This window comes from Carettochelys insculpta, chromosome 5 (assembly GCF_033958435.1).
Source record: "Carettochelys insculpta isolate YL-2023 chromosome 5, ASM3395843v1, whole genome shotgun sequence".
Lineage (NCBI taxonomy): Eukaryota > Metazoa > Chordata > Testudines > Carettochelyidae > Carettochelys > Carettochelys insculpta.
In genome coordinates this window covers 111,491,991-111,636,169 of record NC_134141.1, presented here as the reverse complement: position 1 = coordinate 111,636,169, position 144,179 = coordinate 111,491,991, and the positions used below count along the sequence as shown (strand labels likewise).

The 144,179-nt window shown below is 42.2% G+C and overlaps 4 protein-coding genes across 14 annotated transcripts in view; 2 read left to right on the top strand and 2 right to left on the bottom strand.

The window, feature by feature from the left end:
- MBD2 (methyl-CpG binding domain protein 2) overlaps positions 1-52,070 on the bottom strand; it is a 56,384-nt gene extending 4,314 nt beyond the window's left edge. Inside the window, exons 1-5 of the mRNA XM_074994348.1 lie at positions 51,847-52,070; positions 35,516-35,675; positions 24,149-24,286; positions 10,405-10,495; positions 9,145-9,322 (exon numbers count right to left, since the gene is read on the bottom strand). Of these exons, the coding sequence (XP_074850449.1) occupies positions 9,145-9,322; positions 10,405-10,495; positions 24,149-24,286; positions 35,516-35,675; positions 51,847-51,959 (680 nt within the window). The 5' untranslated portion in view covers positions 51,960-52,070. The remainder of the gene's footprint in view (positions 1-9,144; positions 9,323-10,404; positions 10,496-24,148; positions 24,287-35,515; positions 35,676-51,846) is intronic.
- Positions 52,071-55,556: 3,486 nt separating this feature from the next.
- POLI (DNA polymerase iota) lies at positions 55,557-81,661 on the bottom strand. 5 transcript variants are annotated; one of them, XM_074994345.1, is made up of 12 exons: positions 81,495-81,661; positions 79,561-79,686; positions 78,859-79,023; positions 70,547-70,699; positions 67,467-67,703; positions 65,666-65,844; positions 64,531-64,622; positions 61,700-61,833; positions 59,782-59,975; positions 57,738-57,893; positions 56,878-57,234; positions 55,557-56,790 (listed from the first exon to the last, which is right to left on the bottom strand). In XM_074994345.1, the coding sequence occupies exons 1-12, from the start codon at positions 81,619-81,621 to the stop codon at positions 56,362-56,364; spliced, it is 2,349 nt and encodes a 782-aa protein (XP_074850446.1). In that variant the 5' UTR covers positions 81,622-81,661; the 3' UTR covers positions 55,557-56,361. The 5 variants fall into 5 exon arrangements, with proteins under 5 accessions (XP_074850446.1, XP_074850444.1, XP_074850445.1 ...); XM_074994343.1 differs by having other exon boundaries at positions 55,557-57,234; XM_074994344.1 differs by having other exon boundaries at positions 55,557-57,234; positions 79,561-79,683.
- A 212-nt stretch (positions 81,662-81,873) lies between these two features.
- C5H18orf54 (chromosome 5 C18orf54 homolog) lies at positions 81,874-106,166 on the top strand. 6 transcript variants are annotated; one of them, XM_074994336.1, is made up of 8 exons: positions 81,874-82,142; positions 84,651-84,977; positions 85,889-86,668; positions 89,090-89,240; positions 94,150-94,258; positions 94,853-94,984; positions 95,364-95,434; positions 104,587-106,166. In XM_074994336.1, the coding sequence occupies exons 2-8, from the start codon at positions 84,701-84,703 to the stop codon at positions 104,729-104,731; spliced, it is 1,665 nt and encodes a 554-aa protein (XP_074850437.1). In that variant the 5' UTR covers positions 81,874-82,142; positions 84,651-84,700; the 3' UTR covers positions 104,732-106,166. The 6 variants fall into 6 exon arrangements, with proteins under 6 accessions (XP_074850437.1, XP_074850443.1, XP_074850440.1 ...); XM_074994342.1 differs by lacking the exon at positions 81,874-82,142 and adding an exon at positions 82,580-82,662; XM_074994339.1 differs by lacking the exon at positions 81,874-82,142 and adding an exon at positions 82,580-82,711.
- A 38-nt stretch (positions 106,167-106,204) lies between these two features.
- On the top strand, positions 106,205-130,524 carry DYNAP (dynactin associated protein). Of its 2 annotated transcripts, XM_074995777.1 has the most exons (10): positions 106,205-108,229; positions 108,562-112,672; positions 118,565-118,804; positions 120,316-120,522; positions 121,739-121,972; positions 122,538-122,691; positions 126,891-127,000; positions 127,138-127,251; positions 127,551-127,700; positions 129,031-130,524. In XM_074995777.1, the coding sequence occupies exons 2-10, from the start codon at positions 112,589-112,591 to the stop codon at positions 129,163-129,165; spliced, it is 1,428 nt and encodes a 475-aa protein (XP_074851878.1). In that variant the 5' UTR covers positions 106,205-108,229; positions 108,562-112,588; the 3' UTR covers positions 129,166-130,524. The 2 variants fall into 2 exon arrangements, with proteins under 2 accessions (XP_074851878.1, XP_074851877.1); XM_074995776.1 differs by lacking the exon at positions 106,205-108,229 and having other exon boundaries at positions 108,523-112,672.
- The last annotated feature ends 13,655 nt before the right edge of the window (positions 130,525-144,179 follow it).

Here is a 144,179-nt window from a genome sequence, read left to right as displayed (position 1 = left end):
AGGGGTTACTTTGAACTGAGTCTTTTGTCTGTCTTATGCAGTGCTTGAACCAGGGAATTCTTTCCTGGGATCAAAAAGGGGCTTTTAAAATCCCTTTATGCTTCTTGGCTCTAGGTAAAAATGACAGGAGGAGCTCACTCTGTGTTAACCTATGTATCTTATTAAGCATCTACCTGCACATGGATACAATGTTAGAAATGTTCCAAGATGTAATAAGCTTCATTTCAAGTTCACAGTGTGGGTGAAAGAGGGTTTGTCCACAGAATCATAGAATACTAGAAATGGAAGGGACCTCAGGAGATCATCAAGTCCAGTCCCCTGCTCTCGCGGCAGGATGAAGCATCATCTATACCATCCCTGTTAGATATTTATCCAACCTGATATAATATCTTTCTGCTTAGCACATCACATTACATTGTACCTCAGCAGTCCTGTGCATAGTAACAATGCCAATTAATGTGATTTATTTTTAAGCAAAGTGCAGGCAATATGATCGTCCTCTCTAATGTATAGGTCAGAAAACTAAAGAGATACAGCCTCGTCAGTCAATGGGCCTCATGGAGGTAAGCTGGGCCTGGGGCACACCCCCACCACAGGGAGGGGGCAGGGGGCTCCTGGGCTTGGGGACCCCTGGAGGCTGCTGGCTGGGAGGGGGCTTGGGGACCCTCCGTGGCAGGGGGCTGGGAGGAGGTTTGGGGGGCTGCTAGTTGAGAGTACCCTGTCACACCCTCACAACAGCGCATGTCCCCCATCCCTTGCAGGTCATCCGTGCCATAAACGCAACACTCCTGCATTGAGTCATCCACATCAGGGACCTGGATGCTGTTGTCAGGAGATTCGCAGCGCTGGGATTCCCAAATTGCTTCAGCACCCCGGATGGAACACACATCCCCAACCACGCTCCGCCACACAGCGCTGGCCACTATACTAACTGGGAGGGCTACCATTTGGTAGTTCTCCAAGTCCTGGTGGCTCAAAAAGGTTGGTTCCAGGACATCTACACAGGCTGGGCAGGCCGAACCCACGATGCCCAGGTTTTCTGCAATTCCAGCCTATGCCGACATATGGAGGCTGGCACCTTCATCCCCCCGTGGGAGCTGTTGGTTGGGGACACCACCGTTCCACTCTGCATGGTCACGGATGCGGCATAACACATATTGCCATGGCTCAGATGGCCCTATATCGGCCACCTCAACCCCAGCCACAAGGCCTTTAACAACTGCCTTAACCAGGCTCGGCATGTGGTCGAGCAGACCTTTGGGAGCCTGAAGGGGCGGTGGCAGTACCTCATCACACGCCTTGAGGTCAGGGTGTGCAATGCCCCACAGGTGGTGGGCGCCTGTTGCACCCTCCACAACATTGCGGAGGACACCTCTCACCATCCCCCCCCGCCCCCCCCCTGCACACACCATTGACTCCACCACCGCACCCACATCTCCCCCACTACAAGACCACAGGACATGGGCATCAGTATGCAATAAACCATTTATAACCTTGAACCACCATTTGGTGTACATGCAAACCCGGAACTATTTACAATGAGGGGTGGAGGACCAACTATGCAATTGTAGGTTGGGGAGGGACCTGAACTGGGAGGGTCACTTGGGGACAGAGGTTGCAGGCCAAGAGCCCCATCAGCCCTAGGATCCCCCCACTCCTAGGGTGCAGGTTCTGAGGTGGGGCTGAGATGGCACAGGGAGCACCGGCAGGTAGGGGCATTGGGGGACATCAGCAGGGGCCTTGGGGGGGGGCTTCTGCAGGAGGCTTGGGGGGTGGATGGTGGGAGGGGGCAGCATGACGGCCTATGAGTCATGCTACATTGTCCAGGTGCTCCTGGAGGGTGCCATGTATGCCCTCCAGGTGGGACATGTGGCGGTCCCAGGCCTCCCTCTGCCAGGCCAGGTCAGCCTCCTCCAGCCAGAGGTGCCGCTCAGCTGGCTCAGCCTGGTGGAGGCTGGTGGTGTCCTCCCTCATGCACCACTGTGTTCTCTGGCTGTGGGCACGGCATGGTGGTGCTGCTGGAGGGGCCTGGCTCCTGTCCGCTGCCTCTGGGGATTCTCTGGAACCAATGAAAGTGCTGGACCGTGCGGGCTCTCAATTGCTGCAGCTGCAAGAGAAAGATGGCATGTCAGTCCTTGACTGGGACCCCATATCCCACCCCCCTGCCAGGCCCAGACAGGAAGGGCATGGCATCCGTGTGGTGTCGGGGGTGCATAGGGGTTCCCCCGCTGGGTGGAACCAACCCCATGTGCGGCCTGGCCCCCAGAGACATCCCACCGCACATCTGGCACCCAGAGCTGTCCACGGGGCTGGGTGCTAGCTGGCGCGGGTGGGCATCATGGGTGTGCTGGGGGCCATGACCGGCCAGCATGTCTGGCCCTGGACCACCAAGCTTGTGTGTGGCCCACTGGCAGCTGTTGACCCTACCCCACCAACTGGGGTGCATGCCCTGCTGTGGACTTACCAGGGGTCCCATGATGATGTCCAGCAACGCCCAGCTCCCCATTGCCCGGCTGGACCAGTTGTGGGGTAGTTCTGTCCCCTGGCATGGGCTGACTACTCCCGGCTCCTCCAAGGCCTCTGGCTCAGGCTGGTCTGCAGACGTGTCCAGGACCACTGGGGGTGGGAGATGTGCCAGGGCCCCAAGATGGAGCGGAACTCCCGGTAGTAGAAGCAGGTGGAGGGACCTGCCCCTGAGTACCCAACCTCATCCCAGACACAGGCACAGCCTTAACGGAGCTCCTTAACTTTGCACTGCACTTGATCTGGGGTCTGCTCCACATGGCCACAGCTCGTCAGTTCCTGGGCCAGGCAGGAGAAGGATGTAGCATTCCTTTGCTTGACCCCTATCTCCATCAACACCTCCTCTGCTTTCAACAGGCTCTGTCCAGATGGGGGCCCCTTTTTTCTCCCTCCAGGACTGGCTCCTGGGAGCCCTGTGAGGGCTCTGAGGGAGGGCCCTGAGGCTCCGGAGGCTGCTGGGCACCGGCCATGTGGCTCTTTTCAGTTGCTGGGGGTGGCTGAGAGAGCGTGCTGTGAGCAGCTCATGCTGTTGCTGTTCACCCACTCTCAGCCTCCTGCCACGGGGTTTCTGGGTCTGGGCGGCTTTAAGAGCAGCCATATGCAGGGATCATAGAGCCCCGCTGCTGTAGGGCAGGGTGTCTCCATGTTCCAGCTGGCCACTGCCATGGAGGACTCCTTTCGAAGGAGTGAGCCATGGAGCGTCTACATGCACCTTCTTTTGAAAGAGTTTTTCGAAAAGGGGAAATCTTCGCAATACAGGATCGGGGTCCAGCTTTCAACGTCTGGGCCACGTTCCTCTGGTTTCCTTTCAAAAGAGCACACTGCACGTGTAGATGCTCCCTGTGCTCTTTCAAAAGTGGGCCTCTCTTTCAAAAATACATGCACATTTAGACACAGCCTGTTTGTCAAAGACTGGAAATGGATGACGGGGAGGGATCATTTGATGATTACCTATTTTGTTCACTCTTTATGGGGCATCTGGCATTGGCCACTGTTGGACGACAGGATACTGGAGTATATGGACCTTTGGTCTGACCCAGTATGACCATTCTTACATCTTATTTATTTTGGTGAAGACGCATCTGACTTGGAATTGAAAGCTGTCCTCTCTGATCCACTGTACCTAGAGTATGTTTATTACAGCATCACTACACAAACTACTGCAAGTGCTTGAATACCTTTGGGGTGGATTTGGATGGTATCAGAGCATTTATTTCTGATAACGCAATCAACGAATTATCAACTACGTCAGGGATTAATGCCTAACAATTCATTTTACCTGTAATGCTCACATATTAGCCCATGCCAGTTGCATTTAGAGGCCCAGTTTACTAGCTGTTGACAAGCTAATAGCAGCAGTCAAAAAGAATTTTAAAACATTGTCTGAGCAGAAAATTGTGTTTGAAAGAGCAATGTGTGAAATCACCGTTCAGGCTACAGATTCAAATATTTCTATAAAACTATTCCCTATCCCAGGTAAGCCAAGATGGGGAAACTGGTATGCAGCTACTAAACACCATAGAGAACGTTACTTTTTACTTCAGTTTTGTGGAAGAACAAATTAAAATTATGCCTAAAACAAACATGTTAAAGGAGCTGAAACGTCTGTTGAACTGTTCAAAAATGTTATAGATTCAGCTTGACTTAGTCACAAGGAATGGCAAAGAGCTGGTTGATTTCATCACATAGTTTGAAAGCCTTGAGATTTGTGTTTCTCTCTCATACAACAAAAGATGCTGTCTTAACACATATCAAGCACTTACAGGTGAGCAACCCCAGCAGCAAGGGAGGGATTGAAAACAAATATATTAAAACTCTTCTGGCAATTGCAGATAAGCTTACAAAGTACTAGCTGCCCAAGCACAGTATGGTTCCCCTGCACAACGGTTTTTTCTCAAAAAGTATACAGACATCTGACAACAGTACAACATCTTAAACTTAAGCTCTTTGAAAACTGAGCAAGCGAGGTTCAGATCTGACTACAAAGATCTTGTAGAACTAGCTGAATTTTATTCCAAGAGGAAATATAATTTTAAAACTAGCATTGTTTGGATTATTATATTTAAGAATGAGTTTTCTATTAAAATTCAATGCAATTTGCAGGCTGAAAGTAAATGAAATTTCCACTAACTGTGCTATTTTCAGTGAAAAAATGAGAATGAGTCTTTTTTTTCTTTTAGACTTACGTTACACCAAAGGAAGATTCTTCAGATTTTTCTTAAAAATTAGTACAATATAGAAAGTAAAGAAAGAATATCAATGCATAAGTGCCCTCTACTGGTGATTATACAAAATATTAATTATACAGTAAACTCTTTCATACCCGACAGCCCCAGGACTGGGAGATTGTTGGATATTCAAATATTCTGGATAATAAAGAGGTATACCTAGCAATGCATAACACTAAAGAAAAACATGATTAGATATTAAGAAACAAATATGTACGCAGAGTACTTTATTTTCCAACCACAGTAGTATTGTACACTGTAAACTTGTACTATATTTGTATTTACTTTGACCATACTATGCATCTGGAAAATGTAACCAAATTTATATATGCTTAAAATGCCAGTTTTTTGAGAGTTTCGGGTGATAGAATGAAAGAGTCTACTGTATGTAAACAGCTTGTAATTGTTCATAATTAAACCTCTCTTCCACTAGAAATAAAAAGTAGAAACCCTGACTCAAGGTTACCTGACATTCTTGCTACAAGCTTCCTAGTCAAAAAATGTTTAACTGTGAAAAATACAGAGATTAGACAACTACCTTGTAATGATTTTGTGAGTGATACTTTTAATTTCTGATTGAGTTTTGAATATGGATCAAATAAAATGTAAGGTTGTCTGTTATAAAATTAATACCTTTCCCATTTTCAATTACTCATCTTTTTAAAAAATAGAAATTGAGTAGAGGCTGAAAGCAAAATACTGGCACCTATTGAAATCAAAGGGAATATTGCCATTGATTTCAGTGGATCCAGAATTTTACCTTAGGAGCTTTTATGGAGCAAGACAGGACACATAGGTCACCAACTATATGTTCTGCCAGCCATTTTTCTTACCTAGAACCACACGACACAGCAACTGTGTATGCATGTGGTGGTGGGGAAACTATTATACTGCAGAACTGTAATAATGTGAACAGCTAGGGAAATGAAGAAATCAAATCTTGAAAAAGCTAAAATACAATTAAGTTATACTTAAACACAAACTGATGAAAAATAAATGATAAAAATAAAAATGTTAAAGCAGGAAACCATGCCATGCCTAAATAACAAAGAAATCCAAGATCAACAGTTTTCAGACTCTGAACATACTTTAAATAGATTCTTTTGTTTTCTTATGCACAGCAACTACCCAGCTTTTTATACAAAAGAGTATCATTGGGCCTACCATGATTTTTACATTTATACACTTTATTCCACAGATACAGAGGAAAACAAAAAATGTGTTTTTAGGAAAACGTTGCTTCAAACTGTATATTACGATGGAGTTTGAACTACCACTGTGATTTCCCCCCTCTCTTCTTCCATGGAACAAAGACCATTATAGCTCCATTTGATTTACTTTATTGTTTATGTACCAGCACTACCCATCTGTTCTGTCAGCAACAATATAGAGCTCTAGGAACTGTGTTTAGTTGCTGTTATAGCAGAAGCACAAAAGAGGTCCCCCAAAATTATTGCCTTTTCATTTGAGACCAGACCTTTGTTTATAACCCTTACCTCATCCCAGATATACAAAAGAGTACATTCTTCATCCTAACATACAATAGGGATGTATATTCCACTTCTATACAAGAGTTTACAATTTCTGTAAGCTCTAGTAAGTGGCAAGTATCCTCTAATAAATTGTACTGGTAATAATTATCCTAATACAAGGATAGGCTCAAACTGGCAATAATATTACTCTATGGAGGTAATAGTTATGTTCTGTCTTCAAAATTCATAGCCAGTGACCAGATGTGACCAAAGCTTGTCCTCCCTATCCCTTAAGTTTTCAATGCAATTAATGCTTTTTAGAATTTGCACTTATATTTTTTTTGCAGTGTTATAAACAGAGATGGTACCTTAGGATCCTCCCTTTCACATAGTTTTAATTTCTTACTTTCGCTTTGGCTATGTCTACACTAGGGGAAAACTTTGAAATGGCCATGCTAATGGCCAAATCTGAGAATATTAATGAGGTGCTGAAATGAATATTCAGCACCTCACTAGCATGCTGCCAGCCACAGCACTTCGAAAGCACCACGTTTTGCTCGTGTGCAGCTCGTCTACATGGGAGTCCTTTTTGAAATCCCCTAATATCCTATCAGAAAAGGACCCCCCCTGTGTAGATGAGCCATGTGCGAGCGAAACACAGCTGGCAGCTTGCTAATAAGGCACTGAATATTCATTTCAGCATCTCAGTAGTCTCCAATTTGGCCATTGGCATGGCCCTTTCAAAATACTGACCAAGTGTAGACACGGCCTTGATGTGAAGTTTGTTTTTCCATGTCTAGCAGTAATAACGTTTAGTTTAAAAATACTACACAAATGGGCGGAAAACCATTCTGCACTTGGGGGCAGTCAAAAAGAACAATGTTGCGTTAGACGTAATTTCAATTACTCTACTTGCTGCTGCCCCTGAGGTTCTGTAGCCAGACATGAACCCCCCATTTGGCCTTTTCTTCCTCTCCCCCCCACTGGGAGAGACAGAGAGAGAAACAAGCAGGGGAGACAGGTAGCCTTTGATGTCCTGGGAACACAGGTGTGCTGTCTCGCCCAGCCTCTCTACTATACACAAAAACCAGACAGTGAATGGGCTAGCTAATGGCCGCCCTTCTGGCTGATCTTGGTGATTGACACGCCTGATCACTTCCCCAGGAAGAACGGGGAACCCCCGCCCATCACCTCCAAAGGTGCCCAATTGTCCACAATTCACAGGCGCAAACTGAGCCTTGCACCTTCCCTGGGAAACCTGGGGTTCAAAAACATTCCTCCCGATTGGCCACTTGAGACCAGGAAGAAGCCTACCTGACAAAAGTGGTATAAAGGAGTTTGGCAGCCTACCCCTCTTTGAGTTTCAATCACCTACACCTGCTGGTCAGGTCTGGAATTAACTCCCGAGACTGGGGACGCCTGGTTCGTATCTACTTCTTCCCAAGGGATTGAGAGAAAGATTCTGGGTCACACCGGATCTAGGAGGCAGGGGTAAGAATTACACCTGTATTACACTTCTTTCCTATAGGAATTGAGGGAAAGACTGGTTCCACCAGGTCTAAGAGGCACCTGCAACTTGCCTTTCTTGTGTACACATTGATTGTATTAGTTTAAGCTAGCTAGTTTGTCTAAAACTTTTCTTAAGTTAAATTGTGTTGTTTCCCCTTTAAAAACCACGAGTACTAACTTGTACTTTAATCATTTGTCTTAGTTAAATTGTTTCTATCTTTGTATAAATAAAAAGTAACTGTTAAAGCCTCTCTAAGTGTAATTTTTCTCTTGCTGCTGTACCCGAACTAAACACAAACCAAAGAACCCAGCCTGCCCTGGCTGCTTAGCGTAGCTGCTGGTGTGGCATCACCCCCTTTGCCCCACCAGACCCTTAGCTGGCACCTGAGCATTGGCTCACAGGTTCTCATGGCCAATTTTTGTGCTTTTATCATTTTGTTCTAAGGAAACATATTGTTAAGTTAAAGAAACACCTCACATAGGCTGACAATGCAGGAAAACCTTCTCTGCTACAAATAAAGTACTGTCAAATGTGACAAGTAGACAGAAAGAAGTCTCCCAGTCCTTCCGTTTTACTGTTATATATGATTTTAGGTATTAATTGTTACAATAAAAGGTAAAATATTTCCAGACAGAAGTTTCATTTGTTGAATTCCCTTTAAAGAACAAAGGAATCAAACAACATGCTAGCACTCTGAGTACAGATCTGAATGTTAGGAATTCCAATGCTCCTTGCTGATTCTGAGACCATCTCCCTGGTTGGCAGGACTTCAGCAAGTCATTAAGCCTCTCCACCTTAGTTTTCTTATCTATAGAATAAAGGCAATAAGATCACCTTCACATTATATGAAAGTGCTATCTGTTCCCTGTTCTGGAAATTAAAGCCATGTTAAGTTAATAGAATAATTATTAGTAATGAATAATTTTAAAGAAAAAAATCACTTTATACCACCCTATTCAATCCTATTCCATCTTAAATGATGGAAGAAATGTTCAGAATTCCAGAAGCTGAAACACTTCAAGTGGGTAGACCAATGTTAGGGTACAGTGCTCGCCTGAGCCTTGGCAGACCAGGGTTCAGATCCCTGCTGTACCACAGACTTCCTTTGTGACCTTGGACAAATCATTTTTGTCATGTGATGCCATAGTTCCATATTAAATGGCACTTCTGTATGCAATTAGGATATTGTGTTAATCCGCACTCTACCCATAAAAGTGTTTTCCTTAATTCTGTTTAATATAAATATATTTAGTAAGAAACCTGTTTATTCTGCAAGAGGTACACGATGGGGAAATATATTGTTCTGTTTAATGTTTTGGAATATGCTCTGTTTTTTCCACAGATACGAACAGCAAGCTCAGTATATGAAAACACACATTTCACTGAAAAGTTCACATCTCAACTTCCTTACCGAATATCCTCATCCGTAACAATGAATGCCTTGCACAGGGGCTGAGATGTATTGAGCCACACTGCTGGGTTCTTTTCCACCGCAGCAGAGAGCTGTCCTGTGATAGGTGCAGAACTGGTGTGCAAAGCACTGGCGACAGCAGATAACAGAGTCTCATCATTGTTGCCTGGGCCAACTCCTAAAATGTAAATTACTAAATAATTAATTTGTTTAACCAGGTGGCTCAGCGTATTCAGTGTACTCATGTCTGTGGCATACATGGTGGGGTGAGCACTGAGGAGGCTGTTCCAGCCCAGTCAAGCTGGAGCAGCCCCCTGTCACAGACAGGGGATGCACTGGCAAGGCTGGCATACCCCTACCCATGGCATGCCAGGGACCAGGGCTGCTCCCTGCTGGAGGCATGTTGGGGTCTGGGGCTGCTCCAGCTGAAACTGAGGGCCCCCCATCCACAGCAGCACTGCAGGCAGGGAAGCTCCATCTGGGCCAGAGCAGCTGCAGTTCCCAGCTGCCCCCCAACTTTTAGTTGGTTAACTGGTTAACCAATTAACTAGGATTTTACTTCCCTAAATGATATCCAGATGTATGAGCATACACTTAAAGACCACATATCTAATGGCAATGCTTATGAAACGCAAATGATATTTTAACAAATGGCTTTGAAACCCTGTTAAACCACCAAATACCTACTGAAGTGCTAACTTCACAAATTGGCTACAGTTCCCTCAAACAAGGCCAACCAATTTAATAATCTGGGTTCCTCCTCTTACTATTATCTTGTCTTCAAGTACCCTCATTAATGTAACCTCACATCTTAAAATACAACTTCTCTTTGAAATTTTAAAATTAATCAATACCAATATCCCAATTCTCTTTGCTTCAGTGCCACAAGGAATAAAGCCAACACTGGCAAGTAGTAGTGAAGTCTTTCACAACACTTTCAAATTCCTATAGCAGTCTTCAATGCTGTAGAATAAATAGTTACTGACTGTGACCTATAACTTACTGAATTTCACATCAGCTGCACTTGTGCCAAGAAAAGAGTGAAACACTGGGTACATTAACTGAGTAACTTGCTAAAAGAGAACCCTTTTGAGGAGACAGCTGCTTCTGCCAGCAAACGTGTCAAGATCTGAGAGTTATGAAGAAAATCAAAGTTAGAAATGAATATGATAATGGCTTAGGAATATTTGAAAAGCTAACATTCTTTTGACATACTTTCCGCTTCTTAAGCATAACATAGCTGCTACGGACATACAGTACCTTGAAGACCTTTAGGTAGCTCCATGGATTTTATAGTTTGTTCACTTACATCAGATGCACTTAGGCCTTGCAGCCTCTTCTCCCAAAAAAGCTGAAAGTTGGAAAGGGATATGTTGTTAGCAAAGAAAAACATATGGGAAAGCATACCACAAAGAGAATCACATTTATATGACCATATCATTTATTCATGACAAAAATACATAGGATATTTAAACAAGGAAAATGAAAACTGATGGCCTGCAACTGCATCCGATTTAACAGAAGTGAGTAATATCAGCACTTTTAATATGCACACAACTTACTACTCACAGGCTGTCTCTATACTACCAGCTCCTTCGAAGGAGGGGTGGTAATTAAAGTGTTGGGAGTTTACTAATGAAGTGCTGCACTGCATACGCAGCACTTCATTAAGCAAACCCACCCCCCACAGCAACTTCGAAGCAGCACTTCATTAGTAAACTCCCAACACCCTAATTACCATCCTTCCTTCGAAGGAGGGTGGTAGTGTGGACAAGCAAACAGACGGGGGCTTGTTTATCAACTAATAGAAGATTTGTCATTAATATTCATGGGAGTAGCATCAAGTCTGTAGTATTTTCTAATTTAAAAAGTTATCTGAAATACAACTCAAATTTTTAAGTCCACTTTCTCTACCTCTGACACCTATTTGTCAAGCAAAAAGATTAGTGGCCAGAGATACTTTAACAGATTCCTGCTTTCTACTTCTATTTACAAACTTTATGCCTTGTAGGATACATCTACCTTCCACTTTAAACCTTGCAGAAGTAAATCTAAGAGCCTGGGTCTAGAGACTCAGGCTTACAGAGTTTGCACTAAAAAATAGCTGAACAGATGGTGAGGCTTAGGTTGGAGCTGGGCTCTGATGTTCACTCTCTCCTTCAGTTTCAGTGCCTACACTCCAGCCTGGTCCACAATTCTGCTTTTAGCCCCACAGTACAAGTAGACTCAGGTTTTGAGTCTGTTTTTAAAAAGCAACATACACATACTTTTATGCTCCTCCTCCCAGTACAAGTCGAACCTCTCTAGTCCAGCACACTCTGGTCTGTCATGATTTTAGTTAGTGGGACGTCCACTTATGAGTGCTTCCAAGTTTCCTGTGGTCCCATAATGTTTGTTTACAGACACCAGTCCTAGCTCTCAGTGTTCTGTGCTGTTCTTTTTATCTCTAAATTACCCCTAAATGTCTTCTAAGAGCCCAGTAAGCAGTAGAAGCATTGGTTATGCAGATAGATGATACTGGCCTCTCATGGTTTGGCAAAGTCTCTGGTTCAGCACTGGTCAGGACGCAAGGGTGCTGGACTAGAAAGGTTCCACCTGTATTACAGGTTCAACCTGTATTACTGACTTCTTTATACAATAGCAAAAGGCATATTTTACAAATCTCAGTGAAGTTCATTCAAGAGACTAAAAATGCTCCATAAACTAACTTTTTTTAGTCATTCATGTATGAGTAGCTTACACTCAGGTTACTTTAGAGCACTACACAACTGGACACGTAGTCTCCACAGCTATAATCTCTGAAAACTGAACGCATGTACAGGTTGAACCTCTCTAGTCCAGCACCCTTGGGACCAGACTGGTGCTGGACTACAGAATTTGCCAGACTACAGGGGGTCAATATTGTTTAACACATTACCAACACTTTGCTTGCTTACTGGGCTCTTAGAGACATTTAGGAGGTAAATTTCAGCTAAACAGCACAGAACACTGAGAGACAGGACTGGGGGCTGTAAACAAATTCCATGTCACCGTGGGAAACTTCACCACATCCAAGATAAATGGTTGGCTGGCTAACAAAAATCATGCTGGATTATAGATATTGCCAGTCAAGCAAGTGCCAGACTAGAGAGGTTGAACCTGTAGCAATAGGTTCCATTTTAAATAAAATCAGGCGGAGCCTTCATTCATGACAAGTTAGTAATCTACCACTCAACTGGAATCTCCAATACAGAGCCAAGACAATAAAAGATCAGTGCCTCAAACATCTGAGTTACCCCCACCCCACTATTTTACCCACCCCTTATATTTGGATTAATGAGTATACTCAATCTACTGACGCTTCTCTCATTAAAAAACAAGCAAACTTATAGTGAAACGCAAAAAACTTCTGAAAGAATCATTAAAGACAAACTATTTTCTCATGGATGGACTATCCACAGGAAGGAAAAAGTTAACAAGAAAATCAACTGTCTTATTTAAGTGCTGAGAGCAAAATTCAACAGGGATTCTTGTGCTTGCTCCACATGACATCTAGACCAGCAGATGAAAGGTCCTTGCAACATTCAGGGTAGGTAATTAAAAAAAGAGATGAACTTTCTACAGATAGACACCCAACACCACTGCTCTCTTAAGTAGGCAAGAAAATATTCATCATTGTTTTACAAATTGGATCTTATTTCAATAAGAACTTCAGATCATATAGTTTGACCCAGCAATTGTGGGTCTACTTGACTACAATCGTTCCACTGACGTAATATCTAACCATTTTTGTGACATCTCTATAATTCTGACATCTAGCACTCCTCATTTGCTCATACAATTATGAATACTTAATCTGAATCCCAAAAATTCTTCCTGTGAACTCTCACCATATTTCTAAACTCTTATTTATAGCTGCAGCTTTCCTTTCCTCACATTCAGGTCAGGGGGCTCCTGTCATACCCTTTTCTGAAAGAGACTCCATCCCTACTTTCTTTCCTGAAATTATATTGTTACCTTGATGGTGACTGAAGAGACAGATTATTTCCCTTGCATCTTATATTTTAATTGTACAAATTTATCACCCTGAGTCTTTCATATGCATTAAAAGATGTGCAAAAGATTTTCTATAAGAACCAATACCACTGTTTAGATAAAGTGACAATGTATTTAAAATTCTAGAACACAGAATAAATCCATTTGTGAATCACTATGAAAGTGTAAGTAGCCACTCTACAACTACGAGTACATTGAGATATGCAGAAGTAGTAAAAAGGAATTAAAGTCTTTCTATTTCAGTTTAATCATTGATTATAGTCAGTTTGGCACAATTTATTTTTTGAAGATAAATGAGTTATTTTAATAACATAATTACTCACTTCTGCAAAGGAAATTTTTTAAAAAATGATCCTTTTCTAAAATTCTGCCGTTACTCTAGCTAAAAATTAAATTCTGACAAATTTTCCTATTCACACACAAAGAATACATCACAGGGTATGTCCATACAGCAAAGAAAAACCTTCAGTACTGATTCTCAAAGCTTGCAGGGCTCAAAATATCAGAGTAGACACTCAGGCTTGGCCCGAAGCTTTGGCTCTATAATCTGGTGAGGGTCAGAGGTGGAACGTCTACACATGTATTTTTAGCTCAGAAGTCTCAGCCCTGTGAGCCCAAGTCACCTGACCCAAACTCCGAGATCTAGTGCCATCGGCTTTTCTCTGCAGGGTAAATGTACCCTCAGATACTATTGTTCTCCAAAGCCACCAGCTTACTTCCCCAAATCACTCTCTCTAGTCCTCACCAAAGACCATGAGGTTCCAGAGAGGAAAATTAGATAATAGGGGATCTGTAGGTGTGTGGAGGCACTGGAAGAAACATGGGTGCTCCAGGATGGGTATCTGGAGAGCAAGGATATGGAAAGAGCTAGGAGCAGACAGCCCTACAGTATACATAGCAGTTGACCATTCATATGTAATTTTAAATTTTAAAATAGACTTAGCAGCAGTCAATTGTTATGGCTGTCTACACGGAAGAAGGTCTACAGAAGTGTTTCTCCTGTCAACCTTCCTTAATCCTCACTGCTCACAAGGAGTTCCTGGGTTGACTTTGACCCCAGAAAGCACCATTCTGCACATGCGCGAATCAAAACCCCAGAAAATTGATCCTAAGTGTGTCAATCTTCTGTGGCAGTATAGACGTAGGCCAAGAGAGATTAACAGAACTTCTCTACCTCACAGGCATGTTATGAGGAGAAATACTTAAAGAATTGTGAGGTGCTCAGGCACAGTGATAATAGGGACTGTATGAATACCTAAAATGCACAAATTATCTAGCCTGACCCCCAGAATAACACAAGTCATAGGACTTCCCTGAGTTAATTTCTGCTTTAAGTTTAATAGATGCGAATTGAATTGAAAGCATTTTTGAAAAATTTCCAGTGATCAGAATACATCACAAGCTTTAATGAGCTGTTCTAATAACTAACCCTCAACATTACAAATCTGCCCCCTACTTCTTATATCTACCTGTCTAGCTTCAACTTCCAGTCGTGGGGTCTTGTTGTTTTCTGCTAATAAAAAACCCACTATATTATCAACTTTGGTAGGTACTTGTAGACTGAAAAGTCACCTCTTAACCTTCTACTTAAGCTAAATAAATGAAACTCCATGAAACTTTTACTAAAAGCATGTTTACCAAAACTTCAATCATTCTCTTGGCTCTTCTCTGAACCCCCTCCAATTCATGAACAACTTTCTTATATTTTGCACACCAGCACCAGACACAATATTCCAATAGTGGCTGTACCAGTGCCAAATACAAAAGTAAAATAACTTCACTACTCTCAGTATGTCCTTATTTCTACACTAGCCACATTAGTCAAGGTGGTTAAGGCATCTATCTCTTTACATTCTACATATGGAAAGTTAGGTGCCTGTTAACGTAAAGCCACTGTCTAACCCATCACAATGTGGATGTAAGCATCTAACTTTCAATTATTGTCTGTATACCCTTTAAGTTTTGTAAAGGTAGCTTTTTATAGATTTAGCTTTGTTCTATACAGTTATATTTTGCTTCAGAAGCTTTGTTTTGTAGGAGCTACTAGGTCTATATTAAGTATTATAAGTTCGTCAGAAATTGTTTGTAGATAGTAAGAACTATGGAGTGAAACATAAAAAGATGGGTGCAAAGTTATAGGGTGGGAGGTTCTTGTCATCAACATTCTGCAGGAATTAGTCTCGACCAGCTGGGAAGGTAGGAGGATGCTCAGGGCCCTGGATTTGCCCCCGCCACCGCCCACCTCCCTCCAGGATTGATGGCACCGATTGCTCTTGAGTACCGTGCTGACCAAAGAGAAAGCTGACAAAGGCATCGTACAATCAGCTCACCACCCCATATTTCTGACTGCAGGCAGATACGCTGAACCCACTATACCTTGGATTCCTCTGCTGTCTCTGTGCAACTTCGCCTGTATGAGTTTGCCTGTGTAAGTATATGAGTGCAGGAGGGTATGAATGTGTGTGGATGTGTACTTGAAAGCTAACTCCCCTTTTTCCTTTAATCCAACAGTGGCATTTATAAAATAGTGGAAACAAGGTAACAGAGGCTTGTTCAGCTTTGTGGATCGTGGCGGTGTTTCTGTGATTTTCTAGGCACCTAATAGCTAGGTGCTGTGATGCTCACAGTGGGCATGTCTCAGTCCCTGAGTGACTTCTTCAATACGTGAAGCTCTCTGTTAGTGTAACCACTGAACACAAAGTGTTATGAGCTGCCAATTTTACTTAGCGCAATAAATGGAAACACAGACTATTCCACACAGTTGCCCCCAAATGCTTAAGAGTAACATGATTACTCTGGTCTCTTCCTTGGCATTTCTCATATGAAATGTTACTTTTTAATAGGTATCTATGTGCTGGTATCACTGCTAAAAAGTGATTGCCCATCCAGTTAGAACAAGTAGCAGAGAACTTAGACTAAAGATCAAGGTATATCTACCCTGCAACTGGACACCATCACCTGGCTCACGTTTGCAGGGCTCAGGCTATAGAGTTATTTAAATGCGATGTAGATGTTTGGCCTCAGGTTAGAGCCTGGATTCGAGGACCCTCCCACCCCACAGGGTCCTAGAACTATGTCTCTAGTTCAAGCCTGAACCTCTTTACCACAGTTAAACAGACTACAAACCTGAGCCCAGCAAGCCTGAATCTGCTGGCATGAGCCCATCATGGGTTTTTAACTGCAGTTTTAGATGTATCCTCAGTCTTGCAAACCCGTTGCATGGGAAATACTTTAATAAGAGTCAGTAGGACTGATCCCACTTCACCCCCTTCACCAAGGACCAAATCCTGCCTAGCCTCTTCCTGCCCTACTCCAGCTCCACCCTCTTACCTAAGCACACCCCACCCTTGCTTGTCCCCCTCAAGCTCCAGCACCAACTACATGCAGGAGAGGTGGCTTTGGGCAGGAGAGGGAGGTACTGATCGGTGAGGCTGCCAGGAAGTAGGAGGTACTAGGGAGCAGGGAAGAAGGGCAGATGATTGGGAGGCTGCCATTGGGTGCTCAGTGCCCTCCATTTTTTTTTCTGTAGGTGCTCCAACCTCAGAACACTCATGAAGTCAGAGCATATGCCCTGGGGAATATCCAACTGGAAAACAGAAGTCCAGTATTCAGTTTGATGCAATCACATATTTACAAGGAATGTAAAGTCCTGCTTCTCCAACTGCAGGAGAAACTAATAAAAAAAAAGGTTATTAACATATAGCTCAAAACTTCAGCCAACAGATGCAAAATTTCTCTTTTTAGACCTTTGCAGAATCATACTGTGCAACAGGCCACAGTTTCACTCTCTTACTGCTCCCTCTCGCTCTCTCTCAACTGTTCTCAGTTTCTGCAGTCTCTCCCCTGCTACCAGTGAGATCACATCATACTAGTTTCTGGGCAGATTCCACTAGGCCTTTGTTTTGGTGTGGCCCATGAATCTCTCTTCCAAATAAGTTAAAGATGTGTTTACACATCAGACTGAATTAGGTTTTAAATGACCCATAACAAAGATTCACCCAGCTCATAGCAATATAAACACACGCAAAGGTCTTAACACATTATTGTAGTGGCTGATCCTAAGCAAATACAGTTGTGTCCTATTTTTCCTACTTAGCTGAAGATTCTCAGTGTTCTAATCTCATTTCAGTGGCACATATGACTTTTAGTAAATCCCATCTATTGGCCAGGATTAGCCTGAAGTTATGAGAGAGAACAGGGTCAACCTCTTGAAAATTTCATTTTGGAAAGATCTAACACATTAGCTGGTATATATCATCTGATTCCTAAATTCCTGTGGTAGAGCAGTTTTCTCTGGTTGGATTGTACAACTTGAGTATTTTCAAAATGCCAGGATTCTTATGGCTGAAGGCACCTTTCATTTGAACTAAAATATTGGCAAGACAAATGTGATTAGCGCTTATGTCAAATTATACTAGCATAGATAAAATGTTTAAAAAAATTAAAAATCTGATATATTTCAAACAGATTTTTATTTAAATGTGTTTATTTAAAAAAACTATTTAAAATAAATTTCAGATGGACAATTTACTTATTTAAATAATTTAAATGTAAAATAGTATTAAGTGATATGTACTTGTGCGAGTTTTAAAAGAAAGCCAAACACTGAACTATTGGAAGTCACTGATTAAGCACATAAACCAGAGTCTGATGAAGTGCTAAATCAACTTTTTACAGAAGCAGTCTCTTCTGAGGGGGAATATATTTTCTTCATTTCAGTTCAGTCATCTAGTTCTGTTCAATGGCTATTTCAACAGCATTAAGACACCAACTGGGAGCTGAATAAAACAGGAAAGCTTACTTTCCTTTTCCCAATCTGTTAATAAAATCTAACTGTTCGGGTATGATCTACTAATCTTGAAGGACATGGTGACCACAAATAATTTAATTACACTAACTACAAATACTTCCGTTAATCAGTTTTAGCTGCAAAGCATATTTGGATAAGTGTTTGATAAGAAGAAAAAAGTTTAAATTAATATTTTATTACATAAAACTAAAATGCTGTTTTTGTGCATTTTAATGGAATTAAACTTGGCACAATAAATCACAAATAAAAAATTAATCGCCTACATCACTCACCACTTTCAAAGATAAAAATGTAAAAACCAAAAAGCTGAATACAAATGTTATACAATTACTTAAAAATGTGTGTATGCATATGGTGTGTCCTCTCATCTAGCAATAACAAACATCAAATTTAGAATGCTATATTTATTTGCAAAATTGACATGTAATGGTTACCAACTAATGAAAATACACCTTTCTTTAGGAAAATACCTAAAAAGTACAAATGCACAATATGACTAACATCTATTATTTAAATCAATGTTTTCTGCTTGTTGAGTTAAATCATGATTAGAATCAGTGATTCAAATTATTCTGATTAAATCAATCAATTCTGAATTATATTAACATTACACTTCTCCCAAGCTCTAGGCACCCTTAGCTTTAAAAGCTCCACAGTCATGTAACTTCTGCAAGTAACTGGTCAAGTCTCCAAATGGCAACTACATTAAAAATCCTATTCCCGAAGTAAACCCTGTGTTTAAGCTTTTGGGGAGGAAACAGATAGACTTTGTAATATGCCCTGCAGATCAAAAAGTTCAAGACAGTTAGCATCAAGGAGTCCTCTATTTTCAAGGAGAAAACATGTATTTTACAAAATAGTACAGCTTTTGATTACATCTTGAAGCAGTAACCATTGGAGGTTGAAACATAGCACATATCCAAAGGTCAGGGATACTGAAATCCCTGAGAAAGAAAGGTGTTTGGGTTTGCCATGTCATCGAATATTCTTCCTTCTGATGTGAAATACTGATTAGGAACCAGTGCTAACGTAAGCACTGATTGGCTAACTTACTGCCTACAGACTTGAGGTCTAGCTGTTGGTTCTCTCTCTACTGGTCTATATACTTTTTCTTTCTTCCAGCAATCCTCACTCCATGTTCAAAAGGAAGTATGTAGCAGGGGTAGAGAATACTGCAACAGTACAGAGCACTGCCACATCTCATGTCCTTTTGGATGAGAAGGGAGACAGAGTAGTAGTGGGGAGAAGGTGCGATTTCCTGACATTAGGTAAAGTCATATGAACTTTCAGCAATGGGGAAATGGGGAAACAGGATTTCTTCTTTTTACTGATGAAACTGCTCTTGATGCTAACACCTATTCTGACTTTTGTCTTTCTCCACACAGCCATTCTGGGTAGCAGTCCAACACTGACTGTTTACCTTGGCCAAAGCTGAGTACAGTGCAATTCTGAAGCAGTAAGAAACAAGCAGCAATTACTAGAAGCTTGAGGGTTTCTGGTCCATTCAATGAGACAGGCAAGAAAATGAAGCCTGCAAGAAGGAAAACAAATACAAGTAGTAAATAAAAATCAAAGGAATAACTTTACTACTTTGAGCCACTTAAGTGAGGCTCTAAAACAGGTTTGGGGTTTGAGAATACTTCAGGAAGACGATAATGTAGCTACAAGAGAACTATGTGATTGAAGTTTGGCAACATGTGGGTAAGTACAGTATAGTACCACACTGTACTTAGATCACAAAAATGGTTTTAGCAAAGTCCCATGTGATGGCTAATATCAGTGTATGAAAGAAAAAGCTGTTTGAGGATTTAGAACAACTTTAAGTTAGAAGTACATTCAAACTGGTTCATCAGTAGGGGAAAAAAAGTAGTTTGTAAGCAAAGATCTGTCTTCAATTAACAGATTTGGTTACCACCTAAGGATACAAACCAGTTCTGGGAACCCTGAGTGCTCACACTTTCCATTTTGGATTACTCTTTCTTGAGGAGCAAGTAAGATAGAGAACCACAAAGTTAAGTGCTGTATGAATTCCAGATGTTCATGAACTGATCTACAAAAAACCTTTTCTAGCGGCACGTGAAAAGCTGCAAAACCTCTTGATTATCTTGGCTTCATCCCCTATGTGAAGCTGCTGCCATGATACCTAGAAGCACGGAACCACAAATATCACTAAGGTCTGTTGCTCCATGAAAGGAGTTCCACAACTCTGCCAATACCCAGTCCAGAAGGAAAATGCTGGTAAAAGGTCCTGGAGAAGATACCACTGGAATCATCTTCTATCTGAAGAAGCTAGTGTCCAAAATATCACTGCAACACCACGTAAGAGACCAGAGAAATTACTTCTGATGCTAGCATGTGGCAAAGGAGGATTGCCAAGGGGATTTCTCCCACAAAGACTAAAACAGAAGAGTCCCAGAGACTACCTCATGAAAAGCCAGGTCAAGAAGAAATTTTTATGAAGTCTTATTTCAGCTTCCATTATGAGGAAGGAGGCAGACAGGGGAAAGCAGAGAAGAGAAAACAGACTAGAAAAAAAAACCTAGAAAAAGGGAGGCAGGGATCTAGAGAGAGATTTGGGGAACGGGTCAGGCAATAGTGAGGAAAGAAGTAGGCACAGAAAAACAGACAACTGGAGGCAAAAGGTTGATTGAACATCAGCTTTAGTATAATAGAAATCTCTACAACTGTGGGGCATGCAGAACCGCCAGTGGCAGTGGGAGTTTATTTGGACTGTGTATGGTACATGAAAAAGACGTGGAATGGATTTTGTCTGGACAGGAACCTTTATGTGGGAGGAATTCATTCTGATTTGGAAAAAGTGACCATGAGACCACCTGATTACTAAAATAACAGGCAGTCCTGTAAATGTTGGGAAATCTTAGTACACTCTCTCTCAGGGCCAATATCCAGTCCTGCCTAATTACTTTGTCCTGTAAAAGATCCTAACAGGGAACCAAATCCTTGCTTTGTGAAAAGTAAGCAGAGCCTATACATTCCACTGTACTTCTTCCATACTTAACTGAATTTGCAGAATTAAAGAATCTGAATGTACACATGAATGCAAATAAAAAATTAGGATAAAACCTATCATACGCATACACACATATGAAAGCGATTACAGACATGCACACCGAGATGGTGAGGTGAAATTTGTCTGGACCACTTAGGAATTTATATACAAAAAAACAAACAAACAAACAAAAAACAAAAAACCTTCTGTCATCATATGACAGATTATGTTTCTGTAAAAGGAGATTAATTTCTAAATGATTTAGATGTCGTATGTGAAAAGCATGCCGTTATCTGACAAAATGTTTCATTAATATTTGTTCAATGTAAAAAGCAAGTAACCTACTATCTGTTTTGAACTGAGAATGTCCTGAAATACAAAGGACTGGGAGGTCTTTATAAACTCGTAACACAGATTACCTGGAGGTTAATGCGGAAATGCTCAGAGAGTCTGCTTCTATCTACAGAGTATTTCTAAGAAGACGACCCATCCCTAGTTTTAAGGGTTTTAGAATTTCAGATTATTTTCTTCCTTCCTTTATATCAGTTGCTGTACCAAAGAAGCAGCAATGAAGGGTCCTGTGGCACCTTACAGACTAATAGAAAAGTTTTGAGCATGAGCTTTCGTGAGCACAGACTCACTTCATCAAATTCTTTGTACCAAAGAAGTCTCTAGACATAATTTGAAAGAATTTATGAAATATCTAAAATATAATTAACTTCTTTGTTTACTGCACCATAATAAAAACATGTAGAGTTTAGAAATTTTCCTGGGGATTTTTACAAAAATTTGAATTTATGGTTTGAAAAGCCAACGGACAAGTTGGGAAGGAGTACAAATATTACAGCGGGAAATACCCTTCTGCTGAATTTCGCTCCCATGGTTGCTTCCCTCAAATTATATTAGCTATTGTGAAAAGGGTAATTTTTGTTACTGCACCCCACCAGTCCAGATAAATGAATTTACATAGTCACAGGATTAGTTAGGCAATTGCAGCAGTACAAACTAAGTTTTCTGGATTTTCTGAATAGTGTTATTGCTGCATTACCCAGAATCATAAAAGCTTTAGTGAACAACAGAACAAAAGCTAGATTCAGTGCTTTTAAAGACTCAGGGAAATTACAGAAAAGTGGAAGGCAGAACAGCTTGCATTTTAGAAGTCACATTTACACAAAAAGAATGGAGTCTTCAGGATCTTGATAGCTACGTGCCCCTTCCAGAAAGACGAAGTGCATTGGAGAAAACAAGAATGTTGCTTTACAGTTGACATCAACACTAAAATTCTTCTCTCAAATCACCACTAAGTTGGGAGGGGATGGGGAGCTTTTTAAGCATTTAAAACCCAACTCTCCAAAAATAATAATTTAATCGATCTTTATGGAAACCTTTTCTGCTCAGAACACTAACATTTTGGTTAGTGATTTTGTTCACTGTGTGCTCTTACCAAGAAGTGATGCTGTAAAAGATGAGAATGGAATCCGTTTGAAAGTAATCAGGATGTCTAATACAGCTGGTGTTGCTTATGGTTAGAGCTCACTCCAGCTTCTTAACTTTTTAAACTCTCTCTTTAGGGGACAAAGACTTTGCCCAAATGAGTACTGGAAGTCATCTATAATGGGAGTTTTAGAGGGAGAGATTACTCTTTCATATAATGATCAAGGGACTTGTAGAAGATTGCAGTCACTAAATTTGTGGGAAGCAGGAGAGCAGAAAACCAGGGAAGGGCTCTGAGTCAGTCATCAAGGTATGAACTGGCAGAGATCCATTTCTCTAGAATGAAGGTCCTGTAACTGCCACCCAGTTTGGTGAATATTACCGATGCAGTAGCCACTGTGAAAGGAAAAGCCTGGTACTGGAAGGGAAAGCCAAAGACTATGTAGTGTAAGAGGCTGTAGACCCATGCAGTTAAGTATCTTTTAGATCTGGATGTGATACACTTACATGGCCCCTGCTGAACTTCGTGGGACCAACAGTGAGGCAAGTCGAGACCTTCAAATCTTGTTGAAAGACCTCTATAACAAGATGATCCAATACGGCTCCAAATCTCTTCTTTTCTGGCTCACCTGAAGAGGAAGAAACACTACACAGGATGTAGGATCCAAATTCTTTAGGTAGATTCTTTAAGAAAACAAAGCCAAATTATGTGTGATAGGTCAAAACTATTTCTTACAAGATCTGCAAACAGGACTTTTGTGGGAGCAATGCTGACTGGAGCAGTCTGAATTTTGTAAGGAATGAATGTTAAAAGTAAGTCTCTCCCCAAAACTTAATTCTGCTCTTTACTAAGAAGGGTGCCTTGAGTGTGTACAGAATATGCAAATAAGTGCTGTAGTACTATATTTTAATTAGCTAAGGTACAAGGCATCTTAGTTTGATGTTAGTAACCACGTAGGAACTTGATAAATAAGATTACATGGATCCTTCAAATATTGTTTTAAATCCACCTCACATATACACAGCACTAACTATTTGCTAACAGGGAGTTCCTTGTGACAGTTTTTGCATTTATTCATTTCTTTTCCAATGAAGATCCCTTTGGTGTAAAGAGAGGATCAAAGATCAGTATACAAAAAGGGATCTAAATGAAATCCTGTACCAGAGAGAGTTTACAATAATATATTATTTTCTGAAAATGAGCACTCATCTAAAGCCTCCTTAAAGAGGATTTAATGAACTTAAGTGCCACAAAACAGCATTTTATAATGTTTTATGTAAAGATTTTTTCCAGTAAAATGCCTTTTACAAAAGGTATGTTCTAGCCTTTTCCCTTTATAAATAGCATGCTTTTTAGGAACAAATGCTGTAAAGAGGGCAACAGAATGAAGTTTGATGCTTCATGTCAACGTACTGGGGTGTGTTTTAAAAAGCATTATAATTAAATGAAATTCTCTAACTGTAGGATCATGAATGTAGGGAGGGATGAAACAGTTATCTTCCTACATACTTATTTTAGCAAGTATGGAATCAAGCCTTTTCAGTTCCTTCTCTACTGTACAGTTTTAATTTAAAAAAAGGAATACTTAATAGAAAGTATAAATCTCCCCTGGAATGCAAATTATTTTGTCTTATATTAAAGACAAAACGAATTAGATATCAGTCACAATATCACCTTCTGGATCACAACAACAGGAAACTGATTAGCTTCTTACCTGTCGTGGCTGTTCAGTCACTCTTTGAGGATCAGATCTCACTTTATTGCTAGGATGGTTGGTAACTTTGGTTACTGGCTGTTTAAAAATGGATGCTGTTTGTCTAATTGGCAGTGTTGTATTTAAGTCTGGTTTACCCTGTTAAAAAAAAAAATGGATTAGCAAGGAGCATAACAGATTGCTCTTAAATTAACTTATTTTTTAGTGATTTGTGGAAGTATTTGTTGGTACAGTACTAATGGTTTTAGATACCTAAACTTGCAAGTAACTTACTTATCTTAACGAAAAAAGTGTTGCTATTGTGAGCTAATGACAGACTCAGTCTTCAGAACTTATTATGAAAACACATTCAAACTAATTTACAATTCTAATACCAGAACTGTTATTCAGAAATTCATAGCTCATAAGAGCAAAATGGATCAATGTTATCTAACTGAATTGTTTACGTAACAGATCTCACTGTGTTTGTTGTATCAACCATCTTCATAACTTTACCATAAGAACATACATAAGAACGGCCATACTGGGTCAGACCAAAGGTCCATCTAGCCCAGTATCCTGTCTGCTGACAGTAGCCAATGCCAGGTGCCCCAGAGGAGGTGAACCAAAGACAATGATCAAGTGATTTGTCTCCTCCCATCCATCTCCTGCCTTCGACAAAAGGCTAGTCACTATACCTTATCCCTTGCTAATAGCCGTCTATGGACCTAACCTCCAAATATTTATCAAGCTCTTTTTTAAACTCTGTTAGAGTCCTGGCCTTCACAGCATCCTCTGGTAAGGAGTTCCACAGGTTGACTGTGCGCTGTGTGAAGAAAAACTTTCTTTTATTAGTTTTGAACCTGCTACCCATTAATTTCATTTGGTGTCTTCTAGTTCTTATATTATGAGAACAAGTAAATAACTTTCCAATATTCACTTTCTCCACACCATTCATGATTTTATATACCTCTACCATATCGCCCCTCAGTCTCCTCTTTTCTAGACTGAAAAGTCTCAGTCTCTCTAGCCTCTCCTCATATGGGACCCGTTCCAAACCCTTAATCATTTTAGTTGCCCTTTTCTGAACCTTTTCTAATGCCAATATATCTTTTTTGAGGTGAGGAGACCACATCTGCATGCAGTACTCAAGATGTGGGCGTACCATAGTTTTATATAGGGGAAGTAAGATATTCTTCGTCTTATTTTCTATCCCTTTTTTAATTATTCCTAACATCCTAGTTGCTTTACTGACTGCCGCTGCACACTGTGTGGATGTTTTCAGAGAACTATCCACTATAATTCCAAGCTTCCTTTCCTGATCTGTTGTAGCTAAATTTGCCCCCATCATATTGTATGTATAATTGGGGTTATTTTTCCCAACGTGCACTACCTTACACTTACCCACATTACATTTCATTTGCTATTTTGCTGCCCAATCACTCAGTTTGCTGAGATCTTTTTGAAGTTCTTCACAGTCTGCTTTGGTTTTGACTATCCTGAACAGTTTGGTGTCATCTGCAAACTTTGCCATCTCACTGCTTACCCCTTTCTCTAGATCATTGACGAATAAGTTGAACAAGATTGGTTCCAAGACTGACCCTTGGGGAACGCCGCCAGTTACCGCCTTCCACTGTGAAAATTTACCATTTATTCCTACCCTTTGTTTCCTGTCTTAACCAGTTCCCAATCCATGAAAGGCTCTTTCCTCCTATCCCATGACCACCTAATTTACATAAGAGCCTTTGGTGAGGGACTGGGTCAAAGGCTTTCTGGAAATCTAAATATACTATGTCTACTGGATCCCCCCGTCCACATGCTTGTTAACCCCTTCAAAGAACTCTAATAGATTAGTAAGACATGACTCCCCTTTACAGAAACCCTGTTGACTTTTGCTCAACAAATCATGTTCTTCTATGTGTCTGACAGTTTTACTCTTAACTATTGTTTCTACTAATTTGCCCGGTACTGACGTTAGACTTACCAGTCTATAATTGCTAGGATCTCCCTTAGAGCCCTTTTTAAATATTGGGCTCTAAATATTAAATTTAAATTAGCTGTCTTCCAATCATTGAGTACCAAAGCTGATTTAAAGGATAGGTTACAAAACCACCTGAGTTAGAACATCTTTTTCAGAATCATTTTAAAACTTAGAATAAATTACCTTAAATGATTAACTCCCACAAAGCTAATAAATTATTCTAATGGTTAATTACCCTCACTACCCTGAAAATAGATTGTTTCTATATAAATACCTTACATAATCTCTAAATTTAATATTTTGAATGGGTTTCATCATGGTTGGCTTTAAGTAACTTCTCTATCAAAATGATAATTTTAGAACACAAGCTGTAAGCTATAATCTAGTTTCAACCTAGGATGGTTACTGTACCTTTCCAAGAATGAGCAAATTGCATGTTTACATTAGCTCAGGATAAGCAGACAATATATTGTAAACCTGAAATATTTTTATTTATAGATAATGAATGTTTCCATGACTAGCTTTGTTGGGCTTGGGTATTTTCACTGCATAGTTGAATAATGGGATTATATTTTATTTCTTATGCACAGATGACATTTTCAAGATATATGATCCAGATAAGAGCATGCCAGTTTCCCCAAAAGTGGTTTTACATTTGATATTTTGGTGGTGATATGACACAGGATGAAAAATACTCTGAGATGCAGAAAACACCAAAAGTTTCAAGTATCGGAGGGGTAGCCGTGTTAGTCTGGATCTGTAACAGCAACAAAGGGTCCTGTGACACCTTATAGACTAACAGAAAAGTTTTGAGCATGAGCTTTTGTGAGCACAGACTCACTTCTTCAGATGCTAGTCTGTGCTCATGAAAGCTCATGCTCAAAACTTTTCTGTTAGTCTATAAGGTGCCACAGGACCCTTCGTTGCTGTTACAAATGTTTCAAGAATTTCTGGCTAAAACATGCCACATACTTAATATACGCTGTATGTTCATCAACAAAAAGAGTAATGTTTGGATTTTCAAAGCTTAATATTTCAGAAATTTCAGGTATCTACCAGATGAATATAAAAAAAAAATTATCGATTAACATGAGCCATACGTAATCCTTTACACCACAAAAATGCGGTAGGTTACAATGTCTATGTCTACACTAGCCCCCCCCACCTTTCAAAGCGGGACACTTTGGGATATGCTAATGAGGCACTTCAATGAATATGCAGCTCCTCATTAGCATAATGGCAGCTGCAGCACTTCAAAAGTCCCACTTTTAATCGCACACGGCTCATCTACATGGGGTCCTTTTTGAAAGGACCCCACACACTTCAGTATCCCCTAATTCCTATAACCGAAGTACGACAATGTAGGCCCTAATGAGTTTTAATGCCTTCTACATGTGTCGATGAATATTTATATAGCATTATAGGTGATACACATATAATTGCAATAAAATGTTGGTTTTAGCAGAAAAGTAATTATTCTGAATTTCCCCTTGCCATTGGATTATTGTTTTATGCAACAATCCAACTGTCATTGTAACTGCACAGTCTTGCGCAGCAACAGTTATGTTTTGTGTTTCTAGTGATAGATCTTATCGCCAAATAGGAATAAGGGGTTTTGAAGCGTGCACGGTCCTTTCGAAAAAGGACCCTGTGTAGATGAGTCAAGCATGATCGAAAGTGGCACTTTCGAAGTGCTGTGACTGCCTTTATGCTAATGAGGCGTTGCAATATTCATTGCAGCACCTCATTAGCATATTCCCAAAGTGTCTCATTAGCATGCCCCTTTCGAGGGGGGGGGGGCTAGTGTAGACATAGCCATTATGTTTATACACTTTTTTTTAAACAACCAAAATTGCCAGTTTTAGAATATAAAAAAAAATATTAAGTGATCACCACTATGTACACAAAACAAAACTCCTGCTGCACAATTATTACTCATTAGGGCCTACATCCTCATGCTTTCCCATGACATACAGTAACGTTGCAAGGTTAGCACTTGTTCAAGATTGGAAAAGCTGCATTCAGCATCAACTGGATTGCCAAAATAGCCTGAGTAATCTGGTTAAGTCCTAGCAAACATGTGTACACGTTTTTTTAAAAACTAGAGAGAGAAAAGTGCCTTTGGTACAAGGAAATTAATTTACAATGTTCAACTAAATTACTCACCCACCCACAAGTACACAATTCAGTAGTGGTATACTTTGTTCATAGCCATTGCAGTTGCAGGAGAGTCCACCAACATGCTTGGGATCAAGGATTCTCACATCATTACAATATATATAGATGTGTGTCTTGGTACTGTCTGTCTGTATCTAAGTACATACGCAGTTTCGCTGCACAGCTCTGAAAAACTTGATGCTTGATGTTGTTCAGTGCATTCTGTCTTCTGTAGTGAAACACAGCTAGCAGCTCAGGTGCCATGTTGTACACCGCTGTTGGTAACGTTGACTGTGATTCAAACTTAAGTAGTGTCTGAACAAGTGCAGTTGCTTCTACTGCAATAAAAACTAAATCTCCCACAAGCAATTCACTCTGTAATAAAATACTTGGCTCTTCTAAAACACCAGTGGCAGCTTCACTTCAATTTCTCAAGCAATGAAACCCTTGTAGTACTCCACATGGTGGCAGTGACAGTCTACGGCTTTAAATCAAAGTATTTCATCTTGCTAGAAGTGGTTGCAGAGGTAACATCAGACTTCAGTTGATATCATCTCTGAAATGAGCACATCTGAGGAGAAGTCTTCAGAACAGCTTTTTCATTAGCGCATGCAGTCAGTCCACTTCTGTATATAAACTGTCCTAGCATTCTTCCATTAAGGCTGTAATGGGTGCTCTGGAGGTCACAAGAATGCTGTTGGTTAAAATGTCACTTAAATGGTCTTTGAATGACTCTTACAGGTATTTTTACAGGCCACATAAGACTACATTTGAAAACTCAATTCCATGAAGTACAATGGTCTTTATAACTACTCCACAGATGCACAAGTTGTTAACACATTCTAACTCTACTGTTTCTGTGAACTTGGAAGCAGCTGGGCAATCTTCTGAAACCTGCATCAGATCTATTAGAATATTTGCAACATACCAGTGTAGGCTGTCTGTATCTTAACCCACAATTATAGTGACATGTTGATTCTTCAATTCAGCAAACAGTTGTTGCTTGTTTAGTTCAAAGATGCGGGAAAGATGGAATTGTCTCAGGATACTTGCTTGCAGGAAACAGGGTCTGTTTCATATGTGCTTGTTTAGGAATTGTCTCATTTGGGGACTATCTAGCTTTTCTAGTGCAGTATTTGCACTGCAACAGTCCTCCAACCACTCTTTTACTATCTCTTCCCTGTATTTTCATTTTGTCATGGGCAAACACTCCATCAATTGAGAGATGTGCCTCTGCTACTGTAACGTCCCTGTTCTCTGCCCTTCATTTTCTATTTTCCATTGTTACAACATAATATTGACCTCTAATGTGGTTGACCATGTGTTCCTTTTTTAAATATTCAGAGTCAGGAACTTTGCAGCAAAATGTACAAAATAACTTGGATCCATCCACATACATCTCATCTTTGCCAAAATCTTTAAATATAACCATGCTTAACTATTTGGACATACATGGAAAATGGCTCAAATGCCCAAAGCACAAAGGTGGAAAATCATATGGAATTTGTAATTGCAGAATGAAGGGTAATTTCCAGAGGGGGGCGGGATGGATGGATGGACATGGCAATATTGTCAATTTCCAGAAAACACTGGCCCTAGGAACATCACAACCCTTTTTCAGGGTGTAAAAACGAAAAGGTGGCTGGGGGGCACCCATATCTCTGTGGATGCCTAATAAAGTCCACACACAATAAGTTACAATTCTCGAGTCATGCTTCCTTCAGCAAGAAACATGCGTCCAGAACCTCTGAAGACCTGGGACATTTAACCGAAATGCTGGATCAGCTGCCTCTAAGAAGTCCATAGATCTGATGCTACAAAATTTTATTTTCAGTCTGAATATGTCTCCTCAGATTCTAACTGGATCATCTTATGCCTTTTTTTGCAATTAAACAGCTCCTCTTTTGAGAAAACTTCTCCCTGTGTAGAAAGGACATTTACCAATTGTGGTCTCAGCTATGTTACCTTCATTGTACTATAAAAATGAGTTCTCTATGAGTACCAAAGAGAGTGAAAAAAGGAAGACTAAGTATTGATACCAATGATATGCCAGTCCCAGACAGCTTTTCTGGATTCTTTGCTCACAAGTGTGTAACTTATTGCTAACATCATATTGAGCAACCAATTTTCAGACTAGAACTAGATCTCAAATTGCTTGTTCACTTTCACAAGAGGTATAGCTAATATAATCTGGCAGGTTTCCATGTACATGTATTGCATACATAGACATCCGCTGTTCACAAGGGCTGTGTCTACACTAGCACTGCACTTTCGAAAGAGGCAAGCAAATGAGAAAACTGAAACTGCAAATGAGGTGCAGATTTATGTATCTGGTACCTCATTTGTCTATTCTTTGGAAAGAAGAAAAGCAGTATAGACACGGCTCCTTTCATTGTACAAACTTTTTTTATGAAACCATAACTAGCATTCATTCATGGTTGTTGGATTATGCTCAAATAGTTGCTTCGTGATGGATGAAGTGGCACTTCTATATTTCACTTATTGATTTAAATTCATATAGCACTTTGTGTCCTTTGTCATGAAGCATTCCAATGCACAATGTAATGAAGTGTTCAAAAACTGACTAATAAAATAAGTTATGGTTTTCAGTTACCAATATACCTGTTTTAAAAAGCTGAATATTTTTAATGAGAATGAGCTAAAATGCCAAAGACTTCTTTGCCAAGTTCTGATGCTACTTAATTAACATCATGTAAAAGCAGCTCTCCCCAAATACAGTCATTTTTCTCTTCTGGGAATTAAGGTATTATAGCATCAGCTAGGCATGTCAATGCATCACTGTGCTACATACATGCTTCACCCAGCTGTATTCTTCATTACATAATGTTTCTATTCTAGCAGAAATCTCTTCCAGAAGGCCATCCTCTATCCTCTTTCTGGAAAAGAAACTTCATACAGAGTGCTACTTGACTGCTTTTTTGTTTTGACAGTATATAGACTAGCACAGCTTTCTCTCTGTTACTGTTTCCTACAGCGTATGATGTAGAAAGTTACAACAGTATTACTTCCAATCCTTTCCAACCAGATGAGCTTTAGGTCACTCATGATATACATGTCTAGTTAGAGAATTGTCTGGTATATTTTTCTTTCAAAATAAAGAAAGCCACCAATTTGACAGTGTCATGGAAGGCATTTTTACAGCATAATAGTAGTGGAAAACAATAGCACCTATTGGTTTTTGCTCAAAACTGCCTTGGATTGCCTATTCAGTTCTCTCTTCAGAAACTGTTGAATCAGCAAAATGGATTAAAACGCTTAAAGTGTGCAAATTAGAGGTGTTAAAAACTATTTGAAAAGCTTACTGTAAGACAAACAAAACTCCTCCTTCCCCTAACCCAACAAAGCCATCAATCAAGAGGATTTTGTTGCTAATTTTGTATGTTCAGTAAATCCACTGCTATGTAATCAGGATGCCCTGCAGTTTATATCGAAGATAGGATGACAGACTGTAAGTGACCCATAAATGCTAACAGCACAAAGAATAAGAGAACCTACATGCTGGTTTCAAACAAAAGCTACTTTAAAACTTAACTAATACTGTACAAGCTTTATTATCCAGCATCTGCAGGAAATAAGGGATGCCGGATAATAAAATGCTCCAAACATTCAAGCTGGGTCCAACGTCTGAGCCAGCCCTATGGCAACTGCGGGGCAGCCAGCTCCAGCCAGGTAACCAGCCCACAGCATGCCAGTTAACCACATGTTCCAGTTATCTGGGTGCCAGATAACTGGTCTTTTTCTATTTGTTAAATGGATGATGGAAGAGAAAAAAAATTGTACAAATGCAGAGGTCTTGTCCATTGCCATCAGCATATATATTTAACTGCCTGAATATGGTTAAGAAAGACGTCTTAGCTGCAGATTTATATTTCTTCCCTTGCAAAAGATATGAAACAGCCAAATGATTTAGAAACCACTCATTATATACTGTACACAATAGGTAGCATGGTACATATGAATACGCTTATACACAAACTTGCAAAAAATAAATCTGTTAGAGGCATTGCATAAGAATTCAGTTATAAGGTTTAATAGCACCACATCTCTGCTCTAACAATTATGGATGAAAACTCACAGATACCAAATTTCAAGATTAAAGTTAAAGTCCTTTTTACTGAAATAACTCCTGATGAAATAATCTGGAAGCCCTCAAAGTACCCATTTTAAACATTACAGAATATTAACTAATGAAGTTTGCTTAAGAAATTGAATAGTCGGGTAGATTTTGATCTCACACTGATGTCACCTCAGGATAGTTTCTATGATTTCAGGAGCATTGCTCTCCATTTGCTCTAATGCAAATATTAGAAAATGGTCCTGACTTCAATATATAAAATTCTGAAAAACTCACTGAATCACTTTGAAAAAAGTGCACATCTGTGGGGGTGCTTTTTAAAAGCATTCATTAAATGTAAAAGATCACCAAAAACTGTGTGGTATGTTCCTTCTGTCATCTGCCATTAATTTAATCTTGTGAACCCATGTCCTGGAAGCCAGATACAGCTTATTATGCATTTTCAGCCACTGTCTAAAAACATAGTTGTCAATATAAATGAAAAACATTGCAATTTGTTTGAAGAGCTCAGCAGACAACTTTGGAAAGAATCCTTGCAATATAAGGATCACCACTGCATCTGTCACCATGGTTTCAAGGTGTTACCAGTTCTGGCTTTATAGGTCATTTTCCTAACATGCTGTATCTACTACCTTTGCCTGTGTAGCTTTAGCCTCTCTAACCCTGTTTTTAAAAACTGCTATCCAAAAGAGGACTGCTTTTTCCCATTAATAAAAAATGCATGATGAGGTCTTTTTTCACAAACCCCCATCTTTTTTAGAAAAATCAGGGTGGATTGGTTTAAAATCAAGGCAATTTAAATAATTGATTAAAATCATGATTTAAATTAAAAAATCATGGATTTATATAGATTTCCTAGTGATACTTTGTCGTCACATATCTTTTCAAACAAAAGTGCAAATTGGATCATTAAAACATGTTAATTTACAGCTCAGTACAGCAATTTTGCAATGTCTAAGAGGTAATACTTCGTGTGATTTTAAGAACTTCATTACTAATTCAGGAAATTTTATGTAATACTCATTACCTGTGTCAAGCTGCAGGTACAGCAGCAGTTCATTACAATGGTAAGAACTAAACTATACACAGATTTGCAGCTGCAGTAGTCTGAGTTGCTAGCTAATGGCTGTTCTTAAAACTTTTTTAATTTCAATTTTTATTGACTAACAGACAAGTCCTCAGCACACTAAATGCATGCTGTCCTTGAAACTTCTATAAATAGCTCTCTTCTTCCACACACTCACTGGCATTTTGATACAGATCTGATTCAAAGCTACCAAAAAAAACCTGAGACTGACTGCTCATAATGCACTCAATTTTGGAGTAAGTCCCACTGAAAACAAGTACAGGACAGGGTTCCTTTGTGAAAGATGAGTTATACTAAAGTAATATAGAGAATAGCCTTAAGACATCACCATTATGGCCTGTGACCATGATGATATTTCAAAATACGTGGAATATATCATGTAATGTAAAATAAGAAAATGATACTCAGGCTACATCTATACTAGGCAAAGTAAGTCAACCACAGATACGCAATTCTAGCTACAGCAACTGAGTCGCTAAAATTGACGTATGTGCGCCTGGCTAACTTGGCTGTCCATACTGAGGAAGGCTGATAGGAGAGTTTCTCTAGCTGACCACGACCCCTGAGAGACTGATTTCACGCATCCATACTAGACATGTGAAATCGAACCCTGAAAGATCAACCTTGAGTGGGTTGATCATCCAGGGTAGTGTACACGTAGCCTCAGTGGCAGCTGGCAACTCTAGATTTCTCTTACTGCAGCCTTCTGTACTGTATACTTGGGTGACAGATTCTACACCGAGCCAACAAATTAAACAAGCCATAACGATTAGCTAAGAATTTTTTTTTTAAAATCTATCAACATCCACCTCAGCAAACAGCTTGGAAATTCTCTTGTTAAATGTAACATGCTAAAAACAGAGTGTGTCTCTTGAAGAATGATGCACTGAAAAGCTGATTCACATTGTTCTTCGGTCATATCTACATTTTCATCCATATCATTTTCTCCCATTAAGCAGTTTTCCTGAGGTTTCATTCTTGTAGCTAAGCCCCACATCATCTTCTTAAACTTGAAATATTTTCCCTTTTACCCACAGAACAAATTTTCTCAGAATAGTCCCAGAAATGGTCTCTTTTATACCCAGAAACCAGGGCAGTTTTTCTATGGCACAAATGTAAGAAACTATGGATGTGCTGAATAATGTCTTGCCTTCTTCTATCCAGTACATTCTATATTCCTTTCTGTGTTGCCTCCATCCTTTCCTATATATTGTCTCTCTTTTGGCAATATTTTAACTCTTTAGTGCTTGGCTTAGGTCCTCCACCACATAAGAACAGAACAAAAACAATCCTATCCAGCCTGTGTCTGTCCTTCCACATGTTCGTTTGATAAGAAACAGAATTTAAGAAGCAAGAGCTGGTTGTCAGGCTGGAGACACTAGATAAGCAATTAATTCATTTTTTGAGACTAAGAATAGGCGTAGCTTATTTGTGATCAGATGTTAACTGTAACTTATTTCAAAGTTATTCTTTTTTTTAAAAAACTATGATTTAAATAAGGAAAAATCTGCTGTTTTTAAATCACTGATTTTTACCTACCCTGAAAAAACTGCTTCTTTTTGATGTATAATTTTAAGTCACCAAGGTTTGTGTAATTCTTATGTAACTGCCTCAAAAGAGAAGCTTCCTGGTACTTACAAAATAATGAGAGACATTTTAACTCAGAGCAGAAAGATGACCACAAGGGCAAAAAGCTTGACAAGTGAACAAGATAATCTCTTGACGCTAACTAACAGGTGTTATTTAAAAATGTGTTTTCAACCTTATTGTTCATCAAATGAACTCTACTGAAATTTATTCTCGCAACGCACACACGCCAACTCCTGAATTATAGTTTAAATTTGATGTTCAAGGTTTAGCCTTACCTTGACTGTTCCTTGTAGCAGCAGAATATTGCCACAACTCAAATAATAAATCTAAAACTCCATAACAACTAAAAAGATAAACACATAGAGCAGCCTGCTGCTCAGGTTTAAGCAGAAAAAATTGCTAAAATGTTCTAGGAAAGAGGAATTTTAGGATCTGGTGTAGTACAGATACTCTTATACAGAGTATTTACTAACAAACCTTATTTTGATTGAGAGAATCATTCCTCAGTCTCTGTTTGTTCTTCTGTAATTTACTGGGCATCATCTTTCCTGTTCTGAAGTCAAAACTGCTGAGATCAACAGTATTTCCCAGGTATCTTGCCAATTGAGGTTTGCTTCTGAACTTCTTACCACTTGGACTAAAAAGAAGAAAACACTTTAGTATGATTTGTTGTATGAAATGATACAGTCTTGATTTCTTAGAACAGTTTTCATGCCTTTTTAATCTATATTTTAAGAAGTTTCCATACCTTTAGTCTACGCAGTGTGGTCCTATGGTGTGTTTATGCATTTATCAGGCAACTGAACTGAGGAAGCATCATGCATCTAAAATCCAGTCCCAGCCTTTCCTCAGGGTAATAACCTATGGTTCAGGCTGACGGACACAAGTATGCACTATATTCTGGAAGGTAGCTTTAAATGGAAATTCAAACTGAATTACTGCTTCAGCTACTCTAGTTAACTGTAGAACGCCTGCAATGCAAGATTAGATTCTGTCAAACTGCAGAAAATAATTTGCTCTGTATAAGATGTAGGGAAGTAGACTAGGCTTCAACTGACCATCCATTAAGCCAATCACTGATTAGCGTTAGACTGATGCAGAAATAGGGTATGATACAGCATGACACCATATGTATAACCCACTGCACTAACGCTGGTATCAAGCTGGAGAATAACTGAGCAGTAAGCAAACAAGCAGCAAGATAAATGATAAATTATATGAAGCTAATAGTCACAGCTTTGGACCAGCACGTACCATATCAACATTCAGACTACACAGTGTCAAATGAAATGATGTTTGTTGCTTTTTGTCTCTTAGGCTTCATTTAGCTGATGAATTATGAACACTACTCTTTTCTCACGTGCTCTTTTGAACATCATTCGCAAACATTTGGTTTAAGATCATCTTAAAACTATGTTATTTCTATCATTCTGCATGTGTGACACACACACACACTTTTCTAGCCCTTAACTTTCAATAAGGTGCACACAGATGGACACCTATACCTATTCAGTCCTTTACAATCCAATGGGCCCAAGGTTTTGCTGAAATGCACCTCTTTGCAAGAACATAGGCCAAGCCGTTATTCAGTAAAATAAAATCAACTTAAATAATTAGTGCTGCCTTAATAAGGCTTAGAAATTTGACAGAAACAAGGTATTAAGAAACTATAAATAAAAACTTTTGGTCTATGACACAGTAACCTGTGACCTCCTCACAGCATAGCTGTGAAACACGCATACAATATTGTCACTATATCAAAGAAATAAAGTGTCTTAGGTAGTGGCAATACAGCATTCTTACTGAACAACGATAGTGTGAAAAAAACGTGAACTTCCAAGATCCTGAAATACACAAATTAAACTAACGGAAAACATGGTTCCACCCCTGCTCAGAACCCTCCCACCGTGGTACTAGGAAACTGTTATGCTGTACTTGATACAGGACACAAAGAATTGCCCCGTACAGCAGAGGAGAAGCCTCCTACCCACAAGGCTGGCAAGTCTGCTGCCACCACTGCGAGGAGGAAACACAGAGCAGTGGTGGTCAGGGACTCTCTTCTGAGGGGGACGGAGGCACCCATCTGTCACCCTGCATTTCATCTCGGGAGGTATGCTGCCTGTCGGGGGTCCATATCCAAGATGTTATGGAGGTGTTGTCGAGGATTATCCAGCCCTCTGACTACTATCCCATGCTTCTCAACCATTTGAGCACAAACGATACTGTGAGGTGTGATGCTGAGCAGGTCAAGAGTGACTTCAGGGCTCTGGGGGCACAGGTGAGGGAGTCTGGGGCACAGGTAGTATCCTCCTCAATCCTGCCTGTCAGTGGCAGGGGCCCAGGCAGAGACAGGTGCATCCTAGAGGTGAATGCCTGGCTTTGAAGATGGTGTCGCCAGGAAAGCTTTGGCTTCCTTGACCAGGAGATGCTATTCCAGGAAGGACTGCTATGCAGAGATGGTGTTCACCTTTCAAGGAGAAGAAAGACCGTATTTGGACACAGACTGGCTAACCCAGTGAGGAGGGCTTTAAACTAGGTTCAACGGGGGCAGGAGAGCAAAGCCACAGGTAAATGGAGAACATGGAAACCTGGGAGATGGGTCAGAAATGGGAGGCAGCATGGGCAACAATGTCAGAGTAAAAAGAGGGTCAGGGCAAAACAGGGAGGCAAGATCAAATCACTATCTTAGATGCCTATATACAAATGCAAGAAGTACGGGTAATAAGCAGGAAAAATGGAAGTGCTAATAAATGAATACAACTATGACATCGTTGGCATCACGCAAACTTGGTGGGATAATACACATGATTGGAATATTGGTATTGAAGGGTACAGCCTGCTTAGGAAGGACAGACAGGGAAGAAAGCGGGGGGAGGTGTTGCCTTATATATTGAAAATGTACACACCTGGACTGAGGTGGAGATGGACGTATGAGATGGACGTGTTGAGAGTCTCTGGGTTAGACTACGAGGGGTAAAACACAAGGGTGATGCCCTTCCAGGCATCTACTACAGGCCGCCTAGGCAGGTGGAAGAGGTGGATGAGGCTTTTTTTAAACAACTAGTAAAGTCATGCAGGGCCCTGGATTTGGTGGCGATGGGGGACTTTAGCTATCCAGATATATGTTGGGAAATTAATACAGCACTTGGAAGGTGGTAAGGTGATAGGAAACAGCCAGCATGGATTTGTGAAGAACAAATCATGTCAAACCAATCTAACAGCTTTCTTTGATAGGATAATGAGCCTTGTTGATAGGGAAGAAGTGTTAGATGTGGTATACATAGACTTTAGTAAAACATTTGATATGGTCTTGCATGATATTCTTATAAAAGAAACTAGGCAAATACAATTTAGATGAGGCTACTATAAGGTGGGTGCATAACTGGCTAGATAAACCGTACCCAGAGAGTAGTCCTTAATGGTTCTCAATCCTGCCGGAAAAGTATAACAAGTAGGGTTCCGCAGGGGTCTCTGTTAGGACCGGTTCTGTTCAATATTGTCATCAATGATTTAGATATTGGCATAGAAAGTACACTTATTAAGTTTGCAGATGATACCAAGCTGGGAGGGGTTGCAACGGCTTTGGAGGATAGGGTCATGATTCAAAATGATCTCGATAAATTGGAGAAGCGGTGTGAGGTAAACAGGATGAAGTTTAATAAGGACAAATGCAAAGTGCTCCACTTGGGAAGGAACAATCAGTTTCATACATACAGAATGGGGAGAGACTGTCTAGAAATGACTACAGCAGAAAGGGATCTAGGGGTTATAGTGGACCACAAGCTAAATAAGAGTCAACAGTGTGATGCCGTTGCAAAAAAAGCAAATGTGATTCTGGGATGCATTAACAAGTGTGCTGTGAACAAGACACGAAAAGTCATTCTCCCGCTCTACTCTGTGCTGGTTAGGACTCAGCTGGAGTATTGTGTCCAGTTCTGGGCACTGCAGTTCAAGAAAGATGTGGAGAAATTAGAGAGGGTCCAGAAAAGAGCGACAAGAATGATTAAAGGTCTAGAGAATGTGACCTATGAAGAAAGGCTGAAAGAATTGGGCTTGTTTAGTTTGGAAAAGAGAAGATTGAGGGGAGACATGATAGCGGTTTTCAGGTATCTAAAAGGGTGCCATAACGACGAGGGAGAAAACTTGTTCTTCTTGGCATCTGAGGCTAGAGCAAGAGGCAATGGGCTTAAACTGCAGCAAGGGAGGTTTAGGTTGGACATTAGGAAAAAGTTCCTAACTGTCAGGGCGGTCAAACGGTGGAATAAATTGCCAAGGGAGGTTGTGGAATCTCCATTGCTGGAGATATTTAAGAACAGGTTAGATAGATGTCTGCCAGGGTTGGTTTAGACAGTACTTGGTCCTGCCATTGGGGCAGGGGGCTGGACTTGATGGCCTCTCGAGGTCCCTTCCAGTCCTAGTGTTCTATGATTCTATGGTCATACAGGTTGAACCTCTCTCGTTCAGCATGAGAGAATTTGCTGAACCAAAGGAAGTTAATATTGTCTAGCAGCATTACTAACACTTTCTTGGCTTTTTGGGCTGTTAGAAGACATTTAGGGATAAATTACACATAAACAGAACAGTACACAGAGACAGGACTGGTGGCTGTAAACAAACATTACAGGACCACGGGAAACTCGGCCACACCCATAATAAGTGGATATCCAGCTAACTAAAATCATGACCGATTACAGACATTGCCAGATGACAGTGCACCAGACTAGAGTGTTTCAACCTGTATTTTCAGACAGATTGCTTTGCACTGGAAGCTAAGAAAATCAAAGTACTTTAGAAGTTGCATAAAGCCGTTTATTCTTTCAAAAATATTTTGACAAGATATTCAGCATGGTAGACTATCTACTGAATTTCGCAAAGAAATAGTGAAATACGACAAAATACAGAAAATTGGTATTATCTGAAATAATACAGCCTTATGGAGAGCCAAAGTTAACAGAAAGGCTGAGTAGAAGCTCTGATCAGTAGGGAAAAAAAGCATTATAATATGAGGCCAATCACATGAGTGGGAGATGCGGGGGAAAAAAGGAAGACATTTTCTAACTTTGGTAAGCTACCAGTAACAGACTAAAAAGAAACAAAAATTCTAAACTAATGTGCGAACAAAAAACAAAATTACTTTCTACATTTTTGATTCTTGGGCTGGCTGTCATTGCTTAAATTGCAACCCGTGGGGAAAAAAAACTACTTCAAAAGATCAGACACAAAAGTAAGTTGCTAATATGGAAACAAACTTCCACATTGAAGATGTAAACTATTTGACACTTCCATCATGTGCACCCTCAACACTCACATGGGAAAAGTTCTGTTTACAAGGGTTTGCCAAATTTCCTGTTTTCCAACTAAATGATGAGAGCTGAATTTGCCGACTAAGTCATTTTTTGTGAATTACCCTCCAACATTTATTTATTAACATGAAAGTGATACTCAGAAGGGACAAACTAACAATAATCCTGGAATCAAAGTCTATATTCTCTGTCCCAAAACCAAGCTTTTACTAAATCGAAGCTTTATAGGTTCTTCATGTATATAACCATTTTAACTGATACTATTAAACTTGGGAATGAACAAACTGATTCACTGAGTAGCTATCAACCTTGTAAAAGAATCCTGATCACCAATTTTCAGCAAAGTGCATATAGGTTAAACATTTTTTTCTCTATTTCCCTGTGTGACCTTTCTTCTCTTGTACAACTGGCTAGAAATTTTTTGCCAGAACATTTTTTCAGGTGGAAAATGCTGATTCCTCAAAACAAGTATTTTGTGGAAACATATCAATTTCAATGAAACTTTCAACAGGGAGGCTTCTCAGTTTCAGGATGGTATATCTAGTCAAAACCAACTCACAGACACCCCAAAGCCAATAACTCAGTGGTCAGGGTACGTGCCTGAGATGCACGAGACCCAGATTCTAAATCAAGTAGAGCGGTGTCTTGATAGACCTCTCAGCACCAACTGACAGTGGACACAGGGGCTGAACAGGGCTTTATAGAGAGCCCCTCCAGGTCAAATACATATGCATAATAGGTCACCAACAGGTGGCTAGTGAGAAACCCTTGTTACCTACCAACTCTATGTTCTTGGAGAACCAGGGCACAGTACTCATGAAAGACCTCTCTTCTCTACCCTCAACAACCTCTGCTTGAACCAAAGCCAGTCAGAAGGAAGACTTACAAAAAGCAATAAAAAGGCAGGGGAAGACACAACTGAACCACTCTGGACAAGAGTGACAAGATACCCCCTAGTTTCACTTGCACAGAACACAGGACAGAAAAGACATTGCCATTAGCATTAGAATGCAGAACAGCAATTCCAAGGGAAGAACCATACTGAACTCCCGGACACAGAAAGCAGAAAAGCATTACCTGATGGGAAATCTCTGCTCCAGATGTTAATGAACCCCTGCCTATACACACCCAGATCAGTAATTACCAGAACAATTTCAGTAATATATCCTCTTTTGGCATCCCAATTACTGAACTGCCTAATTGCATCATGCGCTCCCTTGAAGGAACACTGCCCATAGCTAGAAATGATCTTTTTCTATTGTCTATTCTAAACAAAACAACTTTAGAATATTCCCTTAAACAATCAGTTTACCCATAGACAAATATAGTGTTCCTCCTTGAACTACTTTTGTTTTCCTACACAAACCCCTACCCATGCTCTAAGTATTCTAAGTATGGCTCTAAATTCTGCATCAGCTCCTCTGGGACTTCATCTTCTACTGACTGATCCTACTGGGGCTCTGCTCTGCCTATCTCCAATAGTTTAGATCCCCAGATGCCATCACTACCTGGGGAACCCAACCAATGCAAGCTTCATGGAGCAGTGAGATCCATCTTTCTGTCTTTCTTTGGGTATAGCCTTCAGACCCTGCCTTATGTGATCAGTTACGGTTTGCTAACCCTAACATTTGTAATCAGATTTAATATTGTAACTGTTTCATTTGGCTCTCCTTGTATGATTACTATCTAGTACTACCTCGTATGATTCATGGTTAATTCTTTGTTCTCTTCCTTCCACCCACCCAAAGGGGAGGGGTGCTGTTTTTGGCTTCACCATTCACTCTGCAGCAATGTTCCTTGTACATAAGCTAAAGATCCCTGTATCACCCAAGAATCTTATGCAGTTTGCTCATCAAGTGGGTTGTTAGCAGAATGATTGTGGCATAAAAGTGCAGATGGAGACATCCTGAATCTGAGGGCTATGTGAGAGTGGCAGGTTAAAATGCTGTCTAAATCCAGCCTATTGAGTCCAAGGCCACACGAGGGTCACAGCCTGGCACTGCTGTGCAACCCAGCCTACTGAGGCCAGGGACCTATAAGGGGTCAGCTTGTGAGTACTGATCAACTGGTCCTCTCATATGTGTTCTGTTAGTGGGTATGTGTGTGTGTTCTTTTTATTCTAGGGTGGAAAACAGAGGTCTGCAACCTGCAGCTCTTTAAGGACTTCTTTGTGGCTCTCGATGCTATAACTGCAAACTCAAAGAAAAAAAAAAAAACAAACCCTGATTATTTTCACTAAACTGTGAACATCTAAAAGCCCCCAAATGAACAACTCATACCTAAATAGGAAACTATATGGATCTCAAAACTTTGGGCAACTCCCCGGCATCCTCCAGAGAGAGAGAGAGAATGAGCAGAGAAGGTGTTAATCTCTTCCTGAGGTAACCTGACCTCAGGTGAGCCAATGGGAGTGGAGTGACTTTTCTGAACTGAGAACAACTGCAGTTTAAGGGGCTTTTTTCTGCTGAGATGGCATAGAGAAAAAAGATGGAGGGAGAAGATGTCTCTCAGGCAATTGGAATGAATATCATAAATATCCTGACCATCTCAAGATCAGCCAGAGATGTACATAAGAGGGAAATGTATAGGTAGTCATGACCTGGTTATGGTTATTTTGAAATTTGTTGGACTGGCTACTGCTGTTTGCTTGCTACTTTGTTTTTGTTGTTTGCTGCTTTGTTAGTTGCTGTTGTTGTTTGACGTGAGATATTCTCCACATAACTTTTAAGATGAATCCCAGGGAAATATTCTTCTCTGTGTGCAACCAATGATATATTTTCTCTTGCTTTTTTGAATAAATCACTGTTTTTAAGCAATTGATGTGATCCTGTGTCCTAAGAAGAGTCTGTGCCTTGGACCAATAAATCAGCTACTAAATTACAGTTTTTGTGTTTGAGCTCTCTCCAGAATGAGGGTTGAAAACTCGGGATTATCCTCCTATAGCCATCCCAGGTGTATGTTCTTGGGTTAAGGAGGTTTTTGTTTTACCTTGGTGGTGACAGCATACCTTCCAGAGGATCTGTGACCTTGGGAAGTTTTCAAGTAAAGCCTGTGTACAGGCAAGGTGTTTCAGTTTTTGCAGGCCACCACTTTTTGCACTGAGAGTGCCAGATCAGGAACAAAGCCTTGACAGAATCTCCACTGAAAAATATGTTATTAGGGTTGGGAGATCGGACAGGTCACCAGGAGACATGTTCTTTCCAGGCAGGAGGTAAAGCAATGTTAATCTTCCTGTTTCATACAATGTAGATTTATTTGCAAAATGAGCCAAAGGCAAAAGAAAAGTTTATGAACCCTATAGGAAGAGGAAATTCTCAGGATGAACAAACCAGTTTGTTTAACCTGCTTATGACTAAAGACAGGGACTGTTCAGTTATGTCTGCGGATGCCAGAAAACACAGAGGGTCATTCACCTACAAGGCAAGATAACAGCATCTTATGAAAGTAGGGTAACAGTCAAGCCTGACCATAAAATATTATAGGGATTTAGAACGAGCAGTACTCAACATGACATTGAGTGTATCTAGTTAATTAAGTCTAGGTTTTATGATGTATGTTATTATTTTATTTCATATATAGCCATTTGTTTCCAATATTTCAACTTGCTATTAATTTAACACTATGCGTTGTTAAATAACCTTAAGCTTGAGTTCACTATAAGTCTAAGTGCTGTGCATTAAGTGAAGAGGTGGTCAGAGGTAAAGGTAAGGTGGGGTATGCTCCTGCTCCAGAAGCAGCTGATCTGGGAATACTGACAGTGTCCAGCAGAACAGGGATTAGACACTCCAGGGAGACAGAAGGCTTGAGAGTCTTAGAGGGAAATGCTTGTGTTGCCTGTGTAGTTGGAATCTTACCCCCAAGCAATTACAGACAAGGTTTCCTCATCCTGAGGGCCAGTGGTAGCAAGGTTCCTCACAGCACTAGCTATTCCAGGAAGCACCACAGATATCCCACATCCTCAATGAGTGTCAAAATCAATGTGCTAGTCATTGTACAGTGAAAGGTCTCTCAACCATCAAGTTTCAAAATCTTAAGCTTTTCCCATATATGGGAGCAGCAGAACAAAGGTCAGCAAATAAAACTGCAAATGGGAGCGTGAGCGGGATTTTTTGGCTCATATGTGTTTTCTTTTGTTTCTCCTTGACAGGAGATTAGGAAGAAAGTCTGCACAACTCTAGTGGCAGCAGTAATAGTGACCCAAGGAATGGGAGAATCAATGAAGATGACTGGATAGGGAAGCTGGTCATGTACATTATCCTGCAGTGTAACACTGAAAAGATCTTCATTTGTATGAAGGGCTGCTCGGGGAGAGCTGATAGAAGAGAAGATCTAATGTTTTGAGACACAGATAGAAACTCAGGCTGAGTTTCAAAAAAGATTTCAGCAGATGATGGAAAGAAGAAAAAAGGAGGCTGAAGAAAAAATCAAGTCTCACAGATGCAAGCTGGACTTGAAAACTGTGGGTATAGATTGCAGGATGAGGAAAGTGATGAGTGGAAACATTTGACTTTGAAAACCAGGCTGAGAAAATGAATGGCTAATGAAGGAGAAACAGAACTCAGACTAAGTTTGCTTTGATGGAAAATACAGAAACTGCACTAGAGGTCATAACAGAAGGCAGGAGTGCAAGGAAGAAGGAGAGAAGAGCAGCTAGTCCTAGGGAAAGAGGGTAAGAGTCAATAAAGATAGCCAGAATTTAGACACAAAAGGACAAAATACAAGACGACTCAAAGCCAGAAAGAACAGAAGGAGGAAGGCCAAAGGATCACATCAGCACCAGGAAGAGGCAGGTCTACATGACTTGGGGACTCAAGAAAAACACAGAAACCCATCGTGAGAGCTGATCCGGAGAACACCTAGACAATTTTCAAAAGTTAGTTTAGCTCCTGGTATTACATCTCATTTAGCACTTTCTATACTTTTACACTCACATATCAGATTTTCTGTCCTCTGCTGCTCAGAGAAAGACCTATATACACAAAATAAATGCATTCTGATATTTATCTTTGGTAATTATCCAGTTCCCACTAACAGCAACTAAAGGTCTTAAACTTTCTAATGTATTATCTCCTTTTCACAGGTGGGGAAATTAAAGATTTTTTTTAAAGGTACTTGGGTTTGGCAACAATTTAAGCGACTTAGGAGCCCAAGAGTTGATCTAAATGGGGACAAAGCCCACAGCATCTGACGTGAGCTACTTAGCTCTAACTACCTGTCTGTGTACACAGTTTCCACAAAAAAGTGCCTTTACTTGCATAAGCTTAGGCACTTCAGAAGTCTATTCATCTAACTGCTCAAGGGCATTCACAAACCACAATGAACTAGGGTGTAAATTTATTAACTCCATACTAACTCCCCTTGCAGACATGTTAATTGCACAATAAAAATGCCTGCCGGCACTTCCAAAGAGCTAATGTGCACAAAATACTCTTGGGCTGTGTCCATACTTGCACTTGCTCAACAAAACTGCAGCTGTTCATGGGTACTTAAACACTCCCTCATCTCACGGGCTACGTCTACACTAGCCCCAAACTTCGAAATGGCCACGCAAATGGCCATTTCGAAGTTTACTAATGAAGCGCTGAAATGCATATTCAGCGCTTCATTAGCGTGCAGGCAGCCGCGGCACTTCGAAATTGACGCGCCGGGCCGCCGCGCGGCTCATCCCGACGGGGCTCCTTTTTGAAAGGACCCCGCCTACTAGGGGTCCGCCTTTCGAAAAGGAGCCCCGTCGGGATGAGCCGCGCGGCGGCCCGGCACGTCAAATTCGAAGTGCCGCGGCCGCCTGCACGCTAATGAAGCGCTGAATATGCATTTCAGCGCTTCATTAGTAAACTTCGAAATGGCCATTTGCGTGGCCATTTCGAAGTTTGGGGCTAGTGTAGACACGGCCATGAAGTAGTACACTTGCCACAGCAAAACTGTAATGTGAACACTACTTTGTCCTACCGAGAATATGAAATGAGCTCATGGGGGCACAGGTGGCAAAAATGTCAACAGTGTTCACACACTTTTAGCAAAAGGGCTGTACTGACAACCTTGTCACTAAAACCTGCATATTGTAGACATTAGTGTGCAATAAGAGTATCTGCACAGGAAGACAAGATGAAGTACCTAGGTTACTTCAAATTTAACCTTATATCATTGTGCCCCAACTTCCCCATGTTGAGAACCCATCAGTCGCATTTTCAAAAGGCTCCTAAATACTTAAGTCTTTTCAAATTGGCTCGTGAAGTCTCCAAGGTATAGCAATGCCTACATAACTTTAAAAATCTGGACCTTAGTGACAGGAAGTCAGAAGCAAAACAGTGAATAGAATTCACATTTCCCTAGTCTCAGGCTAGCACTCTAATGACTGGACAAGCCTGCTTCTCAACTGTACCCTTTTTTGTCAGTGTAAATACAATGACATCAGTGAAGATGCTCCCAAATTACAGCAGCATGTGGAGGAAAGTACAACAATATAATAAAAGTTACATGGGGATCACATGGTTCTTCAGATGGCTCAAAGGCTACTAGAAAGTTCCATATTTGGACCATCTGGTTGTAACACAGCGGAGAAATTATTTGAAAAATCATTGAAAAGATGGCTTACAAGTCTCCCCAATGCCCACATGAGTTCCCTAATTTATATTACAACAAGCTTGCCATTATAGCTGCGAGTAGTGGAAAGTGATTGTTTTTAGTGGCTATCCACAGTAGTTTGGGATATCTGGAATATGCATTTCAAAAATGTGTACACTTTTTGACATATAAATGAAATAACTAGTACACGTTTCAATTTCCAAAGCAGTACAGAATGTATGTGGTACTAGACATGCGTACACAGTCTCATAGTTAACAGAACACAGTTATAAGAAAATTCCTTAGAACTTACGGATATGCTTTGAACATAAGGACAAACTAGGTTCATAACGGCTTAACAGATTTCTACATGTGGGAAAGTCAAACATAGCTTTCTAAAACAGTTAAAGGAGAATACACACAGCTAGGAAGAGAACCAATACAATTTGTCTTTATGCTCACATTGTAAACATCCTTGGATTTTACAGTGACTTCATTCAGGCAACCACAAGTCATCATGAATGACACATATTGGGTATACTGGGGCATGGAGGAAGCATTAGCATTTAATGAAAATCTGTGTCCCAAAAAAACCAGACAATTTGTATTACCAAGATTATATTAGAAACACACAGTCCACTCTATGCAAAATACCAAATTCAAGTTTATACAAATGACAGAAATACCAGATAAACTATTCAATTAACATGCACCCCCCAAAAGTTCTATAATATACTAAAGTCTAATTTTTACTTAAAAAGCCAATAAAGGAAACAAGGGCAGGTTGTTGGGGTGAGAGAGAGAATACAAGGCTCTGGGAGAGAGTTTGGGTGTGGCAGGATGATTAGGGCTTGAGTTTGGCTGCATGCCCCACATGAACCAAGTGGTTTGGAGCGCAGAAGCATATTTGGGGTGCAGGTTCCAGCCATGTGGTGCTTATCTCAAGCAGTTTCTGGTCTGTGCAGCAGGGCTAAAGCAGGCTCCCTGCCTGACCTGGATCCATGCTGCTCCCAAAAGTGGCCAGCATGTCTAACTCCTAAGCACAGGGGAGGCCATGTGGCTCTCTTTGATGAATGCTGCCCACTCTCACCGGCACGATCATCACAGCTCCTACTAGCCACAATTCACAGCCAACTGGAGCTGCAGAGCTGGCACTTGGGGCAGGGTGAGCATGTGGAGATTCACTGATCAACCCATGCTGCTTCTGTGAGCCACAGACACAGGGCAGGCAGGGAGCTTACCTTAACCATTCCGGAAGATGAAGACAAGCTAGCGAAAACGGTGCAGGTGTTAAACGAAGAAGGGAAGCGGTACGGACTGATTATGAGCATCGATAAAAAAAGTGGTATTTGGAGATAAGGAAATAGGAAGGAAGATCAGTGTTGATATGGAACTAGAAAACGTAGAGACGTTCACATCTCTGGGGACCAACATAACGTATGATCTAGACTGTAAGAAGGAAACAGCAACTAGAATAGCAAAGGCAAGAGTGAGTTTGAAGGCAATGGATAAGATGTGGAAAAGCAAAGCAATTAGCTTAAGAACAAAGCTAAGCATCTTGAAAACGTGTGTATTCAGCAACATGTTGTATGGATGTGAGACATGGATGATAATGAAAGATTCGAAAAGAAGAATATTGGCATTTGAAAGGAGTTGTTATAGAAAGATTCTGAGAATAGGATGGATGCAGAAGGTCACCAGTGAGGAATTATATAAAAAGATACACCCAACAGAGAACCTGCTGCAGAAGGTTATAAAACAGAAGCTACAACTGTTGGGAATATTTGCAGAATGAACAACGAATGAAAAATCAAGACCCTGGTATTCAGCATAATGGATGGTTCAAATAGGAGAGGCAGACCCCACAGAGAATGGATAGACGATATAGTAGATTCTGTACACTGGCTCCGTACCAAACTAAGCCACTCCGCACTTGGACTGGGAAAGATGGAAGGAAATAGTGAGAGGGGCATCAGACACCACTGGGCACTGAGCCCATGGTTACTGATGATGATGATGGCGGCTAACTGGACTTTGAATGGCTAAGTCAGCACTGCTGACTGAAGCCACCACGGTCTCTTTTCAAGCAGATGTTCTGGACAAAAACCTATGCCTGGCAACCCTAATTATAAAAGTTACAAGTCAGTTGAACTAACTAGGCCTTAATCTACAGAAACAGCAAACACCAGCCCACACAAATCTGGGTCCTTGACACTATGACCAGCTTGTTCACATGCCCAACAATTTATTACATCATGTTATGTGAATTTGATATTAAAATTCTGTAACCCAATGCTAATGCTGAAACAAAATGCATTTCAAGATGTAAATTGTGTTGATTACAACATAGTTATGCAGTAACAATTCTGCTTGGCCACCATTTACTTAGTTGGTCATGCTAACTGAAATTGTTTTTAAAAAAATTTTTCCTGTGCCTTTGTGTGTAAAATGTATCACCAGACCCACAATCAACTAGAACCCGCTCAGAAAATAACTCATACTGTGGGCCTTAAGTTTAAGCTTTCACACAGGTTTCACAACAGAATGGTACTGCAGGAAGGAAAAGCTAGCGATGTCAGTTGCTATCCAATCATCTGCCACCATATTAGCCCACTGCGGGCAATTCATGTCAGACAATAGCAGTAATACAAGAACAATGACAAATGAATCTCCTTTAAAAGGTGGCTTTCAATGTGATTTATTTAAAATGGTAATGGAAATTAATGCTCCCCTTCCATATATATAGGCATTTCTTTGGTCTACTGCCAACACATGATGGTTCAAATGATCCTATTTGCAATGCTAATAGAAACAGGATTCTACATAAACTGGTAAACTAACTCCTGCCCTTGCCAGACAGTGAAAGGGCTAATCCCTCAGCTCTTCCCTGAGCTAGGAGAAGAGAGGCTGCCCTGCCCCAAAACACTGCTTTAAAGTTAGGGAGATGCCTTCAGATGTGACTCATTAGAGACAGCCATAAACAGAAGCACACTAGGCAAGAGGTTAGCCATAACAGAAGGGAGTTGCCTTCAACCTACAGTAGCTCGGACTTGTAACTCTTTTGTTCTACCACCAAAGCCCTAAGACTATAGTTCGGTTTCTTTGTCTTCTGAGAAGAGAATGAAGTTGTTTTTTCAGTGCCTCTAATGAGGCACACACAAAGAATGTGGGTAAAATAAAAAACTAGGGATTTTGTATTATTATTGTGATTGTGACAGTATTTAATACAGTTATAGCTAAAAACTTTTTAACAACCATATTTTCCACATACTCTTTCCATACCAAAAGTGTTTCAATTTGTTTGAAGATTTCACTTTTAGACAAAAATAACTTCTGAATTGAGAATAAAAACAAATGACAAATTTATTTTGCTAGAAATAAAAACAAACAAACAAACAAACAAAAAACAACAACAACACTCTCCTGCAAACAGTATTTACTCCAAGCTTTACAATACTCATTTTAAAATAACAGATCCAAGTTTGAGATTTTTTTTTGGCACAGTTGTGAACATTCCATTTATTTATTTATTTACTTACAAAAGGAGAAAATCTAGAGCTCTTCAGTTTACACAGTTTACAAGCAGCACCTATTGCTCAGGGGTTCATTCAGCTTCAACAATGTTTTAAGTGTTTTAGAATCTAATTCTGCAATAAGCTCTTGGAAAGAAACCAGCACAGACTTTAATGGGATGTTGCAAGAACACATAGGCTTTTCCCTATACAAATTAATGGCAGTACATAACAGCAACTAGTCTATCTGTAAGAAGTGCCCTGCAGGACTTCCACCTTAAAATGCAACTGATAAGTGCACTTGCAGTACAGGCTCTACTAGTCCTTGCTTCAGAATTTAAATTCACAATATTCCTGCTGCAAAAGACTGGCTCCATGATTCCTTCAGTTAAATACTCATACTCTTAACAGCCTGTGCATGCCTGCCACGCCTGTCTTTAGGTGCTCAAATAGCTTAATATAAAGTCTGAATTTGCAAATACACTTTCACCAACTTCAGATAAGAATATATATTATATAAAAAAGAGTGGAGCTCAAGATGATATATCCCAAATTGCCACTAATTCAAGCCTGATCAACCCCAGCTCTTCAGATGACCAACAGGAAGAAGTCACCCAGGAAGGAAAGGCAGATGCTATGTTAGGCAGGAAGTGCTTCCTAAAGGCCAAAGCAAGCACGAGGACAGCCTGTCAACTTTCCCTACTCCCTAAACCACCTATCTGCAGATCAAAGACATGGCTGCCTGAAACTGACATCTTAAAACATATGTTTTCTAACATGTCACTTGCTTTCAGTTCTTCCCAATGACTTATAAGAATGTGAAAGCGTCCCACTCCTGTGGATTTGTGCACGTAGGGAGAAGAGGGGAGGAAGGGTCAGAATGCGGGGAGACAACTGATGATGTCCTGGCCCTGTTTGGAAGGAAAGGGACCGCAGAGAGTTTCCTAGCCCGGTGAGAGCGTGAGGTCTGTCTGACAGCTCCCGACCCCAGTGGGCGCCATGCCTGGCAGTCAGATCTCTTCTCTAGGGCTGTGTCGCTGATGCAAGGGAGAAGCTGGGGCAGTGGAGCGGAGAGTCCCGGAGGCGGCGGGCTGTCCGGGGGAGAAGTTTGCCGCCCCCGGAGGAGGAGGCCTTGTCCGGGAAAGCAGAGAGGATGTGCCAGGCGCGAAGCTGCCAGCCGGCGGGGCTGTCCCAAAGGAGGGCGGGGGGGACTGTCCCGGCCGCGGTGGGGGTGGGGGCAGGGCGAGGGAGTCGCCTGCCTGAGGAAGATGCCCCGGGAGGAGAAATAGGGGGGCCTGGCCCGGCCCGGCCCGGGTGGGGGAACGCCTCACGGGGAGACTTCCCGGCCGGGGAGAGGGGCGCTGTCCCGGTCCGGGGCGGGGGTGGTAGGCCGGGGGGCTGGAGGCGGGCGGGTGTTCCCGGGCGTTACCTGAAGTAGTAGACATCGCTCTTGCCGGCGCTGAGGCCCGACTTGCGGATCACCTCCTCCTTCTTCCAGCCGGGGGGCAGCGCGGGGCAGTCCATCCTACCCCGTCTCTCCATGCACCGGGCCCGGGGGCCTCGCGGCAGCGGCGCAACACTTCCCGGACGCGGCCGGACCCGGGACCCCCCTGGCGATGGCGACCGCCGCGCTCTCCTCAGAGCCAAGAGCCCGACCGAGCTGCGCGCGCAGCTACCTCCTCGCCGGGCAGCCGCTTCCGTAACTGAGCCGTGGAACCTGTGTCATCGACTTCCGAGCGGGGTCATAGAGCGCGATCTAGAGAGGCCAGAGCGGCCAAGGCGTAGACTATGGCGTCCGCTGCAGGAAGGCCAGAAGAGCAACCATTGGGAAGCCCTGGGCAGCTGCCCGCAGCAGAGGTCCGTAGAGATGAGTCGTGAAAGCTCCTATCTCTGGAGCTACAGACGATACTGGAACGAACCACAAACCCTAGATACATAGTATCAAAGAGGTAGCCCTGTTAGTCTGTGTCTTCAAAAACAACAAAAAGTCCTGGAGCACCTTTTAGATTAAGAGACATTTTGGAGCATAAGCTTTCCTGGGCAAATACCTTCTTCACCAGATTCATGAGCCACTCATGCATCTGACCACGCAGTCTTTGCCCAGGAAAGCTTATGGTCCAAAACATCTGTTAGTCTATAAGGTGTCACAGGACTTCTTGTAGTTTTTAAACACAAAGACCATGTCTGTACTTACAAAAAACTTTGAAATAGCCATGCTAATGGCCAAATCGAAGAATATTAATGAGGCACTGAGATGAATTTTCAGTGCCGCATTAACATGCCAGCAGCCACGGCACTCTGAAAGTCCTGCAGTTCATTTTCTCGCTCGCGCCTTGTCTGCATGGGGTCCTTTTCAAAAGGACCCTGCCAACATCGAAATTCTCCTATTCCTATCCTGATGTTGGCAGGGTCCTTTCAAAGAGGACCGCCATGCAGACAAGCCACAAGCAAGTGAACCACGGCACTTTGAAAGTGCCATGGCCACCGGCATGCTAATGAGGCATTGAATATTCATCTCAGTGCCTCCTTAGTATTCTTTAATTTGGCCACTAGCATGGCCATTTCGAAGTTTTCTGTAAATGTAGCCATAGCCATAGTGTTCATCAGCAGCACACACACTATAAACATGTTCCAGCACCCTTAGTCATAGAAAGCTAAATGAGCGATTACAGAAGCCCAGTGTCCCCTCTATAAAAGCCCTTCTAGAATGGCTCCAGTGCCCAATACTTGAATCACTGTAGAGTGCTGTAACATTACCAAGTCTATCCAGACCAAAGAATACATCCAGAGCAAACAGAGTTAGTAGGTCCACAGGCAGGACTGTGAGGGCGCCTCTACACAGCAAAGTTAGTTTGGAATAACAGATGCTACTCCAAAATAACTTTGTGTCTACCCCACACAACTGCTAGTTCATAACCTCATTTGCATATTCTCATGTGATGTCACTTCCTGAAGAGCCTTTTCCAGAAGCAAAAACAGCCATGTAGATGGGGTTCCTTCAAAACAAGCCCCGTTTTCGAAAGAACTCTTCTTCCTATTTTGTTTTGGGAAGAAGGGTTCTTTCGAAAACAGGATTTGTTTATGAAGGAACCCTGTCTACATGGCAGTTTTTACTTCTGGCAAAGGCTCGTCCAGAACCAAGATCATGTGTGAATATGCAAATGAGGGAAGAGATGTGTAAATCCATGCCTCATCTGCATTTCCAATCTCAGTCATTTGCATTCTGCTTCCAAAAGTGGAATGCAGTGTAGTCGCAGTTCTAGTCTGTAGATCTGCTATTTTGGAATAAGCCATTCTGGAAAATATCATCTGGAATAACTTTTTCTAAAACAATGCTGCTCTGCAGACATTTCTTTACATAAAATTCAGTCAACCTGTGGGACTCTTTGCGAGATCATCTTGGGAAGGTCTAGACTATAACAGGGTTCTAAACAGATCAGAAAGGGTTTGAGAAAGGGCTAGCTCGAGCACCGGGAGGGGGCAGAGTGTCATGAACACAATGTTATTTGGAAAAAGAATAAATCAGATGTGGAGTATCTCACTTGCTTTTTAAATCAATCCAGCAAATGCAATGGCATCTCCACACTGTCTGTAGTTGTAGCACAGCTTTTCCGAACAATGGTAATTTAATATTTTAAAGTTGTTTCTTCCAGTTCATAATGTGATTTAATAACAAAGGTTATTGACTCACGTGCAGTTTGTAATACACTACAATATAATGCAGAGGTCAGCAACCTCCAGCACAGGTGCCAACAGTGGCATGTGAGCCGATTTTCATCAGCAGACAAGGTAGGAGTCTACCCCACCCCACCTCCCGCCTGTACCTGAGAGCTTGTTCAAAGCCATGCCACCTGTAGATTAACAAAAGACCATATAATGCTACCAACCACCACCTGAATAGTAAAGCTCTGCATCTTTATTTATTAATTAAGCTGTAGGACTAAGTAGGACTATTAGTGACTTTAAAAAAAACTATCACCAACACTCTGACTGTTCAGAGGTCAAAAGGTCAAATTTTAGCACTCCACGTCAGAAGGGCTTCTGACTGCTGATATAATGTGTGAATGTTCACAGAGATTAAATATTAGTGCAGTAGGGTCTCAACATTCAGGAGGGTTCTGTGTTGAGAATCCTCACAAATACTGAATTTCATGAATATGGCAGCTGCTCCACCTTGAGCCCAGCTGCTGGCGCTCCCTGCTCAAGGCCCCGGGGGAAGCAGCGGCTGCCGATGCTCCCTGCTTGACGACCCAGGCGAAGCAATGGCTGCCAGTGCTCCATGCCCCGGAGCCCCAAGGAAGCAGCCACTTGGGGCCACTTGCAAATAACTGAATTCGTAAACCATAAGTTAGCAAATGTTGAGACCCTATTGTATCTAATTCCTTCCATGCAGGCCTGCCTCTGGGGAAGGGAGGAAGAGGGCAAAGGAGGCACATGCACTGAATGGGATGAAGATTTAAATATACCTCATTTGCATATTCCCATTAGATGTGGCCTTCAAAGTGGAGTGATTTCAAAAGTGAAAGTGGCATGTAGACGCTTCCACTTCAAATAGAAACCCTGATTTCAAAATTCCCTTATTTTTAATTCGTTTAGAGAATAATGCAATTTCAAAGTCGGAGTTTCCTTTCAGGGTGCCAGCATCCATTCAGCACTTTCAGTTTCGAAATGACTCCACTTTGAAGGCTGGAACGCATGGTAATATGAAAATAAGGCACGGGATAGTTAAAACCCCACCTCATCTGCAACTTCGATTCAGCAGATTTACATACCCTCTCTGAAAGGGAAGGAGTGTGTAGACACGGCCCATGTGTTTTGCTCTTTTCCAAGAAAAAGTCCTTTTTTCTTTTAATCAGAACCTATGAAGTTGCTATCAAAATACATTAAAATAGAGCTGGACTTCACTGAACCAAAAGATACAGTTGATGTGTTCTGTAGTACATTTCCATGTAATTTACTGAATAAATGTATCTTGAGACAGTTTTGTTATGTTGCATACTGCTAATTAGTATGTTCCTCTGAAGAACTAGCCAGTATTTAGTATAGGCATAATTTAATTTTTCCTTATAATTAAAGCACTGTCATTTTAATAGTAGATTAGATTGTATGTCTTACCTTGGGGAAAAAAGAGGCAAGGTATTAACAGCTGCAAACATGTTTATTACAAGTTACTTTGCAATAATAATTAGCTAATATTTAAACACTGATTAGTCTTCATTGGCCAAGTTTTTTTTTTTTTGTTTTTTTTTTTAAACTAAATTATACTCCTATATTCATATCAAGGTAAATCAGCAAAGCAGGTAGACATGTTCTTAAGTATCTTGCCAAACTGGGGCCTAAACAACAGCTGAAAATGCTGACAATCTTGGTGGGTATTCCACCTACAAATAATAAAAGCTTTTTTGTCAATTAGAAATGCCTCTATGTGATGCACAGCTCACATTACTGATTTGTTTTATCTCTAGCAGTTAGCACGTATAACTACTAGAGAAAATGGTACTGTTTTCTCATAGTCCCCTAGCCTTACAAGTGGACAAGTTCCACTGCCCAAGTCAGTATTTTCTAAGAGTTTACAAGTGCTTCAAATTGGACTGCAATGTTCTGGTATGTGCAGTACAGCTAGAGATACATCACTTCTAACATGCATTTTAGGTGAAGTAGGTTTCCCTTGCTGCTCTCTTTGGCCTAAATAAATCATTAATCTGCTAGCTTAACACAAAACTACATAGTATCAATAACTTTCAAAAGGAATGATCAGCAGCTTTATGCTATGAATTGTCAAGATAGTCTGTTTGTGTATGCCATTTTATTTCTGTGCACTTTAAAATAGCTTTCTTTAATGCATAAATGTGATTGTATTACCTCCAAGTGTTATAGCTTATGATGCCCTTATTTTAATCACAAATGTTTTACAGCAGTCATCTCTATATTATACACCTAATAATCACTTTGGTTTAAAATATCTTAATAAACTGTTTGATTGTGAAGAACACACCACATTCTTTTTTCCCTTGTTTGTTTTTAGTTTTTCAGAAGGTTTATTCACGTGCATTTTGGAAACAGCCTTTAGATTCTTCCATTCAGCCAACAGTTCCTTTTGCATTTCTGAAGGTAATTCAGAAAAAATATCTGGGTCAACATTAGAAGGAAATACAATTCTTCCTTCTCCTGACACTTGTTCTTCATGACTTTTATCCTGAGAGGCTGTTCCACTGGGCTGCTCTTGGCTGTCTGAACTGTGGAGCTGAAGAAAATGCTGTTGACTCCACAAGTTGGGTATAATTGAATTAGTGCTACTGAAATTCAGTGCTTCCTCAGGAACTTGTTTCATACAGTCGTCCATTAGCGCACTTTCAGGGTACTCAGGAGGATCCTGTGGATTGAGAATAGAATTAGGATTAGGTCTGTGCACCACGCTTGTCACCATCTTACTGTGAGGTGTGAAGTCTTCACTGCATACCCAACTGCTGATACTATGATCTGCTCTTCTGGAATTTGAGGGAGAGTTCATTTGTTCTTGTGCAAAGAATGGTAGTGCTCCTTGAGGAAAAGGTAATACCCGGTTCAAAACATTATTTGTAAGGATCCTTTCCCCAGTTTTGCCAGAAATAATTTCCCCTTTAATGTCTTCTGGAAGCTGACTGAAGACCTCCTGGTCAATGCCAGCAGGAAGCAACTGAAATGGGCAAACATTCTTTCCAGTTTCTTCTGTGCTACTTTTAGTTTCTAGTGAAGATTCTCTAGTTCTTGTACTTCTAATTCTTCCAGCTGGCACAAAATTGCAGTTCACTTGATCTTGCAGAACAGCTTCCATTTTCTGCAACATAAAGTATACTATTTAGCTACATAGTATTTATTAAAAATATTAAATAACTCAATTTGTATTTATAGCATGGTATCATTTTATTGATAGTGATTGATACCTGCTTAAATCCTGGTTCCGCAAACAAAACATTACCACAGAATTATCCAACAAGAGATTTTTCTACTAAGGGATTTTTGTTTTGTTGTAGCTTGGCTGCCAGACAGCATGAGTTGGTACCTAGATTTGTGTTGCTTTTGAAATTATTTGTTTTACAATCCCAGCAAAACTCTGTATATATTTGGTTCATTATCTGTCTCAGAATACTATATTGAATAGAAAAAGTCCCTCAATATGCAAAATACTTATTTACAGATTATGTATCATTAAAATTAGCATCTCAAGAACATTAAAAAGGGCCAGACTTTCAATCCAAATTATGCTGTATGCCAAAAATAAGAATAAGTCTATGTGTACCATTACCTATCACAGAAAAGAGAAGATATTAGCATGGACACCTGAGGAGACGTCAGGGGTGAGGAGGTATCAGAACTGAGTGTCTGCATATAGGTTGTAGGACGGATTGTGGAAGTGAAGGTGGTCAGCTCTGGACAAATGTACAAGGAAAAAAGGAGAGAACCAAGAACAAAGGACGTAGACTTTGCACATCTCACCTAAAGGAGTAATTACATAAAAAATTACTGATAATTAGAGATGCAGGTGTCTGGCAGCACGTATAAATAAATGACTTGTGGCCATGATTACATGTATGTAACCAAGGACCAAATTTTGATCATTTAACCTCCAGTTTCTAAATACAAAGTTCTCAAATGATAAAACAGTACAGTGGCTCACAAAACACTAAGAATTTTTTTTAGACATCTGAAATGCAGTACTATCTTAACTAGTGTCTTCACTGGGGCCAAGATTTCAATCACGGTCTTTTGTCAACTTCCCTATATTATCATTTAAAAAAATCTATATTAAACTAACACACCATAGTTGATTGAAATAATAAAAATGAGATTTACATACAAAATCCTATCCTCAACAGATGCTTTAGGCTAAGAATTAAGAGCATATGGAACTACTGAGGGAATTCTACACCACCGCAGAATTTGACTGAAATTAAAGTTGTGTGTGTGTAGAATTTTGTTTCTCCCATAGATATGTGCTGCAGCACTGCTAACTGCCACTAAGAGTTGCTAGACCTGACAGAGCCCAGCTTGTGTACACACACACACAAAAAAAAGAAACACAACCCACTCCCCAATGGGAAGGGGAGGGAGTTACCGAGTTTATGGTAGTTTTAGTTTCCAGCATGTCTGAACAAAGATGAGGGCAGCATGAAGGAAATTGTGCAAGCCTGAGACCAAGGATCAGGCTGGTTCTGCCTTTGGATCTCTGAGTTCAGGGGTAGGGGGAAGTAAGAAGAAGGTGTATTGGCTTGGGCGGCCGTGCAGCTAGACTTGGAGTGGGAGGAGGTAGGAGGGTAAGAGGGTAGAGAAAAAGGCACTGGTTTGTCATAGGAATTTAACTCTACTCCTGGGGAAATTTGAGTGTCTGTATTGTTGCAGATGTACTTTCTCACAGGTATTTTGAAATAAATTACCAAAGTAATTGAAACTGGCATGATTATGCAATGTTATTTTGACAAAGTTGCAGAATTTTTGAAAAACAGAGCAAGCAGTACCATAGCACCTTAAAGGCTCACCATTTATGTATTAGGTAGTGAGCTTTTGTGGGAAAGACCCACTTCTTCAGATTCTGCAGCAGAACTGAGAGAAAATGGAGTAATCAACTAAATATACAAATTAAAAAGTAATATGGGGGGAGTGGAAAGAGGGTGAGAGACAGAATTTTAAAACGCAGTGTGCATAATTTTTTATTTTTTAAACACAGTATGTCCCCAGGAATAATATATAAAGTAAAGCAAGCCAGTGTTATATGATACCTTTATAGTTATGTGTACAAAAGGTAAATTAAGGGCACTTTAACAAGATTTAATTCACGGTAATCAGTTAAAGCTATTTTATAAAGGCCTATAGACCACATGTTACAGAAGCATTGAGGTTTTAAAAACAAATGCTGAAAAATTAGGCTCTTAACTTCATATTTAGGTACCTAATTAAGCAGTCTCATTTTTGAAAAATGCTTAGCAGGCAGCAGAGCTCCTATTAAAGTCCTTGGGAAACCTAATTTTAGGCATCCACATCTCAAAAACTTGGCTTGAGCTCCTCTCTCCACAAGCTCTTCACTCATTCCCAAAAGTAATAAAGTTTATATTGCCTGGTATTGGCCCATTCAGGACATGGTAATTGAAAACAGACTGCAACTACCAAAAGAGAAGAGCATAAACACTTCTTATAAATAGCATGTACTCAGGAGAGCTCATAGAGATCTTCATTTTTATAACATGACATCTAGGACTATGAAACTTCTTAAGAAAGTATTTAAACATAATTAAGGAAACTACAGCATAGATATTGTCCCAGTATGTTGTCTCAGTATCAATTTAATGCACTTGATATGAATGACAGTTTTTGATAATCTTCTACTTACTTTGTCGGAACTTGCAGGGGATGATGACTGAGCTAAATAAAACCCAATGGATCCTTTGGTGAGGCTAGGAAAAGCTTTAAGATTTGAGAAGCAGACGCTCAGAAGGGTAAGATGAAATGGCAATTCCACTTTTATCATCTTTTTAAAGAGTTTCATAAGGATACCAACCAGTGGGGCCAGAACATAATGGTTTCCTAAACGAAATGTAAACAAATGGCCCAATTAAATATACCTTTCTACAGTAAAAGGGACTTAATGGAATTAAGTTGGCACTTATCCTAATTGCTCAATGTGTTGAAAAAAACCTTTGAAAATGTGAGATTTTATAACTACAGCTAATACCACATAAGGCAGCATTTAATTAAGGGGTGGGCAAGATAAGGCCTGCAGGCTAGATCCAGTGCAGGCTGGATCCAATCCCACAAGCCACTGGAACCACCCTGCAAATTGCCCCACTGGGACCCTCAGTAACATAGACACCAGCCACTTAAGAGTAACACCATGCTGCTTCCTGCTCCATGTGGCTCTTTGCTCCAGACCTGGGGAAGCTTCATGCACTACCCACGCCGCCTTGCAAAATCTCTCAGCTCCGACAGGCCAGTTTCCCTCCCAGGTCACAATTCCATTCCAGACCCTGCACCCACTTCTATATCCATACCCATCCCAGACCCTATTTCCCAAGCCCCTGCTGCAGTTCACAACATCCTCCTTCACCCAAACTCCTCTCAGACCCCACATCCTCACCCACACTCTAGTCCCCAACCAAAAGCTCCCTTCTGCACCCAACCTCCATCCATGGCTACGTACCTCTCTACAGAAAACTGTGGCCTTTGACTACTTATCAAAATCTTGGAGTGCCCCCCCGCCCCCATCAAAAATAATCTTCCACCCTTATTTAATTGATCTGAAAATAAAGAGGCTGCTGAATTTACCTTTTGACACTTAGAAATGTTTCCTGAAATGAAATTTGATCTCAAGAAGTGCCAGACTGATAACACGACAGACATGCCCACAGCATTCTACAGCATAGACGTTAATGGTACAAACAACAAAAAGTCCTGTCACACCTTACAGACTAATAGATTTTTGAAGCATAAGCTTTCATAGGCAAAGACCCACTTCACCAGAGGCAGAGCTTATGCTCCAAAATACCTGTTAGTCTATGACGTGCCACAGGACTTTTTGTTGTTTTTGCAGATACAGACTATCGTGGCTACCCCTCTGATATTTGTCATTAATGGTACAAGCTCTCCTGTTCTGCCCTGCCATTGTTGTTGAGAAGTAATGCGATAATTGGAAAAGTACTCAATTTAAGTAGACACAATTAAGTTAACATCCTGAAAATGAAAAAACCTTTCTATATAACTGCAAGAAGCTCACTCTCCACTTCTATTAAATCATCTCTAAACTGATTCAGTTAATGACAATTTGTGCAATATGGATAGCTGACAACCAAGAGTTAAACTGAGACAACTTAGTCATTTTACATCAGACTTCACTATGTGGACATCTCAGATGGTGATGACTTTTGATCTCATCCAGTCTAGATTGGTTCAGAGGTGAAAATGTTTACTAACTCTAACTTATAATCACAATATGCTACCAAACCCCATATTTACTAAGATAAAACAATGATGCTGAATAGCAAAGTGATTAGTGAAATACAGGGAAAAGATACATGCCATATGAAGTGGCAAATGAGGAGGAAAACTGTATCTCTGGCAGAGCTGATTAATGACTTCTTTGTATCATTTCATGGTTCCTATGAATCTATGCACCAAAAACTTGGATATCTCTTTGGTTAAACAGAGACCCTGGTTAAAATTTCAAACATAATATTGTGCACCAAAGGAATCCTTACCCAAACTACAATTGAGAAAATACTTCTGGAAAAACAAAACTTCAGAACAGCCTTTACCTGTCCCAAATTTCTGAATGATGTGAGATGGAATAGGACACTGACGACTCTCCCGATTAAACCATTTATTGGTTGATGAAAATTTACGAATAGTTAATCTTACTGTATGTGGCTTTCTTCCATCTTTGGATATCCTGAAGAAAATTAAAATTTGCAGAGCAATTAACATTATCACTTCTTTACAAATACTTTCAAAGCAAATGGATCAAGTAAATACTGTACTTCTTCTTTCCTCTATCAAGAAAGCAAAACAATGGCAACAGTATAGAATATATGCAGAGTTTCTTTAGCTTAATTTTGTTCCTGCATTTCCCCCTTGACACCATTCTAGTACTTTGTAACTTAACTCTATTTACTACCAATGTGTTTATTTCTTCACTTTTTTTACAAATGATTTCGATGAACAGTTTTTGTGTAGTATTATACACAGTTGAAAACAGGAAAATACACCTTACTGTCAAAAACTGTTGAAGCCCTATTGCTTGAGATTTTTTAGACATAGGCTGCTAGAAATATTAGAATATGGTTGTCAACCTAGAGATGCAAACATCTGGTCCATCCCATATTGCTAAATAATGGTAAGGTCCTAGGACTAAAAGGACGTCCTGGTACAGTAAACTCTTTCATATCTAGCATTCTATTATTCAAAACTCTCAAATTACTGGCATTTTAACGATAAGTAAATTTAGTTACGTTTTCAATGAGTACAGGACAGTGAAAGTAAATACAAATAAATACAGTACAAGTTTACAGTGTACAATACTACTGTTGCTGGTAAATAAAGTACTCTGCATACAATTTTGTTTGTTTCTCAATATCTAATCTTGCTTTTCTTTAGCGTTATGCATTGCTAGGTATAGCTCTCCATTATACAGAATATTTGAATAGCTGGCAACCTCCAGGTCCCAGGTCTGCCAGACACAAGAGAGTTTACTGTATGTAAAAGGTTGAGAATGACTGTACTAGAATACATGCTGAAGGTAGCAATTCCACCCCGGCAAAATGGAAGGCGAACTCAGATTTAGACCTTCCACCACCATGGTATCCTGAAACCCTGGATCCATGCCCTGGGTTAGTATAATTTGAGTGTAAATGGAAGATGGGGCTAGGCCTGAACCTGAATTCAACCCTGAGCTTACACTGCAGTGTAGACATACAATAAACCCTGATATCCAGCATTCATGGGACTGGGAAGAGAGTACTCACGCTGGATGGGAGAGCACAGGATCCTGGCAGCTGCACTAAAAGGCAACACGGAGGGTCGCAGGGCAGCACTGAGAGAGCTGGCCCCCTCCCTGTCCCTGTGCGCAACCCCAGCCCTGAGGCCACTTCTCCTGCTGGCTGCACTCAGAGGCAGCACGGAGGCACACAGGGCATCACTGAGTGGGCTGCCCCCCCCCGCCCCTACACTCCCCGCAGCAGGGAAGAAGGATGGTGTTGCTCTCACACTCTGTACAAACCCCAGCCCTGATGCCACTTCTGAACTCCCACCTGGTGTCCGCTGACCAGATCTGCCCAGCTTTGAGTAATGCCAGTTAATCAACAGCAATTAAACAAGAGTTTACTGTTCTTGCAATGGCCACTGTAATCAACACAGGAGACAAGGGGAACGAATTAACTGTACAAAAGGAAATGGCAGTATCTTGATGACATTGTGGGCAAAGCAGAATTTGGACACAGCCTGGATGAGAAGGGTAATGAAAATGGAAGAGAGTTAAACATTACACCTAGTTTATAAACCTGAGTAACAGAAATGATGATGGTGTTATATGTGAACAGTAGAAGACCAGATAAGGAGTTCAGGTCTGGCCATACTGATGTCATGATAGGATGAGGTATAAGGTCAAACTGAGGGAAATAGAAGTGGAGAAGAAGGTGTGAGACAGAAGCAAAACAGCACTAACTGAAAACATGCAAGTAGGTAAGATCATTCAGGGACAGGGTAGAGAGAGAAAAAGAGGAGGCCTATGAAATCACCAAGGCTATGTCTACACTGGAATGATCTGTTGACAGAAGTTACTGTTGGAAAATATCTTCTGACAAAACTTCTGTCAACAGATTGCAGCCAGACTGCAAAGCAAATCAAAAGAGCGATCCACTCCCTCAGCAAAACAACCAATCAGAAGCACAGCAAACAGGGCTGCCTGGTGTCCCAGAAGTCCTGTCTGTCGACAGAAGGACCACCGGAATGTCCAAAGTGGTTTTCTGTAGACAGAGGCATTCTGCCTCATGGGGGAGCAGCAGAACGCTGTTGTCAAAAATGCCGCATTTTGTCAATTTACTGGGAATGTGGCTGCTCCATGGGTTTTGTTGACAAAACACTAGTTTTGTCAACAAAACTCGCTCGTGTACACATAGCCCAAGAGAACAGAAGAGACTGGAGGGGACACAAAAAGATACGATGCAAGATGACCATGGATGTAGAAGAAGGAAGAGCAGACAGACTCATGAAAGCTCAAAAGTAAACAAGATCTTCAAAAGCATGACTATCTGTGTCAAAAATAAATGAACAGAAATGTTAAGAAGGTAAGCATGGAAGAGCTTACAGACCTTGATGAGAACAATGGAATGGACACAGTGAAAGCCTGCCTTGGGGCACAGATCAGAATGGACTTGCAGAAGGGTAATCTGAGGCAAATATTGTAGAAGGCACATTTCACAAGTTCAGAGATAATGGACAGAAAGTAAAGAGGACTAGTTAGAGAGACGGGGGGTTGAGGGATAGCATGACCAGATAATGCTCTGTAAAATAGGAGACAAACTTTACATATGTGCAATGTCTTTTCAGGTCACAAACTTGGTCAGCAATAAGAACAAATGAAGACAGTCACCTGTCTAAAAGGTTAGCAAGTAGTTCTTCAATTTTCTTTTTAACTTCCACTTCTGATGAGCATTTTTTAAAGGAATCTTCATCACTAAGGGACTGCAAGAAATTAAACAGTCCTTTTAATTTTGTGTGTTACCAAGTGACCAAGAAAATTCCAAACATATGAAAGGGAGTAGCTTTTCCCATATACAGCATCCCTGGGACTGGGAGGTTGCTGGATGTTCATACATTCCGGTTAATAGAGAGCAGCTGAAGGGGAAACACAGGCAGAGGTCAATGACCCCCGACCCCCCCCGCCACACTCCCCAGTAGCAAAGTTCAGCTCCTCCCGTCCACCAGCGCCTACTTCCACTCAACCGCTGCCCCATTATCTAGTGGTGGGGACTGCATGGAGTAAATTGCGGGCTCGCACATGGCTATGCCACATGGAGAGCTATTTGCGGGGCTCGCACATGGCCACAAGGAGCTGCGCTGGGCAGCAGACACCAGGCAGGAAAGTGGAAGAGCCTGTCGGCTGCACACACATGCAGCAGAGAGGGATGCAGGGTGGGCGCTGAGCAGGCCAGCCCCTGAGTGGTAGGGTGTTGGTAGTGCACTCAGTTCTGCTCTCCAGTACAATAAAAAGGGGAAGCTGAGCAATGGTTCAGGGTTTGAGAGTTATGCCGGTTATTTGAGAGTTCCAGCTGATTGAATACCGGATTAAAAAAAAGTTAATTCGTATATTAACCCATGGTACTTAATGCCATAAAATATCATTAGCTGAGCAGCATTCAAAAAAGAATCATGTATTAACAGAAGTAACAAGAATATCCTAAGTTACAACTGTAAATATAAAATTAAAAGAACTTTGTAAGAGATATGAACTGTCATGGTTTAGGCCATAAGCCAACGTCTAATTAAGGGGAGGAGGAAAAATTATCCCATAACTGCAGTATTTCTTGTACCTTACTCTAAGAAGCTAGTACTGAGCATTGTCAGAGAAAGGATCCCAGAGCAGAAAGACTATTGGTCTGATCCAACATGACATTTCATGTGTTCCTTATGACTGGATGTCAGCTAGTTTATGAAACTTGTACTCAAATATTGCAATCTTTCTCATTCGGAAAAAAATGTATTTTCATATAATATGTCTTTTGTACCTGAGGAGGTCCTGAGGGAGTCACAGGGGAGTCATCCTCTCCATAGCTGAGCTTTTGAATGTGCTGTGCAATTGAAACTCCTAGTTCCTTTTCTAGTATTACAGGGGAAAAGGTCTGTAGATCACGCACGCTGCTGAGACCCAGCAGCTCAAGGCGCTTCGCAGTTTTATAGCCAATCCCTAGATAAGAAAGGATGTATAACTTGAGTAAAATTTCTTTACAAAATAATACAGTACACAAGAAAGCCATTTAAAAGATTAAGATATGCTTAAGCCAGTTGTGTTTGCAATTTATTTATATATCACATAAAATATTAAGAACTAATTTATCATTTGGTTAATAAATAAAAATACTTTTCCCTATAAATTACAGTGTCTTGCCAGATAAAACTAGACATTATCAAATATATATTTAGTTATAAAATTGGAAGTCCTTTGAAGCAAAATTTGCAAGTAATTCAAAGGCACATTTTAGGACTGAGCATTTTTTCCCCAAAAATTACATAAGTACTGATATCAATAACAATATTTGGGAAGCAATGAAAACATCTGGAGATTTATACACTCATCCCTTGCTATATGAGCACAATTGTTTCCCAACTTTCTGCTCGTAGGCAAAAACTTGTAAGAGGGACACTAAATTACCATTAAATACACGTTAAAGTCTCTGATTGGTCCCTAGTGCTCTTAACTTGGGGAAGGAGTGGCAGTATGTGGTGCTGCTTTTGAAAGGTAAGTGAACTTGGGTGGGGGGTGTTAAATGCTGGTGGCAGCTCATTCCGCCAGGCTGCAACAGCAGTAGCTGGAGGGGGGGAAGGTGTGTGGCGGGCCAAGGGGCTTGGGGAGCAGGCCGGGGTGGGTGTTAGGAGCAGGCCAGGCCAGGGCATGCTGTGGGCCAGGGGACTGCTGGAAGTGGGCCTCGCCAGGACATGCTGTGGGCAGGGGGAGTGTTGGGAGCAGGCCTGTCCGACAGGTGCACAGGAAGCTACGGACTGGGGGGAGAGTAGGGAGGGGGCTGGGCCAGGGCATGCTGCGGTCTGGGAGTGTTGGGAGCGAGCTGGGCCGGGTGGGCTGGGCCAGAGGGTGCGGGAAGAGCTGCAGAGTGTGGCTGAAGGCACCTGACCACATAGCTGCAGGCACCCCACCATGCAGCCAGAGCCACTTTGCAGCACGTGGCTGCCCTGCCATGCAGTGGGAGCCGCTTTGACATGTGCAGCTGGAGGTACTGGTGGCTCCTCCGCGCTGCACCAGTGGTAACTAACTCCTTAACTTACCTGTGGGGGTGGGTTAGGGGACCGGGCCGGGTGGGTGTTGGGAGCTAGCCAGGTCATGGGTTGGGTAGGGGGGGCTGCAAGTTGGCAGGGGGTTCAGGCTATGGCTGGTTGGGTCCGCAGAGCCGGCAGGGGACAGGGGTCAGGCTGTGGCAGGTTGGAGCCACGGGGAAGGGGGTAAGACTTGTATTAGCGAGGGGAGTTCACTTGTCTAGTGAACAAAGTTAAGTACATGTGTTCCTCATTTTAGCGAGTACTTGTTTAACGAGGGATGAGTGTACATTCTTTTCAGGCATATTCAAGCCAAAGGCTACAGCACTTATCTTTGTGCATAACCGAAGAGTGACATGGATTAGAAAACTAAAATAGAAGAAATGAGTATAATTTCATTGATGAGTTTGTGTAAAATGCAAAAAAGTAAATAGGAACATGAAAAAAATAAAAATTCTTTCAGTTTTAAAAATAGCATGTATATTAAAATTATGAATTCTTGTAACATCTCTATAAAAGACTGTGGCACCAATCTCTTACCAGGCACTTTTCTGATGTGATCAAGGCTGCCTATTAGGTCTCGGCAACTTTCAGGCAGAAGAACAGTTTGCTGATTTGGTTTGAAGGTTCCAGATACTAGTTTAGATAATAATTTGTTAGAGGCCACTCCTGCACAGCCTGTAAGACCCAATCTATTATACAGGGCTTCCCTCATCTCCGCTGCAATCTGAGATCCAATGACAAGCCTTATATGTATTACATCATGTAAATTGACAGCTGTCAAAACAAAAGAGGTAGGAGGGTTACATCTCAGCAAACAATGATTGCTCAAATCACTACTGATTCATCCACTAATAAGATTTCTATGCTTACAACTGATTAAAAACCCCATGGGAAACATGTGGCCTACCAGGAAGATTAAGTGACAATGTAAAGACTAATGTGTTCTCTTTCTGGTGCTGCCATGTTGTGTTAAACCTCAGGCAAGTAATTTAATCTCTTTTATCTCAGGTATCTCCTCTCTAAAATTAAAAAGGTAAAACTCTCCAACCTAGTTAAGCCCAAGATCACTTTTTGAATTTAAGGGCAAACCAGGATTTACTCTGCCCCTTCCCCGAAGTCCCACCACTTCCCGAAAGCACCACTGCCCAGTCTACCCTCCATCTCTCCCCCTCCTCTCTCACTTTCACTTGACAAGAGATTGGATTGCAGAAGAGAGAAAATGAGAGGTGCAGGCTCTGGGAGGAGCCTCAAGGCTGGAGCAGAGTACTGACATGCAGAAGAGAGTAAGATGTGCAGGTTTTGGGAAGAAGGTGCAGGAGGGAGCTCCAGGCTGTAGTGCGAGTGTTAGGAGCAGGACAGAATGCTGAGTGTTAGCTCTGGAAGGGAGTTTAGGTGCAGATTCAAGGCTGACACAGGAGTCTGGGTGATGACTGTGGCTGGGAGGCACTTACTGGTTCCCAATTGGCAGCGCAGCATGGATCAGGCAAGCTGTCTCTGCCTGGCTCACTGCTGCTCCTGGAAATGGCAGCTGGCTGAGTGCAGCTGAAAGGGAGGAGAGGAGGGGGTGGGCAGGCATCCGTGTGTGTGTATGTGTCCATGTACTACACTGCTGCCCAAGCTTGCAAGTGCCACCCCTCTTGGCTGGTTCCTGGCCAATCAAAGCTGCTTGGACAGTATTGGGGACAGGGGCAGTATGGAGCAGCCTCCCATCCTCCTCTTGCCTAGAGGCTGTAGAGATATGCCCACACTAGGCCAGTCAGCTGCCTATAGGATCGCAATCAACTGGTAGAGGTTCCAGGATCCACCAACAAATTGCAATCATTGGGTTGCTGAACACTGCTAACATCACAGAAATATGGTTAGAATTACTTAATGTTTGTAAAAGTAGTTTAAGGATAAATGCACTATATAAACATTTCATAGATATCAAAGAGTATTATTTAAATGTCATAATGTAACACTCTTGCCTCAAAATATCCAAAGGGAAACGTAAATGAATTAGAGGTTTAGGAGTACAGTATTTGTTTATTAAGATCACTTGAAGGTGTCCATCTCAGTTTCTCAAGTGCAAACATTAATGAAATGAGATCTTATCAAGACAAGTCTTTCTTACAACCATATTAAAAATTATAGTAACAGTTGATATTAAAGAACTAACATGAATGCTGTTACTTCAAGCTGAAAATGGATATTTAATTCTACATGTAAGTTTTGAAGACCACATAAGCAAAATAATCTATTCTCCCACCTCACTGCACCTGTGAATTTCCACTAACATTAGTATATAAAAGTACACATGCAACACAAAATAATGAAGTTCTCAGATATGAAAGTTCTAGCAGACGTACCGAATGCTACTCAGGTCTTTGTGGGAGTTCAGGGCATAGGGTGAAGCGTGCAGGATCAGGACAAAGAGTTTGCGAGGTATGATGGGGAGATCAGGGCAGGGGCAGAGGACCAGGAATAGGGCAGGAGGTGTAGGCTCAGGGCAGCACATGGGAAGGTATGGGAGGACTTAGGGCAATGAGGTGGGGGTGACAGGGCTCAAGGCTGTGCTGCCTGGCCAGTGCTGGAGTCCAGGGGGCCCCCAGCAATGAGTCCTGCACTGCCTCACCATGGATGGCAGCTAGTCGGGGGTGGGGGGGAGTCATCTGGAGGGATGGGGGCTGCGGGGCTTGCACTGCTTAGGCCCAACCAGTAACTCCTTCCCAGAGGTGCCAGGACTGCACTGTGCACTTCTGGGGAGGAGGCCCACAGTGGTGAGGCTGCACTGCCCAGCCCTGCCCAGCAACAGCTTCTTGGGCCAACTAGAGCTGTGCTGGCCAAGTGGTGCTGGTGATGCACAGTTCTGCCTTGAGCTCCTCCCAGGGGCGACAGGTGCCATGGCAGTGAGTGCTGCCCAGCCCTGGTGCTGGTGGGTGCTCCACAGGGGTGGGAGAGTAAACTGCTCCTGGGAGGAGCCACTGGGTTTCCCAAGTCCGGCACTGGGGCCAAGGATTTTGGGGTGGGGAAGTTTAGGCTGAGGCTCCGGGGTGGGATGGAGCTGCACTTACCTGGGGTCAGTGGCTTGCAACATGCAGAGCCTGGACCCTGCTGGCCACTGTCTTACTGGTATGGTTGCCTCCCTGTGGCCACGCTGCTGTATAACTGTCTCCTATATACACTGCCCACTGTAATCGTTGTGGAACATAACTGTACCTGCTATCAGACCCCTCCATCTCCATTTAATTAGAAGCAATCAGATTCCAGGAGATGCCCTTTTCTTGGCACAACCAAACCCTGACCTTGGTTTAAGTTAAGAGGAAGCTGCACTTCAAATTTAGTGGTCCTAGCTCTTATTGTTTAGGAGGAGTTCTTGAACAAACAAACTCACAGACAGACAGAAATACATTTCTAGAATACACAGTAGAGATAGCATGGTATATTGCAAGTCAGTTCCCGACAGTGTAACCAAAGGGAAAACAGAACTTTTCCAGACAATACAGTGTTGAAGAGGAAACGTGTTATGATGCAGTTTTGAAAGTGAAATACATTTAGTTACATGGAGATACTTTTTATACCAAAATTCCACTGATATTTAATAAAATGTTTTATCAAAATAGGGAATATCTACTCACTTTGATTATTATAAACATGCCCAGATACAGACACTTTGGAACAGTCATCTCTTTGCAGCTGTGCTAGTCTCCTCTCCACCAACTCTGTGATATCCACAAAGTTTTCATCAAATCCAAGTCTTTCTACAAATGGACTGAATTCTTCCAATAGCTCTATGGAAAAAAAAACAAAGTATATAATTGGGACAGGTGAGGCAGACAGAAGCATATTTTTAGGCTACTGTATCCACTTTATAAATGTTAACAGTGTCTCTGTTATATGCATGGTTGCTGTAGCTACAGTGGTCCCATTTGTGAGACAAGGAGACTTGAAGAAAAGCTCTGTGTAATGGCAATACTCCCTCACTATCAGGAGTTGGTCTAGTAAAAGCTATTACCTCACCCATCTTGTCTCAACTGTTATCTCTGCGAGCCAAGGACTGTGCTGGCTGGTGGGAAAGGTTACCAAGTTCCACAGACCACATAAGCAAAATAATTTATTATCCCACATAAAACTGGTATGTCGGGGACAGGGGGTAGGAAGTAATTACTGAAGACCCTGCAACAGAAAGATACCAACCCCATAATGAATTGCATGTACTAGCTGAAACCAAGCCATGCCTTTGGTCCAAGAAACTGACATGACTTTCAGCAAGATGGATAGAGCCCCACAAATCCACAGACATCCACTTCATATCCAAGGGTACCCACATATGCAAATGTGGAGGTGATTATCTTCAGCTCATTTTTGCCAATATGGATACAGATACAAATTTTGTATTTAGAACCTATAAATTTGCACATATATGCTTTATATTCATGCATAACTGCAGCTGCAGATATCTGGGGATCATTTTTGCACATGGAAATGCAGATGCAGATACTAATTTTGTGTTCATGCAGCCTCAGTAAATGTTTGAAAAACTAAAATGCATTAAGGTCCATCACCAAATGCACCCCCTGTAATGACAACCTATATACCACTGTAATCTTTGTTTAACATATGCCTAATAATTTGTTGCATAATATCACAATGAAAAGTATGTAGCAACATTATACATGAAGTTATGTACATAAGCTGAAGTTTTGACTGAAATCTGTTTACCAGAGAAGTCTAGGAAATAGTAAATCAGTTTCTGAAAGATGAAGGACAAACTGATGCCTCAGCTCTGTGTCATCAAAGCCCACTGGCAAATCCCTGGTCATGTGGCTATTCTTTAGCAGCAGAGTGGGCAGAACAGATGGATTTTTATTTTAACAAAACAAACAAAAAAAAAAACAAGCAACCTCTTTCACCATAAGACCGTCTTTGTCTCCATCCTCAGAGAAGGAAAGAACTTTACCTCGGGAGACTGGATTAAAAAGGGAGGGGCAAAACATGGCTGGCTTCTCTCTCCCTCTCTGCTGAGAAGGCAAAGGGATCAACTTGAAAGGGGTACAGAATGGAGAATTTGGTCAGCCCTCTTGCTGGAAACATGTGGTAAGGATTTTCACCTTGAACCATATTTAGTTATTAAAAAGCATTTGACCTATATTTCTCTTGTAACCGTGCATGATATCAATGCTTTATACTGGTATTCACTTAAAACTTCACTTTTTGAAATTTAATAAACTGGCTTTGTTTTGTTACTTAATTAAAATTAATCCTGTGTTGTCTTTAAACTGAATTGTTTAGTCACTCCAATTAAAGTACCATATTGTTGTAAGCTGTTGTCCCAGTAAGGGACAAATATCTCTAATATAGTAACTGAATTGTCCAGGAGAGTTCTGGGCATTGTAGAACCCAAGTTGCTAGGGAAAATCCAGAACTGGAGGTGTAATGTCACTCTGCAAGTGATAATCAAGGCTGCTGAAAGCCTAGAAAGTGGCTGGTATGTTGCTGACAGGCTGCTGAAGTCAGAGTTGCTGGACCGGGACTGCAGCTATACAGATAAAAAGGGTATTACATACATGCTAGAATGCTTATCTGTGGGAGTTACAACACAGAATTGTGAAGCACCCAACTTTGCAGGCCAGGAGGTGAAAACCACTCCACAGTCTGGACTGAACTCTAGATTGCCACAGAACCTCCACAGTGATAACGGAGGGATTCCTAGTAAACTAAGATATGTGTTTACACTTATTTTATTATGCTTTCTCTGTAATATTTTATCCCTTACATAAGGCTCTTTGGTCTCTGTCTTAGCCCTTGAGAGAGAGATGAGCTAAAGCAGAGCCATGGGAATAATCACAGTGATTTGTGGGAAGCTGCAGCCTAAATGTCTAGCCTGGAGGGAGACACACTATCTGGAAAGAGGTGGTGGCTAAATCCTAAACACTGAAGGGAACATCCCTTGACCAAACTTTAAAGGGAGTCAGAATTTGAAGTTGTCCTGAAACTATGACAATAACCACAAGTGTAATAATGTAAATTTGGGGTTTCATATTCTCTCCAATCCATAGTGGATTTCCCATGGATTTAAGTGGGCAACTAGCACAGAACTCAAGGGGAGAACCTAGCCTCAAGGTAATACTAAAATGTATATTCAATACCCCTTATTAGCCGTGTCTACACTAGCTGGCTATTTCGAAGTAGCCGGCCCAACTTTGGAATAGCGTGCATCGCATCTACACACGCCGTGAGCTACTTGGAAGTTAAAATCGACATTAGGCAGAGACGTTGAAATCCTTATTCCTATCAGAAGATGGGAAAAGAACCCTACTTCGATGTTCAACATCGAAGTAAGGCACATATAGATGATCCGCGTCCCGCTACTTCGAAATATAGCAGGGTCCTCCATGGCAGCAATCAGCTGAGGGGTTGAGACACGCTGTGCAGCCCCTGCAGGGCTCTATGGTCACCACGTGCAGCAGCCCTTAAAGCACCACACACCTGGATATCCTGGGGCAGGAAGCTGAGAGCGTGCAGGCAGCAGCACATATACGCAGCCGCCCTGCACGCCCTCCCTAGGCCCCACAGACCCCATGGCAGCCAGCCAGCCCCCTGCGTGCCCCCGGGGCAAACCCCCCGGGGGAACCAGGGCTCCCAGCCGTCAAGCGGGGTGGGGCAGAGGAGGCAGTGCCCCTCCTAGACAGACACCAAGCTCTGGGACCTGCTGGGGCTTTGGGGCAAGGAGGAGGTGCTCCAGGTAATGGGGAGCAAGCAGTGGAACACAGACACATTTGCCCAGCTGGCCGAGGGCCTGGTCACCCAGGCACACCCTGCTTGCACTCCTGACAAAGTCAGGAGTAAAGTCAAGGAGCTGCGGCAGGGTCATGCCCAGGCTGGGACACGGCCAGCCAGTCTGGGGCCACCCCTGTCGCTTGCCCCTTTCACAGGGAGCTCAGGGAGATCCTGGGCCCCTGGCACACCTCCTCTCCCTCCAGCCACCCTTGACACCGTGGCCTCGGAGCCCCAGCAGGCCTCGGAGCTGGAGTGCGGCCCGGAGGCCAGCCCTGCACCCCAGTCTGGAGAAGCCCACGCCGGGACAGCAGAGAAGAAGGACTCCAGCAATGGGGAGCTCCACATCGACCTCCCCTCCCGCAGCTCTAGCATGGAGTCCACCCAACGGGTGTCCCCCGACCATGGGAGTGGACTGTCAGGTATGTATCCCACAAGCACACACCGCCGGGTTACGGGGGGGGGGGGGCAAAGGAAACAACCAGCCCCTCCCCCCCGCCCCCCCGGCCAACTCTGGCCCACCACGGCCCAGCCAGACCATGGCCCCAGGAAAGCGGCACAGCCCCCAGGGCCCATCAGCACCCACCCCCCATGGACAGCGCCACACCCCATCCATGGGAGGGTATGGGGAGCTGAACCCCCAAAGGGGGTCACCCACAGGGACATCACACCCATGGCTGAGGGACAGGGGACAGGGACCCAGCACGGGGGGTGGGGGGAATGGGTCAGGGCCCAGACTAGCAGCTGTCCTCTCTCTTCCCCACTCTTTCCGCAGGTGCACCAACCGAGAGCCACGACAGCACTACAGCCCGCCATGGACGTTGCGCTGTGGCAGCCAGATGACGGAGCAGGGACTGACCCCAGGATGAGCCTGCCACCGCCGGAGACAGCCACGGGCGGCCACTGACCCCAAGGTCCTCCCCACCCTCTGGCGCCAGGTGGAGGTGGCGGGGCACTGCCTGCAAGTAGAGGAGCACTGCCTCGAACTGCAGGAGTGAGCGCTGGCCTGGTGCCACGAAGCCTAGGGGCTGTTCATGTGAACTTTTGACCACATCGCCGGGACCCTCAAGAGGATCACTGACCAGCTGCCACCCCCTGCTGTTCCAGCTGATTTCCCTCCCAACCACCCTCCTGCACTGGAGTCCACCAAGGAGGACCGTGGGGCTCAGGAGCCAGCCCAGCCATATTTACTGGTCCTCCCGGCCCCCACCCAGCCTTGACGGGGACTCTGGCTCAGGCATGGGTCACGCCCCCCCCACGCCGGACAAAGGACTGGGCCACTCAGGCCCCCCTCTACTGCACATATTTCCCCCCACCTCAGTGTAAATAGTTGTGTCCCACCCCCTCTTTAGCAGCTGTCACCCCAACATGCATAGTTCCCCCGCTTCATTTCTGTTGAAATTGATGACTGATCAGCAGTTTGGTTGGTTAAATAATTATGGTTTACATTTTAAAAAAACATGTATGTCATGTGCTCTTAGGTGCACTAGTGTGGGTGGTGGGGGCAGTGAGTGGACCATCAGGGATGGGCACACTGGGGCTCACGCCACAGCCTGGTTGAAATGGGCCTGCAGGGCCTCCCAGACCCAGATCCCCTCATGGTCGGCCTGGTGGCTCAGGGCAGTGGCTGGCTGGGGGTAGGCTGTGCCAGCCTCCCCAGCCCACCCCTGCATTAAGGCCTCCCCCTTGCTGTCCATCAGGTTGTGAAGCTCACAGCATGCACCCACAACCTGGGGGATGCTGGGGAGACCCACATGCAGGCAGGTGGGGAGGCATCGCCAGCGGTCTTTGAGGCGGCCGAAAGCCCGCTCGACCACCTGGTGTGCATGGTTCAGCCAGGTGTTGAACCCCTCCTGGCTGGCACAGAGATGGCCCACGTAGGGGCACATAAGCCAGGGCTGGAGGGGGTAGGACACATCTGCCACAAGGCAGAGGGGCATGGTGGTGTCCCCCAGAGGGATATCCCTCTGCAGGGATGTAGGTCCCCACCTCCAGCCAGCGGCATAAGCTTGAGTTCCTAAGAACACAGGTGTCATGGGTGTTGCCATGCCAGCCAACATATATGTCCTGGAAGCGGCCCCCGCTGTCCACCATGGCTGGAGGACCACTGAGTGGTAGCCCTTCCAGTTCACGAAGTGTCTTCCGCTGTGCTCCGGGGCGTGGATGGGGATCCCATCCAGTGCCCCAACGCAGTTGGGGAACCCCATGCCAGCAAACCCCGCAATGGCTGCATCCAGGTCCCCGAGCCACATGAGCTTGTGGAGCAGCAGGGCATTCAGCATACAGACCACCTGCAGGGGAAGGACATGGGCACCCACGAGGGTGTGCTCCCCCCCCCGCCCCGAGCTCCCCCCTCTCACCCGGGGTCCCCTTCCAACTACGATGGCCCCAACAGTGGCCCTACCCACACTGAACTGCTGTCCTATGGATCAGTAGCTGTCTAGAGTGACCAGCTTCCAGACAGCGATGCCAACCCATTTCCCAACAGTGAGGGCACGCTGCATAGGGGTGTGCTGGTGCCACAGGACAGGGGTGAGCCACTGGTAGAGCTTAAGGAATGTCTGCTGGCTCATCTGGAAATTCCAAAGCTAGTGGTTGTCATCCCACCCCTCATGGACCAGGCGCTCCCACCACTCCGTGCTGGTGGGGTACTCCATAGCCGGCAGAATGCCTGGTGGGGGTAGGCCGGGAGGGCCCCACGGTGCTCTGGGGCAGCCCCTTCATCACCTGAAGGAGGGCTCGTCTTCCAGGAGGTACTGGGCGGCCTCCTTCATGGCGCCGAGCAAGGTGGCCCCTGCCTTGGAGACGGCCCTGAGGGCTTCTGGCTGCTGCTGCTGGGGGTCCACGCTGCATGAACGGGATCTGCAACCTGGTGTCGGCTCTGTGGACCTCATGCTGTGCAGGCCGAGTGTGTCTGGGAGGGGCCCTTTAAGGGAGCAGCTTGCTGTTGCCCTGGAAGGGCTAGTCCACCCTGTGACCCTGTCTGTAGGCTTTCCTAGCCCCCTTATTTTGATCAGGGTGGCTTGGTGTGTAGACGCTCCCCTGTGGGGCCCCTTTCGATACTGCGCATCACTGCATTGATGTTGAACGTTGATGACACCAGCCGCGGAGCATGTGTGGACACTATGCATCCAAGTAGCTTATTTCGATGTTGCTACTTCGAAATGAGCTACTTTGATGTAGCGTTTCAGCATAGATGTAGCTATTGTCTCTTCAGCAGCCAATGAGAAAATCTGCTTCTCTTTGGGCCTCTGGTATTTTGCTGTGATTTACCTTCTTTCTCTGATCCCTTTCCATTTTTCTTTGCCAGTCATCAAGCTTGTACAGTAAACTCTTTGATATCCAGCATCCACGGGACCAGGAGTTTGCCAGATAATCAAACATTTTGTATAACAGAGAGGTCAGTACTCATCTCAGGCTGTGTAGGAATGCAGAAGAGCTTGCTGGCTGCACTCACATGCAGCACAGAGAGACTGAGGACAGCACTGAGGGGGATGCACCCCCACCCACGAGGGGCCAGGTGTTGTTCATGTTCTATACACAAATCCCAGCTCTGGCTCCCTGTACTTTTCCTCCTGACTCTGTGCTTGGTTGTAGGATGGTCATAGGCTGGGGCATGGTCCTGGGCAGGAGGAGGAAGATAGCAGCTGCAAATCTGCCACCTCCAGGGCTCTGCAAAGCTCTCCAAGGTGGAGCCCCACTACGGTGGGGAACAGGGTTGGCACCACAGGGGAGCTGCGGCCAGCTCTGGAGCGGGCTCCCCTCCCCTGGCTGCCAGCTTTCTCTTTTAAGAGCAGGAGGCTCACTGCGGAGCAGGCAGGCATGGAGTTCAGAGGAGAAAGGTAGTGCCTGTTATCTGTTTAAACTGTTAGCTAACTACCTGATTAATGGGGCTAGATTAAGCATGTCTGTTTTTAGTTTCTTTAGGCTGTGCCTACACTAGTCCAAAACTTCGAAATGGCCATGCAAATGGCCATTCTGAAGTTTACTAATGAAGCGCTGAAATACATATTCAGCTCCTCATTAGGACGCCAGCAGCCGCGGTACTTTGAAATTGATGCGGCTCACAGCTGCACGGCTCGTCTAGACAGGGCTCCTTTTCGAAAGGACCCTGGCAACTTCAAAATCCCCTTATTTCTATCTGCTGTTAGGAATAAGGGGATTTCGAAGTTGGTGGGGTCTTTTCGAAAAGGAGCCCCGTCTGGACAAGCTGTGCAGCAGCGAGCCATGTCAATTTCAAAGTGCCGTGGCTGCTGGCATCCTAATGAGGCAGTGAATATGTATTTCAGTGCTTCATTAGTAAACTTCAAAATGGCCATTTGCATGGCCATTTCGAAGTTTTGGACTAGTGTAGGCATAGCCTTATGAAACAGGATGTCAAGACGTGAGGTTTGTCAGTTGCCATCTGAATGTCCCTCTAGGAAAGCCACTTCCTATGAAACCAATGAGATTTTATTGCTGATGGCTTATTACATTGTATCTTGCAGCTGTCTTTGAGGGAAGGGGATAGAGAGAGCACAGAAGTCTGCTGCACATGCACCCAGCAGGCTCCTGTGCTCTCTTTGTGCTCCCACCCAGTGTCCCCTGACAAGAGTTACTCAGCTTTGAGCTATGATGGTTATTTGAGAGTGCCAGTTACTTAAATACCAGTTAAACAAGAGTTTACTGTAACTTCTGTAATTCTTTCCCTGCAGCAACTTCAAATTTCCAGGTTTGTGAACTTAATTATCAATGCCTTGAAGAAGAGTAACAAGGGAAGAGAGTTCATACTCTTCAGTCACTTACTGAGGCTATCTGCAGAATCAGGCAGATGACTTTAATTTCCAATCAGCTGATTTTTGGAAGGTTCTTTCCACAGCCATGAGGACTTGAAACTTAGTTACTTTTAAAATTATTAATGCTAAAGATTCTGCACAATCCTAATATGTCACGCAGGCCCTATAAACACATCATGTTAACTGAATCCAGCATGCACTTCTAATGTAGGTAATGACTGAGCTCAACAGCTTCATTTGTAAAAATTGATACAATCAGAGATTTAAATGGCTGCTTTATAAGCCTATCACAATTTTCTAAAGCTCATTTAAACTCAGATTTTTTTTTAATCTAGAAACACATTCTTACCATATATACAGTACTTATTTCCCACTACTAAGAACTGGTTAACATGTACCTGTAACCTTGTATGACATTTCTCTGTATTGTGTCAGGTCCTCTCCATTAACTAACACCAGCTGAGGGCATTTTTCTTTAGCATCTCTAACAGACATAAGTTTCTTAATTCCAAGTTTCCTGGCTTCATAATTGCAGGTAACAACCAAGTATTTCTGCTGAACACCTAGAAACAAAAGTAAAAAAATCATAACACATTTTCTGGAATCTTTTGTTTATTAGACATGAAAGTATATTTCAGTAATTCTATGCCATTGCTTTATATTTTGTTATGAAAGCCTCTCATGCACATTCCTCTATTATTACAAATTTAATGCTGGCTTTTAAGAAGAAATATACCCCAATTTTACTGCATAAGACTGAAGGAATCAGAACCAATGTTCATCATCTTAGACTACAGTAATACTTTTTTAAATATCGTGTTGGCTTTTACACTTATTAATACGCAATCCCACTATTTTTGGCCGTTATCATACACTGTGATCTATACATGAGCACACATGCATTAGTAGCTTATTTCACTCTTTTCTTCCATAGATTTGTAAATTCACCTACAATAGCACCAACAGTTTTAAGTTCAAATGATCTTTACAACCACGTGGTATAAACTATGAAAAAAGCAGAGTACAAGTAAAAAAGTACCTTTGTTTGCAACCATGTAAACATAAACCAAAGAACAACACATAGGAAAATATAAATTTACCTAAAGGTTTGTCTCTCAATTCAGGATTATGGATCATTTCTACTTGTGCATAAAAGCAGTCCAGATCAGTGTGCACAATTACCCTTTGTGCTCTACTTTCTGCTGGCACTCTTTTACCATGACCTGCTTCAAAAAAAAAAAATTAATGACAATAACATCCTTCCTACTCTTGTCAATAATGCAGCAAAGGATCTTACATATGAAAACTATGCTTGGAAACCAAGCACTGTATAGCAAAGTATAGAGTTTACAAATTATATATTAATCCTCTCAGAAACCATGTGGCACAGTGATTTGGTATCAGTAAAATACTGCTGTCCACCCCCTGAAAACCCATTTTAGATGGCCATTGCCACTTTAATTCTTTTTAACTGAATAACTTTATAAAGTTATATATCTGATATAGTACTCTTTACAATGTATGCCCTGTCTTAGTTTAATTATTGCTAGAAAACATACAAGAATTTTTCCTCTCTGTCTAGAAGCATCATAAAAGTGACAACACCAAACAAATTTGGGTCCACTTCCTGCATTGAACTGTGTTTTAATAACCAATTACTGATGTAATGGTTATATCAGATTTTTCCCTATTTTATTTTTTTTAGATTAAAGGAAATTAATTTTAAATTAAACTAAAACATGTTGAAATGTGGACCCTTTAACTGATTCAATTCAGGGTTTCTAATTCCTCTGGGATTTTCTAGGTGCATTCTGAGCAGCATCTTCTTCTAGACATTATTTATATGGCTCTTCACACAGATGTGGGGCTTCACAAGTAAATATGATGCTTTGGTTCAGCTACACTGCTAGCATTTTAGAGATTTGGAAAGACTAAATTAGGGGAGCTAAATACTGATATCACCATAGAGACACAAACCAGCAAAAATATTTCCATTGATAACAAGTGAAATGAATGGCCACCCTAAACAAAAATCAGAGGGGTAGCCGTGTTAGTCTGGATCTGTAGAGCAACGAAGGGTCCTGTGGCACCTTATAGACTAACAGAAAAGTTTAGAGCATGAGCTTTCGTGAGTTAACTCACTTCTTCAGACCAGCATCTGAAGAAGTGAGTTAACTCACGAAAGCTCATGCTCTAAACTTTTCTGTTAGTCTATAAGGTGCCACAGGACCCTTCGTTGCCCTAAACAAAAAGTAACCCTGAAAACATATTACTGAGTGATTATGACAATTCGTATTTTCAACATTATTGTCTAAGGCTGTCCCTACTGTCTGAGCCCACTCCCAAATTTCTCACAAAAGTGAAAATTTAAGAATTACTAAGGCCTGAAAAAAAAACAAAAAAACTTAGTGTGCCTCGACACTGGGAACTACCTTTGAAGTAAGGGAGCCCAACTTTGAAGTTCTTACCCCATTCCTGGGAATGGGGTAGTGCCCTACTTCAAAGCTTAAATTTGAAGGAAGGCAAGTGTGCAGACTCACAACTTCAAAGTTACTTTTGTAGTATAGACACAGCCTTACAGTAAACACTGCTATTACCCCTCAACATAAGAAAAAAATTGTCAATTTCTGGCGCACCCCACATTTAAACCAGCCCCCTAATCTGGGGAGGGGGGTACTGAGAGAAGCTGGGAAGAGCACTATGCACAGACAGTGGCAAGGGGGCACCTGAGAGTAAGAGAGGTGACAGAAGGGGGGCGCTGGGCAACCCAGGCGGAGTCGTAGAGCGGAGAAAATAGGGAACCACTCGCAGCAACACTAGGAATGGGGAGCGTCGGGGGGATAAAGGGCGCTGAGGGAACGTTGTTGGGGGGCGGTGTGATGAGTAGATCTGGAAATTACCCAGTCCCGGACGGGAAAAACGCGTATCCAGGGGACCCAGCATGCGGCCTCGCTGCTTTCAACCTCTCCCCGCCGGCAACTGCTCCGGCAACTGCTCCAGCCCCGCAACCCCCTCTCAATGGACCCGTGTTTACATTGTGTTCGGAAAGGAGCCGAAGAGCTGCTCCCGGGCCCCTCATGGCTCCAAGGGCCGCCAGGCTCTGGGCAAAGCCAATCCGGTTCTGCCGCCTCCGCCTCCGCCTCCGCCTCCGGGAAATGCATGCGGCTGTCAGGCGCTCCCTGGCACTGGCGGGAAAAACGGTCCCGGGCTGCCGTTGGGTCAGCTGTGGCGGAGCCGAACAACCGAGCAGCGCGCAAGCGCAGATCAGCCCTTCAGCCGGCTGTGGCCGAGCGGCGCGCAAGCGCAGTTCAGCCCTTCACGTGCCCCGTCCGCGCCACCCATTGGGACAGGGCCAGTGTGTAGCTTGCTGCAGTGACGTCATCTCCCCCCCCAACCCCGTGCCCCTCCGGTTGTGCAGGGAATGCGTCCAAAGCACTGGTAGTCACCGCCCGCCAGCCGCTTCGGTCTGGGACTGACAAGGAGACCTGGGCGCTGATCGTCTCCGCAGCAGCCGGGCTGCGTGAGGATGACACCTCCCCGTGGCACCACCACCATCAGCAGCAGGCCTGGCTGGCAGGTCCCCATGGGGTGGGCGAGGGCACAAAAAAGCCTCCTCTACTCCCGTGGCAGGAATCCCGGGGCTCCGATGTTATTGCAATAATGTTACTACGAGCAGATACACGTAAGAGCTTGGAGGGGTGGGTAGGTCGCCGGCACAAAGCGCAGAGTGGACGTGGAGGCGGGATGAAAAGGCAGGTTCCTGCAGTACAGCTAGTTGGATGATTCAGGCATAACATTTTAGTGGCTCCGTTTATGGGATAAATACATAGATGTTGTTAGCTCCTCTGCTGGAGACATCACTGAGGACGCAATTTTCCAGCAGGGTTCTAAGTAAAGAGAAGGCACTTTTCCTGGTACGCAGCACCAGGGCGCGCAAATTCCAGCTTTCTGCGCCCTAGGCGCCTGCAGACACAGAGGGCCATAGATCCCTGGGCATTCTGGGAGTGTAAGTCATCGGCTTGAGGAAGAGGTGTTAAACTACAACTCCCAGAAAGCCGCGCGACCCGAGCTCCTGCGGAGTAAGCCGGGCGCCATTTTGAAAGCGGTGTTGTCATCGTACTTTAAACAAGCGGGCGGTAACGTTGGGTGTTATGCAGAGAGCGGTTGGTGCGGTGACTGCGATGCGCATGCGCTGTACAGCGGTTTGTTTTCTTGCTCGGGTTCACGGTTGTAGCCTGCCGGAGCGGGGAAGTAGGTGCGGAGCGGAAGGTCTGCGGGGAAAAGAGGGTCGAGGGTTTGGTACAGCCCCGCACACTGGGTAGGCGAGGGCTGTGGGGGCGAGCTGGGTAGGGGGTGTTTGGGGCACGCTACCAAAACAGCCGCTCATGTGGGCTATCGCTATGTCTTGCCTGTGGCTGCCCCAGCCCCTGGGTCTGGCTGTATGCAGGGAAGTGGCGCTGTGTTGGTCCCAGCATGTTAAGGACAGAGGTGAATGGGGTGTTATCTTTTATTGGACCAAGTTATGTTGGTGTGATGGACAGGCTGTCGTCTGTGGCTCCAAAGCGTCGCTGTCTAACCACCAAAGACGTTGGTGCAATCGAAGGTGCTACCTCAGTCACTAGAGCTGGTTGGCAGGACACTTCTGGTTAATGGTCGTCCTTTCTTTTCTACCTCCTTAGCTCGTGCTCACAGGCCCACACTGAATCTTTTCGCAGCTGTTTCAATATCAGTGTTTTATAATAATTGTGTCACTTATAATTATTTGCTTGATTGTGCTAATGAACATTTTTCCTGCTTTGGTATTCACACCTTGGATCTTTGAGATTATTGTTGTTCTGCATTTATTTCAGCAGGCTGCTATTTCTTGGCAAATCAATTCCTTCCATCCCTTGCTTTGTCATAATTTATACATATTATCTGTAATAACTTCCTGACAGAAATACTGAAATCTCTCCCATGTGGGTCCAAGATAGATATTCAGTATTCATTGTGAAGCCTTCAATCAATTCATTCATTTTGGCTGTGTCTACGCTAGCCCCCTTTTTCGAAGGAAGTATGTTAATCAGCCTGAGCAGAATAAGGGCGTTTTGAACTTGTGCAGGAATCTTGAAGTGTCCACGGCTACACAGCATGCCAGCGCTTTGAACTTTGCAACTTCAAAGTTGCTGTGAGGAAAACTAGCCTAATGAGGTGCTGCATATTCACTGCAGCACTTCATTAGTTTTCTCTGCTCAGGCTGATTGCCATGCCCCCTTCAAAGAAGGGGGTTAGTGTAGACACAGCCTTTGTGAGGCTGTGATTCTTCAAAGGAGACTTAAGGGTCCTAGATATTTATTTTTCATGGGATTAAAATCCATTTGGCTTCTTTGACAATCCCAGCTTCAGCATTTAGTGCTCTTCTGTGTTTATAAACCTTCAGTCCATGGGATTATTATAGACAACCCAATTTAATTTGACTTTATTTTAATTGCAGATAGCAGGACCTGAAAAGTTCTTACTCCTCGTCCAATGTGACCCACATCTGTAGCTGACTGAGTTCTTCAATAGATCATTCCCAGTACTAGTGTGTCTTGAATTTCTGCAGAGATAGTGTTTCTATCACTTTGGTATAGTCAGCTGACCCACTTGCTTGTACTGTTAAAACCATCTTTTTCAGTTTCACTCTATTAATTTTTCGATCCTGTGCCAGTAGTAATGTCCTCGGATGATGATCCTGCTGAATGCTTTCTGCTGAAAGTTGGGCTGACTGGCATCTATTCGTCTGCTAAATGACCTTCTTGTTAAACCATGGTCTTTTAATAATTGAATATTGGAAAAAGTTAGTTTAGAAGTCTAGCGTTTGTACAGCTTATGGATGCCTTTTCAGATGCAGACTTACTTTTGTTTTGTGCTCTGCATGCCTTTGCATTTCTGTTATTACCTACTCATACATGTATATTTTTATTGGTTTGCAAAGCTCTGGAGTCAGGAGCTAAATGGAGTATCTTGTTTAGAGCAGACTAAAAGCTTCAAATCGCTAAATGAAATCTATTATCTTTTAAATAGTGCAGTCATCAAAATAGCTGAAACCGTTACTGGAAATTAATAAATCTACAAGTGCTTGAAAATTAAATACAGATATTTGGGAGTACAGTGTGTGCGAGGACATCTCCATGTAGGTAATTGGTTGTATTTTTGTTTCTTTTCTCAGACTCTTCAGAAAGATGAGAGAAAATTCCTCTAGTCATTTGGATAAAAGCCATGGCATGCTCATTTGGAAAAGATAGTATTTACTCCCCTGAATCTACTGTGTCTTCTCTCCTAGCAAGCTGTAGCCTTAAGAGTAGTAATTCCTACTCGGATGGCTCAATTAAATACAACGACAAGGTGTACAACTCTGCATCTCAGGCTTTAGAGGCCTATATTGAAGATTTTGATCGAAGTCTAACATCTTCAGAAGTAAGCACTGGAAAAATCTGCACAAGTCAGAGTACCCCTAAAGATAAGTCAGCAAAGTGTGGGTTTGTACAAAAATACGGTATGTTTCCTGTAAAAGAAGTTTAAATTATGGCTTTGTTTACTATTCTGACATATCTCTAAAGAGAACATCTCCTGAACTGTTTGTCATTTTTTACATTTTCAGTCCATTATTGCTTGTTACATAGTTTGTCTGAATTTTTAATTCCTTTTTAGAATTTGAAATCAGTCAAAAGTCTGAATGCTGACTAGAACACCAATTATTTTACTTGTTTCTTAGATTAAATCAATTTGATTTCATTTGTTTCTGGTCTGACTTTTTTTTTAAGAAACCTTTAATAGGTTTACCGCATAAAAATGTTATTGTTTGGTGTTCTGTGGTGTCTAAAAGTTTAAGAAACACTGATCTAGATTATTTCTGACAAATGCTAATCAAACCTGCTCTTAAATATTGCCAATTCTTTTTCTTATGTCCAACCTAAACCTCCCTTGCTGCAATTTATGCCCATTGCTTCTTGTCATGTCCTCAGAGGTTAAGGAGAATAATTCTTCTCCCTCCTTCTTGTAACAATGCTCTTTTAGGTAACTGAAAGCTGCTATTGTGTTTCCATTTATAGTCCTACACTGAAATCAAAAATACTTGTCTGCATGGTGAGTGGTTTTAATGACTCAAACAGAAGATGCTAAATTTCTCACAAAACCACCCCCCTCTACAGGCTAACAGGCATAACTTGAGTATCTTGAGTCACCGGGAGTAAGTTTTAAATTACTTTATTTTGTCCATTTTTGCCAACAGTATTTTGAGAGAAGTAGAAGTGATTATACATGATGCTTTGAAACATCAGTACACAATATTCACACTATAATTTTGTAGAACTGTGATGTTAAATGTATCATACGTTTTTTAAGTACATAATTTTGATGCATTTTTAAAGTTTCGGAAAATGTATAAAAAGCCTCTTTATTTTTCAGCTTTGGAGGACTTTAACAAGCAAGTAAAACTAAACTCCATTGACTCACCTTTTATAAGACAAACTGTTTGTGACCCAGACATGATTAGCCTCACCACAGATGATCTACTAGAATTTCCAGCAGACGGATCAGTGCCTTTTATCTACAGGACTCCCTCTTGGTCAGGGCTTCAAAATGGCAAGTGGATTCGGAAGTCACTGAAGAAATCAGCCTTCTATCCTTATCAAACTTCCTCTTTTTATGTTGAAAGAGACTTTGGTTTCCAAGACAATGACAATGCTGTGGATAATCAAAATCACTACAGAAACATTGAGAAAGAGAGAAACAGTGTATCTAAATCTCACAAATACAGTTCTATAATTTCTAAAGAAAATACAGGGGATTGCACTTTTCAACAACACTCTAAGTCCATTTCTGACAAGAATTATCCACGGTGGCTTACTAGCAATAAGTCCGACTTGAATGTCTCAGGGATAAGTAGTATTCCTGATTTCAAGTACCCAGTCTGGCTAAAAAGTCATAATCTTTTATCTGATCCAGCTAATCAAAGTTTTATTCACACATCTAATGTTCAAGATAAATCTTTGTATTCAAAAAATTGTGAAAACTTGGAAAAATCCCACATTTTGGATAAAATGGACTGTAATTCTTTTGAACAAAATAGTTACCTAGATTCAAAAAGTGACAGTGAATTAACAGGAAACTGCAGATGTGGCAGACCAAGTGCATACTTCCAATCTGGCGGTGTTCTCTCAAGACAGTCTAAACAGCCATTCAGAGGTAACTGCATTTCACGTGATTTGTTTCTGAACGTTTTCTGAGAAGTTAAATACAGCATGTTACTGTTTTAGCTATGTCAAAAGGAAAGCTTCTGCTGTCAACAAAGTTACTACCTCTTGGGGCTGGTGGATTAACTACATTGAGTGGAGAAGCTATTTCATTAGTATGATAACATCTGCCCTAAAGTGCTACAAGCTGCACTATTTATAGTGGTGGTCATAAATACAAGCCCTTAGTAAATTTTAGGAAACCCAGCTAAAGTTTTGAAGTAAATGTGCATAAACTAAAGCATATTTAACCTGACCCACCAATATAATGGGTGCCATCATTCAGGAGTAAAATGACCTTAGTACACTTCTATTTAATCCCCTGAAAGGGTTATGGCCTGATATACATCGACAATTTAGGTTGACCTGTGGAAAAATTCGCATCCCAAAAAGACATAGATAAATTGGTGTAAGTCCTGGTATGGTCACATTTAGGTCAACGCAAGAATTCTTGAGTCAGCCTAGCTACCACCACCTCTTGAGAGAGAGATTTACTACAGAAGAAAAACCTTGTAGTTTAGCAAATGGGGACACCATGGTGCTACAGCATAGCTAAAGCACTATAGCTGTGTTATTATAGAGTTGATAATATTGATAAGTTAGTTAATCAAGGACACTTCTAAATGGGAGCACCCAAACAGGGTTAACACATTTTAACTTATGTCAAAATCAGTTAGCTGGTTTACCTTTGTGGTCAGCCTGTATGAGTTTCTCGCAAAACCACAGCAGCAGATACTGCACTGAGAATCCCTGTGAACACTTATACCAGGAGAGAATGGAGGTGAGCTGGACATTGCTTCCCCCGACTTCCCAAATGGGCACAGGACTCACTGTATCCCTGCAGGGGTAAAACATGGGAGTAGCTCTCCCAATTCCTTAAAACATGAGAGAGCCAGCCTTGCGCCATAACCATTTTGTGCTCGGTTTCGAATCCTCCCTGGGGCATCATGTGGCGCATGAGCTCTTTGAGTTCCCAGTTTGAGAGCAGCTTGCAGATCTGTACTCCGTTCGTAAATTCCTGAGGATGTAGTGCCAGTAGCCCATCCGCCACAGCTTCTTCTGGTTGCTTGCTAAGGTGGTTAGTCGTATAGCTCATAGGGTAGAAGTCTGTGATGCAGTGTTCAGGGTTTAGCATTCATGTAACTGTGGTTGGGTTGGGATTTATTTAAAAGAAAATCTAAAAAATTCATATAAAACCTGATTAAAAATGTTATTTTTAGATGGTAAAGTCAAGCACTCAGAAGTTAGAAAATGTTAGATTGTACAGTTGTGTAAGTTTTAGTTTGCCCCCATTTTTGTGTGTTTATAATGCAGTTCTTAGTTATGATCACATCTCCCCACTTGGCCCCTCCCAGGACCCATACATCATACACTATAGATGCTGGTTGGACTGGTAATTGAATTAAGGTTGTATGTGAAATTCTAAATGCACTACATACTGATCTTTGTGTGTGACTTTGCAACCTAATTAGTGCAGTTTTTATATGTAATTACCTATAGCATGTATACAAGCATATTTTTGCTCCAGACTTCTTGAAGCACCTATTATGTTATGCTACAAAGAAGAAAGTTCACCTATCTGCCAGCCATTTAAGAATCCTTAATATTAATATAAATTTGATTATATGATTTAAATGTGAGTGTTTTAGAAAGTTAAAGAATCTTGAATGCTGTGCTCTATAAATGAGTGACTGTAGGATACAGCTAACCACCAGGAAAGATTTTAGCTGTGAGTGTGTGTGTTAATTATCCCTTCCATTCACATCTGACCCAGATGGTGCAAGTGACCAGCTATGTGCTCTGCAGCCACAATAAAGATCAGCAGAGGCACTGAAGCTGGAGGTCCTGCACTGTAAGGAGGAGCCGGTTGTCACTAGGACACCTCATTTCATACTCAAATTTGGAATTCTCTTCTAGTCCCACTCTACCAGAGCTGCTAACCTTTAAGGTATAATACATGACAATCTTTTCTCCAAGTGCTGAGGTGTGTTGAAGGCTAGAGTTTTTGTATACTGTAGAGATTATTTTATCTTCTGGGATTTATTTTATTTTGGAAAGAGAGTCCACTGAATGAGACTCTTTTTTTGGGAACTGAAAGCTTTGACTAGGGACTTATTTGTTTTATAACATCTAATAAGATTTTCAAAAATAGTGCTCAGAATTATTCTCATAGTTTCGTATAAAGAGTTTTTTAATTCCATATTTAAGCAAAGTTTTAAGGGACTATATATGTCTGAAGGAATATAGACTATTTCCATTGTCTTACAAATACTTTAGAATAAGTCTGAATGCAATAATTGAATAATGAAAGTGAAATCATTAACTTGAAGAATCGTAGTGACTAGTAACCGATGGTGTTGTCTTGTGTTTTCAGATGACCAGATTGAATTGCTTATCCTGAAGGCAAAGAGAACTCTAGAGACTTCTGTTGAGAATTTATCAAGTGCTCTGAAAAATGATGGGAGTCCTTGCACAGTAGATATACTGGAAGGAGAAAGATCATGGGAAAAAGTTCCCATTGCTTTGTGAGTAAACAATAATAAAGATGCATCATAGCATACTTGGGCTACGTGGAACATATGCTGGGGATGAGTGGTTTTCAATCTATTTACCATTGTGAACTGTGTATGTTCTGTTATGTGTGCTGCATCTGTGCAATTTATATATTATCTATAAGGCCTTGAGAATGTGTCACATGGGCCACTGCTGCATGCTAAGTGGGCTGCAAGTGACTCAAAGGTTATGAACTACTGTGACAGATAATTCTAGATAGTCATGATAGCTCACATACAAATGCTAAGGAAAAAGGAATATTTTTAGACTATGCAGCATAAATTGCTATGATTTTCATATTTTATCATATGTGGTGATGCATTGGTGTCTCCTAGTCAATCCTATTATCAAATATCACACAGTGGTAGCCGTGTTTCTTATTTTTCACAAAACCCACTGATTCATTTCTGAATCCCCATTTTTTTGTAAATTTCATTAATAGGAAAAGTTTTGATATAAGGAACATGCTGACAAATTATTAATTTGTTTAGGGAAGGTGGGGGTTGATAGGCGAGCAGATGCTTTGGGCAGCTTGAAAGATGGATCTGATTCTTGTATGGGAAATTTGGAGTTGTCCTGAATGTCCAGCAGAAAAATGATTATCTTCTACAGCAGTGGTTTTCAATCAGTATGCTGTGAGAACTGTCCAAGCGTACTGTAAAATTTTGTCAATTTCCCCATACTGCAGCTCTTTGCAGAGCCATCATGGGATGTTAACTGATGAACCTGCGCCAGCTGGGGCTCAAGCTGCAAGGCTGCCTGAGTCCCAGCTGCTGTGGGATTCATCAGTTTCCCCCTTTACTGTAGTGGGGTGGGGTTGGTCAATTTCCTGCCCACCATGGTGGCTCTCTGTAGAGCTATTGTGAGGGGAAATGCTATCTCCACAGGACCCTGCTTATGCTTGGAGGCTGCTGAAATGCTGCTTCCTGGCCCAAACAAGCTGGTGGGGAGCTCGCCTCAATTCTCTGCTGCGGCAAAAGAGAGGGGAGAGGGAGGGAGAGCTTGCTGAAGCTGGGACATGGTTTAAATGCTGCATCCCAGCTCCAATTTTGCTAGCTGGGAGGGAAGGCTGCTTTCTGGAGCCACCTCTCTCTTCCCTGAGTTAAGTGTGCTGCTCCATTTGAGGAACAAACAGGAAGTCATTGTAATGCTCCTGTTCTGCCCTGCACTAGCATACTCCTGAGGGAATTCTGTGCTGAAAAAACAAATACTCTTGCTCACGATATTTTAAAATTCTGCATATGATTTGTCAGAATAATACAATATAATTGTACAATATTCTATTATTTGTTGACGAGTATTCTGAAAGAAATTCCAGTAAAATAACAGAAAATGTTATTTCAGTGTTGTGCTTATTTTGACAATTAAAATATGCAGAACTTTGTAGAACCTTACTGTTTGTTTTAAAATGCTCAATGCAGAATTCCCTCGAGATCGGGATTCTGTGTGGTACATTCTTAGAGAGAGTAGCTTTGTGGGGCATTTGGGTGCAGTGGGGAAATTGATGCAAAAGGGTTCAATGTGGGATTCTGGATACAAGGGGAATGAGACTCCATGAGGTGTTGCATGGGTAAAGTGGTTAGGGGTCTTTGCAGAGAGAATGAGGCTTAGGATGGGGGCCTAGGGTGCAGCTGGTTGGGGCTCGGTGGAGGCGGGATCCAGATGTGGGATGCTCTCAATATGGGATGAGGCTCAGTAGGGTGGCTTGGGGGCTGGGGGGACATGCAGGAGGAGGGAGCTCCTGGTATAGAGGAGGCTTAGTGGGAAGGTTCCAGGGGTGCAGGAGGTGTCACTGTTTGGGGAGCTGCTCTACTGTCTGTCCAAGCCTTAGGCATCCAGCCTTCCGGCAAAGCCTGTCATCTCCTGCCCACCTCCTGCAGTGCAGAACTTCCTGCAGCCAGGGGAAATTTCTGGGGCTTGAACTGACCCACCCCCAGCTTTTCTATGAAGAGAAGTCAGAGGGAAAAGTTGCTCTCTGGTTCCCCTTCCCTTCCCCCCACTCCCCCAGCTGGGACTAACAGCTCTGGGTGGTCATGGCATCCCTAGATCTCTTTCGCACCCAGTAATTTACCTCTGCCCTGGCTGCCTAAACACATCCAAGCTGTCTGGCAGGGTGAGTGAGTACTTGTACATGCAGCTCCTCTTTGCTTCCCACAGAAACCATTTTCTGCAAGGAAGCAGAGGAATTCTTCAGAGAGGCATTTTTCTTCTATACTGCAGGTGCATAAAATTTCCTTAAGAGTAATTTGGAACACGGTGGCAGACAAACTGCTGCTGCAGATGAAGGGGGACAGCCTGCTGTGCTGCTTGATATTCCCTAACACAGACTGCTCATGGAGCTACTCATGATACAACTCGCAGCAGCTGAAGAGGCTGTGGGTGAACTTAGAGGGAATTCTGAGATTCTCAAAGATCATCTTCATCTTCCCACAACACTACACTACATACCCACAGTGCATCACTCACACTGTTGATGATGGTGCCCTCAGTACAGACATGATTGACAGAGAGACCAACTATAAACACCCTTTGCTGATTTTTGTTTTGAATAGAATCATAGATGACTAGCGTTGAAAGAGACCTCCAGAGGTCATTAGTTTATGTACCTTTTCCCCTCAATTTAGTGTCATCCACAAACTTAGGATGGACTGCACCCTTCACATCATTCAGGTCATTAATGAAGATATTGAATAATACGTGTCCCAGAATTGACACCTGGGGCACCCCACTTCGTAAGAGATGTCAACTAGACATCCAGGCATGGAGCCCAATGGTCTAGCTAGCTTTCTGTCCACCTTATAGTCCATTCATCCAAGCCATAGTTCTTTAACTTGCTGCCAAAAATACCATGGGAGACCATATCAAATGCTTTCCTAAAGTCAAGGTATGTCATGTCCACCACTTTCCCCTTATCCAAAGAGCCAATTCTCTCATCATAGAAGGTAGCTCGGTTGGTTGCACGTGATTTGCTCTTGGTGAATCAATGTTGACTCTTCCTGATCCACCTTCTTCACATTTTTCAAAATGGATTCCTTGAGGAGCTGCTGCATGATTTTCCAGTGACTGAGGTGAGACTAGCTGGCCTGTAGTTCCCCAGATCCTTCTCCTTCCCTCTTTTGAAGATGGGCACTGCATTTGCCTTTTTCCAGTTGTCCAGGATCTCCCCCAGTTGCCAGGAGTTTTCAAAGAGAATAGCCAATGTCTCTGCAATTACTTTAGCCAACTCTTGGCTCTGTCATCTACATCAAATCTGGCCTCATGGGTTCTTCGTAAAACCAAATAGGACGATGGGGCTTTTGAAGTCAGGGGGTCCTTTCAAAGGCCCCCATCTATATGGGTGGCATGGGTTCCAAAAGCAGCACTTTAGAATCACACACGGGTGCCATTATGCTAATGAGGTGCTTCATATTCATGTCAGAGCCTCATTAGCATTATCCAAGCTGCCTCATTAATATGCCCCCTGCAAAAGGAGGGTGCATGTGTAGACACAGCCATGGACTTGTGTATATCACCTTTTCTAAATAGTCCTTAACCTGTACTTTCACTGCTTAGGGCTGCTCATTTCCTTCCTGTTTGGTGCTGTCCAGTGCAGCAGTCTGGAAGCTGACCTTGTGTGCGAAGACTGAGGCAAAAAAGTATTAAGTACTTCAGCTTTTTTCACATCATCCATCACTGTGTTGCCTTCCCCAGTCAGTAAGTGTTCCACATTTGGCCTGACTACTTCTTGCTAGCATACCTGTAGAAACTCTTCTTGTTATCCTTAATATTCCTTGCTAACTGCAAGTCCAGTTGCACATTGGCCTGCCTGATAACACCGGTACATACTCAAGTAATGTTTTTATATTCCTTCCTAGTCATTTGTCCAAGTTTCCACTTCTTGTAATCTTCCTTTTTGTGTTTGAGCTCAGCAAGCAGGTTCCCTGCCATATTTGCTATTCCTTCTACCCATTGGGTGGTTTGTTCCTGAGCCCTCAGTAAGGCTTCTTTAAAATACAGACAGCTCTCCTAGATGCCTTTTTCCTCATCATATTAGCTTCCCAGGAGATTCCGCCCATTAGTTCTGTGAGGGAGTCAGTGTTTGCTTTTCTACAGCTTTGTCAACTTTAAACCTAAGTAACCTATTTGCTTGCTAAACTGGTTAGAAAGATTTCTTGTATTATCTAACCTAAATCTCTTGTGCTGCAAACTAAACCAGTTACCACTTGTCCTATCATCAGTGACAGAGTGTGTGTATTGTATAATATTTTGAAAAACTTTGTTCCCTTTTTTTTTGCTCTAGATTCAACAGACCCATTTCTTCAAACTTTTCTTGCTAGATCATGCCTTTGAAACACTTTATCACTATTTTGTTCTCCACCGTTCTTTCTCCAGTTCATGTTTTTTCTGACTGTTGCATCCAAAACTGGACATAGTACTGCAGCTGAAGGCCTCACCAGTGCCAAGTAGAACAGAACAGTTACCTTACATAAAATACCTTTAATATACCCCAGAATATTTACCTTTTTCACTATAGTATCATGTGGTTGACTAAACTTCAAATTGTGACCTGAGAAGTTCTTTTCTACAGTGTTGTTACCTATTTATTAGCATTTGTTTCCCACTTTATATTTTGCATTTGATTTTTTTTTTTTCCCCTTCTGGAGTGTATTTTTTTTTTTTTTTTTGCATTTGTCTTTATTTAATTTCATCTTATTGGCATCAGAGTAGTCCTCTAATGTATCAGTATTGTTCTAATCCTGTCCTCTGCAACCTCTCCCTGCTATTTGCATATTTTATAAGCAGATCAAACAGTATTCCCATTGTCATGTGAATATACCTTTGTAGGAAATGGAGTTTGTAAAGCTGTTCCATACTTTGTTACATGTCTGACTTTTTGTTTAGCAAACCTCCAGTGCCTGTACAGTGTGAAGAAGATGAAAACATTCTACAGTCACCCAAGGCTAACCTTGTTAATCAATTCCTTGAAGACTGTTTAAAAAATGAGAATCCGGTATGTTAAGTTGAATTGTGTCTTTCTTATAATATTTCTTAAAGGTAAACATAAAACTTCATAGTTGTGTAAGTTGTTTCTCGTACATGTGCTAATGGGCATCAAAAACACATAAGACCAATACATAGTTGCATGAAGAACACTTGTAAATTGGTTTCTGTTCTAGCTTTAATAACAAGTTAACCACAAAAGGAAACTTTTTAATGATTTTAAAATAGTCACACAATTCTAATAATTAAATCTTACATTTTGACCCTTCTGTGATGAGGAGTTGCAAATAAATTAATTAGGCTTCCTGATATCTTGGTATATACTAATTGTTTCATTATTAGCTTGAATCTTCTGTCTCTCTGTTAATCAAAGTCCACTGCAAATGTATGTACATTGATTCCATGGGTTAGAGTGCTATAAAATTAATATAGTGGCAAATAAGGCTCTTTATGCTATTTCTGTATAAACAGATGAGCAGTGGAAAATCCACATAGATCACAACTTTCAAATTGTCCAAAAAAAAAAAATAGTAGGTCTCTTTAAAAAATGTTACGGTTCCTGTCTCATTGCTAGATCAAAAATCTTTCTGCTTTCTGGTTTTAGGAAAATACCTTTTCAGGAGGTAACCATCATGGGCCAGTTGAAGCTTTAAAGCTAATGTTGTTCAACCTACAAGCAGTTCATGAAAGCTTTAATGAGACTAAAACTGCTGAACAAAATGATGAGTTTAAAAAAGTAAGCACTTTCTTATTGATATGTATTCTCTAGTTCTTCTGTAGGACTATACTTGTAAGAGCAAGAATTCCAGCCAGTCTACAACAATAAAATGTGAATTAAAGCCTGCTATTTTGTCTTCTAGTCTGTATACTTGGCAATGCAGTATTGTTCCTAAATAAATTTTCTGCTGCTTTATCTAGTCAAATGTAACTGTTACAAGTCGTGGAATTTGCTCCTCTTCTCTTCATATTTTTTATCTCTTTTGTGAGCTTTGGTTTATCAGTACATTTTGTAAAGAGATGTTCAGAAACTAATACTTCAGATGTGATCACCCTCAAGTCATATGGACAAAACTGTTAGTCATTTGTTTATATCTGACAGATTTATTTTTTTTAAGGTTTCAGAAACAGTTTCTGAATTGAAGCTGTGTGACAATGACGTGATCCCTGTTACCAAGTCCCTTGGAAGGTAAGTGTTCTGTTAATTCTCTTACTGTACATAATTAAACATTCCTCCTGTGACAAATACATAAATAAATATTAAAAATACATAGAACAATAAATTGCTAAAGAGTATCTACTGCGTTGTAGGCATTTATCATATTATTTACATTGTCTAGTGGGACTTCCAAAAATTTGGAGGTGAAGACTGAAGTAATAAAAGCTCGGAGAAGTTTAGAAATATGGAACTGTAGCCGGTTCAGGCTCCCGGAAGGGCTCCTCCCCTTCTGGGCCAGTGGGTGGCTATTCCGCCCCACTGCCATGAGTACCCAACAACCCCAAAGTCACTCATTCAGGGGGGTCCCACCTTGCCTCATGTGGATGAGAGGCAACAGTTCAAAGCCCCCTGCCTTATTTCAGGCAGGTGCTGGAGAAAGTTAGCTCTCGTCTGAGCAACAGCAGGCCCACAGTCTTAGAAGGCCCCTGGCCATATCTCAGGGTGGGGCAGCAAACAGACACTCTGCCCATGCTGGCAGAAAGTGGGGAGGCTGCCACCAAGCAAGTGGGCAGCGGGGCTGGGGGGGAGATGCAGGCCCACCCACTCCACTGTGTCTCAGCCGAGGGGTCCTGGTTGCAGCAGCCCAGCTTGATGCATGGGTCAGTGGGGAATCCAGACCACAACGTGCCAGCCCAAGGTCCTTTAACGGTCTTCTTTACCCTGGGCTGCTCCTGGTCTCCCCCCACAGCACATACCCTGTGCCCTGCCAACTTCTTGGGCTTACGGGGTTCCAGGTCCGGCTGGGGTCCAGGAGGCCTCAGGCTGTCTCAGGGTGCAGGCTGAGGCCAATTCTCCTACCACCTCGGGCAGGCTGAGGAGGATACTCTGGTAGGTCCTCCAGGTCCAGCAGGTCTTCTACAGGCCTGTTCCGCTGGCGTCCACAGGATACCAGGACCAGTGGGGCCCAGGAGGCCCAATCCAGGCCTCGGCCTCACTCAGCCAGTCCTCCACCTCCCAGACTGGGAGCCCAGAGCTGTCTTCTGGCTCCCCTGGTGGCTGGCCCCTGGCAGAGACCTCAGGCTGCCAGGAAGGTAGCACAGAGCCATCCTCTGGAGGCTCAGCCCAGGCTGAGTCCTCAGCTTCCCAGACAGGGAGCCCAGAGCCATCCTCTGGAGGCTCAGCACAGACTGAGTTCTCAGGCTGGACTTTTCTAGGCCAGGCTCCACAGCCTGACTTCCAGTCAGGTGACTGGGAAGGGCCAGGTTCTATACAAAATAGCCACTGGAAGGGATCCTTCCCTTCTGGGTGGTGGGGTGGCCTATCTGCCCCACTACAGGGACAAAGAATTTTTAAAAATGATTCTTAAAAAGTGTTTTTTAAAAAACAGGCATAACCATGTTACATTATAACTTTCATTGAATATTAGCCGAATGAAGGCTAATGAAGGGATAAACCCAGAGAGGGTGGGTATTCTGTTGGCAAACAGCCAGGTGAGCCAATGTGGAGGAGAGGGATCTTTTAATTGAAGCTGTTACCTGCTGAGGGATCTTCCTTTTGTCTGGCTGAAGGAGAGAGACAGATGTTTTATGCCTAATCCGCGCTTACTGAATCCAGTAAATATTCAGGCCACAACATGTTCTGGGCATACAGATATGTAAGTAGAAAGGAAATGTTTAGTTAGATGAGGTCGTTATTTTTTTATTTTGGGGTGGTGCATGATTTCTCAGTCTGGCTGATATACCCTCCTGGACACTAAATTCTAAACTGAATCCAAGGGAAGTAATTGTGTGCTTTTTATCTACATTCTTTAAGTTGATCTGTAACACCCTAGAAACCAAGTATGCTTTTTCACTATATCTGTATACTTTATCTTTTGTATTGTTAATAGATTGTCTTTAAGAAAGCAATGATTTGATTCCTGTGTCCTAGAGAAGTGTCTGTATATATGCATGCCTAAAAGGTCAGCTATCAGATTGCAGCTTAATTTCTTCCCCTTTGTTTTCAAGCTCTCCTAAGGGAGGATTGAGAGCTCAGGGTTTCCTCACAGAGAGATCTCAAGTGTGTCTTCCTAGATTTTAAAGGGGCGGAGGTGGGTTCCCATTCGATGATGGTAGCTACCTCCCAAGGTCAAAGAATCTATGATGCAGCATGATTATAGACACTGCATTACACTAGCATGTATTGATTGCTGTTCTCCTTGGCCTTCTGAATGCATTTTCTGCTGATTCTTTGCATTCTCATGGCACTGCTTCTGAGCTCTTCTCCTACATTCTCTGTACGATCTTCCAGTAGATGTCTACATTTATACAGATGTGCTTGCACAGCTTCTCCGCATAGGCCTGGAGATCTTTTTTTCTCCTGTCCAGTACAAGCTGCGGCATGTAGCCAGTGTATTCAGCTGGGCAATTTTGAGATCAGGATTATTGAAACTCTGTCCATAATTTGTCTTCAGCATCTGTTTGCTGCTACAGAAGTCCCATTATGTCCTGGTGCATCTCCCTTTCTGACTCCTAGGGCTGTCTTCTGTCCACTCTTTCCTTCTCCATAAACTGCAGTATTCATCCTCAGTTCGTGATCTGATGCAACTCTGTCTTACTCTATAATACATCACTTTCCTACACCCTTCCGCAACATTCCACAAGGCATCAGGGCCACATCTCTACCCTTTTGCATCTGACAGAGCAGGTCTTTGCTCACAAAAGTTTACGCTCCAATAAGTCTGTTAGTCTATAAGGTGCCCCAGGACGACTTCTTGTTTTTGCGGATACAGACTAACATGGCTATCCGTCATATACTTAGATCTCTACCCTTATCATTCCATACAAGGGGACATTAAGGACAGTCACAGCTTCACATATGTGAGAGCCATAGTTGATAGGCGTAGCTAAAATGAACGTGAATGTTCCTGTTCTTCACTATTTTTTAAAAAATTCTTGTTCCATAAATTAAGATCTTTAATGTATTTGGTTTTAAATGGCACCAAATTTTGATATATTTTTTTCTTAATAAAATTTGGTTGGGATATATGTTTGTTTCCAATATATGCTGCAGAATGGCATGCAGTATTCAGAGCACCTACTTAGTTTTTGTACACTGTGATACAACTCATAGAACCAGCGATAACGTAATAATCATAATTTTACAGGTACATTGTCAGTGTTAGTCATAGATGTGTCCGAACAGTACACAACACATTACTGTGGTTTGCTGTTACATGCCCCTTCAGAGCTTTTCTGAGCTATGTACCTCCTCACTGAGGGCTTTTGGTATACCTTACATCTGGCTGTTCAACCTTAGCAGACAGGAGCTCCACCTGCATACTGGTGGCAACTGCTTCCCTTCGCTTTGCAGACACTATGCGGGACACAGCAGGCAACTTTAATCATTGGGGTTTTTTTCTCCCTGAGATCCAGTCTTTTGAGTAAATAATGCTGTCAGCTCTTTAATCTACACTAGCACATGCAAATATCATTTTGCACCGGCTGAGTCTGCACGTGAATCCATCTGATGCAGTTGAGGTGACTGAGTTAGGGAAGTAATGCTTCTTGAGCCAGTGGAGTAAAGAGACTGGGTCTCCAGGATTGCCAGTGGCATTTTAACATAGCCAATGGTAATCTGCCAGGTGGTAGAGAGAGGACTGTTCAGAAAGCTATATGCAGGGATATGTGATTGTCATGCGTTTTTATCTGACCAGCCCACATTGATATTGATGCAGCATCACCAATGATGCACCACTGTTTCCATAGCCATAGAAAAAATAGTCTTTTCTATTGATGTACACATTGGCAAGTCAGTCTGGAGCCAAAATGGGGATATGCATGCAGTCTGTCACTCCAATGCCGTTTGGCAATTCCAGTCGCTGCAAATCTATCCACTATGTCCAGTACATTGCCAAGAGGCACAGTCCTGCATAGCATAGTGTGATTAATTGGCTTGGTGTGCGTTTATGACCACAGCTGCAACAATTGATTTTTCTGACACCAGAATGATTTCAATTCACCATTGCAGGTTTCCACAGTGAAATTTCCATTTGCTTCTCTACCAGTGCAGCTCTCGTTCTATTGTACTTACATAAGAGGGCTGGGGTGAGCTCAGCACACAGATGTGTCTTCTCAAATCTGAAAGTTCTGCAGTCACTGCTCATCATCCCAACTCTACATTATGATGCAATCCCATCCTTTAGTGGTCATTTTTCAGGCTGAGAAGGGGTGTTCTGTCAACTCCACTAACAGTCTTGACTTGGTTCTCACTGTGTCCCAAAGCAGTCTGACCTCTAGTAAATTGTCACGTTCCCTACTGTTCTTCTTGTGGCTCTAAAGTTACCAGAGGATCATGTATGTGGTGCTTAGAACACTCGTGATGATAGTACCAGATCTATGTGGGCTCCCAGCTTCTGTCAGAGATGGTGGATAGCAATAAGTCCACACAAGTTTAAGGGATTTTATGGGCTAGAAATAGGTGTATGATGGAACTTCATAGAATACTAGGACTGGAAGGGACCTCGAGAGGCCATCGAGTCCAGCCCCCTGCCCCAATGGCAGAACAAAGTGCTGTTTAAACCATCCCTGATAGACATCTATCGAACCTGTTCTTAAATATCTCCAGCAATGGAGATTCCACAATCTCCCTTGGCAATTTATTCCAATGTTTGACCGCCCTGACAGTTAGGAACTTTTTCCTGACTTCCAACCTAAACCTCCCTTGATGCAGTTTAAGTCCATTGCCTCTTGCTCTATCCTCAGAGGCCAAAAAGAACAAGTTTTCTCCCTCCTCCTTATGACACCCTTTTAGATACCTGAAAACCGCTATCATGTCTCCCCTCAATCTTCTCTTTTCCAATATTTAAACAAGCCCACTTCTTTCAGCCTTTCTTCATAGGTCACGTTCTCTAGACCTTTAATCATTCCTGTCGCTCTTTTCTGGACCCTCTCTAATTTCTCCACATCTTTCTTGAACTGCGGTGCCCAGAACTGGACACAATACTCCAGCTGAGGCCTAACCAGTGCAGAATAGAGTGGAAGAATGACTTCTCGTGTCTTGTTCACAACACACCTGTTAATGCATCCCAGAATCAAGTTTGCTTTTTTTGCAACAGCATCACACTGTTGACTCATATTTAGCTTGTGGTCCACTATAACCCCTAGATCCCTTTCTGCTGTAGTCATTCCTAGACAGTCTCTCCCTATTCTGTATGTGTGAAACTGATTGTTCCTTCCCAAGTGGAGCACTTTGCATTTGCCCTTATTAAACTTTATCTTGTTTACCTCAGACCATTTCTCCAATTTATCCAGATCATTTTGAGTTATGACCCTATCCTCCAGAGCAGTTGCAACCCCTCCCAGCTTGGTATCATCTGCAAACATAATAAGCATACTTTCTATGCCACTATCTAAATAATCAATGAAGATATTGAACACAACCGGTTCTAAAACAGACCCCTGCAGAACCCCACTTGTTATACTTTTCCGGCAGGATGGAGAACCATTAAGAACTACTCTCTGAGTACAGTTATCCAGCCACTTAGGCACCCACCTTATAGTAGCCCCATCGAAGTTGTATTTGCCTAGTTTTTTTATAAGAATATCATGTGAGACCATATCAAATGCTTTACTAAAGTCTATGTATACCACATCTACCACTTCTCCCCTATGCACAAGGCTCGTTATCCTATCAAAGAAAGCTATCAGATTGGTTTGACATGATTTGTTCTTTACAAATCCATGCTGGCTGTTCCCTATCACCTTACCAACCTTCCAAGTGCTTGCAGATGATTTGTTTAATTACCTGCTCCATTATCTTTCCTGGCACAGAGGTTAAGCTGACTGGCCTGTAGTTTCCTGGGTTATTCTTATTCCCCTTTTTATAGATGGGCACTATATTTGCCCTTTTCCAGTCTTCTAGAATCTCTCCTGTCTCCCATGATTTTTCCAAAGATGACAGATAAAGACTCGGATATCTCCTCTGTCAGCTCCTTCAGTATTCTAGGATGCAGTTCGTCAGGCCTTGGTGACTTGCAGACATCTAATTTTTAAGTCGATCTTTTTTTATTTCAACTTCTAACCCTACCCCTTTCCCACTAGCATTCACTATGTTGGGCATTCCTTCATCAGACTTCAGTGAAGACCGAAACAAAGAAGTCATTAAGCATCTCTGCCATTTCCAAGTTCCCTGTTTCTGTTTCTCCCTCCTCACTGAGCAATGGCCCTACCCTGTCCCTGGTCTTCCTCTTGTTTCTAATATATTTATAAAAAGCCTTCTTGTTTCCCTTTATGCCTGTTGCTAGTTTGAGCTCATTTTGTGCCTTAGTCTTTCTAATCTCACTCCTGCATTCTTGTGTTTGCCTATATTCATCCTTTGTAATTTGTCCTTGTTTCCATTTTTTATATGATTCCTTTTTTATTTTGAGATCATGCAAAATCTCCTGGTTAAGCCAAGGTGGTCTTTTGCCATATTTTCTATCTTTCCTATGCAGTGGGATAGCTTGCTTTTGGGCCCTTTATAATGCCCTTTTGAAAAACTGCCAACTCTCCTCAGCTGTTTTTCCCCTCAGTTTTGCTTCCCATAGGATCTTACCTACCAGCTCTCTGAGTCTACCAAAATCTGCCCTACTGAAATCCATTATCTCTATTTTGCTGTTTTCCCTTCTTCCCTTCCTTAGAATTGTGAACTCAATGATTTCATGATCACTTTCACCCAAGCTGCCTTCCACTTTCAAGTTCTCTACCAATTCCTCCCTTTTTGTTAAAATCAAATCTAGAACATCTTCCCCCCGGTAGCTTTTTCAACCTTTTGGAATAAAAAATTGTCTCCAATGCAATCCAAGAATTTACTGCATAGTCTGTGCCCTGCTGTATTAGTTTCCCAACGTATATCTGGATAGTTGAAGTCCCCCATCACCACCAAATCCGGCACCTTGCAAGACTTTACTTTTTTTAAAAAAAAAAAAAAGCCTCATTCATCTCTTCCACCTGGGTAGGCGGCCTGTAGTATACCCAAGCAGGACATCACTCTTGTTTTTTATCTCTCTTAGTCTGACCTAGAGACTCAACATGTCCAACTCCTACATCCATCTCCACCTGAGTCCAAGTGTGTATATTTTTAATATATAAGGCAACACCTCCCCCCTTTATTCCCTGTCTGTCCTTCCTAAGCAGCCTGTACCCTTCAATACCACCATTCCAATCATGTGTATTATCCCACCAAGTTTCCATGGTGCCAATGATGTCATAGTTATTAGCACTTCCAGTTCTTCCCGCTTATTTACCCATACTTCTTGCATTTGTATATAGGCATCTAAGATATTGATTTGATCTGCCTCCCTGTTTTGCCCTGACCCTTTTTTTTTTTTTTCTCTGACATTGTTGCCCATGCTGCCTCCCATTTCTGACCCATCTCCTAGGTTTCCATGTTCTCCACTTGACCCCACAGTCCCATTCATCCTAGCACAACTGATTTCCAGAACTTTCCAAAAGCCAGTATATTGGATGGTGGCAAGTTGCCCATGGGAATATCGCTACCCATAGTGCATTCCTGTGAGAATGACAACACTGCACAAGGTATCTGCTCCCTTCAGCAGCTATATGCTAAAATACTTTGCTCTAGCAAAAGTTGTAGTGCAGACATTGTTATAAAAATCTAATAGAATCAGTGTTCAAATTTCTTAGTTTTAGCATCTAAATTTGAGAGAGCATATGTATTAGAGGGAGAGAGAGAATAATACAGTATTGTCTCAATTTATACGAGGGTTGTGTTCCCATGCACTCTCGCCTACCTTTGGATTTTGCGTAATAAGGGGGCAGCTTTTTTCCCCCAGCGGAACGCATGTTCTGTAGCTGGGAAAGCAGCAGGAGCACCTGGAGCTCCTTCAGAAATGTAAGTACTGGGGTTGGGGGTGGGCAGTTGGGGAGGGTTAAGCCTGGTGGTGATTTGGGGTTGTGGGTCGGGGGAAGGGGGCCTAATCCTGGGGTGGCTTAGGGCTGCAGGGGTGGACTTGACCCAGAGCTGACTGGGTGGGGGTTTAAATAATTTTTTTTAAATAATTGGACATACACATCGCCTAGAACTGGAAGGGACCTTGGGAGGTTATCTAGTCCAGTTTACTGCTCTCTTGGCAGTACCAAGCACCATCCCAGACATCTATTTGCCCCAATCCCTGAATGGCCTCCTTAAGGTTTGAACTCACAACCCCCAGTTTAAGCAGGCCAATGCTCAAACCACTGAACTATTCCTCCCCCCTAACTGGAGTTGAACTGGAGTGTGGGGGAGGGTTAAGCTAGAGCCACACTTGGGGGTGTTGAGCTGGAGCCATGCTCAGGTGGTGAGCTGGGCCATGGGCGGGTTTAAACTGGGCCAGGGTGCTTAGAGCTGGAGCCGCCCATGAGAGTGTTTTGAAGCGGAGAAGGGGGGTTGAGCCAGGCGCAGGTAGTGAGCAGCACTCAGGGTGGGGGGTTGAACCAGGGCTGGAGGAAGCGGGATTTTTGACTTGCACTTAACTCGCATTAACGTAAATTAAGTGCAGCTCGAAATCATACATTTTGAGGGTTTATTGTACATTAATTTTGAAGAAATGACTTAATTTTGTCATGTCCATGAGGGTTCTGTACTTCAAGGATCTGCTGAGACATACTATGTAGTGAGGAGTTGGTGATCTTAGTAAATTTTACCAATAGACTATAGTCTATATTAATTCTAAGAAAGAAGGAAGTTGCAGAATGTGTCAAATATAAATCAAACTTTTAGATTAGCTATGAGGCATATAAATTCATGCAGGGTTTTTTGTGTTTGGTTGGTTGGTTGGTTGTTTTTTTTTTTTTTCTTTTAATAAACTCACTCTCTTAAGTAGTGAAACAAAGTCCTTGACCTTGGAGGAAATTGAGGGTTTTTTTAAATATAAATCAGCCCAACATGAAGTCCTCATATGCTTTTAATATGTATAAATAGTAATAATAGACATCAATAGAAAGAATGAAGAAATGCAGTGTAATGAAAGTAGCTATCTACAGTTGAATTATCTCTACATCAGCACTTAACAAAATATTTGTTTTCAGAGTCAATATAAATCAGCTTTGAAAACTTTCTAAGTTAATGAAGTTGTATTAAGAAAGCACTGCCCTTCTGTATGACTTAAATTACATAAATGTTTGTTAATAAGGCTGTTTTTGTTTGTTTGCTTTTTAATTTAGGGCTTTACACCATTTGTCCCGACTCAAAGACCTAGTTGAAGATACCAGTGGCCAACAAGATCACAAAGCTCATCATCAAGAAGATAGAAAGGGAAGAGAAAATTTACAAATCAGAAATATATTATTGGAAACTGAGCAGGATTAGGACCTGTTTAGTAACCATAACATTTGTTCGAGCCATTTCATAGTTATTTTTAATTTTTTAAATTTCAAATAGCATTTCTACACTATTGAAGTTTTCATTTGAATATTAAAATTCATGAATAATAAACATAATCTAGTAAAGTGTAATATCTGGCAAAATCCATACTATAAAGAATATTTATTAAAGTAACGTGAACAACCATTAAGGAAGAGATTCTGCAGTCTATGAAAAAATAATTCTAGAACTAAAAATGCTATTCTACACTCAGGATGCCTCTACACTTGCATTCCTCTTTCGAAAGAGGTATGCAAATGAGGTGTAAATTTGCGTAGTCGGCACCTCATTTGCATATTCTAATTTCAAAAGAGCGTCTTTCGAAAGAAGAAAGCCAGTGTAGATGCTGCTCTTTCGAAAGTAACCCCATCTTTGAAAGAATCCTCCTTCACTTTATTTAATCATAGAAGAGTAGGACTGGAAGGGACCTTGAGAGGCCATCGAGTCCAGCCCCCTGCCCTTACGGCAGGACCAAGCACTTTCTAGACCATCCCTGAAAGCCATCTATCTAACCTCTTCTTAAATAGCTCTAGCGATGGAGATTCTACCACCTCCCTTGGCAATTCGTTCCAGTGTTTGATCACCCTGACAATTAGGAACTTTTTCCTAATGTCCAACCTGAACCTCCCCTGCTGCAATTTCAGTCCATTGCCTCTTGTTCTATCCTCAGAGGCAAGGAAGAACAAGTTCCCTCCCTCTGCCTTATGACACCCTTTTAAATACCTGAAAACTGCTATCATGTACCCCCTCAATCTTCTCTTTTCCAAACTAAACAAGCCCAATTCTTTCAGCCTTTCTTCACAGGTCATGTTCTCTAGACCTTTGATCATTCTCATTGCTCTCCTCTGGACCCTCTCCAATTTCTCCACATCCTTCCTGAACTGCGGTGCTCAGAACTGGACACAATACTCCAGCTGAGGCCTAACCAGCGCAGAGTAGAGCGGGAGAATGACTTCTCGTGTCTTGTTCACAACACACCTGTTAATGCATCCTAGAATCATGTTTGCCTTTTTCACAACAGCATCACACTGTTGACTCATATTTAGCTTGTGGTCCACTATAACCCCCAGATCCCTTTCTGCTGTACTCATTCCTAGGCAGTCCTTTCCCATTCTGTATGTGTGACACTGATTGTTTCTTCCCAAGTGGAGCACTTTGCATTTGTCCTTATTAAACTTCATCCTGTTTACCTCAGCCCATTTCTCCAATTTATCCAGATCCTTTTGAATTATGACCCTGTCCTCCAAAGAAGTTGCAACCCCTCCCAACTTGGTATCGTCTGCAAACTTAATAAGTGTACTTTCTATGGGAAGATTCTTTCAAAGATGGGGTTTACTTTCGAAAGAGCAGCATCGACACTGGCTTTTTTCTTTCGAAAGAAACATTTAAAATTAGAATATGCAAATGAGGTGTCAAATATGCAAATGATGTTTGAATTTGCATCTGTTTTACCTCGTTTGCATACCTCTTTCAGAAGAGGAATGTGAGTGTAGATGGCATCCTCAGTAGCCCCATTGCACCCCCCACATTCAGCTACACAATTGATGGAAATAAGGAAACTGAAGAGTGAGATATAAAATTACCCAGACATGAAGGCACTGCAAAAAGTATTTCATAAAGCCCTAGGATCATTGCTTTCTGATAGAACTTTGTTTTGGCATGATTACAGTCATGGAACCAGAGCCTAGAGACAATTTGCTAAATATGGAGACTTGTTTTCTGGAATTTCTTTGATTATTGCGAGTCAGGTTATGCTTTTTTAGCCATTATTTTGGGTTACAGTAGGACAATGACATGACAGATATATAGGCTGAAACACCAAAGCTCCTAAAGAGACCAAATGAGTCTGGCTGTGACCTAGTTCTGTGATTAGAAGAGCTTTAAAATAGTAACTTGGAAAAGTATTATAGCTGCACATTTTCCTTGATGCGCTTTGACAAGTGAGAGATTAATAGCTAAGGGTTAGGTTACCTTTTTTGTACTAATACAAGTGTATAAAATCCCCTCAAACCAAGTAGTCAGTGAAGAAGTTTGAAAAGAACTGAAAGAATGCATTTAAAAGTTCCAAAATGTTTCAGTGCTTCAGGCTGGAGCAGAGGTGAACAAGCTTTTTTTGCATCAGGCTCCACTCTTCATCCCTGCAATTAGCAGGGCACCTCAACTCCCCACCTTGTCTAATGTAATCCAAAACAATGGAAGTATTTTGGTTATGGTCATGTGAATTGGAAAAAAAACCCTTTTGGCAGGTGTATGAAAGTTTTGTAGAATATTAGAAACTTTATGGCTATGTATATAGTAATACACAAACATAAAAACAGTAACATTTCAACATTTTAATGAGATGGATGAGCCCTTTGGAAATTTCACATCCCCTCACCCAAGGTGTGCTCCTCACCCTCCTCCACTTTGCTCACCTCGGGGCTAGAGCAGTGTTGAATAAAAGAAAAGTTAGTCACTTCAGGACTGGTACAATAATGTATGAAATTAAAAATAAAACAAGCAAGAAATTTATGAGTACTGGGCTGTGGGAGTTTTATACTTTATTTATAAAATAATAAATAAAAATATATGAAGATACACATCTCATGGAGCTGGAAGGGACCTTGGGAGGTCACTGAGTCCAGTTCCCTACCTTCCTGGCAGGATCAAACACCTTTTTTTTTTTTTAATCTATTTGCCCCAGATCCCTAAATGGCCCCCTCAAGGATTGAGCTCATAATCATGGATTTAGCAGGCCCGTACACAAACCACTGAGCTATCCCTCCCCCATTAGGCCTGTTGCATCTTCCCTTAAAACTTAAACACAGGAACTAGGAGTGTGCTGCAGTATCCCAGTGTTTTATTCCTAATTCCACTGCTGCCAGCTCCTGCCTTGGTCCCCTAACCCTTCCCTAGGTCCCTTCTCCCTGAGACATGGCTTGCCTGCTCCCATCGCAAGGTGGGGAGAGGATGGTAGACAGAGACAAGGGGATGGCTTTCTGCATCCCCACTATTAAAAATATTCTAGCACCACTGCTAGAAAATAGTTGATTTGGTCTCTTAAAGATACACATTTGTAAAATGGCAATGAATACATATTTTTAAATGAATTAGTTAGTGGCTCATTTCTTCACCACCATGTACATGCTTGTAGCTAAATGTCAACAGATCCTAAGTATTTTACTTGTGTTTGGTTTTAGTCATTTGCAGTATTTCATTTAAAAATACTGTCAGTGGTTATATAGTCACTATATATACATTGCATACTCTTTGTTTAGAGTTTTTCAATTAGCCTGCAAATTCTAAACCTAGAGGAGCAGAGAAAGCTATCTGGTTATTGAGTAAAGTGGGGGTCCTGCGGCACCTTAAAGACCAATAGATTTATTTGGGCATAAACTTGTGGGCAAAAAACCTTTTTGTCAGATGCAGACTACTTCTTTCAGAAGGATAGCTGTCTTGGGCTACGTCTACACTAGCCCCAAACTTCGAAATGGCCACATAAATGGCCATTTCAGAGTTTACTAATGAAGCGCTAAAATGCATATTCAGCGCTTCATTAGCAAGCGGGCGGCCGCGGCACTTCGAAATTGACGCGCCTCGCCGCCGCACAGCTCGTCCCGCCGGGGCTCCTTTTCGAAAGGACCCCCGTCGGGACGAGCTGTGCGGCGGCGAGGCACGTCAATTTCGAAGTGCCGCGGCCGCCCGCATGCTAATGAAGCGCTGAATATGCATTTTAGCGCTTCATTAGTAAACTTCGAAATGGCCATTTGTGTGGCCATTTCGAAGTTTGGGGCTAGTGTAGACACGGCCTTTTAAAGTGGAGTATCTGTGAGTAGAAATAAAGAAGCCATTTGGCATATGGGGTAAAGCATATCTTTACACATTTTAACTGACACAGACTACACAGAAATGTTTGTGGTTCCAGCAAGAGCCAGTGCCAGCCTTCATGGTTCTGCTTTTTATACCAGTCCCGCCACCTGCCCGTGATCAGTGAAAAACTGGGTCTCAAGCAAGTTGTATATCTGTTTAAAAAAATTTGTGAAGACAAGTATTAGACGGGTATGAAATATGAGCAATCATCACACCCTTAAATGTGGTTCTTCCAGGTCTGTGTGAAGATACATTGACAAGACATCTGTAAGGAGCCTTTAGAGCAGCTCCATAAACTGTACCTACTCTTAATCCAGTCTCCTAGGCTATCAAGCCAACATTGTAAATAAAACACCAGTTAAAACATGTCTCCAAATGAAAGCAAATGTTTTTCCTGCAAGTCATAGTCACGTATACATATGAGAACTCACTGTATAACTAATTTGTGATAAATGCAGAAGTACTAAAAAAGGGTTAGTAATAGAAAGGAGATATAATTTCACCATCTTGGCTTTATGCAAGTTAAGAATGAGTAAGTAGATAGGGAAACATAATTGTGATGGCTTTAAATTCTGCTTTAGTTATATCTGTTACTTTGCAAACAAAGTCTGGTGATTGTCATAAAATGAGAACTTCAGGCCCTGTGTCTGTGTTGCAAAAGTTTGGATTACACAAATGTACTGAGTAAAATGAATGTAAAATAAGTACAGTAAATAAGGACTGGTTTACTGGAAAGATTGTTTGAAAAAGTTTTTATACAGAAGTATGTTGTAAGTGCACCAGTGGAAACACCAGATAGCATTGTATTAGATCCTACCTAACAGCTGCATTTAACACAGTTTTTATTAGTCAAAGTTTATACTAAAGATTGTGAGACTTAGCAGGCAGTATGATGCTATTCTTCAGTAAATGTTGCATGACAAAGGAAGAAAACACAGACAAGGAAACAGGTTTTGACCTGATTTTCCTCTGTTTTGCACAGTCATTCATGTATGTGCAAAGTGATTGTACAGCACTGCCATTTAGTTTGCACTGTACACCCACATTACATTTATGTAGTGTGGATATAAATGTTTACACAAATCATAGAATCATAGAATACGAGGACTGGAAGAGACCTCGAGAGGCCATTGAGTCCAGCCCCTGCCCCAATGGCAGGACCAAGTACTGTCTAAACCATCCCTGCTAGACATCTATCTAACCTGTTCTTAAATATCTCCAGCGAGGGAGATTCCTCAACCTCCCTTGGCAATTTATTCCAATGTTTGACCACCCTGACAGTTAGGAACCTTTTCCTAATGTCCACCCTAAACCTCCCTTGATGCAGTTTAAGTCCATTGCTTCTTGTTCTATCCTCAGAGGCCAAGAAAACTTGAATGTTACAGAGAGGGTTGTGTAATCATGAATTTTTTTCTGGTAATGAAATCTCCTTAACGAAAATTTACTTAAGTAAATTGTGAGAGAAGTTAAGTGAGGTATCAGGCAAAGTTTTCAAACTACACAGAGCTCTTTCTTCAGAGCTTGAAACCTTGGCTGAGTAAGACTCACCTGGTTTCTGATATTCTACAGGTGGCGCAACTACAACAATGAGAGAGAGAAAATAGAAAGGTAAGATTCAACTTCAGAAACTAGAATGGAATTAATACTTCTATACAAACAATAGCTCTTCGACCTGCCAAAAAGGCATATTACGTGTCTGTCAGACTATTTGCAAAGAAGTTCCAATAGTCTTAAAGCCTCTGAAGTTGTCTACAGAAAACAATTTGTAACTTGTTGCGCAAATTATGCAAAAAATACATGTGTTGAAAAATATGCTTAAACCACACATGTAATTATAAGAATTAGCAATGGAACACCTTCCTTATTCTCCATATTTTGAGGAAATCTGGTGTGCCATCACCCAGAGAAAAAAATCACAAGACAACAGCATTCCAGTTGAGGTTTTTAAAACTTCTGGAACAATGCTCCAGCACAAACTGTGCCATCTCTTTGAAAAAATCTTGTCCAGTGAACAAATTCTCTACCTGATTTTAAGAATGCCAACTTTGTTATAATATCCAGGAAAGGCGACAAATCTTTGTGTGGGAACTATAGAGAAATTGGCCTCCTGTCCATTGCTGGGAAGATCCTTGCCTGGATTCTATTAAACTGTCTCCTTCCCTTTGCTGAGGAACTTTTCCCTGAATCCGATACGGCTTCAAGTCATCTTGAGGAACAACCGACATGATCTTTGTGGCACAATAGATTCAGGAGAAGTGTAGTAAGCAATACCAGAAAGCGTTCATGGCAGTCATCATTCTAACAAACGCCTTTGACTCCATCAATTGTGATGTCCTATGGAAGGTTCTGTGTAGGTTTGGTTGTCCACAGAAATTCATTTCTGTTATCAGACTACACTATGTTGGGATAACTGCAACCATTCTGTGCAACAGCTTAGGACTGGACTGCATCACTTACACGAGTGTCAAGCAGGGCTCCAACACTCTGCTATTTATGACAATCCTGATTCTTATCTGCAACCACCTTCCAAGCAGAATTGGGATTGAGTATTGTATGGATAGCTAACTTTTCAATCTCCAACATCTCCAAAAAAATTTGAGATCATGAGAATTTTTTTAATGCAGTTGACTTTTGTCTTCACGCATGCACAGGTCCACCCTCAAAGCACCTTAAAACTTTTAGCAGATGTCTTTCATAGCCTAATCTCTCTCTCATGATCTGGAAAACCTCGGTTCTTTACAGCGCTAACTTGCACAAACTACTCTTTGTACACTACAAATTGCCATTGGCAGAAAACCTCTGAGAAATATTGACCATTCTCCATACCTTGGAAGCCGCATCTCCCAAATAGCTAGGCTGTGGCCACACTAGCCCCTCCTTTTGGAGGGGCTATGGTAATGTGGCACTTGTAGATATGCTAATGAGGCACTACCATGAATACGCAGTGCCTCATTACCATAATGGTGGCTGCACACGCTTTGAAACTGCTGGTTTCTAAATGCATGCCGCCCGTGTAGTCGGGGGCCTTTCAAAATGGGCCCCTGATTTCAAAAGCCTTTTATTCACAAAACCAAATGGGGGCATGTTAAGCAAGGCAACAGGAGATTGCTAATGAAGTGCTGCAGTGAATACCAAAATTCTGAGGAGTAAAGGCACTTCAAAGTAGCATGAGTACTTCAAAGTACTCGTGGCTACATGCATGCCAGCACTTAAAAGTTTGACACTTCGAAGTTGCCACAGGGGAGAATTAGCCTAATGAACTGCTATGTATTCATCACAGCACTTCATTAGTAATCTTCTGTCGCTCTCATTACAATGCCCCTTTTGAAGTTGGGGGCAAGTGTACATAAGCCTAAATAGTAGCAATTCAGGGGGATTTTTATTTTTATCCAACAGATGCTGGTGTTCAAAAATTGAGAACATTTTTCATTGTGCGCTTCTACAGTTACCCAATTTTTTCACTATTGTGGCCTTATCCAAAATATTTGGTCAAGAATTATAATGGAAATGGTGACTCATAGAGTGGGGAAAAGCTCTTCTTCACAGGAAAAGGACCAAACCTTGTGTTGCCTTTGCACTTCCCAGCTCACCGTGACACTGCTATTTCTATTTCAGCTGTCCACTCTCAGCTCTTGACTATCCTCAGTTTACAGGACCTGTATGTCTTTCTGTCTCGTCATCCCACAGATTTGTGTGACGCAGAAGAGTTGAATAACTTCACTCCTGAATTTGGAAATAGGCAGATATTTTCTGTTACGGTTAAGAAAAGGAGACTTCCTGGATTGCAACAAATTTGGACATAAGATCATTTTAAGTGTCATTTTCTCTGTGCAAAATGAAAATTGGTTGTTTCTTGATGCTGCAGTGCTAGCAGCATTGCTCACAAATTAGAATTAACATTTTCCAGTCAGATTTTTTTTCCTTTTTTATGAAAGCCTGTTTCAAATTCTGTAAATGGATAACCCAGGATTTGAAATGCATGAAGAGAAAATACACAGTTCCTCAAATAAAAAGGAATGGACGAAGCAAGAGATACCAGTAAGTTTTTCTTTTGCGACTATTTAGAACATTGGGAAATAAGAATCAGGATTGGAGCTTAGTATCTTGTATATTAATAAAGCAAAATGATGTGCTTAAATATACTATTAAAATTAAATAAAATCTTTCTAATTCTCACTTTGCTAATTGGCAGATAAAATAGTCATGAAATCTCCATGGTTTTGCTTCACGTGGCAAAGATGTGATAACGGAAGTCTTAGGGTTAGCTGACACACAAATGCAATTGATTTAACTAAATTCATTCCTTGTGTATTTTTAGTGAAACCATATGTGCTCTATCAGTTACCAGGATGTAGTATGTATGGGTATTTTCAGTGTAAGTACAGAACTGTGTGAGATTGACATAAAGGTACAATTGTTAAAGTGTATTCAAAGCAGTGGAAAGCAGGGCTTTGTATGTAATCTGATCTATTACTTTTTCCTCTGAATGGGATGAGGGCTCTCTCAAGATTGCTGCTAATGCATATTTACTTAAACATTCTAGTTAAAAACAGAATATCTGAATGTGCATAGAAGAGAACAGCTCTGTAATGGAATATGGTGATTTTTTTGTTTTGCTTTTGGTGAGAATTTTTGCCAAACAGGTATAAGGAACACATTACTAATGTAGGTCTGTTGTGGGGTTCCACTCATTGCTAGGGATCCCCTTTTGACTCTTCTGGGAATCAGCTTCTTTCAGGGACTCCATCTTCTACTTATTGTATGTCTTCTGGCCAATCTCGAGCTCTCGGTGTCAACCAGCCCAAACACTTTCCTTCTAAGGAGTAATCATAGCCTTAAACATGCTACTGTTATCCCTTGGAGTCATTGCAAACAACTCTCCTGCAGCCCTATTTTACTCTTAGTACCAAGGCTTCATATAGGCCCTTATATACCTGTCCAGCTGAGCCTCTTTATCAATTCTGTGCTCCCTGTCACCTTCTCCAGGTGCAGCCTGGGCAGTTAATGAGCCTAGCTGGCCACTTTAACCTCTTTCATTTATGTGTGGGGAGCCCAAGTTTTAAAAAATGTTGGTTACCTTATTTTGTTAAGGGCAGCAGAATTTTAAGCATCAGAAGTTTGAAAGCTTAAACATGCAGCTTGAAAAGCACCCTTTATGAATCTAACCAGGTTAAAATAAGCTTAAAATACATTTTCCCAAAGGATTAAAAAAAGTAACTTTGCGAAACATATCTCCTCTCATCAGCCCTGTAAATGGTTAACAAAGCAGCTCTGTTTAATGTATAAAGGATTATCCATCTTGTTACAGTTTGTTGCTTCATCTGTAAAAGTGGTGAAAAATTCAGTTTTAGCTGCTTTTATTGATATTCCGAGAGAGAGATCTAGAATCTATTCTTCAAGCCTTTCTCAGATGAGGAGTGCTCACATTGATGGGCACTAATGAAAACTCCTAGGCCGCATCTACACTAGCAAGTACATTCGAAATTAGGATCGGAAGACCGAGCTCTTTCGAAAGAACCCACGGAGCACCCACACACACCCCACACCCTTTCGAAAGTAACTTTGAAAGAACTCCCGTGTTCTTTCGAAGTCGGTCCTCCATTCCTGGGATGGGAAGAGCACCCTCCTTTGAAAGATAATTTCGAAAGAGGGCAAGTGTAGATGCTCCACAGCCCGCTCATTCGAAAGAGGGAGTCCTCCATGGCGGCGATCAGCTGGCAGGCAGCAGCACCACTCATAGCACAGACAGAGCTCTATGGTTCTAGTGTCCGGCTGCGCTTAAGAGGACACAGGCTCCCAGAAACCCTCAGGTAGAAAGCTGAGAGCGTGCAGCCAGCAGTGAGGCCACGCTGCTCTGCAGCTCACCAGCCCCCACAACAGCCAGCCAGTCTCCCAACCACCCAGACCCATGGCCAGCCACCCAGACCCCTGCCCACCCCAGGGGCCCTCCAAAGACACTGGGGAGTCGTCCCAGGAGGCGGGGCAGGCCCTGAAGCGCCAAGCCCCCTCCTGGACAGAGGCCAAGATCCAGGACCTCCTCTCCCTCTGGGAGGATGAGGAGGTCCTCTAACAAACAGGGGACCATCGCCACAATGCAGTCGCCTTTCAGTGGCTGGCAAAGGGGCTGCTCAGCTGCAGCCACCCCACCTGCACACCAGACCAGGTCCGGTCAAAAGTCAAAGAACTGCGGCAGGGATATTGCAGGGCCTGGGCATTTGGGGGCAGCCCCCACAAGCTGCCCCTACTACAAAGAGCTCCACCGCTTGCTGGGGCCGAAGGAGGCCGGACCTCCCACCATCTTCCTCAACACGTCTGTCAGGGACACTGAGCCAGAGACGGTGACCGAGGGTGAGGAGCACCCGGGGTCGTTTGCCAGAACCAGGCGTCCGCGGACAGCACAGCCACTCGACCCCGCCAGCAATGACGAGGGCTCAAGCAAGGGGGCCCTTGTCATCGACCTCCCATCCAGGCTGTCCAGCCGGGCCCCATCCGACCGTGCCTCGCCTGCCTTCCTGGAGGGACCCCTAGGTAGGTGGCATGCACACCAGCCCTAGGGCCCAGGGAGGGAGTGTCAGGTCCCACCCAGAGTGGCCACCGGCATCCCACATGGCCACCAGTCCAGGTGCATGTGGACCCTGGACAGCTATGTTCCCCGAGCTCTCAGGGGGATGATGCGCGGCACTCAGGACCACATAGATGGGACAGCATCAGGGGCTGCCCAGACTTGGAGTGAGCAGAGAACAGCGTAGGGCTGTGGGGCACCGAGGGACATGTACTCAGGGTGGGCCAGGACACGGGGACCTGCACCTGGAACTAATGGCCCATTCCCCCCTCCTCTTCTGTCTCCACAGCTCCTGCAGCCAGTGGCCGGACCAGCCCCACCACGGAAGGCGAGGGGGAGTGGCCGTCATCCCGAGAAGGGACCGTGCGGCAACGAGGAGGCAGGGGACACTGCCCATGCCGCAGCTTTGCGGGATCTTACTGGCGTACTGCGGGAGTGGCTTGCCATGGAGCGGCAGGCCTGGGACTGGGTCGCAGTGAACATGGATGCCCTGACCTGGGCTGTGGTGGGCCACTTAGACCCAGCTGCCACCCCATTGCAAGCCACTCCTGCACCCGCCCCCACCCCACCGTCCCTCATCCCCCTGTCATCCAGCCGCCTCCCCAGTCCCCCAGTCAGCCTCCCCACACCCGACCTCAACCACTTCCCCAGTTCCCCGGTCAGCCTCCCCACCCCAAACATCTCCTGCCCCCCTGGTCTCCCCCCCCACCCCACCCACTGCAGTGAACCCCTCCCCACGAGCCCGACCTCTCTACCCTTGTCCCAACCCACCTGCCCCCGTCTGCCCTGATGCAGCTGGCCCATATGTTGATGGCCAGGGCTGGCCAAGGTGAGGCCATTCCCCCAACCCCCCAGACCTCCCATGCCGACCCCAGGGAGCCCGCAGGGGCCCCTCCCCAGCAGCGCCCCTACCTCCCTGTGCCACCTGCCCCAGCCCAGCCATGACGGATCACCCGGACCAGGGGGAGAAGAGACGGACATGGGCGAAGGGGATCCCATCCCTCAACCCCCATAAACGAATAGGGCCTTCCGCCCTGACCTTCGGCCCTCCCAGGTCCCAGAGGGTGACCACCTGGGGCTGCAACGCCCCTGTATATAGTTCCCCCCAGTCCCCCTTTTTGTGATACCCCTCCGTGTACATAAGCAGCAAAGCCGTAGTATCAGTTAAGTAAAGTGTTTATTTTGTGGTTCCATCTGGGTCCCCTGTGCATGTGTGGGGGTTGTTGGGGTGTGCATGGGGGTGGTGGGGTGTGAATGGGGGTGGGGTGGTTACTGTGGTTCCCGCTCAAAGGCCCGGTGCAGGGCCTCCCATACCCACACCCTGGCCTGCTGGGCCTGGCGGCATGGGGCAGCAGGGGGCTGCTCATACCCACGCCCTGCCTGAATGGCCCACCCATGCACGAATGGCTTGTGCTTTGCCTCCACAAGGTTGTGCAGGGCACAGCAGGCCCCAACCACTGCCGGAACACTGGGGAGGCCAACTTCCAGCCTCGTGAGGAGGCATCTGAAGCTCCCTTTCAAGTGGCCAAATGCCTGCTCCACCATGTTGCAGTCCTGGTTCAGCCGCTCATTAAAAACGTCCTGGCTGGGCTGTGTGTGTCCGGTGTATGGCCTCATGAGTCAGGCCTGCAGGGGGTAGGCCGCGTCCGCCACGATGCAGGGTGGCATTGTGGTGTCCCCAGTGGGGAGCTCCCGCTGGGGGATGAAGGTCCCCTCGGCCATGCGGCGGCCCAGCCCCGAGTTCCAGAACACCCTGGCATCATGGGCACAGCCGGACCAGCCCACACAGATGTCCTGGAACCGACCGTTGGCATCGACGAGTGCCTGCAGGATCACGGAGTGGTAGCCCTTCCAGTTTCTGAAATGCCCTGCTGCTGTGCTCTGGGGCCCGGATGGCAATGTGCGTGCTGTCTAGGGCCCCCAAGCAGTTTGGGAAGCCCAACTCCTCGAAGCCCTGGATGGCATCGCCCAGGTCCCTCACACGCACCAGCTGCCATAGGAGGATCCTGTTGATGTCCCAGACAACCTGCAGGGAGTGGGAGGAGGATGCACTCATGAGCATGGGGTGGGGTGTAGTGTGCCCGACCATCCCTGTCTCCTGCAGGGCAGGCCTCCCTGGGGCCCCTGTCCCTGTCCTGTCCCCGATAGGGGCTGCCCTCTGGTCCTCGATGGTGCCCCATGCTGGAGTGCCCCCCATCCCCTGGCCCCCGCATGCACATGGCTTACCTCATTGAGGACAGCCCCAACGGTGGCCCTACCCACCCTGAACTGATGGCCGATGGATCGGTGACTGTCTGGAGTGGCCAGTTTCCAGAGGGCGATGGCCACCCTTTTCTGGAGTGCTGGCCTCACGCGGGTGTCCTGGTGCTGGAGGGCTGGGGCAAGCCAGTGGCACAGCTCTAGGAATGTCCCTTTGGTCATCCGGAAGTTCTGTAGCCACCGGTCATAGCCCCAGTCGTCCAGCACCAGCCAGTCCCACCAGTCACTGCTTGTGGCAAAGCTCCACAGGCAGCGGATGCCCCGGGGGACCAGCTGGGGATGTTGCACCCTCTGGATGACTTCCAGGAGGGTGGCTAGTAGGCTGGCTGCCCGTAGCCGCTGCTGCGGAGTGGCCAGGACCACAGCCAGTGCACTGGCCACAGCCTTGATGAGAATGAGGGGCTGCTCGGGTTCCATGGGGGCCCGGGGTGCCTCCTCTGATCCTTGGTGTGCGAGCCTGGGGACAGGTGGCTGGCCCTCAATGTGTGCGGGCTGACATAGGGGATGGAGGGGCCTTTAAGGGGACGGTGGGCTGCGGTGCCGGAAGGGCTCATCCGCCATGCAACCCTGCCTGCAGGTCTTCCTGCACCTGTGCTTTCAAAAGAGCGCCCTGCATAACGTGGATGCTCATTTTTGAAATTGCACTCCGGGACTTTCGAAAGAGCAGATCGCACCTTCAGTCTCTGTTTTTCTGTGTGGACGCTCCCTTTTGAAAGGCCGGCTTTCGATGTTCTGTTTCGAAAGCCGTCCCTTCGAAAGGGGGCTGTAGTGTAGGCGCAGCCCTAGATAAGAAAAAAGAGGGAATAGAATGTGTGTAATTTGTTAATAAAGTCTGCTATATTGGGCCCCTTGAGTGAAAGGCGTTTAAGATTTGTTCATAGTTTCATAAATGTCAAGCCCGAAAGGGGCATTAGAGCATCTAGGCTAACCTACTATTTAACAGAGGCCGTACAAATTTTATGCAGTTACTCTAGTGCTGAATGCGCCAACTTGTCTAACAAAAGCATACCTTCAGGAAAAAATATCCAGTCCTGATTACACAGGTACCATTGCATTAACTGATGTTCTGTTCTCTAACTAATAACTTTGTTTTTCAAAACATGTTGTAGGAAAGAAAGAGCCACTGGTCGCTGTTGAACATTTTTTTAGTTTGTCTTTTGGCCTGCATAATCTGCACCATTATAGGAGTGCTTATTTTATCCTTGGTCTACATTAATAACACCAAATTTATGACAGAGCTGAATATTCTAAAGCATGAAATAACCTCTCCAAATGCTCCAACAAGAAAGTCAGACAAAAGAAGAGTAGATGTCAAATTCCAGTTTCTGAATCATCTGAGTAAATCTAAGGTAACATTTTTTCTTTTTACAAAACAGTATTATTGTATTCAATACAGATGTTTAGGGCCACATTTTCAGACTTTTCTCCCCTCTCCTTTTCTGCCCACAGAATTGCAGGCACAATGAGATTTATGGGTTTCCATGATTTGTAAATAATCCAAAATGCAGTTTGTATCTTTGGAAAAACTCATTTAAAAGATATAAGCTTAGATGATCTAAATAACCAAAATTATAGACTAAAAAGGAAGTAAAATTTCAAAATATAGCATTGAAATTACAAAATGTGAAACCATGTTAAACATTTTCAGAAAGCTAGAATATAAACAGAATCCTGTAAATTGAAATTGCCAGTCTTGAGAACTGAACTAAAATGTATTCTTTGGTCACAAATAAATGTGACCAATGCGAGGGTCTCATTTTAGACAATAGCAGTCTTACAGCATTGCAGTTTATGTACAAAACAAACAGATTACTTAGAGTTTTGTCTCTGTATGTCAAAACTTACAGAATAATTAGAAACTTATCAATTTTAGAACTCCATTTTCACAATGCCAGGTGTTAAATTGCATCTTCTGACCCTTTTTAAAAATGATTAAAAGTATTTTACAAGGATTGTTCTGATCATGTGCTCATGTTTATAAGGGGTTTTCCTGCAAAGGAGAAGATGGAGAGTGGAGAGTGATAGACAGTAGAGAGTTATACTGATATACATTGCAGTGAAATATGCAAATTAAAGGAAGTAAAAAATAGGAATATTTTCCTAATTTCTTTCAATTCTGATATTCTTAGGCATTCAATGCAGCTGTAGGAAGTGCAAATGTACAAACAAATGTGTTTTTCAAGATTACAGTGTCCCCTAAATATGCTTTCCTAACATGAGGTGACTTTTTAAATTATTGAATTTATTCTAGAATGGACAGAGTACAAATAAATGGGAAGGAACAGTCTGTAAGATCCTGGTTCAGGAAGTCTGCTTAAACATCTGCTTTATTTTAAACATGTACCTAAATGCTTTCCCAAATCAGTGTCTTACTAGACACAAAAAAGAGAAGGTGGAAAAGGGTAGTAGTTTAGTTTTTGATAGCAAATACTCACTCATTTATTCTGATGAAATCCTGGCACTGGTGAAGTCAATGGTTATTTTTCCATGGACTCCATTAAGGCCAGAATTTCACCCAAATCTTCCACTTTTTTAGTTTGATTTACTTACAAAGGCATTCCTAGCCATTAATTTTGCTCAGAACTTTGGCCTTAGAAACATTGCTCATCAATCACTGTTAAGAAATGATACATTATTATAGAAATTTGATTTATGAAAGCATATGTGGGCTCATAAAAAGTTCACTAAATGCACTGAGAAGCCTTGCAAAGAAGACAAAAATTACTCAAGTTTTCCACAAAGTTAAAATTTTCATTAAAAATGTCCCAAAATAGTTCCTCCATATTTTTCCTTCATTTCCCCACTGGCTATGCCTTTGTCCAATACTTATAAAGAATAATTTATATCTATAATTTTCCAGGTATTTCAGTTTCCTGGGGGTGATATTCAGTGGGCAAGATTTAGGTATGATGTAAACGATTATCAAAGTGAAGAAGAAATGGAATTTGGAACAAGCATAAACAATCAGCGGTCTAAGATGACTTTTGGAACATTACGAATCAAAAGCAAAGGTCTCCGGGCCCCCCATTGGCACTTTAATGCCAATGAACATGGCTTTCTCCTAAAGGTAATTATTAAGTTACCTGCTGTAATTAAGGCACCTGGTTATTTTAAGTCACCTGTTGTAATTTTCTGAGTAAAACAATGTCAGCCTTTGGTCCCATATACAAATGTTAAATAATAATGATACTATTATTGGTTAATGTGTTATATTGTCACACCTTGGTGCCTGAAATTATATTCTTACCTGGCCTGATTTGCAAACATTTTGGAGTCTCACATCTCTGACCAAAGTGTAATAGGTGCAGTCAGTGCTTTTTTTTTTTTTTTTTTAGAAAAAAGGGTGCCAGAACTCAAGTCTGATGATTCCTCATAGGGGTTAGGGTGTTCATTTTTAATGCCCCGGTCTCCATGCTGATGCAGGATAAGCAGGGCTCCTGTCCCAGTCTCTACACTGCTATGGGACTGGCAGTGAAAATTTTTCTGGTGTTTTAATAGAAAAAAGGTGTCGGAACTCCCTGCTGGTGCATTCTACCAGAAACACAAGCCCTGGTTGCAGTTAGTGGAAATTGTGCACCTCTAAAAATTCACTCACTCTTGTAGGTACCCACATATGATTTAGATGTCTAATATAAGGCACCCAGATTTGAAAATGTTTGTCTTATATCCTCTGGCTATCCAATTCTCTCTTTGTAAAGTGGGGATAGTAAAATGTACATTAAGTACAATCACATGGGGTGTTGTGAGGAATAATTAGAGACTGCACCTAATTTTGCAAATAAAGTCTTACGTATTTTGAAGAATTGACTCTTGGATATACTTAGAATACTAACATTATTGTTATTATTAAGTATTTAATATTTATGCCACTGTAGAACTCAACGGCCTCAATCAGAATGGCAGCAATTGTGCAAGACATTCCACAAACACATGGTCCTAATCCCCAATAGTTTGAATTATTTATATAACTAAAAATATTAACAATTTTATTTAAATAGCTTAATGGTGTGCATGTGAGAGAGAGAGAGAGAGAGAGAGGTAAATTTATCAAGTGTGTCTCATAAAAAATTGGCCTTCCAACAATTTATTGCTGAATGCATTATACTTGATTTGGTCTCTCAAAAGCTGAATAAGGGTGGGACCATAACCAGAGTGGGCTGCCACCAGTCACAAGCGTGTTTTAATTATTAGAATGCAGGCAGATATAGTTTATGAGCTGACTATGGAAAAATTAATGTTTGCTTCTTTCTTTCATGACTTAGTTCTGTCACTCTATGTTTCAGGGTAGTGCCTGGATCGGTGTTGTTGATGCTGGTGGTAGCATAGTTACCACGTACAATGTTACAGCAGGCCAAGTGATTTTCTTTCCTAAGAACACATTGCATTGGATAAAGAATGTGGGAGAAGATGACTGTTTGTTCCTGCTGTTCTTTACAACACATGAAGAACTTCAGACCTTGGATGTTGATGATGTATTTTTCTCCACGCCAGAAGACATAGCAGCAAGATCATTAAAGGTATGAACAGTAGCTCACACTACTCTGTCTTGCTGAAAGTAATCCCAGCAGGCCCAACCCAAGAGGAAGATGTAGGCCCTTATCAATTTCTGGTGGTTCCCCTCTTTCCTGGATCTTCTCTCTCCTACCTGGAAGGATGTGTTTGCCTCCAATGTAGCAGAGTTCTCTCATCCTTAGAACTAGTCCTTGTCACAGTGGGGCAGTGGTCCCTGAAGCTAGTATATAGACTCATAGTATCTGCTGGATCTAGGGAGATGCACAGGTTATCATGGTAGAAACTGCATTCCACAGAGTGGGGCACACCCTCTTTCCTTCATGGAACTGTTTGTAGTATTTACCCACATGAGACTTCCATTTTGTTTCAGTTTCACATAGAAGTTGAGTGAAGTCTAAAATCAAATCTAGAGCTAGGAATTGTATAGGATAACACATGGCAGCAAGTCTCACCAGATCAGACATTCAGTATGCCTTTAATGTGCAAAAGCACATTACATGATTGAGCAGCTCTCCTTTTCCTGTTTGCTTCATTCATTTACTCACATAACATTTATTGTATATGTTTTAGCCTAAAGACGGAGTGAAGTTTATTAGAACATTCAAGAAACAAAAAGAAGATCAAGCTATTAACCTTCCACCAAACTTAGCAGAACTTGTTCAGAATGCCAGCTATGTGCAATCTCTAGACAAGCTAGTGTGGAGATACTTCTATAACCTCAAAGGTACAGACCTAAGAACTCAATACATAAAGGAAGTATGTGTTTGTTTTGAAGGATGTACTTCACACAATGCATAATCTGTGGAACTCTGGTGGTGGTGTGAAGATCAAAACTATAGGTTCAAAAAGAATTAGATAAGTTCATGGAGAATAGGTCCTGAAATTGTTTTTAGCCAAGATGGACAGGGATGAAACCTCACATTCTTGGTGTCTCTAGCCTTCTGACTGCCACACGATGGGACTGGACAACAGGTGGGATTCACTTAGTGATTGCCCTGTTTTGTTCACTCCCTTTGACTCTCCTGGGATTTGTCAGGGTCAGAAGACTGGATACTGGGCTAGGGGGTGATTTGTCTAACTCAGTATGTTCTCATGTGGTAAAATTTAATAAAAATTAAATGGGATAGAAGGGAGAAGTAGAAATATAATAGTCTAGAAACAATTTAATAAAAGGGACAATATTGAACAGAAAGTACTAACACTTTCTTATACATAAATGATGATAGATACCGTAATTGCTGCTGTCTGAAGACATAGGTCCTGGTTCTTCTCTCACTCAAACTGTTTTACTCTATTGATTTTTAATCTGGGCACCAACCTAGGTATCAGCATCAGGCCAGGCAGAAAATTTGCAAACACAAAGTTTTGGGGCCTTTGAGATACTTTTCAGGGTTGTTGAGAGGAAAGGATATAACAACTCACATTTTTACAATGTCTTGCATATTTTGCATATGAATTTGCAGTGAATAGGCATGTACAAACATATACCTGATAGCTCTCTTCATACTCATGAACAAATAACACAATCTCTCCAGTGTCAGGCAACTAAGATCACTGTTTATAGTCACAAAAATATTAACAAATCACTTTTTTTGTGTTAAACAGCCAGCTGTCTTGACTAGACCCATTAATGCAAATGAGCTAATAGACACAAACACAAGACTTGAGGAAGTGACTATCCAAAAACAATTTGTTGAGGTGGCCCTGGATATTAGGCATTATATATACTTACTTCTATTATTGGTCTACTTCAGCTATGCAAATTGCACCTACCATGGTGTCTTCCATACAGTAAGGTTGATGGAGGTTCCTCCCCATTTACACTGGCCAATCTTCTTGTTTTGCTGGAGTATGGGCATTGATGGGAGTGCGTTTGGTTTATTGCATCTTCAATGACACGATGAATTGATGTACAAAAGATCAGTCCCTGCTGGGCTGGTCCCTGGCATAGTGAAGACATACCCTTAGAAAGAGGAACATGAAGGCCCAAATTCTCAGCCACAGACAATACAATTCTGAATACACTATTTATGTGTATTGGAAATCTCAGTGCACTCTTGATTGTGAGCCATCTGCTCTTTGCTGTAGTTCTCCACCATAATTTAGAACAGTCTAAATTATACCATGTCACTATCTATGTAATACTCAAGGGTCTATTATTTCAGCTAAGAATTGGTCAGGTTCCACAGACACCCCAGACAACTTCTACAGGCATGGCCATAGGATTGGCCATGTTGGCTTTACGCTACTGGAAGATCCATGTATATGAAGGGGGTCAACCCATGGTTAGTTATGCCAGTTTTCGTACTGTTTGCCGTGGGCAGTGAAAAGTGGCTACCTGGTGTTTCAGAAATAGGGGGGGAATTTAGCATGAATCCACATGTTGAAACTGTATATATCCTTTGAGTTCTAATGAGCAGGTATCACAAGATGCCTTAGGAAAAACACTATATAAAGGCAGGTTATCGAATCATAGATTTTAAGGTTAGCAGGGTCCATCAAATCATGTAGTCTGGGTATCGCAGGCCATCAGCTGTACCCAACAACTGAACCCAGCAATTGAAACTAGACCAAAGTATTCTAACCCTCCAGCTATTGTATGCTATAGGCAGAGAGCACTAGGGACTGAGATGTACCCGTGTTCAAGAACCCTGCAATGGTAGTGAATTGATTAAATGAGATATACCTTGATAGTATACAAATTACCTTTGCCCACATGCTGCTGGGGAAGGCCCCCTCTACCCCCAAACCCCAATTTGTTTAGCAATTTTATTAAAGGGAAAGCCCTTCCCATGTATGACAGTCAGTTAGAAACATGACCATTCAAGCATGAACCAGCTAGCCAGGTAGGTGTGTGAGAGAGAATGCTCAAGGACATCCAAAAGCACTGACTCATCCCATCCAGTGTTCCATCTTCAGCTGTGGCCATCTTTGATGTTTTAGAGAAAGGTCACACTCAAAAGGCCCCAGGGAAATGTATTGAGTGAGTTAGTTAGAGGTAAATAGTGATAGAATAGTCTTGTTCCTCTCCTTCCTGCCTCCTGAGGAAGTCTCATTCTCCTGGCAGGGAGCACCTGGCTCATCAGGTTGTAATCACTGCCTCTCCTGCCAAGAGACTATATCTGTTAGAAATGGCCACTCTATAGGCTATGTCTACACAGGCAATTTTGTCTTTCAAAAGTGTTAAAATGACCCCCACATCCCCCAGACACAAAAGAACAGTTTTGCAGATGACAAGTGGCAGTATGAACAGTGCTTTGAACATGCACTGCTGTCAGCAAAGCTAATGCTGCTCATTGGGGTGGAAGTATTTTGTTGGCAAAAGAGTCAACAAACAGCAGCTACACTGCACAACTTTTAACAATGCAGCTATAGCAAAATGGCCTTTGCTAAAAGCTGAATAGTGTAGAAAATGACTGTGTCTGTTGCACTTCTGGGAGCTGTTGGCCTTCCCAAAGCAACTAAACTCTGGCCCTGTAATTTAGAGCAGTGAGATTAAATGGTGATTACTAATAACAGAACATTCCCTTTGACCAACTTCGGAATCAGGTCAGGAGACTCTCCCATACATCCATCTTCAGACAGATCCAGCCCCCTTTCAACTGCAATGCAGGCTTCCCTAAGGAAAGGCTTTGGAAGCTTTGGGAAGGTTTCCAAGCAGAAGAGTGCAGCCTCTCATTTTAAGGAGCAAGCAAGGTCCCCAGCAAGATTCACAGACTTAGAAGTATTATCCTCTCAGCTCAGTACCATGGAGATGAAAGACTCTTCTTCTAATACCAGTGGGGCCAACTACCCTCTTGCTCTGCCCTGCCAGCAGGACTGAGTGCGACAGACCTGTTTAAGTAGAAAAGTTATCCTTCTTTAAAGGAGAGTGGAATGCACATCCTTATCTTCTTCATAATATTTTATAAAGTGAATCAGCCACCAGTGCATGATGTTTACACACTGTGTACACTTAATCTTGCAAGATTCTGAGCATTTCCTGGAAGATGCTGAGCATCCTGCACTCCCATGCTGAATCTACACTAGCAAGTTTTTTTCAGAAAAGCTATGCCTTTTCCAAAAAAACTGCAGAGCATCTACACACAAAATGCGCTCTATCTGAAATCAAAAGAATGCATCCCTTTTTTCCAGTGGTCCTCTTCCTCTCCCAGATGAAAAAGAGTGCCTTTTTCTGAAAGATTCTTTCAGGAAAAAAAAGACTGTAGACACCCCTTGGGCCCTTCTTTCAAAAGGCCTCATGGCACCGGATTTTTCAATCCCTGGCCTGTTCTTTTGAAAGATCGGGGGCTGTGTGGACATTGCTATCGAAAGAGCAGATTGATCTTTTGAGCTGCTTTTTTGTGTGTGGACATGATCTTTCAAAAGAAGTTTTTTTGGAAGATCTCTTCCAGAAGAGCTTCTTTCAAAGGATTTTTATAGTGTAGACTCAGCCCTAATGATTAAGCACCTTGCAGAATTCAGGACAGTTGGAATCATTGCCATCAGAACTTTTCATGACAAAAAGTTTGAACTCACAGTTTTCAGTGAGTTGCTAGAAAGAAGCTGCTGTCACTAATAATAAAGAATATACTGCTAGTTACTAATCTTAGTCTGAACTCAAAAAGAAATTCTGATATTGAAGTTCTGATTATTTGTACACCTGCTGCTTGTCTGTGCAAGTATAAACTTCTGGTCAATTTGTGTTATATATCCTCCACCACTGGCTGTATCACAAAGGGTAGGAGTCTATAAAACTAGCTAAAAGTAAATAGATGCCCATGATTTTAGCCCTGGATATGCCAAGTTCAGTCCCTAGTGAGGACTCATGATCTCAGTCAATAATCATGCAACACTAGCTAAAAGCAAATCTTTTGGCAATTAATTACTAGTAGCATATGAAAATATTTTCTAGTCATTCTCATTTAACTGTCATTCATTCAGATTCAACAGAATTCAAACTTCCAGGAGGAGTAATTCAGTGGGCTCGCTATCGCAAAAATGGAGTTGGTCTAAATGAAAATGAGAAAATCTTCAGTGACTCACTGCAAAGGGTATGTATATTCAGTAGAGTGTTTCAGTTGCTGAAACATAAGGTTGCATGCAAAGCATGTGGGGACGTCATCACTCTCCAACACAGCTAACATGCTGCCATATGGACTATTGTCTGAATGTTGTGCTTACTTTCCAGCATGAAAATACTCTTACCTTAGGAAGTCTCAGGATATACAGCAATGGACTGCGGCAACCTCATTTTCATTTCAATGCTAATGAGATGGGCTATGTTATTAGTGGCTGTGGAAAGGTAATTTGCTAATCCATGTATTCTAAAATTCATAATGTTGATCGGTCTTCCAAGACAAAGAAGTTAAAACTTCCAATGAATCCCTTTTCCTTATATGGGGAGTTGAATAATAGTAGCCACAATTCTTCCCTTGTGGATGCCTGCACCTGTCTGGTGCTTTGCTGAAGCCAGTGGTTTAAACGTTGGTGCAAAACTAGGGCCATAATTCTTAATTAATCTTTTGATGACTGGGCATAGCATATACAGCTGTATATTTGAACATTTTCCATCAAGAAGTAATTGCTGCATCTCTTGTTTAGGTGGGAATTATTGTTTCATCTAAAATTACCACTGACTTTGACATTGGTGTTGGTGATGTTGTGTTTTTTCCCATTGGAACACAACATTATGTCAAAAGCACATGTGATGAGGATTTGCTTATGATTCTAGCATTCAGCACTGGCAACCAGGTAAGAATTCATAATAGGAATTACTATACAAGCAATGGGTGGTGGGAAAGCCTAAATTGGACTTGTTCTCTGATTGGTTATCTTATGCTTTGCTACATACTCAATAACGCTCTGCTACACTGATAGTGAGCTTCACTTCTGGTGTGAAGGCCCTTCCTGAGATACTACTGAAGTACCACCTTGGGTGGTGGGGAAGGGAAAGGAGAGAGACTGGTGTCTGTGTGTGTGTTTACATGTGGATGTAATGCTACTGTATACATGTGAAACCTGGACAACATACAAGCATCATTTGAAGGCACTTGAACAATATCATCAGCACTGCCTCAGGAGAATCCTAAGTATCTCTTAGGAAGATAGGTGTACAAACACTAGCATCCTGGAAGAATCAAACATGGCCAGCATTAAATCCATTATCAACACCTTCGTTGGACTGGTCACTTGATTCAGATGTCTGATCAGCGCCTCCCAAAACAAATTCTGTTTTCAGAGCTGAAGGAAGGATGGAGGAGAGTTGGGGGCTAGAGGGAGTGATATAAGTTCATGCTGAAGGCACACATGATAAAGTGTAGCATTGGTGCCAACACTTGGGAGAATTTTGCGCAGGACAGTCGCAAGTGGAGAGTGGTAATCCATGAGGGGGTGGCATAATTTCAGAGGTCCCATCACAGTGCAGATGAGGAGAGGCAAAGAAAAAAAGAGTGGCAGAAGCTGCCCCGTGCCCCTCCAATAGCTACCAACACCTGCTTCTTCTCTGATAAGACCTTTGGCTCCAGAATCAGGCTGATCAGCCATCAATGAACTCACAAATAGGAGGGTGACATGAAGACATCCTACTCGTTATCGAGTGACTGCCCAGAAGACAAGATGAGAACATGTGTATGAGAGAGAGCTTGTCTGCTGATAATTCTGTGGGTTGATTATCCTGCAAAATCCTCTATACCCCTGTGCACCATGTTAACTGGTGCGTGCACGTACACACACACACACTAACTTTACACACCCAGTTGCTCTGATTCACTATCCGCTTGTGCTTTTAGTATTAGAAGCTATTAACTTTCAGAGCTCGTTCTTAAACACAGAGCTCAGAACTTTCTCTGTACGCAGTCCACAAAAAAGGTGTGTCCAGAAATGAAGTTAAGATTTTAATAGTTTTCATGAAAAATACTGTGTAAGTGCTACAATTTTTATTAATGATATTTTTATTATGTTCACTCTCATGAACCATATTGCTTTTATTCAACTTATTTTAGTATTCCCTTCTATCAATAGCTTTATAAAATGAGCGTTTAATAATAGATTATTTCTATTTGAAATATGACATTTCTAACAGCTGCAAACCCTTGATATGGATGACTACTTCCATGCCACAGCGGATCATATTCTTGCCCAGCTTTTCTTCAAGAAACAAGAGGAATTTAAGAAGATCCCAAGGTTTAGTGAGGATCAGGCAATTAACCTGCCATAGGAACCAATATTGCCCAACATAATTAAATTTAACTGCCTTATTTTTAGAAGTTCTTTTTACCTTTCTTTCTGTTTATCTGGGAGAGCTGTTCAAAAAACAAAATCTCATTTTAATATTAGTATGCAGTTATTTTGGTTTGTATTTGAGTCACACGAGTGTTTAAATTCTTTTGTAAATAAAGGTGACTCCTGCCATTCAGATAATTTTTTTTATATATTTTCTCTGTTCCATTTATTAATTCATACACTTCATCTTGCTTTACTTTTTCCATCAAAGTACTAAAATTTACATTAGTAAACACATTCACTGTTTTTGAGCTCCCCTCCCTTCATATGCAGTGTGGACATGTTTCTTTGGTCTCTTAACTAGAATTACAGATAGTAGTAAGTACTACACTCAACAGTATTTTCAAGATTGAGCTCTTAGTTGCCTTTTAATACACTCAGGCCATACCTGCCTTCGCTCCACAAATTGTAATCAAACAGAAATGGCACTAGACAGGGACTCAGGAGACTTGGCCTTTAATAATGGTGCCATCTGCAAATTGCTGTGTGACCTTCGCCAAGTCACTACATCATTCTGGGCTTCCATTGCCCATTCTACTTGCTCTAGCTCTCTTGCTCTCTCTCTCTCTCTCTGTCTCTCTCCTTTAGACTATGGCTCTTTGGGGCAATGACTGTTTCTTATCATGTACAGTGCCTAGCACAATGCAGCCCATTTCTCAGCTGGATGCACTAACCTGCTACTGTAACAGAAATAATAATAATAATAATAAATAACTGTTGTAAAAACTATATGTACAGTACAACAATTTGAAAACTCGGAACATGAATTGGTCTTTTCAAGACCCCAAACATTGGGATACTACAAAATCTTGCAAAATTTGGGTGTGAAAACTGAATAAAATAATGTGATGGAAATTTTCACTTATAAGATTTTCCTCCACCAGTTTTCCATGGGACATGCATCTCTTGGGATTTTCATGCAGAAATATGTTTGTGGGTGGATGTTTCTGCTGAAAGTTTGGCTCTTATCAATCTAGTCCAGTTGAGCTGTACATATCCTAGTCTTCTCCTTTACTGTAGAATCAGCCTCACTTAAAATAGTCTCTTTTCCAAGGTACTATGAAAATATTTTGGAGTTAATCCTGAAGTGACCGTAAATTGAACAGTACTGTTGCTATTTACTGCATTGTAATTAAGTGATCATTGCTTTGCTTTGTGTAGAAAGTGGAATAAACAGCCTGTGAAATGCATTTGTAGGGGAAAAAACATGATTATTATCCAGTCAGCTGCATTTGGGTATAGGCAAATTTGAATCTATATATACTTTTTGTTTTTGAATAAATAATTATCTTGTTTTCTGACTTGTAATTTTGCATCTGAATTTTTAGACACACTAATAAATATGTACCAAGTCTCCAGTTCAGCAAAAACACAAAACACACAAAAAACAATCAACCACCACCCCCAACAATAATATACACATTTTACATTTTTAAGCATATTTGTAGTTTCATTGACTTCATGTCCTAATTTATAGGCATACAGTTCTGTTACTCAGAGCAGATGTCATAGAGCTTAAGGTCAAAATGAACCACCAGATGATCTAGCTTGACTTCCTGCAGATCACAGGCCACCATCACCACGCATCAGCCACTGTAAACCCAACAACTGCAATTAGATCAAAGCAATACAGGCCGCAGAACACTGCCTCAGGCCTCTTCAATGGCGGAGAACTGACTGTGAGATACATGCAGGAAGCCCCATACCCTTTGTCAATAATTATAATTCTATAGTTGCAACAATGGGTTCAGAATTAGAACTTGATGGAATAATTCACATGATTGAAATATTGGCACAGAAGGGAAGAGGTTGTTCAAGAAGCATAGGCATGGAAAAAAAGGAAGAGGTGTGACATGTTGACAGTTATGGACTGTTCTGACCGGATAGTCCATACAGCAGGCTCCAATCAAACTGCCAAATAAATCCACAAACTCAGTGTGTAGCAACAGAATATAGTGAGGTTTATTGTCAGCAAAGCATGGTCCTAATGGGCCATGGTCCTCAATGTTTACAGGTATACGAACACATATATGCTCATTGTAATGGACTAGCTCTGTTAGTGGTGGGACTTTCTATTATCCCCAACACCAGACAAAGACATTGCCTTTGAGATACATTTTTATACACCAATAAAAACAAGTTATGTATCACTCCTGTTATAACAGGGTGCCACTCTTTGACTTATTAGAGTGCACTCATTGACATGGACTATTACCCTGTACATACTTGTTTCCTCAAAACATCTGTAGTTATTGTGCTGTTGTCTTGGCCTTATCTGTAAAACGTGTCAGTGTGTTCCTGTTACCTTTGGGAATGTGTTTGGTATTGAATATGGGTGGTGAGTAAAGGCCCAACTAGGGAAGGTACGCTCCAAGGCCTTCCCCCTGCCTCAACCTTTCCCCTCCCCCGGTGGAGGCAAGACACACCTGTCTATAGCCCACACATGCATCCAGGGAGCCAGGACACCAAGCCGCAGCCCCAGCTCTCCCAGGCAGCTGGAGAGTGTAGGCAATTGCCTTCCCTTACCTATATTAACCATCACCCGTGGTACTGAGGTGTTCTAGAAACCCCTTCTAGACTGTGTTTGTATACATATTTTGGTGTCTAGCACCACTTAGGAATGTGTGCGTTTAATATCAGCGCTGTTCTTGACAGATTCCATGAGCTGGGCCTGCCTCTTGCTCACAGCCTAACTTTATTTTATAGCTGCAAAGATTTGACTACTTTAGCCCAGGCCTCATGTCTCACACCAGTCCTCAGTTACAAGGTTTGTGTCTCAGGCTCTCCTGAAACTTGCACTGAGGTCAAGATAGAAGGGACCCTTTGAAAGTCTCTGGGTAAAGATAAAAAGGTAAAAATAAGAATGATGTAGTGGTCTACAACAGACCACTTTGTCAGGAAGAAGAGGTGAATGATGCTTTTTAAAAACAACTAACAAAATCATCTAAATCACAGGACTTGGTGTTGATGGGTGACATCAGTTACCCAACGGACATTTTGGAAAATATAGCAGGGCCCAGAGTATCCAACAAGTTCTTGGAATGCATTGGAGACAAGATTTCATTACAGAAGGTGGAGAAAACGAATTGGGGAGACACAGTTTTAAATTTGATTCTGACCGATATAAAGAATTGGTTGAGAATTAGAAAAAGGAAGTTACTGTGGGTGCAGTGATGATGAAATTTTAGAGTTTATGATTTTAAGGAATAGCAGAAGAGAAACTAACAGAATAAAGACAGTGAACTTCCACAAGGCAGACTAGCAAACTGAGATAATTGCTAGGCAAAGATCCCATGAGAACCAAGTCTAAGGCAAAAAACTGTTCAGGACATTTGGCAGTTTTTAAGAGAGACATTACTGAGGGCACAACAGCAAATTTCCTTTGAGGCTCCATTTTATACACCAATACAAACAAGTTACCTATTGCCCCTCTGACATGGCTAAGTGCCACCCTCCAATGCGGCCAGGTGCCACCCATTACCTGGTACATGTTGGTTCACTCAAACATCTCCATACATCAGGCTACCATCATAATCATAGCTGTAAAATGGGTCATTGTGCTTCTCTTATCTTTAGGGAATGGCTTACATTGAGGTATTCTGGTACCATCTTTCTGGAATGTGTTTGCATGTGTTCTGTGCCTAGCACTTTGGGGATGTGATTTCTGAAGTATCAGCCCTGTTCTCATCAGATTCTGATGGGCCGGCCTTTACTTCACAGCCTGACTTTGTTTTTTATCAGTAAAGCTTTGACCACTGCTTTAGCTCAGGCCCCATATCAAGCCCCTGATATGATGGCTTATGTCTCAGACGTTCTTCCGACTGCAACACCAACTGAAAATCTGGCCCTGAGACATCATTCATAGTTAACTTATGCTGCAATTTCGACTTTTGATTCAAAAATCTTTAAGCATTCAAAACAAATGGCCTATTATGAAGCTTTCATTTATTATTCTCATCTTTGCCAAAAACTTTAACCCTTTCCTGAAATCTACTAGATTCATAGCTTTGGAATTCTTAGCCTCTGATACTATAAAAGTTTATTTTTTTTAAAGGCATTAAAGGGATCCGGCCTTTAAACCAATTACATTTAATTCCATTATTTTAGCGTGGCAGGGCAGGGAGCCACCCACGCTGCAGGAGGAGGAAGTGAACAGGAGAACTGGGTGGAGGGGCAGCAGAGTCTGCCCCTGCTGGACACAGGCAGCTGCACTGAGGAGGGGAAGGCAGTGGCTGCAGAGGAGCAGTGGCACTGTGCAGAGCTCATTGAGGCAGGTTAATCATGAAGGTGGGTGGAACTTGGGGCAGAACACGTAAAAAATTGCCATCTGGCCCCAGATATAAAAGGGTTTGCCACCCCGTTCTAAGTTACTGATTGAAACAGTAAACATGAAAGAAAAAGACTGCAGTGCCCCCCTGTGGTGAACATAAATTATGACAGAAAACATGCTTTATAAAGGAAATTAATAGAATATTAAATAGAAAAGACCTCAGCCTCTACTGTTAATTATAACCAGAGGCAATAATGAGCAGTACGATATGGTTTTATTAAAATTCTAAATTCATCCAGAGTGTGTGTGTCATGGGATTTACTGGAAATATATGATTAATTCAAGGTTTCAAGCCACATATTCAAAGGAGCACTGTTCCTGATGAGCGAAATTCACCCTTTTGCAGGGTGCCACACAGATGCTATACACCACTGAAGGGGCCAGCTTCTCATAGGATCAGTGTCTATGGGCAAAATTCACCCAAAATAAATTCTCAGGTCTTATTTTAAGGAGACAAATCCTTGCTTTGGTCATGTCACCATAAGCCCAGCAAGGACAAGATGTGTGCTGTGAGCCCGCACCTATGCTCAATGTTGCCATGCCTAGATTCGGGGAACCCAGAAAATTACTGGAACAATACAAGAATGCACAAACCCTGAACAACACATGGAGAACAATGGGCAACTAAAAATAAGATTCACAAAAGTCTGCGTGCTTAGCCAGCTGAGCTCGCCAATGAGAGATGCTGAGGAGTTGACCTAAGCCCCACCCTCCCAAATAGTGAGTACCTAAGGCCATGTGTACATTACCTGGAAGATCGACTCGCTTAGGTCAATCTTCTGCGGTTTGATTCTACGCACCTGGGAGAGATGGGCAAAATCGACCAATCAGAGATTGGCAGTCAACCCCTGTATTCCTTGCTATTGTAAAGCTGAAGGGAGGTTGACAGGAGAAACTCTCCTGTCAGCCTTCCTCAGTGAGGAGAGCCAAGTAAGGCGACTGTAAATAAGTTGATACTAGCTATGCAATTGCAGCAGCTAGAATTGCATATCTGCAATCGACTTACCTGCCTTAGTGTAAACCAAGCCTAAGTCTGGCCTGGAGGGAGGGATACATCTTTGCTTGCAATCCATACTCAGATCCCCTTCCTTACCTCAGGTGGTTTAAGTCCCTAAATAATTTCTTGTGAGAATAAGTTAGATCAGAATAAGTCTCACTCCACATAAACTGGCTTGGGAGAGGAGTCTCAGGCCTTCCTATAATCTTTTGCCCTGTTACAGAGCACTACGCATGCTGTGAGAGACCACAATTCAATTCTTCCTCTTCCTGATAAGAAGAAAAGATCTTTAACAAAGATTCCCCACCACTCAGTTGAGTGTTTTAACCACTGGGTTGTAGAGTCTCATTCCCATTCTCTTTGTTCCAATTACTATTTAATTAAAGTGAAACAATGTCAAAAGGAGAAACTGAGGGAGTTCTACACCAGAATGTAACATTCCTCAGTGGTTAGAGCACTCATATGAGCAGTGGGAGATCCCTCTACAAGACCCATCTCCTCATCAGGCATAGAGGGGAACTGAGCTGGGGCCTCTTTTATCCTGTTTGAGTACCTGAACCACTGGGCTCAAGTCATAAGATAGACAATCTTTTCCCCATGGCTGCTCAGGTCATGCCTACCATATCATGCTTTGCAAGGAAGATAAGCATTTTTTTTCCTATCTGCCCAGTACGTAGATTGCTCTGGATCTTAGGCCTATGGAAAGGCAGCTGTGTATATGCCCCAAGACAGAAACATATAAAGCACATAGGGAACTTTTACAGCAAAAATTTAGGCACTACCTACTGCATTAGCTGGCAGCCACACAGAAGTTTTGTTGAACACAGTAGTACCTAAGGACATGTCTACATTACCCAGAAGATAGACCTGCTCTGGGTCAATCTTCCAGAGTTCAGTTTCATGCATCTGATAGGAAAGTGTGAAATCAACTGATCGGAGTTGGCAGTCAACTCCTGTACTCCTCGCTATCGTGGAGAAACTCTACTGTTGACCTTTTTCAGTGAGTCTGGCCAGGTAAGTCGATTTCAGATAAGTCGGTTCTAGCTATGCAATTGCCGCAGCTAGAATTGCATATCTGAAATTGACATATTTTCGTAGTGTAGGCCTGGCATAAATCCCTTTTAATCTGGCCCATAGAGCTAGGCTGGCAAAAGAACTTACCAGAGCTTAGCTCTAGAAATGAATCTGAGCACCAGCTGCACTAGCCCCTCTGTAGTAAACCTGCCTCTAGCTCTCATCCTGATGGACCAGAGATGGTTGTTCTTTGGTGACAACCTACTACATATCTTGCTCCTCTCCCCATTTTGTAAATAGGCAGATTCCTTCATCCTTCCATTGTGAGGGGCCTTGTTATGTTTAGAAAAGAAGACCTATTGTATTTCTTGCCTCAGAACGTGAAAGAGGGTCTAGTGGTTTGGTTTTAGTCTGGGACTCTGAAGACCCAGTTCAATTGCCCGCTGTGCCACAAGTTTCCTCTGTGGATAAGTCACTTGGTCAGTTTCCTTCGTTGGCCAGGTTGTTGTAGCAAAAGGAACCAGAGTCTACCCCAGAGACTAAGAGAATAGCAAAGGAAATTCCCTAGCTCCAGGTGTGAGGCTGTGGAGCGGGACTGGAGAACAACTATACAGCTATCCAGGCCAGTGGTGGGCCCTAGACCCAGTGACAGAAGTAGCAAGGGGGCAGCACAGAGCCGGTCGACTATTTCTTTCTGCCCAGGTTAAGTCTACACTCCAGAGATCTTTTGAAAGAAGCACTCCTGGAAGATCTCTTCCAAAAGAACTTCCTTCAGAAGAGTGCGTCCACACACAAAAAAGTCAGTCATAAGAGTGAGCTGCTCTTTCCAAAGAGAGCATCCACATTCAAAAGAACAGGCCAGGGGTTGAAAAATCAGACCCCTCATTCAAAAGAAGGGCCCTGTGGAGTGTCTACACGTTGCCCTTCAAAAGAAGCTTTTGAAAGAAGGCACTCTTCCTGAAATGGGAAAGGAAGGGGAATTTTGAAAGCAGCTCCACATTCTTTTGATTTACATTTGAAAGAATGCTTTTTGTGTGTAGATACTCCACTGGATATTTCAAAGAGCCCCCTTCTTTCAAAAAAAATCATTCAAAAAAACTTGCTAGTGTAGACACAGCCCCAGTGAAAGAAATTCTACAGGGATGAGTTACTACAGAGCTACAGCTAGCTCTGTTAGTAATATGGGTCTGTTTGCAGGGGCAGAAACATACGTGCTGTTTGAAGTTTAGGGGCATACAAGATTTAGCAGTTTTATGGATTGGAGAGGACTCTCAATCTGAGATTTAGGGACCTACATGTCAGAGTTAGATACCTATTCACAAAGACACTCATGCACTGATGTGCTTTTTTAAATTAGGGCTAGGCTTCAGCTCAGGCCTAAAGTTACGCACTTGATTAAGTCCTTTTGCTGAGTTAGGGCCTTTAAGAGAACAGCCCATGAGATATGAATTCAATGCCCATGAACCTTGTAAAAGAAAAAGAAAAGAAATTCTATACATGCTTAAATATATCAGACAACATGCCATTTAAAATTAAAGTTAATATTTACATATTCTGCATAAGAAAGGGGGGAAATGAGCATTCTAATAAATTTTTCAAAAAAAGTCCATGAGGACCCAATTATGAGGAACTGCAGAAACCACTTAGAAAGAGAAAAAACAAGCAGTAAAATAGCACTTTAAAGACTAACAAAATAATTTATAAGGTGAGCTTTTGTGGGACAGACCCACTTATTCAGACCATAGCCAGACCAGAACAGACTCAATATTCTGTTAATGACATAAGAGTTTGCATCTTATTGAAGAAGAATTTTCACTCTGCTTTGGAAAGAGAGGCTGCTGAACTCTCTTTCATATTCAAATTTGACACATTAACACGTGGTTTGAACCGGGAGGCAAAATTTCCAGGACACTATAGGGGCTCTTTTGCATGCTTGGCTTCATCTAATTCTTGACTCTCCCCCTGCACCCCTCTGCTCTCTGATTTGCTCACCTTGATAATTTTTTTCTGATTTGTCAACCTTGATTACTATTTTTGTTTCTCTGTGCCTTAAATATTGCGTCTGTTCTGGTATGGCTATGGGCTGAAGAAGTGGGTCTGTCCCACGAAAACTCACCTAATAAATTATTTTGCTAGTCTTTAAAGTGCTACTTGACTGCTTTTTATTTTGATAGTATATAGACTAGCACGGCTCCCTCTCTGTTACACTTAGAACGAGTTTAGCACGAGCAGCTACCAGGCAGGCTAAAACCAGAGCACACTGAGGATTTCCTCCACCAGGTGGCATCAGGCATCAATGAAATTAACAGATCCATCTTGTGTATAAAAGCTTCAGTAAAGGTGTTAGATTGAAACATCCTGAAGAGAGAAGTCAAGCCTGCAGAAAACCATAGACATAAACAAGAATATATTATTTCCCATGACTGATCAACAAATGTTACATAGGAAATCACAGCTATCAAAATTATCTAAAGGGTTTTTGGAATGGATGCCTCAAGTGTTACCTGCACACGTCTTTATCCCTTCCACACTTCAGGGATGCGCACCTTTACCCATCCCTACGGTTTAAGGCGTGCCCCTGTGTAGGGTGCGAGGAGACATTGTAACGGTCAAGAGTGCAGTCCGACCCCTCTCTGAATCCTCAGGAGAATCTAAACAGACCAGTCTATGCAAGTGCAAAAAGTGAAAAATTGCAAAATAACTGCCATGGGAACTACTGCAGAACAAGGTGCTTGCCAAGACTTCAAGGCTACGCTGGCGGTAGGCCACAAGAGACAGTGATAAGAAATGCATAGGCAATTTTAGGCAATCTTATGTTAATGAGTTGAGCTTTATCAGCTAGTGTTAGGAGGCCTGTTACAGACCCTCTCCCTGATCGAAGCTCCGACGCGTCGGGTCTTCCCCCACTGGTGACTGCGGCGTCTCCGGGGCTCCCGTCGCGGGTGTCACGTGCTTTCTATAAACCAAATATAACACTCGCCTTCTGGGTGCAGCCTCGTTTCTGCGGAACCTGAGCCTGGTTGGCTACACCCTGTTAATTTAAATTTCCACCCTCACCCAATTCCTAGAGCTCAGGGCATAATAACCCACGGGTGTGCAGGGTCTGTGCCACTGCAAAAACTTTACACAATAATATTCTTATTCTCTGTTTATTTAAAATTACCAAGAACGCAGAATACGTGCTAAACACTAGGATGCTCACCAATCCTGATAAAGGTTTACGTGTCAGGTATTCTTCCTGCTGCAACACCAGCTGAAAATCTGGCCCTGAGACATCATTCACAGTTAATTAATTCTGCATTTCAGACTCCAAAGATCTTGATTCAAAAAAGAAAAGACAAAAGATGTGCTCTTCTGCCAACAAAGCAAATGCCATTTGTAGGGAAGATTTTTGTCAGCAAAAGTGCTGAGAAATGGTGTTTACACTGGTATTTACACAGTCTGCTGGTAGTGACACAGCTGTGTCCACACAGCATTGTTGCTAAAAGCAGTGTAGGGTATGCACACCCTGAATATTTCACAAGTTTGTGGAAACACCCTTTCTCTAATTTCAACCATGGTGAAAACTTTATTCCTCCCACTTCAAAACAAAGAAAAAAGAACAGAATTTTTTTTTTTTTTTTTTGCTGCATTTCCATTGTTCAAGATAGCTGTACTTACATAGAGTTCCCCAAGCCCTTCATGAGTCTTGCATTTCTTCAAATCAGGCTTGTTGCCAACAGAACTCAAAGGTTCTTAATGTGAGAAATTTATTATGGGGAGCCTAACCCAGCAACATTGGAATCACAGGGAATTTTCCTATGAACAAAACCTATGGAGCATCCACCTTCCCAAAGCATTCTGTTGACAGTAAATCAATGGAACACAGCACTTCTGTCAACAGCATTCTGTGGCTCTCCCAGGAGGCAGAATGTCTCTGTCAACAGAAAGCTGGTCTGGATGTTCAGGGGGCCCTCTGTTCACACACAGGGCTTCTAGGACACTGGGGAGCCCTTTCTGCAGGGCTTCCGGTTGGGTGTTTTGTCGAGAGAGCAGCCAGGCAGTCTGGTTGCTCTCTGTCCGTGGAGCAGACCACTCTTTCAATCTTCTTGGCAGTCTGGCTGCGATCTGTCAACAGAAGTTATATTAGAAAATATTTTCCAACAGAAACATCTGCCAACAGATCACTCTTGTGCAGACATAGCCTTGAGGACTATGCTTCTGGCAGTACTGCGTTCCCCTAATACCACAGTATCAGCACTGAGAACAACAAGAAGTCTTGTGGCACCTTATAGACTAACAGATACTTTGGAGCATTAGCTTTCATGGGCAAAGACCCGCTTCATCAGATGCATGAGTCAGCAAGTATCAGCATGGTTTACATAGACTAAATGCAAGCATGGATCCTGAATGTGTGACCTGTGGGTCTGCAGTGCCAAAAGCATCATTCTGCATTTTCTATGCCATATATGTAACTTCTATAAAAAAGAATTAGTAGAGAATGATACTATTGTAACCAACTGTCAGAAAGTATCATTTGTATGATCCCTATAAGCAGTCAATGGTAAAACACACTTGCATGCTTCAGGTTATTTAGTTTTTGTCCTTTTGTCAGAGAGTGTGTCTAGTTGTGCCACTATTAAACAATAACACATCCTCTTTTACTGCTTAAGGAAGTGAAGGTCCCAAGGCAATTTGGGCACAATTGCTTTCTGTAGCAAATAGTATACCATAGAAAAGTGAAGGTTGCAACAGGGTTAATGCATATAGAAGTTCTTAAAAAGAAATGTAGTACATTTCTTCCATCCATATATTACTGCTTAGTGTCAAGAGGCAGAGCTTTAGACTAGAGATGAGAGAACCTCAAAGTTTAAACACTCCAAATCAACAACCCAAAGTGAAGATGCAATTAATCTAAATTATTGCATACCCTTTGGTCTGAAAAGGGTAGAAGTCTTATGGACAATCTTGTGACACTCTATTACAGTGAATAAATCTTTCCTCATGCAAATAAAGGTTAGCAGGAGTGTGCCTGAGACCAAAGGGACAACCATGAGTGTTCTATTGCATTCTGATTGCAGTCAAGGTATAAATGACCAGGAGTTTTTAAAGGGTTCACTTAACCCAGGAAATGCAAATTCCCATGCAGATTAGCAATTATAATGTTATTATCTAGTCACTTAAAACTCTTCTAAACCTATAACTTACAAATTTAATGTTTGTTTAATTTTAGATGATTCTGGTAAGTTTGTTCTTTAGAATGTTCTTAAAAGTGAAAAAAACTGTAATCCTATTTATCAACACTTTTTAAGGAAATTTCTTAGCCTCCCTTTCGGAAGGCACAAACCAATCAAACTTCATCAATAAGGAGATCCATTAGTCCTCAATATATGAAATAAACAAGGAAGTGTTTTATTCACACCTGCCGTACCACAAGGCACCCTTTGCCTTTGGTTTAAGATAAGCTAGGGAATCATAGTTAAAATACCAGCACTTTAGAATTCATCTAGACACCTGTAAGTAGCAATAGTAGGTTTTGGTATATTGAGCACTATGTTCAACTGCAAGCTATCACTTTAAGAGGGGGTTTTCTGTCTTGTTTTCATGTGGTGGGTCTCCATCTTGGAGTCAGACAGTCCCCTCTGCCTTAGGAAACAACATGCCTTGTTTTCTGGTTGTTGTGCAAGGCTTTGCTCTGAATTGTAAGGACTAAAAAAGTGTTATGTTGCAACCTTCTAGCAAGAGCTCTTTATGTTTTTTATCTAACTTCCTTGTGTGTATGCCTTGAATATAACATAGATCAAAGGTGAGCACTGCACAGACATGAGATTGAGCCAACTGAGAAATGTGTTATCCATACAATATGCTACCACGTGGCTATGGTCTGAAGAAGGGGGTCTTTCCCACGAAAGCTCACCACCTAATAAATTATTTTGTTAGTCTTTAAAGTGCTACTTGACTGCTTTTTTTGTTTCAAATATCACCAGAGATTTAAGTTCACCAAGTTAGCAGGATTAAAGCTGGCAGGAATGGTAATGTGGCACTAAGTAGAAAACTCAGATGCAGGAACAATCACAGGTTGAAGCATCTAGGTTATTGTAGACCAGCTTCCCAAAGCTATGTTGTGTGATATAACTGGTCTCTAGGATGGAGGGTGATGAGAGGAACCACCTGTTACAAAGTTAATGGAAAGACATTAAAGATCTAGAAGTTTATGCATAATGCTACTGTAATCCACTTGCCTAGAAGAGTGATATCTCTGGAGATCTAGAGAGAGGGGCAGAGAAATGAGTTGTGCTGAGCCTTTGTTCTTTTGCAGATGCACAATGAGGATTTCATGCCCAGAAGTTTCTGGACCATGAGTTGTAGTTTGGGGCATGCTCAGTAGCTGGACAAAGCCTCCACTGAGACCAAGTAGTCAGGACTGATGCTTCACAAGAGGCATGTCTTTCACAGGGGTCGGTCAAAGCTCAGCAACAGGAGAAGAAAGCAGGTTGTTTTTGCCTAATTCTGATGCATCTTGTAGCAGGTTCATGATATAGTTAACATTCCTACAGGCGAAACAGGGCAGAGTTAGCTATAGAAAGGAAATTCTATACCTCGAATGTTTGGTTTTAGTGAAATTGTCTTAACCAGTCTGGTTCAGAAGCTCTTTTCTTATTTAAATGTGGTGATAGTGAAAGACTCACCTGTGTTTTGCTATTCTCAGTTTTGTATTTTTCTTGTAACATTTATTAATTTACACACTTACTACTGATTGGTTGCTTAATTAGTTAGCTTACTGATGGGGTGATTTTCCACAGACCAGAAGAGGAGAAAGATTTGTGTGTGTTCCACTTCAAGAACTCTGCAGGCAAGGGAAGGGAAGATACTTCATTGCTTTTGATTCAGCAGACTGGAGGGAGCTGATGAGCAAAGACTCAGAGGCTCAGGTGAAAACCTAAGCTTTCGGAGTTATTTCTCACAGGGATTTCTGTGGCAACTGATCTGTTTAGATCTAACTCATTTATACTTCAGTATAATTCTGAAGATAGTGTGTGGCTTATGAAGCTAAACACATTGTTTCTTTATCATTAAAAAAACTTTGCAATATTGGTACAGTACTTAAGAATTCAGTTAATTTCTTTCATTGTTTTTTTAACTTGATTGTGGAGAGATTGATCCTGTGGAATACATACTGAAAATCCTTAATGTCTGGATGCTGTTCTCTAGGAGACGTGTTTAAGCATTAGAAGTAAAATAAACTCTAGCTCAGGGGTCAGCAACCTTTCTGAGGCAGAGTGACGAAATTTGACACTTTGACCTCTATGTATGGTCTGAGTGCCAGTGATGATACTAAAAGTCACTAATAGTCTTACTTCCAACAGCTTCATTAACAAATAAATTAAGATGCAGTGCTTTACTGTTTAGGTGGTGGTTGGTAGTATGAGCTGGTCTTCTATTAATGCACAGGTGGCATGGCTTTGAGGAAGCTCCTGGCTGCACCTGGATGAGAATGGGTGGAGCTGAGCTCCTGCCTTGTGTGCTGATGAATTAGCTCTTATTGTCTCTTCCACAAGATGCTAGCTTCCCTTTCAGCAGGAGTCTGGGAAGCAACTGTAATCAGGGAGCTGAGCTCTACCAAGTGAGAGAGCAGCTGTAAAAACACAGCAGCTCTGTAGAGATGACGGAATGTGTCCTGAGGATTCTTGATGGATCTTGGATTTTCTGGACTGACTATATGTCCATTTCTGAAGGAAAAATGCATAGTTCTACTGGAATTATTTGGGAGGAATGGTGCACTGGGATCCTTCAAGTTTCCTCCCTCAGAGCTCACTTCCAGGGAATGATCCAGTTCATTGAATCACTGAAAATATCATAGCTAAAATTGCGCTGTTCTCTTTGAAAATCTAGTGTTAAACAGTGTGTGAGGACATGGAGAATCCTTTGATTTTTGGCTTCCCTACAGCTAAAAAGTGGCCTTTACCCTGTTCTGCAGGACTCTAGAGTGAACAAAATGAATTATGTAGTGAAAAGATCATTTTTAACTTTATGTAAATGATCCATTATTAATTAGAGCCTTGAGCTGTGATTATTTTAAAATGGAAACAAATGTTCTTCTCTCCTTCAGAAATTATTATAATTAGCGGTTTATCAAGTGTTAATTTTTAGTATAACTACTTGTTATATACATTATCTAAATTATATTTAGTAGCAAATATAGTAGTGTGTAAACTCAAGACAGTGTTTTTCAGTTTTCACCTGAGATCCACTCTCTTGCACACATTTCACAAATGTGCTGTGAGGCTGCCTTATAAGTGGAATGCTCATGATTGAGAGAGGTTGTTAATGACCTGAGAGTGATAATTTTTGATTATGTAATTTTCAGTGATTTTTTTTTTTTCTTCCCAACCCTGGGCCACTTTTTGACAATTGCTATATCTATATTCAGCTATGACCTTTTCAAATAGACATCTGATATGTCTTCTACAAACTCTAAAATCTATGTCTTTCAGCTATTTAGTGACAATTAGTGGATGTTTTGAATAGCTGTGGGTAGTCTATTCATTGGACTATAATACAATTGTTAGCTATCTGGGCACTTTTCACAAAAATGCCAGTCAAATGTAGGTCTGGAATATGTTGTTAA

Excerpts from the sequence above, each read along its gene's own strand:
- POLI (XM_074994343.1), bottom strand. The coding sequence starts at position 81,621 with ATGCATTTCCCGGAGGCGGAGGCGGAGGCGGAGGCGGCAGAACCGGAT. Across the intron at positions 79,687-81,494 it reads GGCTCCTTTCCGAACACAAT|CAGGTCATGGTAAAAGAGTG; the intron begins GTAAACACGGGT and ends TTTTTTTTGAAG. Across the intron at positions 61,834-64,530 it reads CTTGCTAACCTTTTAGACAG|GATATCCAAAGATGGAAGAA; the intron begins GTGACTGTCTTC and ends AATTTTCTTCAG.
- C5H18orf54 (XM_074994336.1), top strand. The coding sequence starts at position 84,701 with ATGGCATGCTCATTTGGAAAAGATAGTATTTACTCCCCTGAATCTACT. Across the intron at positions 86,669-89,089 it reads GTCTAAACAGCCATTCAGAG|ATGACCAGATTGAATTGCTT; the intron begins GTAACTGCATTT and ends TTGTGTTTTCAG. Across the intron at positions 94,259-94,852 it reads GTTTAAAAAATGAGAATCCG|GAAAATACCTTTTCAGGAGG; the intron begins GTATGTTAAGTT and ends TTCTGGTTTTAG.
- DYNAP (XM_074995777.1), top strand. The coding sequence starts at position 112,589 with ATGGATAACCCAGGATTTGAAATGCATGAAGAGAAAATACACAGTTCC. Across the intron at positions 122,692-126,890 it reads ATACTTCTATAACCTCAAAG|ATTCAACAGAATTCAAACTT; the intron begins GTACAGACCTAA and ends TCATTCATTCAG. Across the intron at positions 127,252-127,550 it reads TTATTAGTGGCTGTGGAAAG|GTGGGAATTATTGTTTCATC; the intron begins GTAATTTGCTAA and ends TCTCTTGTTTAG.